Genomic DNA, 144,179 nt, shown 5'->3' on the forward strand with positions numbered 1-144,179 from the left:
AAGATAGAAAATGTAAACAATTCAATGGTATGAAGAATGTATTATTATTTACTCATATTTTAATAATTAAAAAAGATGGTGTACTTCTTAATATGTTATTTGTCCCACATTGAAAAATTATGTAGGTGTGGTGAATATATTATGTATAAATAGTACTATAATTTTCCTACATCGGAAGATTACCATTAAGTGGGTGATCCTATGATTATAAATACGAGTCATCCTTGAAACCTAGGTATCAAGACAAAATCTTTTGAGTCTCTTAAGCATTGTTTCATAGAGCTCATAAGAGAGTGTATTAATAAAAATTATTTTAGGAAAGTATTCTAAATAATTTTTTTGATATAAAAAATATAGTGGATAATCTTTTAATTATTATTATTACTATAATATAATATATATTTCCTATATTATATTCAAGTTATATTTATAATTTTATATAAGAACTTTTACATTTCATTTGACAAATATTTTAATCATATCTAAAACAAATTATTAGCCATATGATGTAACATTAAACCCTTATAACTTTTTTTTTAAATATAATTATAACTAAGTTAATTAACCCGTTGCAACGCACGGGCTATCAAACTAGTATATAATAATATCATAAGGCTGGTGGAGGCAACGGGAGTCATACTCAGCCTGTGGTTGGCTGATTCCGTTACTTTCACTCTTTTTCAGGTACAAGTATCCGGAAAGGTCAAGTGTGAGGAATTTCACCTAGAAGATCAGATGTATAAATGTATAGTTTAGTTTAACTTTTACAAGTGTATTTATTTTTATTATATAAAGCCTTGTATGAGAAATACGGCGGTGACGCCCTATAATTCCGCTGCTGTCTATTATTTATAAAAAGAGCTATTTTGAGTTGCCTGCTTGTTTTTCGGGGCGTTACAATAGGGTCGAGTTAATTTGGGTCTGTCGTACACTTCAAATCGGGTCATTTCAGGTTTTAGGTCAACTTCGCGTGACCTGTTATCGGGTTACTTCGGGCCGGGTCACTTTCGGGTATGGGCCATGTTGAGTCGGGTCGCTTCCGGGTTAATGGTTAAAACACTTTACTTAGTACTATTTTGATTAAAAAAAATATTATTTTACAAATGTAACTATTTAGTAGGGACGGTTGCAACGAATGAAACTTTATTTTGATGTATATAACGTTAATATGACTTAGTATTTGTCGTTTCGGGTCATTTTGGCACTTTAAGTCATTTTAGGTCGGGTCTTAACATTGGGTCAATCAAAGTTTGGGTCGGGTCTAGGTCGGGCCGGATCACTTTCGGGTCAAATAAGTTCGGGTCACTTTTGGGACTCGGGTCAACCTTATCAGGTCGGATCAGCTTTGTCACGTCTAATCCATACAGACCGTTATCCTCAAATAACTAGAAAACAACCCAACCTAACACGATTCAAAGCCGAAATGTCTAACCCAAATTCCTGAAATTTGAATTGAACCAACCTAAATATGGGTCGATTGTCTCGTTTACTAGCTTAGATAGTTGATGTTCGCGGTTCGCCCAGAGAGCGTCCGCTCCCTACTCCCTAACACCTGGCAAATGGGTTAATCAGGTCGGATTCGGGTTGGGTCTTTTCGTGTTTTTCACTATTTTCGGGTTAATTCAGGACGTATCGGGTCATTTCGGGTTGTTTCGGGTTTGTTGGTCGGGTCAAGCGGGTCGGGTTATTTTCGGGTTGGGTTATTTTCGGGTTAATAAATAAGAGAGAAAACGCCATTTCAAGTCATTTCGGTTCAATTAGAGTTATGTTTTGTTGGGTCATTTTCGGGTCGGCTCAATTACGAGTCAAGCAAACTCGGGTCGGGTAAATTCTGATTTTCGGGTCACATTCGGGTGATGTAGCTCGGGTTAGCCTTTCGGATCGGGTCAATCGGACGGGTTGCTTTAGCCCGGTCTACTCCCAAGTATGCGTCAATACGTCTAACCCATTTATGACGTCTAATCAGTTTTTCAATTAACACTTTTCTCCATCGCGCGCGCTTTCTCCCTTTCTCCCACACTCCCAAAATCATAGAGAAATCGAGCTCAATAATCGGAAGAAATGCTCTCCGGTAACATCTCTTCTACTCTTCTTGTCGTTCAAAGATAATTCGATTCGTTTTCGATCTATACGCATCAAATATTCATCAACTAATGCAACTGATTTCAATTTATTGACGTAGTTTTTACTTGTTACTCCCTCCGTCTTAATCATTTGTTGGACAAATTAAGAAAAAATGTTCGCTTGTTGTTTTGCGATTTTGTTTTAATTATCTTGCCAAGATTGATTGAATTGAATAATCATTCTTTGAATTGGAGAATGCGGTTTGATCATAGATTAGGATTTTATTTTTGATGATAAAACCCTAGGAATTGGAAATTATAATCAAATGCATAAGCAGGTATAGTTGAATTTTAAGTGTTACTTGACTTGAGATTGAATTTGAGTATTTATGGAGGTTTAATCGTCAGTTTTTTTGATCAATTCGATTGTTATTTTTCGATATAGCGCTTGAAGATTAAGATCGAAACTGACGTTTGATCAAGCGCAATTATGAATTGTATAGATGTAGATTTAGGCTGGTAGCTTGACAAAAATGATGACTTCATAAATTAATGCAAAATCAAGACTGTAAACCCTAGGGAAGTTTTATACTAGAAGTTTCGGCACTTGGCCTTTTCGCCTCCTTTGGGTAAGTTGAAGTATAGTAACGACTATGTAGTTATGTATGTATGTATCACTGAGCTTAGGAAATTGTTATCAAATCCATTAATAGACCTAGGCGGATCGTAGGTTTTACTTGACCTCCGACAGAATATGTCTTAGAAGGATCTCTAGTTTTACAGTATGTCGGACAATTTTGTTGGAGTGACCACTCCAGATCCGACAATTAGAGGATATGTATGCGGTTTACAAGTGTCAACCAATTACATTGATATGAGGCCTTTTGGAAGGTGACCAAAAATAAAAACGGACCGGCTTGACCCTAAACAGACAGTATCATACTAATGTCGAGGCTATGTTAGTTGTCATGGTCCCAAGTCCCATTTAGTTTGAGTTATTTGCCCTTTTTTTTAGTGCAACTATCTGTGATTCCTGTTTCATTGCCAGTAGTGGTGGTGCATATATGATGAGTAACAAGGTAAAAGAAGAGCTTCTCTATGCCAACTGTTTTCAGCTCAATTTTGTACCTATTGTACTACTTATTCACCATCATGTTGGATCATTATCAGTGAACTGCATTTTATACTTGCTTCGTAATTGAAATTTTAACATACCTTGTTTCTTTGCAGGATGTCATATTCATATGTGGGGGTGTGTCTTGCGACTTCTTGCAACTGCAATAGCATTTCAGATATGGATGCCTAACAGGTGACTAACTATTTATCGTGTATAGTTTGTCATATTTTTTACCAGTGACTGATTACTGTTTGACTGATTGTGATATTTGGGATAGAACTGTATAAGCTAAAGGAACAATCTGCACTATTCAATGTTGTCAAACTCAAATATTGAGCAAAATGATTTTTTGCCGTCTTCCGGCAAGTTCATACTGAGTTAGTGTATACATTTTTATCCAACTCAACTTATGATCAATGAGGTACTATGTACTTTTAGGCGTTGTTTGGATTGGAAAAGAGGAGAGAAAGGCAGGGGAGGGGGAAGTCTAGAAGAGAAAGGGAGGGAAGGAATGGGAGAGGAAAGGAGAATGATGGGTTTCCTTCTAAATCTCTCATTTGTTTAACAGATTTTGCCTTAGATGAGGGAAATGAAGGGATCAAATTTCCCTTTATACCAAAACAAAGGAAATCATATCCGTCCATTTCCCTCCCCTCCCTTTTGCTCCATATCTTCCTATCCAAACACATCCTTTGGGCCACAGAAGTACCTCTGATATCGCGAGGTTAATATTTTCCGCAATGTGATCACCTCCAGATTTGACATAGATGACAATGATGCAAATCCGGCATTTGATTGGAATTTTTGCTTCAGCTCTGTCTTCTTAGAAAGTCCCATGTTGCGGCATTTACGCAATGTTAGTTACTTCTATCACAAGAACATTTTAATTTGGCAAGAGTTCCAAGAGCAGTAATTAGAAGTTTTGTTTTTCTCTCTTCCTTTCGAGATGATATAGCATTCTACGTGATCCTTTTATCAACTTAAAGATCTCTTGATTATACTTCTGTCGGTTCGACGGTTCCTGTTACAAACATAACTTTCTCTGTATCTAAAAATTTCCAATTTGCAAATAATAAATCCAATATTCTCTATCAGGTCTGGATTGCGTAGATGATATTTTACTTCATATAGTTTCGAATGGGATGAATAGAAGGCTACTTTTCTTTGCACTTCCGAACTAATAGAAAGCATAAACGGTTGGTAAATATATATTGAGACTAGTGCTAGAATGAAGAGGAACTTCAAGCAAAGAGAATAAAGAGACATGGTAAATAATTATAAACTCAAAATTTGATAAACTCAGGGGTCATTGATGAGAATTAACATTAAATCACAGGTCATTTAGATGGTAGCATACATTTTACTGTTAAAGTTTGGCTTGTTTTCGCTAGATTTTGTTTGATTTTAAGGGACGGGAATGCGATAGGGGAAATATTCTCCTTATGCTGGTGAACAAGAGCAGTCATGGCTCACTTGTACGAGTAAAAAAGCTTAGAATACTTTCTTGATTTATGTTGTAAAGTTTTAGATTATTCTCAATTTTCTGGAGCGTAATATTTGTACAGATCTGTTGTATTACTCTGCAATTTGCTAGTACAGGCAATGTTGTCTGATTGCTCTCTGTGTGGCGTACTGCCCGATCAATATGGAATCTTGACTAAATACGTCCAAGGTGAAAGGAAGGTTAGCATCAAGTTAGCTCTGTTGATTCCTGTTCTTTCCCTCAGATGTTAATTCTCTTGTATGCTGTTAGCCTGCGACTCGTTCCTTATTCCTGATTAATATGAAATAACAAGCAGAGTTTCCATTTTGAGCAAGGCCAAAGACTCGCTAACTCTCCGGCTTTGGAATATGAACAATAAAGTAAAAAGGGTAATTAAACTCTCTATCTACGTGAAATAGCAATTCGTTGTTGATGCATTTTCCGATAATTTTTTATGGGTTATCCGGAACCAGTATACCTGAATACACACGCACAAAGTAGTGTTATTGTTTTTTGTCGTTTTCTGGTGTAGCAATGAATACATAAGATGTTAGCTAGCTTAGCTCATACGTAGTCATTTTTTGCAGTCTTTTCTAGGTATGCTAACTTTACTTGTTCATAAACATTCTGATTTCTGAAATTTCATACGAAATTTCAGCAACTATATCATCTATCTAGAATGTCGCAAGCATGTATGTTTGAACAGTTGCTATGTGTGTGTCTAGAATGTGAAGCTTGAAGATGTGGTTACCACTTTGTTTGGCTCTGTCAATGTTTGTTCTTTCCTTTCGATCTTAATATTCTTTCCAGCTTTGACTTATTCCTGAATGATGAGCTAGAATGAATGAGCCCAAGAGTTAGCTAGAGGTGAAAGACTGCTGTGTCAGCTCATCTTTGGACATTATCAACGGAGCTAGAAGATCTTGATATTAAAATTTTCGGTGATTTTATATTGCAACTGCATATAACTGCGGTGGACCCCCTGCAAAATTGTTTGCAATGCATCTTGAAAATTTGTAAGTCATTATATACAAGTTGGATTTTAATATTTTTGCAACTCTATGATTTTCAAAATGCATAAAAGTTTTTGCTCTCTAAAGCCCTAGGACCATATTGAATAAACGTGGGCGTGGTAACTGACACTCGTCAATCCCATTTATATTGTCCTCATTTGACTTTGATGTTCAAACTGTTATCTTAGATGGATCAAACGTGATAATTACATTTATTTTTGGAGAAAATAATGATTAAAGTTGTTATTTAAAGTTGAGATTAACGAACTATTAAAGTCAAATCGAGACAATAATTTGGGGTAGTATAAGATTATGCTGATGAATGAGTCAGTTGACTTTGAGCTAACCCACCTCATATATTTTAACGTAACCCCAGAAAAAAAGGGTTGAATCAGACAATGCATTATAATTGTTATGCATATGATAATATGCAAACTGCCACAGGTGGACTGGGCACAAGCACAACTGTGATATACGACGTAGTAGCAGTACAATCTTCGTTATGGTCGTACCAGCAATATTTTGTACGTACACATTTATTCGTCTGGTTTTCATTACAGTATCTTTACACATCATAAGATTCATATATAATCGTATCTTGTCGGAGAAGATATCCTGGCCATGATATTGTGATTGAGTAATAATCCTATTATGTTGACGTTGTAAATACCGCCTGTCACACTACCTTAGGCTCATAATACGGTGTTGTGACTTAAGTTTTACTGAAACTATTGCAAAGGCTTTGTGAGAATTCTTATTCGAATTTCGCATGTGAATGTTATACTTTTGAAAAGTTTGATGACTGTAAATTAAATAACTACTCTTATAATAAGACAATCTAATGAGTCGGGTTGAACATAGATTAGGTCAAATGTCGATTGGGTATAAAAATTGATCACGAGCAGGGCTGGGATAGGAAAGTGGGTCAAAAATAATTTTCTTTTTATGTCTTAATCATATTAAGTACTTATATGATTGAAACTGCTACAAAAAGTAAAAATTAGTAGTCTTATTGTTTGGGTTAGGATAAGGATCATTTTAGGTCACAAGTTAAGATTTATACACAGTTTAGAATGCTAAAAAATTGGAACTTGTTTCTTGTAATTAGGTAGGGTTAGGATCTTATAACGTGATTTTTAAGTAGAGTTGATAATAAACTAGTGTAGATCCCGCGCAAATGTGCGGTAAATATATGCCTTTTAATTTTTAGTGTATTAGTTATAGATTTTAGATTTATATCTCGCGAATTTTTATAAAAAAATAACTATTATTAAAATTAATCAAAAGAATTGAATAATTCCATGAATTGTGTTTTTTATGAAAATATTTTAACTACATCAAATTTTTTAAAAAAATCTTTTTTTTGTCACGAAGTTAATAATATGAGATACAGTTTTTATGTATAGATTATTTTAAATGGAAAATTAGTTTAATAAATAAAAATCTAATTTGTTTCCGTATATAAGTTTGAGCACTTTGGAGGGAAAATTTTAGAGAAGTTGTATTCTCTTAGTATATTGGAGGATTTATACTTTTAAAATTTGCACCTCAATAATATTTATCTGTTCACTCTATTGTATTTTAATATGAAACAAAAAAATTGAAATGGAAAACTATTATAAAAAAAATTATTTAAGTTGTGAAATTTTTTTAGTGTATATTTTTTCACGAAACTAATAGTAAGCATGTGTCAAGTTAATCTCTACAGTAATAATTATTGCATTACTGAAAACTTAGCAACTTATATTTTATAATTTAATATCAATTTTATTTTATTTTAATGAAAAAATCATAATTATGAATTTATTTAAAAAATTAGAGTTTATTTATAAGAATATATTCATTGAAAAGATAATACTGTAATGAAGAAATTTTATTTATTACCTTATTTAGCTAAATGCTTTTTGGAGGAAAAACTAAGAGAGTTTTTATTCTCTTAGTAGTAGGCGTGATTAGTAAAAATAACAGGGAAAGAATAATTTTTTTACCATCTTATTAATTAATCCTATAATAAATTTAACTAATTCTTAACTTTACCGAATCTAAACACAATTCGGTGAATTAGTTTTGCCGACATCCTCTCAACGTCAACTCCTTTACAAATATGGATTTGAAGTGCCACATATTACCTCTTCTTTTTATCCTTCAAATTCGTTTGACTTTGTCATAGAACTTGTGTAATTTGGTCAAACATTAGCATATGAAGGTTATGAACCCATAGAAATAAACATCCCCATAATAAAAATACCCACAAAACCAACCAACTCATCTAGACCCATTCTAATACCTACTTAAGACCATGAAACCTTCTCCTCCGGCCTTTGACCCGTTAGTTTCATTTCCTTAATAATAATATTGCGGCTGACTTTCCCCATGCAACTCTTACACCTCATATATAAATACCTTTCTTTCTTCATTTCTTCTTCAAGGCAAAAAACATGCAATAATATATATCATGCAAAAATATGTTAGCCATTGAAGAACTTTTCTGGAGTTTTTCCATTTTATCCATACTTGTTTACCTCTTTCGCTCTACAATGACGTCGCTTCAAATCCCGCCTTCTTGTTCATGGATTACTAAGATTATGGTTGATCAACTTGGAGGTTTACATTCTGCACATGGACATCATATGATTTCTAATGTTATTCCTGAAGAAAATGTATCTTTGGATCGGAAACAGGTTTGCGTTGAGCCAATTAAGTTGCGAAGGCGACCTTCCAAGCTTTTGGTCCCGGAATTTAGCCCAGATCATCAGGAATTCTCTGCGGAAAAGAGAAGGGCAGAAAACGTTGAGGTCGCCGTACAAGGAAGAGGTCATTGTTTGGTAAGTAAGAAAGGAAGGCGCGAGCATATAGAAGATCGGTTTAACGTCATTCCTGACATTTCTGGTGATCCTAACCAGGTACATTGCTATTCCACTTTTATATTTATTAATTATGATTCAAATCACAAAATGAATATATTACCTTGATTTAGTTTACCCTTTTCTACGTCGTCCCCGTTGGTAGAACTAGAAAAAAGGTTATAAATGTTATTGCAGCCTTGTTGAAAAATTGAAGCTACTTTCTTACAAAAAACAAATAATTGATTCAAATAAATTTTTATACGAAACAAATTTAGTTTTTCATTTCTAATATAAAATCGTTTAATCAAAATTAAATCTATCTTTCAATGTAGGCATTTTTCGCGGTGATTGATGGACACGGGGGCCAAGAAGCAGCTAATTACGTAGCTGAAAACTTGGGGAAGAATATCTTGAAAGGACTTGAGAATATTAAGAAAGAGGATCAGCATGGGGTAGAAGAGGCCATTTCGGAAGGTTACTCTCAGGCAGATGAAGAATTTCTTAGACAGGTAAATTAGCCCGGGAAAAAAAACCTTTGAAAATCTGTTTAAATGGAATCATAGTCTGGGAGTATCAAATAGCGGTTTAGGTCATGGCCGCGGTACTGGTTGTTTGACCTAGTCTCGCTAAATGTGGCCAAAATTTTGGTAAAATGTGGTCGTGGTATCGACTGTCAAAACCTTTGCGACTCAGTCGCATATCGATGCCCCCGTTGGTAGTTGTTAAACTCATGAACGGAATCTTTTCATTGAACTAGTCAACCCTGGGATTATATATAGGTCATTATTTAAGGGATTTGGGGTAATCGTCTACTTACAATGTCTCTTTGTCGTAAATCATTTTTAATACGTAAGTAACTACCCTCACGGCAGAATAACATATTAAATGATAGACGTGTTGATACTACAGCAAGTCATGAACATTATATTACTGAAAAAGTTTAACAACGCTATCACGACAATGATAATATTACATGATGTTCGAAAGTGATATGGGATAATGACAATTGAGTCGGGATGTAGTAACAAATGGAAGTCTGATACGTATGTGCAAATGCAGGGTGTAGGAAGCGGAGCTTGTACAGCAAGCGTGCTATTGCGAAATGGCCAACTGTATGCAGCTAATGTTGGAGATTGTAGAGTAGTTTTGAGTAGAGCAGGATTAGCAACTAGACTCACTAATGATCATCGCTTGAGTCGTGAAGATGAACGTCTTCGTATCCAAAACTCGGTTAGTAATTTCCAACTTTTCCTGCAAAGTTGAAATCATATTTTCAATTTATTGCGAGATTTGAAATATAATGAATTTCAAATTTTAGATGTCAATATATTCATAGGCCCTAATTAAAATGTACGAGACAACCCATTATCTTAATGTAGTAATTACTCAAGAACCGACATATACATTTTCTAATACGAATCAAAACTGCAGGGTGGATTTATACATGACAACAATAACGGGCTTTGGCGAGTTCAAGGGACACTAGCCGTATCCAGAGCGTTCGGACATCAGCATATGAAGGAGTGGATAATCTGTGAGCCAGAAATTCAGCATGTTCCCTTAACTTCTGACTGCCAGTTCCTGATAGTAGCTTCTGATGGTCTGTGGGACAAGGTACGACAATCTACCTTCTAAAAGAATTGTCTCAGCCAAAAGTTTAAATTAATTGTCGAGTCACAATTAACTAAAATTCTACACCAGAAGTCTGAGTTAATTGTTGGGTTGGATTAAGTACTCATATGTTAATTTGAGATCAACTAAGTTTGATTACAGTCGGTTCTGGTTAGGCTTATTAGGCGAGTTAGATTTTGTCAGCTCTAGAGTATGATGTATAGTACTCCGTACATTTTATCTTTTATCTAATACGATGTGTATCATATTTTGACGAACAATAGGTCGGGGAACAAGAAGCTATTGATATCCTTTCGAAAGAAGAAAATACAATGGAGTCATGCAAGAAACTCGTAGACATATCTTGTAGCAGAGGAAATAGAGATGACATAACCGTAATGGTGATCGACCTACATAAATTTGTTACAGCTTAAAGATGCACCATTTTCACCTAAAACTTCTGCTCATTTGGAATGTAAATAAAATGTATTCTAGCTTAGCTTATTAGAGTTTCGATAGAGAGGAGCATGGCAGCGGAAAAGGGCAAATTTTGTGAATTGAGTTTGAAAACGAAGTAGAAGCCAAGATCTTCATAGAATAAAATTAGTGTTAAGCTTGTATGTAGCTTGATTTATTGCTTTGAAATTAAGTATATATGTACAACAAAAAAAGAAGTAGGGAGATTGTAGGAAGGAAAGGGAAAAGTGCAGAAAACATATTTAGAATTTGTAAACATATTTCCATTTTCTTAAATCACTTGTTCATTCCTCATCTAGGATATGAAGTATTACCATCGTTTGTAAATATTAAATGGAAGCACTTGAATTTCTTTGTTTTTGACATAATAATCATTGTCTTTTTTTTTTAGAGGAGTAATAATTACGAAATTAAAATAAAGCACAATTTATAGAAATGCCCCCTCCCTCTTAATAAACATTTGTTTACCTTTGATAGACTTTTCACAATGAATATAAAAAGTAAACAAAAATATATAAAACGTAAACAAATGAGCGAAATAAAAAGAGGAACTTCTTTATCAACAACCTTGATCAACCCTCTTGCTTCTTGATATTCCCTTGACTTACTCCAATCTTGGAAATCACACGCCTTTATATCTGTTTCCCCTTTTCAACCTGTGACCTAAACCCACAAAATCTCATTTGTGACGGCACGTATCCGTCACTTTGGAGTGACGGATACCATTTTCCCTCACAAATGACCAGTTAATGCATTATACAACTGGTTGTATATACAACTTAGTCAATGTAACTGAGCTTTGTTACAAAGTTGTCGAGCTCTATTAACAAAATTATTGAGCTATGGTATAAAGTTATTGAGCTTACCAGAATAATTATTAAGCTCAATAATTTCGCAAAATAGCTCAATAACTTGCAAAATAGCTCAACAACTTTGTGTAAGAACTCAGCAACTTTGAGACGGTTGTACAGTGCTATTATACAACTGGTTGTAGGATGAGCATTGTACAACCCTATACATTAATTCGAGCTTATGTGTAATTTTCCTGAGTTTTGAAAGAGTTTATTTTTTTTATGTTTAAGTGTGTGAGTTCAAAAACTTTACAGCATAGCTCAGATTCTTTTAAACAAAACTCGAAAACTTTAGTGCACAGCTCGGATTCTACATCATACAACTACATACAACAGGTTGTATAATCTACTCATTGCACCTTGTTCCCCCTATCCGTTTTGTGAATGGCATTATTAGAGCTGGCAAAAGCTGACCCGACCCGATGAACCCGACCCGCCCGAAACCCGACCTGATACAACCCGAAAATTGGGTGAACCGAAACCGAACCGACCCAAACCGAACCGACCCGATAACGGATAACAGCCTTATTTTCTCCAACCTGAACCGACCCGACCCGACCCGTGACCCGATATTTTCTCAACCCGATAGATGACCCGATAATGAACTAGCTTAATAATGGTTTAAATAACACCAAATTGACATTCATCTTAATTATTTTCATTTAAAACTACAATTAATACACCTACCTATTATTTAAACATAAAATTACCATCTAAAACGAAATATATAAGATAAAATATATGCTGATAACCTGACCCGACATTGACCCGCTAATGACTTGACCCGACTTGCCACCCGTTGATGACCCGACCCGAAGACGACCCGACATGAACCGAACTGACCCGAACCCGTTACTAACCCGGCATAACCCGAACCCGATATGACCCGACCCACTTTGACCCGACCCGTAACCGACCCGAGTGATCCGATTGCCACCTCTAGGCATTATCCGTTACTTGCTCCGACCCGTCTTCAGCAAGACTAATTGCCTAAACCGACCGCCCACACATAGAAAGCCACTTCCACATCCACTAAACTTAGTATTGATAGATGTAGGTGTATGAATGATTTTGAATTTTGATGACAGTTTCCATGAGGGGCTCTCTAAACTACCATTATGAGTAATCACTAATCACGATACTTGAAACATATTTATGCAAAGAAAGTCAAATCCCCTAAGTTTCACGACATTACTGAACATCAAAAGCTTGCTAGCCCATCAAGGATGAAACGAGTTTGAGATAAACCCGAATTCAAAATACATAATCTATACCTCCAACCTATAACCTATACATGATCTCTCTATTTGCTTCGTGAATGGAAATTTCAGACGACAAAGATAGAAACAACTAAACTTTAATTCTAAATAAATAAAAGACCGAAACGCTAACATTAATGTCTTGATTCTTGAAGAATCCAAGTTATAGTATATAAGTAAAAACTATACGATCATATTAGCTCCATACAACTCCACCTGGCTTTTAGGTTGAACATTTGCTAAAAGATCAAAACTCTATATGATTTTTTTTTTGGTGAAAATGGGACGATAATTAAATAAAAGCAGAAAGTTTCAGCGAGTACATTAAGGGGGCGGGTTAGCTAGGGGATAAAGCTACAGTAGCATAATCTACTTTACAAAGAGATTCAATAAAGCTTGGTGGTCTATGCCACCGATAATTTCCATCACTTGAAGATCGATCATGGAGCGAGAAGCGAGCAAGAAAAATCAGCAATCAAGTTTGTTAGTCTCCCTTCGAAGAGGATCTTCAAAGATGGAGAGGCTTGTAAAAGTTCCTTGCACTCCATGACGATGTTAGTAAGAGGGCACAAAGGAATGATATTAGAGCAAATGAGATTCACAGCTACTTTACAATCCGAGCAAATAATAAAAGTACCCTTGGACTTAATCGCATACCCAATTCCTTCTCTAATAGCAAAAAGTTCACATGCTAAAGGGTTAGGGGCAAGACAACGACTCGTCCACCGAAAAATCCAACACCCATTCGAATCCCTCACAATACATCCGATCTCACAAGAAAGGGAAGAGTAGCAAAAGGAGGCATCGACATTATTTTTAGGTAACTGTCGGGGGCGGGGGGGAGGGGGGGGGGGGAGGGTATCCAAGGGCCAACGGTACGGTTTGAGGTTGGTTCAAGGGAGGAGGGGGATGAAAGGGAGGCTGAGACAGTTTGGGCTGAGGACCAAGCATAAGCTTGGTGGAGGACGTGATCAACCCAGAGATTAAGGGGCAGGGCCGAGGGTGATCGCTAAAGAGGCGCTCATTGCACCGAACCCAGAGCTTCCACAGGAGGAAGGAAAAGAGGGTGGGCCAGAAAGACTTAGGGGATGTGAGGTTAGAGTTAAGCCAATCATGGAGATCGGACACAAAGAAGTCAAGTAAGGTAGGGAGTGAGTTCCATACAGAGCGAGAGAATGAACAATCTCGGAGAATATGAAGAGAGTTTTTGTTATCTACCGGGCAGGAATCGCAAAAGGGAGAGAGGGAGATGGATCTAGAAAAAAAGAGTAGAGCGGTGGCGAAGCTTATCCCACCAGGAAAGCCACATGAAGACTCTAATACGAGGCTGGGTCGGGATTTTCCAGATCCACCCAAGGTCAATCCAGGGTGACAAGGTCAGGAGGTGAGGGGAGTTAAGGACATTATCGTATGCAAGTTGGAGGGAGAAATAGTTGTTAGTCGAAAAGGTAGACGTGGCCAAGTCAGATATAGGCGAAGAGGGTAGAGGAGTGGAGAGAATGGCAGTAATTACTACCTCGGGCGGGAGGGGATAGTCGACATGGGTGATCTCCCAACACCCATTAGAGATAATGCTGCTAAGAGGGGCTAATGAGGCGGATTCAAAGAGGGTTCTGCGAAGGAAGGCTCTAAGGGGTCCAATAGAGCACCAAGAATCAAACCAAAGATTAATATTGGAACCATCACTAATAGCCCAGGTTAGAGAGGTAGCAAAGGAGGGCCATCCTTTCCCATGGTTCCTCCAAATATGGGAGCCTTTAGAAAAGGGGAGGGGGCGAGGTCTATTTGTAATACTCCGTATTTATAGTCTTAGGGGTACTCTATAGAGTAGCCCTTACTCTGTCGAGTAAGGGTAAGTGTCGCAGCAAAATAGTTTCTGATCTGTTGGGCACTCGATCGAGTAGCTCGGGCACTCGATCGAGTAGGGGGGTACTCGATCGAGTACCTTGGGTACTCGATCGAGCGCCCGGTTTTACGGGTGAGTTTTGGCGGGTTTTGTTAATTATGCGATTAGGGTATTTAAACCAATTCGTCTTTGTTTTAAAACACTTTTACCAAAACCTAAAACCTTTTAAGAGAGAAAGCAAAGCAGCTTCTTCTTCCTAATCGCATCCTTAACGATTCCGGAGTTCGACGGTCGATTCTCGTTGTTTTTCGTGTTGTTGGATTCCTTGCGTCGAGGGTAAGCTTCTAGCATAATTTTTATAATGTTTTGCTAGTTTTGGTCAAACCCTAATTTAGGGTTTGGGGATTTTATGAGTAGGAATTGAATAGTAGTCTTTATGTGTTATGTATGATAGGAGGAGAATTCGTAGAGGAGCCGTTTTGAGACAAATTGTTTAGATCGTCTGCGTATTTGCTTTCCAGGTAGGATTTCCTACTCGGTATTAGTCCCATAACGGGATATTGGTGATGTCTTTGTAGTTAGTTTGTTTGATTGTGATGGTGATTGTGATTGTGTTTGTGATTGGTTGTGATGGTTCTCGAGATGCGTTCTCGGTTGAGTGGGGTCACTTGCGGGAGTGATCTCACGCCCTAGTTTCGCCCTTCGTGGAACCCGCCACGAAAGGGGATGTGCACATTAATGATACAGGGTTATCGCTCGTACGATGAGCGGGGCTTAGGTGGAACGGCTGCGGTCCCCCATCGCGGGCTGGTCCAGTGGACGATCGGTGTTGAGATGATGATGGGAGTTGGTGTTGTGTGTATGTGTGATGATTCAAATTGTCTCTGTTTGCCTTATTGTTGTTATCTATTTTGATTGTGTGATTAGTACTGACCCGGTGTTGTTTTGTAAACCTGCGGTGATCCATTCGGGATGGTGAGCAGATATTGAGCGGTATAGAGATGGTACTGGATAGTCGGGGATGGCCACGACATGACGATAGAGTCTTCCGCTGTAGTTTAGTTTTTATTTACATTTCGATTGAGAACAGATACTTGAATAATGTATTACACTTTTAGTTTGGTTTCGAGGATTGTAACTTTTCATTAAAGCACTTATAATAAATGTTGTTTCTATTTTGTCTATTTGATTATCATACCTCGGGCAACCGAGATGGTGACGTCTCCATACCTGAGTGGTCCTGGCAAGGCACTTGGAGTATGGGGGTGTTACACTATTAGTGACATATTTGTTAGGAAGGGCAGTACTCGTAAGGTTTGCTGGGAGAAAACGAGTTCTCCAACATAGGCGGATGACATATGCGAGGTTGAGATAAGGAGGATTTCTAATCCCAAGACCCCCCCCCCGCGCGTCTTTAGGTTGGATGACAGTCTTCCAATTGAGAAGATTAAGTTTTCTAGCAGATCCACTACCGGACCAAAGAAACCTTCTGACAATTCTTTCAATACTCAAGAGGGAGTGGGACGGAAGGGCAATACATTGCATGAGGTGGGAATGAATGGCATTGAGAGTAGATTGGATGAGGCAAATTCTACCCGCCTGAGAGAGGAATTTGCACTTCCAACTAGCAAGTTTATCATGAATTTTGTCAATGGTTGGCTGGATATCAGCCCTAGAAGGTTTCTTATTGGTAAGGGGGGGCCAAGGTACGTACCAAGGGAAGGGGAATGTTTCATATCAAGAGCAATCTCAAACATAATTCGGGAATCAGGAGGCGTGGAAGGAGAGAAGTAGATCTTACTTTTGTGAAAGTTAATTTTTTACCCCGAGGAAAAACAAAATTCATTGAGAATTCTTGGAGTGCACAAAGAGTCCTCTCGGTAACACTACCGAAGAACAATATGTCATCGGCAAAAAGGAGGTGTGAGAAGGTGGCCCCTCCCTTCCCCAATGGGAAGGCGGTCCAGTCAAGGTCACTGCAAGATTGGTGGATGAGGGGGGAAAGGGCATCCATGCAAATTATAAAGAGATAGGGAGAGAGGGGGTCTCCTTGACGGATGCCTCTAGAAGGGGAGAACTCATGGGAAGGGGTTCCATTTGATAAGGACATGGGCAGAAGTGGAAGAGACACAGTTCATGATAAGATCAATAATGTCCTTGTCAATACGACACTTGATAAGGCACTTATGTAAGAAATTCCATTCGATTCTGTCAAAGGCCTTTTCAAGATCAATTTTGATAGCAAACCATCCACAATGGGCTTTGGAAAGTTTCATGGAATGCAGGATCTCAGAGGCAATGATAAAATTAGTCTCCGTGCCTCTTCCTGGAATGGAGCTTCCTTGATAAGGGGAAATGATAGAGTGCATAAATGGTTTTAGTCTATTAACAATGATCTTGGTAACAACCTTATAAGTGGTATTGCAAAGACTAATTGATCTAAATTGGCGGATGTGTTGAGGGTGGGGGATTCTTGGAATAAGGGAGATGGTGGTTCTGTTAGTGTCGAGGGGAATAACTTTGCTTTCAAAGATGTCAATGATGAATCGCACCAAATCAACTTTTAAAATGTTCCAACATCTTTTGAAGAACCCCGCATGGAAACCATCTGGCCCAGGGGCTTTATGGGATCCAAGCGAGAAGAAAGCATCTTTAATCTCGTCAAGTGAGGGAAGAGAGAAGGAGAAGGAGGGATTAGAGATAACAGGGGCGGGGAAAAGGCACACGGGAAGGTCAGAGGTGAAGAGTTTGCAGAAATAAAAGACAATATGATTATGAAGATCATGAGTGAAGAAAAGAGTGATGCTCACGTCAGACTCAAGGGAGATTATTTTGCAATGGAAACCCGTGTTGCGAAAAGGGTAGTGTTAGGGCGACACCGGGTGTTACTAAGTTCGGTAACACCCTAATAAAAAAATTAAAAAAATTAAAAAATAATTTTCGTTTTTGCGCCAATTTCGTAAGGATAAAACCGTAATTCGCAAATTTATTATATTAACAAAATAAAATATAAAAGATAATAATTAAAACTAAACTAAATCTAATACCCTTTATCTAATAGACAACAATAATCATAACAAACACATCATCTTCATCTCTTCTTGATAATCGATAGTTGTATTCATGTCAAACTAAGCTAGGGTATACGTTTACCAATTATCAAAAAAAGAAAAAAAAAAGAGAATTGTATTGTCAAACCTGAAGCAACAAAACACGTTACGGAAATTTCCTCCACTGGATCGATAGTTGTTAAGGTACGTTCAATTGTCTGAACGAAAGATGAAATATAATTTTTTTCATTGAATTTGTTGTGTATAATTGTACAAACGAAAAATGAAATTTCCTCTGATCATATGTTTAGTACTCTTTAGATTATATTGCTTGTTTAACATGCTCCGATTTTACTTTGGCTTATGAGATTGATTCCGTTGATGTCTTCCTATGTGTTGTATATGGGGTATTAGTCTACTTTTATTACCTTTGTGGACCTCCTGTGAGGGACTTAACATGCATGGAGTATCTCTTTCTTGTAGGCTTGTCGTCGATCGTTTTATGGGTCATTTTAGGAATGACCACGAATTTTGTAAGGAGGTTGGATGAACACAACCTTACCTTCGCTTAAAAATACCCATGACGAACATTATGTTGATATCACATTGTAGTTTTAACTTATAATAACAAGAACAAGCACGAATTTTGTATTCTATTGATAGCATATTTTGAAGAAAAAAAAATCTAATGTAGCTAGTTCAGATTAAAAGTTACACCAGACCCTCACACAGTAGATATTATAGAACAGGAGAGCACATGATATGCAGACAACCTAGCTTGCTTTGCTTAGTTTAAAGGAGTTTGCCAATTTGAAGCCCTATTTATAATAGTATCTAGTGTTCATCTAGTACTATGTATGTCATACTGTATGTACACCTTCACTAGCTTATATTTTCTTACTTGGCTTTACTAAATTGCCCTTTGGTGTCGATTAGATATACCGTTTTTAAACGTGTTCCCTAAACATACATTAATAATCTAAATGAAGAATCACAAGATGTCATATTTGTCTTCGATAATTCAGAAGGAACTCAAACTAAAGTTGCCTTACTAGACTCAAGGCAGGCGAAATCTGTTGGAAGGCCACGAATTCGAGTCAGGGGAAGGCAGAACAATGTACTGAGGAAAACAACTTCCAGACGGCCAAACATTAACCGTGATGCAGGAGAGGTAAGTTTTACCTAGGCTGCCATCTTTGTTATTTTCTTGTCGTTGATGCATTTCTACTTCATTCCTTAATGTTCTTTTTTTTGCTACTGGATAATAGTTGCTCGATATATTTGTTTATTCGCATAGGGAAGCAAATCAAAGAAGAAAAAAGTTAGTGACACCGTAAATTTACATAATGAAGTTGATTCTGAAGCGGATGACATGTATTTGTCTCAAATAGAGATGAACACTGATTATTATCAATAAACAGATGACCCTTTTAATAATACGGTTAGTTCATGCTGGTGGATATACGGAGATGATGGTATATTACTGAGTCATGAAGTATTAAATTTTTTATTGAATTCTTGTGCAACTTATTTTTTTTACCTTTTCTTGTTGATACGTTCGCAGCAATATTTTGAACAAATGGGACGATCGAATAATGAGCGGACTGGAGATGGTGGATTAAATATGAACAAGCCAGCGACGGATGAGCAACCTTCAAACAACCACTGAATCAAGTTTCATCTTATATTACAGTCAGATTACCTTATTATATTGTTGTTCAAGCATTTGTCTCCCGGTTTTTTTGTTAGCTAGACTCTTTTGTATGGCAATTTTTTATTCATCACTCTGCATTTTAAGGTTTGCTGAATTGGTTGAGGTGATTGTAGATACCTCATTTCTGCACCTCCCGCAAATCACCCGGTGATGATTGGGCCGCATGTTTCGTACGCGGAACGATTTATGACAATTCGTAAGTTTATCGTCAAGTGATAGCTCAAATACTTGTGTCTACCTCATAGTCATCATCTACGCGCCGATACAGTCGTTTTGACAGTAATTAGAGTACATTTGGAGTCCGGGTCAAAAACCGTCTTCATTTTCTAATAACCGTTTAAAATGCCGAGTCAGAATATTCTGGAATGTTCCGGATATTTCTATTCCATATTTTCTATCTTTTAATCTTTGGTAAATTATATCCCGAAAATATTTTATAAATATTAAGGAAATTGAAATCAAAACGTAATTCCATAATAAAAACGCGGAAATCTTTCTTCCGCAGGAGGAAACCACCTAGGAAAGGACGCAGCAGGTGCTGCGCCTCTTCCAAGGGACGCAGCAACTGCTGCGCTTCTTTCTCAGTTCCTTTCTGCGTATTTTGCAAATCTTTTCGAGATTCACTTCCAAAGTTTCTCCGAAACCCTAATCCCTTCGTGTGATTAGTATAAATAGGGACTTTCGTTCCTCATATTTCTCACGCGAATGTCCGCCCTTCTCTTCTTCCTTTGCATTATAAGACCACGCTCTTGCTTTTTGGCGTCTACGTGCTTGAACTTTCGATCACGTAAGTTCGGATCCTTCTGAGTACCAGCCTCGTTTTGCATGACCGACCAATTTGACCAACTCCACATCAATCAACTTAATCAACTTTGTTTAATTTCCTCTTAGAGGGCTCTTTCGTCGTACATTCGAGTCGAGCATCACTAAACGTTAACTTAGTCAATCTCGTTTCGTCAAACATGTAAGTCTGAGGGTGTAAATCCCATCTTTTATTATTGTAATTTATTTTTGTAATCATTATTGTAAGGTTTACGTCGAAATTACACTCAAAACCGATCTATAAAACCTTGTTTCAAACCCTTTTTACGGATTAACAGGAGACAAACGTCGAGAAAGGACGCAGCAACTACTGCGCCTCTTCGAAGGGATGCAACACCTGCTGCGCCTCTTCCTGAGGCTGCCGCAGTTCCTGCTTCCTTTCTTCTTCCTTCATTTTTCTTGTTCGTCTGTTTGTTTTATTTTGCCTTTTATTGTTCATGTTCCATTAACGCGATAATTTTAGTATGATAATTTTAACATGTAAATCATTAATTAATTACCATCTTTTAATTTCGACTTAAATCCTTTATAATTCATATTCGCGGGTTTTCGTCATTAAAATCAATTCGGGTTTTTGAGGTTCGATTCATCAACATTGAGTCTCTGGAATTCATCGTTGATATATTTTCATCTGTTATTCATCGTCATCATCATTAGTTCGTCATTAATAACCTAATTCACCTAATTAGTAAGTTTATTTGTGATTAACCTTATAATTAATCTTATCAATAGTCTTGCAATTAATTTGTCCGGTTAATTCCATCCATGTTTTACTGTTTTTATGACCCAATCACATGTAAATAATATATTAATCACTTCCATCCGAGTCAAATATTATTAATCAACATTAAACATACCCACGAACATTAACGATATGCAGTTCCGGCTTCACAGCCAGAACTCAACCCAGGAACAGACGCAGCAACTGCTGCGCCTCTTCCAAAGGACGCAGCTCTGCTGCGCCTGTTACGAGTTGATTTCTGTCTCTGAACTTCCGTTTTTGCTTTGACTTAGTTATTAGTTTACGTATTCAATTGACTATTACTCGTATTATCATTATTAATCTGTTCGTTAATTTATTTTCCCTTTCTTTTCTAAAATTATCCGTTTTAAATGTATTTTCGACGTAAATAAATTAATCAATCGTAATTATTGTAATTTTAATTATTGCATTTATTTATTTATCGTATTGGATGATTTATTACTTGTTTTTCACATGCAATCAATTCTAAATCATATTTCGACCTAATGAGTGCTAAATTAATTGTTAACCGACTTAGTCTAAATTCACATGCTAGGATTAATCTAATGGATGTTGCATAGCATGCATATAACCTTCAACATATCGAGTATAGATAACTTCCCTAATCATTAGTAGAGGCCGCTATCGAGGCGGGCGGGATTAGGTGTTCGATCAAAAGAGCTTCCTAATACGTACCCTCACCCCTTACTCCAGATCTCTGTGAACACCCGTGTTCATTGACATCCACCAGAGTCATTCTAGACATAGAATGCTAAGGGTAACGAGTTCTTGGTGTTCATGTCACTACTTTGTGTTTTGACATAACACGAGGTATTCGAACGGTTTCCAATTTTCCACAATAAATTGGTGGCGACTCCACAATTGCAAAGCTTGCTCGCTTTCACCAAGCGACCCCCGTGGGCCCGCGTCCACAGTTTGGAGACTCCACTGAGGATTAATACACTTACGTGTAGCCAAGGGTGAAACTTGAACAAGGTTAGAGAATAGTTTATACGAGACAGTTGTCGGTTTTCATAACTCGGTCTTCCTAGATCGTTTTATTCGGCCTTCCTAGGCCCAACCCAACCCATTCGACCAATCGTCCCGTCTAGACGATCCAAATTCTTATTTGGGCCTAAGGATGAATAGCGATTGACGTCAACCATACCATAATGCTTACTCTTATTTGCATCAAGGGCTTTCACTACTCGAGGAAATGGACTAGGAATCGGCCTTACTCCTGTTTGGTACGAGCCTCACCACAGACTCCGGGTTTGATTGTTCGGTATGACAACCCACCCTTTAAACCAAAACCCTTTTAAATGCACTCAACATCCCGTTATAATGCCTGTCCAAATGCTTGTACCGTATGTGATCACCTTTTCTAAACGAAACCATGACGAAATTTGAAAAAATCAAAACCTCTTTCAAAATGTATATAAGGCCGAAATTAGTGCAAAACCAGTCAAAACTCTGTCCAATTGTCAAGTCAAAATTCGGGCCTCAAAGGCCTTTTCAAAACCTCACTTCGAGCCCACTCCTACAACTACACTATAGTTGATTAGGACCAACATTTCCAAACCTTGTCATTTCTTCAAACCTCACTCGATACAAGTGGCACACTCCCACTTCACAAGTCGAGTCTTTTCTTTGAGTAAGTGTGCTAGAATGATCGATCGTGTTTTGATTCGTCGTCAATCTCTTATCCAGTTTCCAAGACGCCTGACACTAGCACCACAAGCAACAGTCAACCCCAGAATGGTAATGCTCAAATCCTAGCCGCGCTCGCTCGTCTCCAAACTAGCCAAGATCAAGTGTGTGATCGCCTCAACACCATCGAGGGCCGAATCGTTGATGTAGAAACTAGGTTACCTCCTCCAGGAAGTGAAGTGCCTAATGATTTTCTGAATAATTTCGTGAACGAGAATCCTCCACCTTTTGTGGGAGCACAAGAGATCAACCCTCCCGTAGATCCGACTGCAGCTGAGAAACGACTTCAATACTTGGAGGAACAATTGATGTATCTCAAAGGGTATGATATCTATAGGGAGAACAATCGCAAGTATGAGGCCGTGAGTTCCAAATTGCCAACCAACTTCAACATGACGGATATCCCAAAATTCAAGGGGCACGAAAACCCTTTGAACCATATCCGTGCTTTCAAGGATTACATGTCTATCAAAGGCATTAAACCCGAGATATTCTTAAGGATATTTCCTTCATCTCTTGACACCATCCCAGAACAATGGTTTTATTCCCTAGAACACAAGAAGATTTCCACCTGGGATGATGTCGCGATCGAGTTTGCTAAGTAATATGCGGATAATGCCGAGATCCAAGTCAATATGCGCACTTTAGAGGTTCTTACCCAAAATGATAAGGAAGGTTTCACCGACTTCCTAAGTAGGTGGAGGAAGACTAGTACCCAACTTGTTGAAAGTCCAGATGAAGCTACCGTCGTGGAGAAATTCGTGGACAATTTAAAACCCATTTATGCAAGTCATCTGAGGTACCAAAACATTAAGACCTTCAAGGACTTAACCGTACTTGGAACAAGGATCGAAGATGACATCCGTAAAGGGCTCTTGTCCAAAACGGTGGGTCGTAGATATCAAGGTTCAACAAGTCGTTCTTACGGCTCTACTAGCAAAACTGATGAAGTTAACCTTCTCGAACCATCAAAGAAGAGTATCCCACAAAGAAAGTTCACAAACATTGGGGATACATACTCCAATGCTCTGAAGAGACTGATGAAACAGGGTAAACTTCAACCCATAGGGCCTACACCTGAACCAGAAAAGAAATCCAAGTCTTGGGATGAGAATTCGTACTGCGAATATCATAGAGGTAAAGGACATGATACAGAAAAATGCTACAAGCTAAAACATGTACTTCAAGACATGATTGAGGATGGTCGCCTACCAATACCGCCTGGAGGCAAGCCTAACAATACTTAGAATCCTCTTGGAATTCTGATGATTACAAGTGAAGAATCTACCTTAGATTGTTCACATATCATTTCTCCAATCGAAGATGAGATCTATGCAATAGAACAAGAAGGGAACTACTCTACCATTTCCCCTACTATCACCGACTTTGTCGCATGGGCAAGGAGTGTGAATAGGCAAGTCTCAGAATTAGAAAGTGTAGTGGCAACCCTACGTGATCCAAATGCAACACCTAAAGAACGTGCGCCACTAAACCTCTCTCAAAATGCTCCAATGCAAGAAGTAGTAGCCGTGGTTAATGAACTAATCGACCAAATTATCTAATTAGAAGCCGAGATCATAAGGTTGAGAGAGCTTGCTACTGTCAATCGAGTATGGGCCGACGATGGTGAAGATGAATACCTCACCGAACACTACCTAGTCAAACTCAGTGAGGAAATAGTCCAAAACAGTGAGGACCAAGATGTAGACCACCTTACTCGTTCAGGACGTCCATATCAAAATGTTTCTCAGAATGGTCCCATAGCAAATGGTCCAATCACCAATACCAACGTTGTCACGCCAAATGATAACGAAGATACCTCTACTGACCATTTGCTAAAGCAACTACAGAAGACAAAGGCTGATCTTTCAGTCTGGCAACTAGTTGCGAGCTCATTCCCACATCGCCAAGCTTTACTGCAAGCTTTGGCCAAATTAAATGTGGCACATAACTCCACACCGATGACGTAGTCAACTTGGTCTTCCAAGAGTCACCTAAGCTAAGTAACCCTGTTACTTTCTCGGATGAAGATTTGCCACCTTTTGGCGCTAATCACAACTTGGCTCTTTACATCACTGTCATTTGCTTGAAGAAGAATGTGCCAATGACTTTGGTAAATGATGGCTCGGCAGTCAACGTCATACCCTTGAAAACGGCATACAAATTAGGCATGAAAGAGTCGGAATGGACCCCTACCAACCAAGGTGTTCGTGCATATGATGGTACACGACGAAAAGTGGTAGGACTAGTTAACCTTACCATAGCCACAGGGCCAATTGAACGAAAGGTTAACTTCAAAATAGTGGACATCGAAGCATCCTTTAACATACTTCTGGGAAGACCTTGGATTCACGCTTCCAAAGTTGTAACATCCACCAGAAAATCAAGATTCTGCTAAATGGTAAAGTGGTGACAATCACTTCGTCACCCATCAAGGCGGTAATAGAAAAGAGGTCAAATAACCAAGTACTTGCGGATCCAGTATACGAACTTGGGGGCTTCCATAGCATAAGCGTCATAGAAAGTGAGTTGGCACCATTATACTTCAATCCCTACTCCAATTTAGTGGTCAACCACATGCTCAAATCTCAGGGATACTTCCCGGGGATGCCTTTGAATCCTATCCGAAGAAACACCTTTGCACCCTACAAAGAAGGCAACTCACAAAGGATACCACTCGGATTAGGGTACAAACCCACTAAAAAGGAAACTCTCGAGATGCTCACCCAAGTTCAAAACCGCAAGAACGTGGGAATCCAAATGCGACCCTACCTTCCTACCCTAAATGGATACTTCGTTGTAGAGGGGAGTCAAGAACTCTTTCACGGGTTTCCCGAACCTTGGCACTATCTTGAAAGGAAGTTAGCTGGAATCGAGATCTTTCACGATTGCTACTTCATTCCTCCGGAAACGGTTCCTACCGTCAAGACTCGTCAAGCACCTTGCTTAGACGAACAAGCTGTTAGCTTACTGTTTGGAGAAGATCGATTTGTTAGAGCCGCGCAGGATGAGATCATTACCATGATACTTCAAGACGATCATTTCAACCCTACCGCATTAATCACAGAAACCAGTTCGAATCAGCAGAAAGGATGGAGAAAGTCAATCAAGTGGACGAACAACCAAGGAAGACTCTTCAAGCTCACCACTGGAGAAGGAGAGATGTTCAAAGGAGAACCAGAAGACGATGAATTCGAGTCAGAATCAGAGTCGGAGTCAGAGTCGGAGTCTAGAGAAGTCCCTAGAGAGTCTCCTCATGTCGTCACTCCCACTCCCATAGTTTCTCCTAGCTTAACATCAAATTGTAACAGCAGTTTGGGAAATGCCCCAACAGCTGTCCCTTTACCGCCACTGACTACTGAACAGATGGCTTCTTTGTTTCAACTCTTTTCAAATTTTAATATGAATAAATCAGGTTCTGCTTACTCTTTGTGTTATTCTGAATGCAATTCTGTTTACGATGATAATGAGGATGACCCAGACCCAGACTCAATCGAAATACCTCCCTACATAGCCAAAGAGATAATACAAGAGGGGGAAGGGGGACCAGTAATAGAAAACACTGAACCCATCAATGTAGGAACCGAACTAGAACCCCAATAACTTAGGATAGGGACGACCTTGAGTCCCGCCGAAAGGGCCAGTTTTATAGACCTCCTACACGAGTTCAAGGACATTTTTGCTTGGTCCTACAAAGACATGCCAAGGATCGACAGGGATATCGCAGAGCACAGAATCCCAATCAAACCAGGTTTCAAACCCGTAAAACAGAAGCTTCGTCGAATGAGGACAGAATGGGCTCTAAAGGTCAAAGAAGAAGTCGATAAGCAATTCAAAGCCGGGTTCATCAAAGTTTCCGAGTACTCAGACTGGGTAGCTAACATAGTAACCGTACCCAAAAAGGATGGGAGAATCCGTGTTTGTGTTATTTTCAGGGACTTAATGTAATACTACGGATTTTTATAAGCTAAGTACTCGACCGAGTAGAGACTACTCGGCCGAGTAGTGTCAAGAGTGTAGTCTGTTTGGGTTATGCCGAGGAATACTCGGCCGAGTATAGTGAATACTCGACCGAGTAGAGGATACTCGGCCGAGTATACACTTTACTCTACCGAGTATCCGGTCTGGCGAGTATTATGTCAGCGGTTTGATGCGGGAGTGTTTAGGGTTAATTAATATGCAAAGTTAGTTTCTAAAACGTCATTTCTACCCTAATCACTTTACGATTTCCCTAATCACACTCTAATCATTCCCCAAATCATTCCATAGTCTCATTGTGTGTGCAATCGTCGTGGCCCTTGCATGTAATCTCTCACTCTAATGTTGGTAAGTGTTATTCCCATGTTATTTATATTCTTTTGGGGTTACTGTACATATGGAATTTGGGGAATAGGGGGGAATTGTGCAATGTGTAATTGTGCTATATGGTTATTGTATAGGAGAAGACTTCATAGAGGAGCCTTTCTGATTGTTCGGTTTCCGTACTGCTGTTGATTGCTAAGGTAGGGTTTCCCTACTCAGTTACTGTTAATTGATTTAAGACTGTGCTTGTGTTTTAATTGTTGTTATCTGCTGATCATCGGAGTATGGGTGTTGTGATGACGGTGGTGATGTGGTTGTGTTGTGACGGTTGTGGTGTTGTGACAGCTGTGATGTTGTGGTGTTGTGTGATTGTGGTGGAGTAACTTGCGGGAGTGGCTTCACACCCTAGTTCGCCCTCCGTGGAACCCGTCACGGGAGGGGTGTGCACATTAAGGGACAGGGATTGTTAGTCGCTCGTTGATGAGCTGGACTAGGTGGGGATGGGCTGCGGTCACCCACTGGCGGCGAGGATTACCTGTTGCGATGGGTAATCTGGCAGGGCTACACACTTCGGTGTGTAGTCGGTTACTGTGTGAGATCGGGAGACCGAGGATGGAGGATGATCAGCTGGTTGTATTGTTTGTTTGTCTTACATTGATTGAATGGTACTGACCCCATTGTTGTTGTTTTGTAAAACCTGCGGTGATCCATTCGGGGATGGTGAGTAGATTGTGACAGATAATGCAGATGTTTAGCTATGAGACAGTCATGGGGAGTCATCACTCGAGTCTAGCTTCCGCTGTTACGAGTTTAGCTGTTTTGACTACTGTTGTATTGAGATCTTATACTTTTTTTTTGAGTTGGTCTGACATAATGTAATCGCCAAACTCTTTATACTTTAATAAAATTGTTTTGGATAGTTGCTTTTGATATACTAACCTCGGGCAACCGAGATGGTAACAGCCTTTCATGCTAGGGCAGTCCTTGGTAAGGTACCTTGGTATGAGGGGGTGTTACAAAGTGGTATCAGAGCCGACGATTCCGGCACCTAAAACTAATGAACCCAATGAACTTAGGGAGTCTAAATAAAATGAACCCGGGGAGAGTTGTTTGGAGCTACCGCAAAGACTTGGGAGACGTCCTGAAGTCGCATTAAGGCCCTTACGATCTCAAGCCGGTCACATGGGGGGAAACTGTTGTATGTTTGAGTCATGTGAGTTTGATACCTGTAGTTTGAATCTTGTGCATGATTGGATGAAATGATGAAAGAAGTGGAATGTGATAGTTGTTGAAAGATGCATCGAGGATTGTTGATGTTAAACTTTGAGCATGAATATGTTGGCATGTTAAGTGTTGGAACAGGGTAAAATATGAAAGGTGAATTATGAATTTTTATCTGATTGATATTGAGCACGAAGAATGTGATCATGTTACCTGTTTAATACAATCTTGAGCATGAAGTATGGTAGTGGTACATGTGCATATGAACATGATAATGTTAATGCTTGATTATTGGTAGTAGCATATGGTTACGGGCAGGTGTCTATATACATGAACGTCGTGTCTAATTTTCATGTGGGTATGATAAGAGTTCACTTGTGTACTAGTTTCTTGAAGTATTGAGTTGTTGTTGTTGCCTTATGCATGTTCAAATTGTTTTGGTTTAGGAAATTTGATTTGTATGATGATCGATTATGGAAGGGTTGTCTTAAAACTGTCATAAGTTGAGTTTTAGAAATGATATTGCTGTAATTCTAATTGGAGGTGATAGCTTGTCTTCTTACGATTCTAACGATAGGTCACACGCCCAAAACGACCAAGTAACGAGTGAGATATGACTGTTTTACGAAAATTGGACGATGCTGAGAACTGTGTTGGTACTCGACCGAGTAAAGTAATACTCGACCGAGTAAGGGCTACTCGGCCGAGTATTCTCATACTCGACCGAGTAATCCTCTGTGATAATTACGTTCGCTTCTGGAGTCGAAAACTCGGCCGAGTAATATAGTTACTCGACCGAGTATCCTGTACTCGACCTAGTATTCTATGTACTCGACCGAGTACCTCAGTGGGCGGCTATTTTGAGCCGATGGCTATGTTCTTACCTTTGTTTTGAGTCAGTGGCTATGTTCTTACCTTTGTTTTGAGTCAGTGGCTATGTTCTTACCTTTGTTTTGAGTCGGTGGCTATGTTCTTACATTGTTTTGAGTCGTAGGGTATGTACACATGTATGTTTTGCGTCTTAAAGTATTCTTTTATATATGCGACGGTCTGGATACGTAAGTTACCAAAGGCTATGACAAGGAGAATTCCGGCTTGTGAAGGACACGTGTTAGGTAAGGAAGGCATGAGTTATATATGGTCGTGAGGGATAGTGGAACAAGAAAAGAGTAGATAGATGAGCTAATCGAGACAAGGAGCATGTTTTGTGAGATATGATGAGTGATATAGTCGTGGGTTGAGTAATATAAAAGTAAGTGCATATGGGCAAGGGTGATGTAAGTGTAAAGAAATGTGAGAATGAAGGATTGAGATAAGGGATACGAATAGTGGCGTATTGGGATGTGTAAGGATTTATGGAGGGAGACGGTTTGGATTGAGTTGCTTAAGGATATATGTGATAAAAGGTCGCTACAGAGAGATGGAAACGAATAGTTTATAGTGAGGCAAGTTATGCCGCGATGAGTAGACAGTGGTTGATTTGGGAATTTGGTGTATCAAGGGGTGAGCCTAGTGTGTAATTCTTTGAGAAATTAACGGTATGAGGTAATTTTTTTTTGGTCTTCTAGAGATACGAAAGGGAGATACGACTAATTGAAGAGTAACTGTTAGTGTGTGGACTTGATGGTGACAAGGGAAGTGAGAAGAAAGATAAGAGAGGATAAATGATAAGAAGAATGATAAGATATTGATATGAATTAAGGGAATTAGAGTTGTGGAGCTATGGAAAAATAAACAAATTACTAAAGAGTTAAGTAGAAAGAGAAAGGAGATAAATTATTAATCGGTATTATTGAGTAAAAAGGGGGAAATAAGGATGGAAGTAAGTTGAGAGAATGTTGACCGGAGTTAAGGAGCATGAAAGTAGGAAATTATGGAAATGTACGATAGTCTCACTAGAGGGTGTGAGTTAACGGTCATATAAGTGAATAGGACGCCATGTTAGCCGTGAGTTTCGAGGTATTAATGGAATGAGAAGCTTGTAGAGTGTTTGCACGATATGAGACTTTGATGGAGAGTTAGGTAACGATATAATAAAGGATAGAATTGGGAATAATGTTGAGGTAGATTTTTGTTGATGGATTGGATGTTCGTTATTTGGGATGATAACCAAAGAGAGGAAACGGAGTATTATATTAAGAGGTGATAGTAAGAGAGTGGTCACATGAAGGATGTTGGTGTCATAGTATTGTCACTAGTGGTTAAGGATGATGTTGCTTTAGAGAAGTTAGTTGTTCTAATGAGGTTGATTTTGTGGAGGTGATTAGTATGTTTGGTTGTGAGGGAGTATAAGATGTGGGTATATGAGGTGTTCGCTCGAAGTTGGGTACTGATGTTATGGCTACATTTGCCGGAGGGGTGATAATTGTGTGTATGAGAGGACATGTTATGAAAGGCACCTGAGTTAAGTCCGGGTGAGAGGTATTCATTGTCAAGTGGTAACTTACGTGATCAGGACTGACTAGTTGGATGTGATTATGGGTCTATGATGTATATAAATGTTTGTGTGAGGTTCTGATCTCACGAGAAATAGTAGGGTGTGCTAATTATAAAGTTGTTATATGAATGTTTTGTGAGTTATGTTGGGTACGGTAAACTAATGGAATGAGGTTCAAAAGGTAATAATTTGATTGATCTGGCATGGATAGTTAAAATCGTATGTGTATTGATGATACATGTTTATTCCGTGAAATGGTAAGGATGATGTTCATGAGGTTCTTATCTGTTTATTCTGTATAATATGTTGCGTTGTGATCTAGTAAAGCGGTTTGGAGTAAGTTTTCTTGTACGGGAAGTTGTCATGAGTCAGTGTGTATGAGAATAGTGTAAGTTGTGATGTCTATCGATGTGGTTATTGTGCCTCAGACGGTGATCCGGGCAAGGTACTTCGTGTGGTGATGCGAGTGTTTTCGCGCTGCGGTACGGCTGTTGGTGGCGGTGTTGCGATGCCGTCACCGGTTGTGGTGGAGTAGGCGGGATGATTATGATTCGAGTTTCGAAAGTACATACCAGTCATACATAGATTGTTGTTTTGTTTGATGTTGCTTCCTGTGAGTTTCAGTTTGTACAGATAGACAGTTGTCTTGTTTATTGATGTTTCTTACCAGTTTAAGTTTGGGAATGAGGGTAGAGTATGATATGAAAGAGAGTTGGGTATGGTTTTGTTGTTGTCATGATATAGTAATATTCTGTTAATGGGACTCAGTAGTGAGAGGTTGGAGTACTTTTGATCTTGTTTTAGATGAGGCATTGATGGACATAGTTGTAGCAAGAGATTGTGGAGCATGTGTGGTATTGAACTGGAACTACATGTGGTTTAGCACCTTTTATTGGGACAGTGAGTACGGAGTTTTGGGACTTAGTATCATGTCGAGTCAAGGGTGAGTTTTGTGGTAATAAAAGAGATGAACTTGAGAAGCTAATGTGAGTGTGTAACAATTGTGGATTGTGAGTTAAGATCGTGGAGATGAGTGTATAAGTATATAGAAGTATGTTGTTTTGCGGTAATGTGGAAGAGATGGAGTGGTGGTTATATTGAGGATTTTATGATATATGTTATGTGAGTACAAACAATTGGAGGCACGAGAGCTGCTAGTGTAAGAGAACCTTGGATATAGGAGTAGATGTAGTAGGCGTCGAGGCTATAGGCGGATATCGTTGACATGCGGTCGTGATGAGGATAATGAGAAGATATATAGTTAGGGATCTAGTATTAGTGAGTTACGAGGACGTAACATTTGTCTTAAGAGGAGTAGGATGCGACAAAGAGAGTTTGATGGTTATACATGTTATAGTATAATTAGAAGTTTGAGTGTTGGTGTAGAGTAAAGGATGGATTTATGTTGGGGTTGATCTTATTATAGGTAATGGTGGTAGTAGTATGATGTTTAGGAGTGTGAGTAAACTTTGATAGTGTTAACGATTTGTGAGAGGATGTGTATGTGTGTGAAGTAAACTTCGAGGACGAAGTTCGTTTTAAGGATGGTAGAATGTAACATTCCGCTTTGATGGTTTATCTTGTTTGGTGGGTTGTCTTGGTAATTGAGGATGTTAGTGAGCGTTATGAACTAAGATAGAGTTGGCAACATTTAGGTTGTGGGTATCCGATAGTATTAGGGAGTTAGTATTGGGAGGCTATGCTATAGTTGAGACGATATCGTGAGCCATGTTGTGGAAGGAAGAGTGGTTGGTGGAGTTAGTGTTAGGTGTCCATGTTTTATAGGCTGGGTTGGAACTTCGGGGACGAAGTTCTTTTTAAGGGAGGAAGACTGTAATACTACGGATTTTTATAAGCTAAGTACTCGACTGAGTAGAGCCTACTCGGCCGAGTAGTGTCAAGAGTGTAGTCTGTTTGGGTTCTGCCGAGGAATACTCGGCCGAGTATAGTGAATACTCGACCGAGTAGAGGATACTCGGCCGAGTATACACTTTACTCGACCGAGTATCCGGTCTGGCGAGTATTATGTCAGCGGTTTGATGCGAGAGTGTTTAGGGTTAATTAATATGCAAAGTTAGTTTCTAAAACGTCATTTCTACCCTAATCACTTTACGATTTCCCTAATCACACTATAATCATTCCCCAAATCATTCCATAGTCTCATTGTGTGTGCAATCGTCGTGGCCCTTGCGTGTAATCTCTCACTCTAATGTTGGTAAGTGTTATTCCCATGTTATTTATATTCTTTTGGGGTTACTGTACATATGGAATTTGGGGAATAGGGGGGAATTGTGCAATGTGTAATTGTGCTATATGGTTATTCTATAGGAGAAGACTTCATAGAGGAGCCTTTCTGATTGTTCGGTTTCCGTACTGCTGTTGATTGCTAAGGTAGGGTTTCCCTACTCAGTTACTGTTAATTGATTTAAGACTGTGCTTGTGTTGTAATTGTTGTTATCTGCTGATCATCGGAGTATGGGTGTTGTGATGACGATGGTGATGTGGTTGTGTTGTGACGGTTGTGGTGTTGTGACAGCTGTGATGTTGTGGTGTTGTGTGATTGTGGTGGAGTAACTTGCGGGAGTGGCTTCACACCCTAGTTCGCCCTCCGTGGAACCCGTCACGGGAGGGGATGTGCACATTAAGGGACAGGGATTGTTAGTCGCTCGTTGATGAGCTGGACTAGGTGGGGATGGGCTGCGGTCACCCATTGGCGGCGAGGATTACCTGTTGCGATGGGTAATCTGGCAGGGCTACACACTTCGGTGTGTAGTCGGTTACTGTGTGAGATCGGGAGACCGAGGATGGAGGATGATCAGCTGGTTGTATTGTTTGTTTGTCTTACATTGATTGAATGGTACTGACCCCGTTGTTGTTGTTTTGTAAAACCTGCGGTGATCCATTCGGGGATGGTGAGCAGATTGTGACAGGTAATGCAGATATTTAGCTATGAGACAGTCATGGGGAGTCATCACTCGAGTCTGGCTTTCGCTGTTACGAGTTTAGCTGTTTTGACTACTGTTGTATTGAGATCTTATACTTTTATTTTGAGTTGGTCTGACATAATGTAATCGCCAAACTCTTTATACTTTAATAAAATTGTTTTGGATAGTTGCTTTTGATATACTAACCTCGGGCAACCGAGATGGTAACAGCCTTTCATGCTAGGGCAGTCCTTGGTAAGGTACCTTGGTATGAGGGGGTGTTACACTTAAACAAAGCAAGTCCCAAGGATGATTTTCCTCTACCACATATCAACATATTGGTGGACAATACATCAGATCACGCGTTGTTATCCTTCATAGATGGATACGCGGGATATAACCAAATCAAGATGGCCATAGAAGATATGCACAAGACCGCCTTCGTCACTCAATGGGGTTCCTATTACTACACGGTTATACCGTTTGAGTTAATCAATGCTGGAGCTACATATCAACGCACCGCAACTACACTATTACATGACATGATGCATAAAGAAGTTGAGGTCTACGTAGACGATATGATTTTCAAGTCCAAAGATAGAGAGGGGCACATTGCGAACCTTCGTAAATTCTTCTCAAGACTACGAAAGTACAACACGAGGCTCAATCCTCAGAAATGTGCATTTGGGGTGACATCAGGCAAGCTTCTGGGATATGTCGTTAGCAAATGAGGGATAGAAATAGACCCTTCCAAAATCAAAGCTCTAATTCAAATGCCACAACCTTAAACAGAGAAGGAGGTTAGAGGATTCTTGGGTAAGGTGCAATACATAAGTCGATTCATATCGAAGCTCACCATGATCTGTGAACCCATCTTCAAAAAGCTAAAGAAAACGGATCACACCATGTGGGATGATGACTGTCAAAAGGCGTTCGACCGAATCAAGGAGATACTAGCCAAGCCACCAGTGCTCATGCCACCCCAACGAGATCAACCTCTTGGTTTATATCTCACAGTAACAGAAACGGCCATGGGTGCCATGTTAGCCCAAACCGTAGGAAAAGAAGAAAGAGCTATCTACTACCTTAGTAAGATGTTCTTAGAATATGAGTGCAAATACACGCCACTTGAAAAGACATGTCTCGCTCTTGTGTGGGCCACGAAGAAGTTACGCCACTACATGCTTCGCTACTCCGTCAAAATATACTCCAAAATGGATCCTGTCAAATACCTCTTCGAAAAACCCGTTCTCAACGGACGCCTAGCAAGATGGACTTTGATGATCTCAGAGTTCGATCTCAAATATGTACCTCTGAAAGTTATAAAAGGGCGCGCTGTCGCCGAGTTCTTCGCAGAAAATCCCATCGATGATGCACAAACAATAGACACCTGGTCATTTCCGGATGAGGATATACTCCAAACCGATATAGACTCCTGGGACCTTTATTTCGATGGAGCATCGAACCTAAAAGGATTTGGAATAGGAGTGTTGCTCATTTCTCCTGAAGGCGAGCATACACCACTCTCTGTCAAACTCGACTTCGAGGTGACAAATAATGCGGCAGAATATGAGGCTTGCCTCATTGGACTACAAGCAGTAGTAGGTTTAGGCATCAAAAATCTTCGGGTACATGGAGATTCATCTTTGATAATCAATCAAATTACGGGATCTTGGAAAATTCGAAGCGAAAGCCTAGCACCCTATCAAGCCAGGATAGACCAAGTGGCCCAATTCTTCGATCAAGTAACTTACCTACACCTACCTCGAGAAGAGAATCAATTTACATATGCTCTTACAAAACTTGCATCTTTGATTAATATGCCGGATAATATGGTAGAAATGCCTTTATGCATCGAACGACGATCAGAACCGGCTTATGTGCACCAAATCACAGATGAAGAAGAAAAACCAGAGGAACCTTGGTTCCAAGCAATTCTGAACTTCAAACTCAACGACACCTATCCACCAGATATGGATAAGAGGGGACGTGCTATACGCCTACTGGCCTCCCAATACGTTCTCATGCAAGGAGAATTGTATAAAAGAACACCTCTTGGTGTAATACTACGTTGCCTTGATCATTCACAGGCACATAAGGTGATGGAAGAAGTCCATGATGGAGAATGTGTCCCTCACATGAGTGGCCCAATGATGGCAAAGAAAATCACGCGTTTGGGGTATTATTGGACCACAATGGAATCCGATTGCATCAAATATGTCAGACATTGCCACAACTGCCAAATCTTCGGAAATGTACAACATGTCCCTCCTTCATTACTCTACACCATGACATCTCCTTGGCCATTTTATGCTTGGGGAATTAACATCATCGGAAAAATCACCCCAGGCGGAACAGGAGGTCACTGTTTCATTCTAGTGGCAATCGATTATTTCACCAAGTGTGTAGAAGCGGCTTCTTACACTAGTCTCACAGCCAAGAACGTGGCAAAGTTCATACAAACCAATATCATCCGTCGATACGGTTGCCCACATGAGATCATCAGTGACAATGGGTCACATTTCCAGGCTGAGACTGAACAATTGCTAGCCAAGTACAAGATCAAACATCACCATTCATCGCCGTATAGACCACAAACGAATGGCGCGGTAGAGGCAGAAAAAAAAAAGGTTGTCACAATCCTCAAGAAAATGATTGACAATTATCGAGATTGGCCAAGCAAGATACCTTTTGCTTTATGGGGATACCGTACATCTGTTAGGACGCCCACTGGGGCCACCCCTTTCTATTTGACCTACGGCATGGAAGCCGTACAACCAGTCGAGCTAAAAATACCATCCTTGCGTATTTTACTCGAAAGTCAAATCCCAGAAGCCGATTGGAAGAGGGATAGATATGAAGAGCTCATCCTCCTAGATCAATGTAGATTATGCGCTTTACATAATGTGCAAACATATCAGGCGCGTATCAAACGAGCCTTCAACAAAAGGGTTAAGCCAAGGCACATCAAAGAAGGAGACTTGGTTCTCAAATCAGTTAGAGCTCTTTTACCTGTCAATCCACGAGGAAAGTTTAAACCCAACTGGGCCGGACCATTCCTGGTCAAGTCCATACTCCCGGGGGGTGCGGTTAGGATCACAGACCTAGATGAGAATGAATTTGCCAACCCGACAAATCTTGACCAACTGAAACGTTACTATGCCTAGAATAGAAACAAAAACGCGCCTCGCGTAACCTCACGTGTCGCTCCTGTGGCACGGAAGATAAACGGCCCCTGGCAAGCTGAAACAAAGCTTATGTCACTTTGCTCTTGCATTTTGACAAATCGTCATCCTCATATCATCAAATAAGTTGAATTGTACTTTGGGAGTAAGTAAAGCTCATGCTTATTTTCTAGTCCATTACGAGCTCTTGCTTAGAACAATTATTCTTTTACATTTACTCGAACTACGCGCAAGGGTTTGATTTCATTTTTTAAATGAATACGTAGGCAATCCTTCACAGGATACAACCCATTATTTTAAATGTAAATAGAAGGACATTTGCATATGCATTTGGAATTCGACAAGAACAATAAAATAAAATCACAACGGTTTCATAACCAATTAACCTTTTATTCATTTCCTTCCATAATAATAATATAATATGCCACATAATAAAAATAATGCTAAAATAAATAGGCTAGGATTCTAAAAACCCCACCTTTTTATTACAAGTAATAATAATAATAAATAATATTAAAGACTTAGGCTATTCTTCCATTTTCCCTTTGCCTTTGTCGTTCTTGTCATATTTCTTGTCTCGACCACGAGCCGGGCGCTCCTGCGCTATTTCAGACCTAATCACCAACGGTCTCTCTCGCGGTCTAGCCTTGCCATTCTTATCAACCACCTTTTCAACGACAGGAGAGGTCCTCGATTTCTTCGATGGATGAACAACTCGAAATCCAGCTTCTTCCTCTCCCTCGGTCAAGTGCTTCTCTTTCTCCTTCTCTACATCATGAACCTTATAATCAACAGGCTCACTTTTCCTTAGTCTCTCGCGCTCCTCAGGAGTAGTAGCTTTCCTCCACTGCAAATAAGAATATGATACCCATAGTGCACTGACAGAAGAATTTAGGAACCACATGTTTCTTTGAGCCCATTTGATGGCCCACTCTCTTTAGCTCTCAGTAGTAAGCGCCATGGCAGTCTGAGGTACATTGTCAAGCTTCGGAATCGTCTGCTTCAATCCAACCTGTCTCATCAGCCTCTCTGGGAAGATGCATATCATAAATTCCAAGCCAAGAATACGCACTGATCGGGTAGGATCCAAGGACGATACGCCAGTAACAGATTTGAGATGCCACCATGGTACAATCCATCTAATTAGGGGACCATCCTCGCTCTCCAGCTTGTTTTCCCAGTAGTTGCAAACTCGAGTAAAGTCCACCATGTAAAGCCTGGTCCTCATTGCAATTGAGCGAGCATGATAAGTAGGAACATTAACTGGGGGCTCGATCAATCGCAAACGCTCCATAAGCCACACCTACCAAAAAGCAGGTATTAGAACCAAAAAGAACGAAACAAAAAAAAAAAGAAAAAAAAAAAGAAAAAAAAATCGTGTTCTTTTACCTGCAAAATAATAGGACTTCCTAAATAAGGAAGGTCACGGTTGGCTTTCCTGTTATCTAACCCCAACAGCATCTCTCCTAAACATAGGCAAGCTGGGCTCCTGCGCAGCTCCATCTGCTCAACTAGGCTCAAATAGCGAGGATCACCTCTCATATACTCATCAACATGCCCGGGAAAGACATAAACATGCAATAGGCAAAACCCGAAAGCCCTACGCCTCGCAACATAGGAAATGGAAGGGTCTGCCCTATTTATTAATCGATCGATGAAATCAAGCATTCGGACTCCTTTTGAGGTCACAAGACGGTCAACCTCAGCTCTTGTCAGTCCAAGCAAATCTCTGAATTTGTTCTTATACCCTTGGGAAGTAGAGGGTATATAGGTAAATATTCCGGGTCCCAACCGCCAATTGCAGCGATTTCTTCAGGAAATGGGCAGATATCACCTCCAGGAAAGGAAAACACGTGATAGTTAGGATCCCAATACTCAAGACAAGCATCCAAGAACGGTTTGATTACCTTGATTAGCTTCAAGCTCAAAATTGATCCAAAGTTGTAGGCACCCATATCGTGTTTCTCCACGTTTGAGAACTCGTTTGTCCATTATTTAAGACGAATTTTTAAAGTATTCATGTTGTATAATTGATTAAAGAGTTTTTGTGTAATAGATGGAAGAAAGACGGAAGAATTATGTGAATAAAACCTCCATCGACGTCTATATTTATACTAAAAGTTGTTTCCTAAAATCTGTCAGGACAGACACACTGAGGAAAAGGCGCAGCACCTGTTGCGCCTCTTCAAAGGGACGCAGCTCATGCTGCGCCTCTTCCTCAGCATATAGTTCTGTGATTTTCCGCGTTGGATCTTTCCTAATTCCTTAAGCATAATTTCCTATTCATACGGGTTATTATTTTTCGTAATTCCATCAAATTACCATGTTTCGAGTTTCCTAATTCCACGGGCAAGCATTTCGAGGCAACATCGGCATTTTCGTCATTTTAGCACACTTATCCATTTCTTTTTAATTTTCCTTTTTGGGTAATCATTTCACCAATTTAATTATTTATTTTCAAACTTAGCCATTTCTTTTAACATTTTCTTTTTTTTGGAATCATTTCACTCCCGTTTCATTTCAAACTTTTTTTTGGTGAAAATGTGAAAATATATTAATAAAATGGATAATTAAGTTTTACACTATCACCATAACTACACGACATTTTTCCAATCTAATACATCAGGTAATCAATACTAAACATAAACTGGTTCCCATGGCAATTTAGTCATCTTCAGAGTCCATTTTCGTTCTTGGGACCTCCCTTGTATGTCTTGCTTTACTTGCCTCAGAATGTATCTAGGCGCCAACACTCTAGCTTCAAGTCTCGCAATGTTCCTGGCATGCCATATATGATACCATAAAGCAACAATTGCAGCCCCAACAATCTGCTTCTTCATCAAAGAGGGGCATCGCCAAGTAATAAACCAATCCACCACTCTTGTCTTAGGGATTGACAAGCCAAGCCACGCATTAAGAAGATCCCAGCATAGTGTACTGTAAGTGCATTCAGAGAACAGATGCTGATGACTTTCATTCTGTGAGGAGCAAATTGCACAAACCAAATCAGTAGTGATCCCAAACTTAAAAAGCCTATCCCTAGTCATCAGGCGACCTTGGACTATAAGCCAGCCAATAAAGGCATGTCTGGGGAGCAAGGTCCTATTCCATATCAGAGGATGCCATGAAACATGTTGATGTTGTCCCATAAGCCATTTATACCCAGTAGACACATGATACTTATCTGGAAGCAAAGCCCAAGTCCCATTAGCAAAGCCATCTTTCATAATGTCCTTGACTTGACAGATTTTCCGCCAAGTCCAACTAGTGTTAACAGAGGGTTTATAATCAAACCATTCCCTTCCTTTCATATAAACATGACAAACCCATCTAAGCCAAAGGTGATCACTCTTCATAGCCAGCCAGCTAGTGTATTTGCCAATCACAGCAGTGTTCCATAATCTGGAGTTAACAATACCCAAGCCACCATGCTTCTTGTCTTTGCAAATATTATCCCACTTGACAGAAGGGGTTTTACCATATTGGTCAGAGCCAGACCAAAGGTAATTTCTGCATATCCCCTCAATCCTATCAATTACAGTAAGAGGGATAACAAATATACGAGTCCAGTAGGAGTGCAACTGACTAAGGACAGCTTTAATGAGGACAAGCCTCCCTGCATAACTCAGTTTCTTAGCCCCCCAACTTCGAATTCTAGTCACCACCTTCTCAATGAGCCTAGTACAGTCCCCAATACCCATCCTTTTATAAGAGATGGGTACCCCCAGGTATCTAAAAGGGAAGACACCAGGTTTGAATCCAGAGATTTTCAAAATATAGTCTATCTCACCTTGATCCATACCATTAAAATAGATGTCTGATTTTTCAGTGTTCATTTCCAAACCAGAGGAGCAAGAGAAAGAAGCAAAAGCCCTGAGAAGCACCTTAATGGAAGTTCTATCACCTCTACTGAACATCAACAGGTCATCAGCAAAGCAGAGGTGAGTTAATTTCAATGGTCTACAGAGGGGATGATAATTGAAATCAACCCTGCTAGTGACTTCATTCAGAACCCTACTTAGATAATCCATACAAATGGTGAAGAGGAGGGGAGATAAGGGGTCCCCCTGCCTAATCCCCCTTTTGCCAGGGAAATACCCAAAAGAAGAGCCATTAAGTGCTATGGTGTAACTAGGAGTAGTCACACAAGTCATGATCCAATTAATCATTCTTTCAGGGAAATTCAAGGCATGAAGCATTTGATCAATAAAACTCCACTCTACTGAGTCATATGCTTTCTTTAAGTCAATCTTCATAATACTTCTGGGAGAGCAAGTTCTCCTCTTATAAAGCCTTACTAGGTCATGACAAATCAAAATATTGTCCACAATGTCCCTACCCTGGATGAATGCACTTTGGGATTCACTAACAATAGAAGGCAAAACTGTAGCCAGTCTATTGCACAAAACCTTAGAAATGATTTTGTACAGAACATTGCAACACGCAATAGGTCTGAAATCAGCAACAGTAACAGGACGAGTTTTTTTAGGTATAAGGGTAAGTGTAGTGGAGTTCACCTGTCTTAGCAACTACCCAGTAATGAAAAACTCCTGCATAGCCTCAATAATATCCTCCTCAATAACCACTGAAGCATCCTTGAAAAACTGAGAAGTATACCCATCAGGGCCTGGAGATTTATTGGCAGGAATAGACTTTAAAGCAGTCTTAATTTCTTCAGTAGTAACAGTCCTAACCATCTCCTCCCCTTGCTCCCTACTCACCACTTTCCCATTCTTGACAACAGGGACATGAATTTTCCTGACAGGCTTACTAGAGCCTAGCAAAGCTTTATAATAAGCAATGAAGGCCTCTTCAATTTCAGGAATGGTATTACAATGGTGTCCTGCCATATCCTGGATAGTCAGAATCTTATTGCTCATTCGTCTGGCTTTGATAATGCTATGAAAATAACTCGTGTTATCATCACCCTCCTGCATCCAGTGTGCCTTAGCTTTTTGAGCCAATAAACTTCTCCTAGCATTCTCCAAATCCCTATAACAATTGGAGGCTTCATTGACATCCTGCTGAATTAGCAAGTTGAGTGGATCAACATGGAGTTTTTCCTGAGCAGCATAAAGGTGATGCTTAGCAAGCTTTGCAGATGTTTCAATGTTAGCAAAAGCAGTACCATTCAACCCCTTCAGAGGATGTTTAAGCAATTTCAGTCTCTTCACCACCTGAAACATTTTAATACCATACAAAGGTTTGTCCCAAACTTCCTGGACCAAATCAAGAAACTGAGGGTCCTTACCCCACATATTAAAATACTTGAAGGACCCCTTCCTTCTGTCACCACCAGCAGTCAAATTAATAGTGCAAGGACAGTGATCAAACTCCCCTTCAGGATGAAACAAAGGAAACATCAGGGAATTGATCAAGCCACTCATCATTACACATGGCTCTATCAATCCTACTGAACACCATGGCACCTGGTTCATGTTTGTTGTTCCAGGTGAAATAGGCACCATGGGCAGGAAGGTCAACAAGACCACAATCATCCACACATTCCTGGAATCCTCTTAATTCATAATTGGAAACTTCAGACCCCACTCTTTCACACATAGCAAGAACATTTTTGAAGTCACCCATGACCAACCAAGGACCATTAACAGCTTGTCTCATATTTCTCAAAGAATCCCACAAAGGAATTCGTTCATGAACCTTATTAAATCCATAGATAACTGATATCCACCAAGCCTGACCATTAATACAAGTGATCTTAACATGAATAACTTGAGCTTCAATACTAAGAATGTCAACAGTATAGTTCCCAGAATCCCAAATTAGCCAAATCCTACCCCCATCATGAACAGAGGTATTATGCACCAGACTCCAGTTAGCACCAATCCCCTGATGTACTTTATTGATAGCATTAACCCTGACTCTAGTTTCTAATAAACCAAAAACTCCTATGTTATTATTATGCAGAAAATAACTAACCTCCTTCTGTTTATTCACACTATTAATACCCCTCACATTCCAGAATCCAATGCTACCCATTTTCCTTTTGAGAAGAACTACCCTCCATTTCCCCTGCAAGGACACTCCTATAGTGAACAGAATGTTCCAAGACCTCCATAAAAGTTCTTGTTCCACTGCCCAAACATATCCCACCATGCCTAGTCATCTTGGTAATGATTCTGGCAGGTGTGAAGGCTCTCATAATAGTTGGCATTGGTGTAACCATCCCTGGCATAGGAGTAGCCATCCCCCCTAAACTCTCAAGACCCAAAGGACCCCGAGCTTGAACTATAGGTTGTTCAGGTTGTTCAGGTGCTACCTCATGCTCATCAGAAGGAACAGTCTCAGTCATTGGAACTTTCTTAGGTCTCCAAACCTGCTTCACTGGCCTAGAACCCTTAGAGTTCTTAGCTTTCCTACAATCCCTAGCAATATGACCCAACCCCTGACAATCCGTGCACAGAATGGGCTTCCATTCATAGTGAACAATTTGCCTGTGATTGTTGTCAAGTTCATCAGCAAAATGAATTATATCAGGTAATTCAGTCCCCATTTTTACCTCCACCATAACCCTAGCATGACCAAGGAAAGTTTTCAACAAAGTATTACTGTCACATCTCACTGGCTTACCCACAAGACCTGCAATCTTCATCAGCGCATTTCCCCAGAACTTCAATGGAAGGCCATAAAAGCGAATCCAAATAGGTACTACATCAACAACTTCCTTAACCATTTTAGATTCCGGGGTCCATTCCTTAACAATCAGAGGTTTATTGTCAAAGAAAATTGGTCCTGCTTGCAACACCCTCAGTTTTATTTCCTCAGTCTTAAAACGCACCTGGAAAGTACCATTAGAATTGAACGATATCTTATCAAAATCAGTATATCCCTAGACACGTTTAATAAAACCATCAATAACTTTGAAAGGAGGATTCGCCCCAAGTACATAACAATAGACCGCAGTAGACCAAAATTTCAACTCAGATTCAACATCTGCATTAGTAAGTTGTAGAGGTCTTACCACAGCATCAGTTTCTAAGTCGGAAGATTGAACCCTACCTTGAACCTCCGTCCATTCAGACTCAGAGCCACTCCTTTCTTCCGAGATGGAATCCATAACAGAACCGAGATTATATGGACGGATAATCGAATCCTTCTCAGACGAGCGAGCATCCAGGTGATTAATCCCCAAAAGCTCATCATCATCCTGATCAATGATTCGAAATCTCGATCCACTAGCTTTATTATTTGATTTATTAGTACTAATTTGTGATTTTTTTTTGTAGATTTTGTGATATTAATTTGATTGTTCTATTAGATTTAGGGGAATTTTTCCGAGTGCGTGCCATTGTAGAAAACGAAAAAGCTACCCTAAATCGCCTCTCTTACTAGACTCTCTCTCTAACTTATATGTTTCATTTCAAACTTATATGTTTCTATTTTTCATTTTTTTTAGGTGGTAACCCTCCCTACCGTCCGGTCATTTTCGGTAAATTTTTTGCATTTTCTCGAGTCTTTGTCTTGCGCTAATTTAGGCCATATGTACAAATATGTGTTTTATGTGCAATTCTTGTGTAAATTTCGATAGCATGACGACATAAATCGTCATCTACCAAACTTGTTAAAAGCTAACCTGTAGGTACAAACAAGCAAACATCAGCAAAGGCACTCAGGCCATCATATATACAACCAAAAGAAGTATGTACACCAAACTGGGGGCTCGAGCCCGAAACAAAGTATATGAAATGCAAAATGAAGGTCCTAAAAATGTACAAAAGTGTATGAAGTACAGCCAAAACAGCAAAAGAGGGCAACAAACTACTACTGGTCGCCGTCTAACTCAGTAACTCTCGCCTCGAGAGCAGCAATCTCGGCGTCGCGGACCTCCAACTCCCTCAGCAGACGAGTTGTCTCCTCCTGGGACTGGGCTAGCTCTCGCTCCAAGTCACGCTCCCTATGCAAACGACAATAATTGGCTCATGTCAATCATTTCAGGCATAAAGAAAGTTAGAAAGTTCAAAAATGGAGTAAACGGAAGGTTCATACCTGACGTCCTCGACCGCCAGCGAGTGCCTCGACGGCAGTAGCCCGTAGCCGGTTGGCTACCCTCCACAAAGCCACAAACCGAGATGGCGCCACCTTCATTTCAATAAACAACGATTCTCAAGGATTGGACAAATTTAAACGAATGTATTCTTATACGAAAGCTAAACAAGTTGGGGAACATACCCTCCGAATCAGATGCTGCCACTCGTCCAGGCCGGCATCTGTCACCGCCACGCCAAATTCGCGAAGCTCGGAGATCGTCGTCCTCCCCGTCGCATCAGTGTACTCGAGGGTCTCGGGGTACGCTGGGGCTCGATGCCCGCCACCTCAACCTCCTGCAAAATTCAAAAGGTTTCCTTTAATCGATGATCATTCATCATGCTTTCAAGATAATTGAAACACAATTTGAAGCACTTACAACGACGGGCCAGTACGCCAACCTCCGGTAGAGGAACGCCGAGTAGTCCTCGCCAGGAAGAAGGAGGGCGTCGCCACCAACGTCTGCCAAGTCTTCCTCCCTCTCAGCATCGGAAGGCTCCCTGAACATCGTCCGAGGAGGATCGATGGGGACCGTCAAGACATCTCGAGAGCACTGACGAGTCAAACGCTCGCCCAAGTACCACACGGGACCCATCGACGTCCTCAGAAGCAACCGGCTCGAGCTCCTAGGTCGAATGACCTCAGCCACAAAAGGAGGAACGCCGGTGTAGTCCACCCAAGGCCTGGGCACCCACTGTGACAAGAAAACGAGAGGTCATTCTTATGATCAGTTCTGAAAGAAAGCAATGAGAAAGCAAACAAAGAAAGGTGAGTCGAAGATACTCACGCCATCCAACTGCAGAGCATTCACGTCCCGTCGACAGGCGTCGTGAAAGGAACGCTGGCTCTTCGTGCGACTGTGGACGCGGGCCACGGGGGCGCTTGGGACAAGCGTTTGCATTTGTGGAGTCGCCACCAATTTATTGTGGAAAATTGGAAACCGTTCGAATACCTCGTGCCATGTCAAGACACAAAGTAATGACATGAACACTAAGAACTCGTTACCCTTAGCATTCTATGTCTAGAATGACTCTCGTGGATGCCAATGAACACGGATGTTCGCAGAGATCTAGAGTAAGGGGTGAGAGTACGTATTAGGAAGCTCTTTTGATCGAACACCTAATCCCGTCTGCCTCGATAGCGGCCTCTACTAATGATTAGGGAAGTTATTTATACTCGATATATTGTCGATTATATGCATGCAATGCAACATCCAACGTTTTAATCCTAACATGTGAGAATTAGACTAAGTCGGTGAAACATGTAGTTTAGCATACAATTGGGTCGAAGTGGAATTTAAGTTGGTTACATGTGAAAACATACATGCAATGCGATAAAAGAAATACAATGAAAAAAATACAATGAATGAAAATTACAATAATTACATCGGATTTATTGATTTATGTCGAAAATACATTTAAAATGGATGATTTTAGAAAAGAAAGAATAAATAAATTAACGAACAGATTATGAGTGATAATACGAATAATAGTTAATTAAACACGTAATTAATAAACTAGGTCAAAGCAGAAAACAGAAGTTCAGAGACAGAAATCAACCGGGAACAGGCGCAGCAGAGCTGCGTCCCTTGGAAGAGGCGCAACAGTTGCTGCGTCTGTTCCTAGGTTGAGTTCTGGCTGTGAAGCCGGAACTGCATATCGTTTAATGTTAATTGGTGATTTTAATGCTTGATTATCGATATTTGACTCGGATAGGAGTGATTAACATATTATTTACATATGAACGAGGTCATAAAAACGATAAAACATGGGTAAAACAAATAGAACGAATTATTTACAAGATTAATGAGGATTAATTAATGAATATAAACAAACTAAACAAAATTAATTATGTTAAACAAGATATTAATGATGAGTTAATGATGACAACGATGATAACAGATGAAAACCCGTTAATTATCCAGAGATTCAATATGGATGAATCGAACCTCTAAAACCCGAATTGATTTTAATGACGAAAACCCGCAAATATGAATTATAAGGGATTTAAGTCGGGATTTAATGACGGATTAATTAATGATGCATGATTTACATGTTAAAATTATCATACAAATTATTATATCGATGAAACAATGAACGATTGAAAGAAGAAAACGAAAGCAATAAGACGAACAAAAGATGAAGGAAGATGAAAGGAAGCAGGAACTGCGGCAGCCTCACGAAGAGGCGCAGCAGGTGCTGCGTCCTTTCGAAGAGGCGCAGCAGTTGTTGCGTCCTTTCTCGACGGTTGTCTTCTGATAATCCGTAAAAAGGGTTTTAAAATAAGGTTTTACAAATCGGTTTTAAACATACTTTCGACATAAATCTTACAATTGTGATTACAATAAAATAATGAACAATAATTAAAAGAAGGAATTTACACCCTCAGACTTATATGTTTGACGAAACGAGATGAACTAAGTTAACGTTTAGTGATGCTCAACTCGAATGTAGATGAAAGTGCCCTCTTGGAGGAAAACGAATAAAGTTGATTAAAGTTGATTGATGTGGAGTTGGTCAAATTGGTAGGTCATGCAAACGAGGCTGGTACTCAGAAAGATCCGAGCTTACGTGGTCGAAAGTTCAAGCACGTAGACGCCAAAAAGTAAGAACGTGGTCTAGAATGCAAAGGGAGAAGAGAAGGGCGGACACTCGCGTGAGAAATATGTGAGACCGAAGGTCTCTATTTATACTAATCACACGGAGGAAATAGGGTTTTTTGGAGAAACTTTGGAAGTGAATCTCGAAAAGATATGAAAAGATACGAAAAATACGCAGAAAAGGACTTGGGAAGAGGCGCAGCAGGCACTGGGTCTCTTGGAAGAGGCGCAGCACTTGCCGCGTCCTTTCCCAAGTGGTTTCCTCCTGCGAAAGAAAGATTTCCGTGTTTTGTTTATGGAATAACGGATTAATCTTGTTTTCCTTAATATTTTGTGTGAATATTACGGGAAATACTTTACCAAAGATTAAAAGATTGGAAAATATGGAATAGAAATATCCGGAACATTTCAGAACATTCTGACTCGGCATTTTAACGGTTATAAAAAAATGAAGACGGTTTTAGGCCCGGACTCCAAATGTACTCTAATTACTGCCAAAACGACCGTATCGGCGCGTAGATGACAATTAAGAGGTAGACACAAGTATTTGAGCGATCATTTGACGATAAACTTACGAACTGTCACAAATAGTTCCGCGTACCAAACATGCGGCCCAATCATCGCCGGGTGGTTTGCGGGAGGTGCAGAAATGAGGTATCTACAGAGCCCCCACTTTGACTGAGGCTTGGACAAGGCAAAAGTCAAAGTATAGCCATCAGGTCAATCGAAGATTACAACCTGACGACTATGGCGACGCGAGGCGGCTCAAGGGGTCTGAGCCAAGGACCTGTCGTCGGGAACATTTTAGAGTCAGTCGACTATCGGGGAGGGTCGTTTAAAGTCCATTAGACTACGTAAGGAGGCTCGCCAGCCATAAGAAGAGACCATACCTAAGGCTTGTTGAAACTCCAGGGGAAACAAAACGCGATATTGGGAGAGGGCAGCAGGACGTAGTCAGGAACTGCTGGGAGAAATCTGCTTGGGTCGGCTTCAAACAAACTTCGGAAGAGCTTGGGGTCGATGTTGATCTCCATGTCTCGAGAGGGACGATTGTCTGTCGTGAACTCGCTGGGGGAACATAATCGGGAACGTATCTCCATGTCTCGAGAAGAACGATTGTCTGTCGTGAGCTCTCGCTGGGGGAAATATAATAAAGGCGTGTCGAAACACCTGTCAGGGAATGTTGCTCGTTGTGACAAGCAAGGTCTTGGTAAAAATAATATGACGACAGTCTGCAGTTGGCTTGGAAATGCGGGTCCAGATGAAGAATAAATGTCAAACGAACCAAATATGTGATATGGCATCGAGAAAGAGGCGCACCAAAGATGGGCCCACAAATAACGAATCCATAACGAATTTTTGAAAATTCGTATGAGGGAAGCTGAGGAAGAGGCGCAGCAAGAGCTGCGTCTCTTGGAAGAGGCGCAACACTTGCTGCGTCTTTTCCTGGGCGTGTTATTCCTGCGTAAAAACCCGATGAAACAGGGGTTTATTTCATTATTTCGAAATACAAATCCTTAATTACTCTCTCAAATTCCAACCATTTCCATCAAAATTTGATCCAAAAGCTTGCATTTGCCATGACTAATCGAGGTACGTGTATTATTTTTGCATTAATCTTCTATAATTGATCAAATTAGACCGACAAAATTAGGGTTTCCAACCCAAAAATGTCGAAAATTTGGGGCTTTTCCCCCAAACGATTTTGCCTTGCAAAATTGACCTTGTAAATGGCTAATTGGTAGTATAAGGATCATAACCATGTATTTGCTTCGAATTTTCGTTGAGTTTTGAGCACTTGAGTGAAATTGTGACGGTCTCACAGCTAAACCGTAAATTGCTTCGAAAATAGCCTTAGGATTGCCCATTTGTGACGAAACTTGATATTTGGAATCCTTGTATGATGGGTAAACTTCCTACCATCTCGGAATTTTGATTGGTGACGGATTTTTCAGGACATTTCCTAGGGCATAATCGCCGTTATAACGAAATGCTGTCGAAATTACGACTCGAACCCATAACTAGGCTTCAACTTAGGCTTGACTCGTCCCAAATTACCACATGAGCAGTCGGGTTTGTGGGAAAATTGCCAAAGATGGCGAGAAAAGAGCGGTTTCGGAGCTTTGAAGGCTCGAAAATCCCCTTATTAAGGCTTGTCGTCATTTGACGCGGCCTAAATTCACTTTAATCTTGCAGGTGACGAGGCTTCTACACACTGCTCTTAACCCTTCTCATATGCTTGAGGAGGCATTAGAGGAGGCTTTCACAGCCGCGGTGACGGCTGTCGAGGTTGCTGATGACGAGGTCCTCGAGGAGGAGGTTCCTGAGGAGGAGGAGACCCCGAGACGGGCCAACGTTGGACGAGGTGGTCGCCATCTGAGGGGAGCACCTGCGTGGGCTAAGACCTGGGACAGTAGGCACCTGCTTTGGGCTGCGGAGGGTCACCTGTCCTACAGGACGGTGAAGAGCTTGGTAACTTGAATTCATCACCCTTCACTTATCTTCTTTCATTTCCATTTATTATCCCTTTTTTGCTTCATTCAAACTAAAGATAGCTTTTGTTTCGAATCAAACCAGGAGGCCGGGAATATCAGATCGTTCTCGGGCTACACGACGGCGATGGAGTGCTACGAGAGGCTGTCGGCGGAGGAGCGAGCCATGATCGAGCGGGGAGCGTTCGGTGCCTTGGTGCAGGCTTGGAGGGATATCGCGAAGAGGAAGATTCGGGCTAACCTTAGCCTGGTACGAGCTTTCTTGGATCGGTTTTGGGACACGACTTCCACCTTTCATATGCCTTTTGGTGAGGTGGGGGTCACGTTGGAGGATTACGGCATGATTTCTGGTCTGCCGTGCGGGACCGAGGTGGTGGAGTGGCTGGAGACTGCCATGAGGGTTGACTCGGCCGAGGCTAGGAGGCTGATCGGCTGGAACTTGATGCCGAAGGCTGCTGCGGTGCCTGGTTTGGTGCCTAGTTCTTACGTTCAGGACTACTTTGCAGGGAAGACCTCGACGTCAGTGGTGATTGAGGGGAGGGAGATGGCTCCTCCCCCTTGTACTGCAGAGCAGAGAGTCCGTTTGTGGCTCTGGTGGTTCTTATCTTCGATCTACCTCGGAGACAAGGGGGAGAGGTTGTCGACTAAGCTTCTTCCCTTCCTTTCTGACCTGAGCTCCCTAGGCCGTTGGGACTGGGTCACTGCTGGTTTTGCGGTCCTCATCCGCTTTATGAGGGCCATGGTTCGTCCGGAGTTGATGGAGAAGGGGACTTCTCCTGCTACTGTCGGCCCTGGACTGTTATTGAAGGTATGAACCTTCACTTTGTTTCATGAAAAAAAAGATCATTTCCTTTTCTTATCGAGTCACGAAAGATCGTTATTGACTATCTTGCTTCACATGCGTGGGTGTACTCATACTTTCCGAGCCTCGCGCCCAAGAGGACGGAGCCGGTGGAGAAGGCCTATCCCGTTGTGAGGGATTGGGTGATGTCCTGTACGAGGAGCCGGCGTTCGTTTCACGACGTCTGTCGACGGGAGGTGAACACTCTTCAGTTGGATAGCGTGAGTATTTCACCTTTATTTGTTTCTTCATTACTTTTTAGAACTGATCATAAGAATGACTTCTTGTTTGCTTTCCTTAGTGGGTGCCCAGGCCTTGGGTGGACTACGCTGGTGCTCCTCCCTTCGTGGTTGAGGTCCTTCGACCTAGGAGCTCGAGCCGGTTGTTGCCAGGCGAAGGGCGTTCGGGTTTTGCCTACTACATGTATATGTCCTTCAAGGGCATGTTGATGAGGATTTAAGAGGTCATCCCCGTTATCTGAGCCTGATTGAGCAAATGGAGCTGCGCAGGAGCCCAGCTTGCCTATGTTTAGGAGAGATCCTATTGGGTTTAGACAACAGGAAAGCCAACCGTGACCTACCTTATTTGGAAAGTCCCATTATTCTGCAGGTAAAGAATAAAATTCTTCTTTTCTCTTTTTTTTCTTTTTTTTTTTCTTTTTTTTTTTTCGTTTTTTTTTTCGTTTTTTTTTATAAAAAAACCCGCTTTTGGTAGGTTTGGCTTATGGAGCGCCTTCGATTGATCGAGCCCCCGGTTAATGTTCCTGCTTATCATGCTCGCTCAATTGCAATGAGGGCTAGGCTCTACATGGTGGATTTCACTCGAGTCTGCAATTATTGGGAAAACAAACTGAAGAGTGACGATGGCCCTTTGATTAGATGGATCGTACCATGGTGGCATCTCAAGTCTATCACTGGAGTATCTTCCTTGGATCCTACCCAATCTGTTCGCATTCCTGGCTTGGAGTTTATGATATGCATCTTCCCAGAGAGGTTGATGAGACAGGTTGGATCGAAGCAGACGATCCCGAAGCTTGACACCGTCCCGCAGACTGCCGTGGCGCTTACCACTGAGAGTCGAAGAGAATGGGCCATCAAATGGGCTCAAAGAAATGTATGGTTCTTGAATTCTTCTGTTAGTGCTCTATGGGTGTCGGATTCCTATCTGCGGTGGAGGAAATCTACTACTCCGGAGGAGCGCGAGCCTATTGACTACAAGGTTCGCGATGTGGAAAAGGAGAAAGAGAAGCATCTGACTGAGGGAGAGGAAGAAGCCGAGTTTCGAGTTGTTCATCCTTCGAAGAAACCGAAGACTTCTCCTGCCGCTAATAAGGTGATTGACAAGAATGGCAAAGCAAGACCACGAGAGAGACCGTTGGTGATTAGGTCTGAAGTGGCGCAAGAGCGTCCGGCTCGAGGTCGAGACAAGAGATATGATAAAAATGACAAAGGCAAAGGGAAAATGGAGGAGTAGCCTAAGTCTTTATTATTATTATTGTAATAAGAAGGTGGGGTTTTTAGAATCCTAGCCTAATTTTTTAGCATTATTATTATGTAGCGTACTATTATTATTAGAAATGAAATAAAAAAGGTTAAATGGTTATGAAACCGTTGTGATTTTCTTTTTATTATTCTTGTCGAATTTCAAATGCAATGACAAATGTCTTTCTATTTACATTCAAAATAAAGTAATGGGTTGTATCCTATGAAGGATTGCCTACGTATTCATTTAAAAATGAAATCAAACCCTTGCGCGTAGTTCAAGTAAACGTAAAAGAATAATTGTTCTAAGCAAGAGCTTGTAATGAACTTAGAAAATGAGCATGAGCTTGTACTTACTCCTAAAATGCAATTTAGTTTCTTTGATGATACGAGGATGACAAGTTGTCAAAATGCAAGAGCAAGGTGACATCAGTTTATTTCATCTTGGCTAGGGGCCATTTATTTTGTGTCACAGGAGCGACACGTGAGGTTACGCGAGGCGCGTTTTTGTTCCTATAGTAACGTTTCAATTGGTCGAGGTTTGTCGGGTTGGCAAATTCATTTCCATCTAGGTCAGTGATCCTAACCGCACCCCCTGGAAGTATGGACTTGACTAGAAATGGCCCGGCCCAATTAGGCTTGAATTTTCCTCGTGGATCGACAGGTAAAAGAGCTCTAACTGATTTGAGTACTAAGTCTCCTTCTTTGATGTTCCTTGGCCTAACCCTTTTGTTGAAGGCTCGTTTGATACGTGCCTAATATGTTTGCACATTATGTAATGCACGTAGTCTACGTTCATCCAGGAGGATGAGTTCTTCATATCTGTCCCTCTTCCAATCGGCTTCTGGGATTTGACTTTTGAGTAAAATACGCAAGGATGGTATTTCTAGCTCAACTGGTTGTACGGCTTCCATGCTGTAGGTCAAATAGAAAGGGGTGGCCCCAGTGGGCGTCCTAACAGATGTACGGTATCCCCATAAAGCAAAAGGTATCTTGCTTGGCCAATCTCGATAGTTGTCAATCATTTTCTTGAGGATTGTGACAACGTTCTTGTTTGCTGCTTCTACCGCGCCATTAGTTTGTGGTCTATATGGCGAGGAACGATGATGCTTGATTTTGTACTTGGCTAGCAATTGCTCAGTCTCAGCTTGGAAATGTGATCCATTGTCACTAATGATCTCGTGTGGGCAACCGTATCGACAGATGATGTTGTTTTGTACCCATTTGGTGAAATAATCAATTGCCACTAAGATGAAACAGTGACCTCCGGTTACGGCTGGAGTGATTTTTCCGATGATATCAATTCCCCAAGCAGAAAATGGCCATGGAGATGTCATTGTGTAGAGCAGTGAAGGAGGGATATGTTGTACATTCCCGAAGATTTGGCAATTGTGGCAATGTCTTACATATTTGATGCAATCGGATTCCATTGTGGTCCAATAATACCCCAAACGCGTGATTTTATTTGCCATCATGGGTCCACTCATATGAGGACCGCATTCTCCATCATGGACTTCTTCCATCACTTTCCGTGCCTGTGAATAATCAAGGCAACGTAGGATTACACCAAGAGGTGTCCTTTTGTATAACTCTCCTTGCATGAGAACGTATTGAGAGGCTAGTAAGCGTATAACACGTTGTCCCCTTTTGTCCATATCCGGTGGATAAGTGTCGTTGAGCTTGAAGTTTAGGATTGCTTGGAACCAAGGTTCCTCTGTGATTTCCTCTTCATCGGTGATTTGGTGCACATAAGCTGGCTCCGATCGTCGTTCGATGCATAAAGGCATTTCTACCATGCTATCCGGCATGTTAATCAAAGATGCGAGTTTTGCAAGAGCATCTGCAAATTGATTTTCTTCTCGAGGTAGATGTAGGTAAGTCACTTGATCGAAGAATTGGGCAACTTGGTCTATTCTGGCTTGATAAGGTGCCAAGCTTTTGCTTCGGATTTTCCAAGATCCCGTGATTTGGTTGATGATCAGAGATGAATCCCCATGTACTCGAAGATTCTTGATGCCTAAACTTACTGCCGCTTGCAATCCAATGAGACAAGCTTCAGATTCTCATAGGCGTTATTTGTCACCTCGAAGTCGAGTTTGACAGAGATTGGTGTATGCTCGCCTTCAGGAGAAATGAGCAACACTCCTATTCCAAATCCTCTTAAGTTTGATGCTCCATCAAAATAAAGGTCCCAGGAGTCTACATCGGTTTAGAGTATATCCTCGTCCGGAAACGACCAGGTGTCTATCGTTTGTGTATCATTGATGGGATTTTCTGCGAAGAACTCGGCAACGGCACGCCCTTTTATAACTTTCAGAGGTATGCATTTGAGGTCGAACTCTGAGAGCATCAAAGTCCATCTTGCTAGGCGTCCATTGAGGACGGGTTTCTCGAAGAGGTATTTGACATGATCCATTTTGGAGTATATTTTAACGGAGTAGCTAAGCATGTTATGGCGTAGCTTCTTTGTTGCCCACACAAGAGCGAGGCATGTCTTTTCGAGTGGTGTGTATTTGCACTCGTACTCCAAGAACTTCTTACTAAGGTAGTAGATAGCTCTTTCTTCTTTTTCTACGGTTTGAGCTAGCATGACGCCCATGGCTGTTTCGGTTACTGTGAGATATAAACCAAGAGGTTGATCTCGTTGAGGTGGCATGAGCACTGGTGGCTTGGCTAGTATCTCCTTGATTCGGTCAAATGCCTTTTGACAGTCATCATCCCACATGGTGTGATCTGTTTTCTTGAGCTTTTTGAAGATAGGTTCACAGATCATGGTGAGTTTCGATATGAATCGACTTATGTATTGCACCTTGCCTAGGAATCCTCTAACTTCCTTTTCCGTTTGAGGTTGCGGCATTTTTATTAGAGCTTTGATTTTGGAAGGGTCTATTTCTATTCCTCGTTGGCTAACGACGTATCCCAGGAGTTTACCAGATGTTACTCCGAATGCGCATTTCTGAGGATTGAGCCTCATGTTGTATTTTCGTAGCCTTGAGAAGAATTTGCGAAGGTTCACAATGTGCCCCTCTCTGTCCTTGGACTTGACAATCATGTCGTCTACGTATACCTCAACTTCTTTATGGATCATGTCATGTAAGAGTGTAGTTACAGTGCGTTGATATGTAGCTCCGGCGTTAATTAATCCAAACGGCATAACCGTGTAGCAATAGGTTCCCCACTGAGTGACGAAGGCGGTTTTATGCATATCTTCTATGGCCATCTTGATTTGGTTATATCCTGCGTATCCATCCATGAAGGACAATAGTGCGTGATCTGCCGTATTGTCCACCAATATGTCGATATGTGGTAGAGGAAAGTCATCTTTAGGACTTGCTTTGTTTAAGTCTCTAAAATCAACACAAACACGGATTCTCCCATCCTTTTTGGGTACGGGCACTATGTTAGCTACCCAGTCAGAGTACTCGGAAATTTTGATGAACCCGGCTTTGAATTGCTTATCGACTTCTTCCTTGATCTTAAGAGCCCATTCTGTCCTCATCCGACGAAGCTTCTGTTTTACGGGTTTGAAACCTGGTTTGATTGGGATTCTATGCTCTGCAATATCCCAGTCGATTCCTGGCATGTCTTTGTAGGACCAAGCGAAAACGTCTTTGAATTCGTGTAGGAGGTCTATGAAACTGGCCCTTTCAGTAGAGCTCAAGGTCGTTCCTATCCTAAGTTCTTGGGGTTCTAGTTCGGTTCCTACATTGATGGGTTCAGTGTTCTCTATTACTGGTCCCCCTTCCCTCTCTTGTAGTATTTCTTTGGCTATATAGGGAGGTATCTCGGTCGAGTCTGGGTCTGGGTCATCCTCAGTATCATCATAAACAGAATTGCATTCAAGATAACACAAAGAGTAAGCAGAACCTGGTTTATTCATATTAAAGTTTAAGAAAAGTTGAAACAAAGAAGCCATCTGATATGTAGTCAGTGGCGGTAAAGGGACAGTTGTTGGGACATTTCCCGAACTACTGTTACTACTTGATGCTAAGCTAGGAGACACAAAGGGAATGGGGATGACGACAGGAGGCGACTCTCTAGGAACTTCTCTAGGCTCTGACTCTGACTCCGACTCTGACTTTGACTCGAATTCATCGTCTTCTGGTTCTCCTTTGAACATCTCTCCTTCTCCAGTGGTGAGCTTGAAGAGCCTTCTTTGATTGTTTGTCCACTTGATTGATTTTCTCCATCCTTTCTGCTGGTTGGTGTTGGTTTATGTGATTAACGCGGTAGGGTTGAAGTGATCGTCTTGAAGTATCATGGTAATGATCTCATCCTGCGCGGCTCTTATAAATCGATCTTCTCCAAATAGTAGACTAACAGCTTGTTCGTCTAAGCAAGGTGCTTGACGAGTCTTGACGGTAGGAACCGTTTCTGGAGGAATGAAGTAGCAATCGTGAAAGATCTCGATTCCGGCTAGCTTCCTTTCGAGATAGTGCCAAGGGTCGGGAAATCCGTGAAAGAGTTCCTGACTTCCTTCCCTAACGAAGTATCCATTTAGGGTAGGGAGATAGAGTCGCATTTGGATTCCTACATTCTTACGGCTTTGAACTTGAGCGAGCATCTTGAGAACCTTTTCTTTAGTGGGTTTGTATCCTAATCCAAGTGGTATTATTTTCGAGTTGCCTTCTTTGTAGGGTGCAAAGGTGTTTCTTCGGATAGGATTCAAAGGCATTCCCGGGAAGTATCCCTGGAATTTGAGTATGTGGTTGACAACCAAGTTGGAGTAGGGATTGAAGTATAAGGGTGCCAACTCACTTTCTATTACATTTATGCTATGGAAGCCCCCAAGTTCATATACTGGATCCGCAAGGACTTTATTACTCGATCTCTTTTCGATTATTGCTTTGATGGGTGACGAAGTGATCGTCACCACTTTACCATTCAGTGGGATTTTGATTTTCTGGTGGAGGGTGGATGTTACCGCTTTGGAAGCGTGAATCCAAGGTCTTCCCAGAAGTATGTTAAAGGATGCCTCAATGTCCACTATTTGGACGTTAACCTTTCGCTCAATCGGCCCTGTGGCTATGGTTAGGTTAACAAGTCCTACTACTTTTCGTCGTGTACCATCATATGCGCGAACACCTTGATTGGTAGGGGTCCAATCTGACTCTTTCATGCCCAATTTGTATGCCGTTTTCAAGGGTATGACGTTGACTGCGGAGCCATCATCTACCAAAGTCATTGGCACATTCTTCTTTAAGCAAATGACAATGATATAAAGAGCCAAGTTATGGCTAGCACCAAAGGGTGGCAAGTCTTCATCTGAGAAAGTAATAGGATTACTTAGCTTCGGTGATTCTTGGAAGACCAAGTTGACTACATCATCAGGCGTGGAGTTATGTGCCACATTTAGTTTGGCCAAGGCTTGCAGTAAAGCTTGGCGATGTGGGAATGAGCTCGCTACTAGTTGCCAGACTGAAAGATCAGCCTTTGTCTTCTGTAATTGCTTTAGCAAATGGTCAGTAGAGTCATCTTCATTATCGTTTGGTGTGACGATGTTGGTTGGACCATTTTGAGAAGTGCTTTGATATGGACTCCCCGAACGAGTAAGGTGGTCCACATCTTGATCTTCACCATTTTGGACTATTTCTTTGACTAGGTGGTGTTCAATGAGATACTCATCTTCATCGTTATCGGCCCATACTTCATTGATGTTAGCAAGCTCCCTCATTCTCATGATATCAGCCTCCAATTGGATAATTTGGTCGATTAGCTCATCAACCATGGCTACTACTTCTTGCATGGTGGCATTTTGAGAGAAAGTTAGTGGCGCACGTTCTTTAGGTGTTGCATTGGGATCACGTAGGGTTGCCACTACACTCTCTAGTTCCATAACTTGCCTATTCACACTTCTTGCCCATGTGATGAAATCGATGATGGTTGGGGAAATGGTGGAGTATTTCCCTTCGTTCTCTATTGCATGAATTTCATCTTCGAGTGAAGAAATGAGGTGTGAGAAATCTATGGTAGATTCTTCACTTGTAATCACTAGAATTCCAAGAGGATTCTGAGTGTTGTTAGGCTTACCTCCCGGCGGTATTGGTAGGCGACCGTCTTCAATCATGTCTTGAAGCACATTTTTCAGTTTGTAGCATTTTTCTGTGTCATGTCCCTTACCTCTATGATACTCGCAGTAGGCATTCTCGTCCTAGAACTTGGATTTCTTTTCTGGTTCGGGTGTAGGTCCTATGAGTTGAAGCTTGCCTTGTTTCATCAACCTTTTTAGAGCATTGGAATATGTGTCCCCAAGATTTATGAATTTTCTTGGTGGGGTGCTCTTCTTAGATGGCTCGAGGAGGTTAACTTCATCAGTTTTGCTAGTAGAGCCGTAAGAACGACTTGTTGAGCCTTGATATCCTCGACCTACCGTTTTGGACAAGAGTCCTTTACGGATGTCATCCTCGATCCTTGTTCCTAGTACGGTTAAGTCTTTGAAGGTATTGATGTTTTGGTACCTCAAATGACTTGCATAGATGGGTTTTAGATTGTCCACAAATTTCTCCACGAGGGTAGCTTCATCTGGACGTTCAACAAGTTGGGTACTAGTCTTCCTCCACCTACTTAGGAAGTCGGTGAAACCTTCTTTGTCATTTTGGGTAAGAACCTCTAAGGTGCGCATGTTGACTTGGATTTCAGCATTATCCGCGTAATGTTTGGCAAATTCAATTGCGGCATCGTCCCAGGTAGCGATTTTCTTATGCTCTAAAGAATAGAACCATTGTCTTGGGATGGTGTCAAGAGATGAAGGAAAGATCCTTAAGAACAGCTCGGGTTTAATGCCTTTGATAGACATGTAATCCTTGAAGGCACGGATATGGTTCAAAGGGTTTTCGTGCCCCTTGAATTTAGGGATATCCGTCATGTTGAAGTTAGTTGGCAACTTGGAGCTCACGGCTTCATATTTGCGATTATTTTCCCTATAAATGTCATCCCCTTTGAGATACATCAATTGTTCCTCCAAATATTGAAGTCGTTTCTCAGCTGCAGTCATACCTACGGGAGGGTTTTCTTCCCCAAAGTTGTTCACAAAGTCATCAGATACTTCACTTTTTCGAGGAAGCAACCTCGTTTCTACGGTATATATTCGGCCTTCGATTGTGTCGAGGCGATCATACACTTGGTCTTGAGTGACTTGGAGACGAGCTAGCGTGGCTAGGATTTGATCATTACCATTCTGGGGTTAATCGACAACGAATAAAAACACGATCGACCATTCTAGCACACTATACTAAGAAAACGTTTTGACTTGTGAAGTGGGAGTGTGCCACTTGTGTCAAGTGAGTTTTGAAGAAAGGACAGAATTTGAAAATGTTGGTCCTAGTCAACTGTAGTGTAGTTGTAGGAGTGGACTCGAAGTGGGATTTTGAAATGGGCCTAGGCCCGAAATTTGACTCGAGAATTGGACAGAGTTTCGACTTGTTTTGCACTAATATTGGGCTTTTTCGAAATTTTTACATTTTGAAGAAGATTTTGATTTTTTTACAAAAAATCGTCATGGTTTAGAAATGGTGATCACATATAGTACAAGCAAATATACAGGCATTATAACGGGATGCTGAGTGCATTTAGAAGGGTTTTGGTTTAAAGGGTGGGTTGCCATACCAAACAATCAAACCCGAAGTTTGTGGAGAGGCTCGTACCAAACAAGAGTAAGGCCGATTCCTAGTCCATTCCCTCAAGTAGTGAAAGTGCTTGATACAAACAAGAGTAAGTACCATGGTATGGATGACGTCAATCGCTATCCATCCTTGGGCACAAATAAGAATGAGGACCGTTTAGACGGGACGATTGGTCGAATGGGTTGGGTTGGGCCTAGGAAGGCCGAATAAACGATCTAGGAAGACCGAGTTATGAAAAACCGACAATTGTCTTGTACAAATTATTCTCTAACCTTGTTCAAGTTTCACCCTTTTGGCTACACGTAAGTGTATTATCCCCAGTGGAGTCGCCAAACTGTGGACGCGGGCCACGGGGGCGCTTGGGACAAGCGTTTGCATTTGTGGAGTCGCCACCAATTTATTGTGGAAAATTGGAAACCGTTCGAATACCTCGTGCCATGTCAAGACACAAAGTAATGACATGAACACCAAGAACTCGTTACCCTTAGCATTCTATGTCTAGAATGACTCTCGTGGATGCCAATGAACACGGATGTTCGCAGAGATCTGGAGTAAGGGGTGAGGGTACGTATTAGGAAGCTCTTTTGATCGAACACCTAATCCCGCCCGCCTCGATAGCGGGCTCTACTAATGATTAGGGAAGTTATTTATACTCGATATATTGTCGATTATATGCATGCAATGCAACATCCAACGTTTTAATCCTAACATGTGAGAATTAGACTAAGTCGGTGAAACACGTAGTTTAACATACAATTGGGTCGAAGTGGAATTTAAGTTGATTACATGTGAAAACATACAAGCAATGCGATAAAAGAAATACAATGAAAAAAAATACAATGAATGAAAATTACAATAATTACATCGGATTTATTGATTTATGTCGAAAATACATTTAAAATGGATGATTTTAGAAAAGAAAGAATAAATAAATTAACGAACAGATTATGAGTGATAATACGAATAATAGTTAATTAAACACGTAATTAATAAACTAGGTCAAAGCAGAAAACGGAAGTTCAGAGACAGAAATCAACCGGGAACAGGCGCAGCAGAGCTGCGTCCCTTGGAAGAGGCGCAGCAGTTGCTGCGTCTGTTCCTAGGTTGAGTTCTGGCTGTGAAGTCAGAACTGCATATCGTTTAATGTTAATTGGTGATTTTAATGCTTGATTATCGATATTTGACTCGGATGGAAGTGATTAACATATTATTTACATATGAACGAGGTCATAAAAACGATAAAACATGGGTAAAACAAATAGAACGAATTATTTACAAGATTAATGAGGATTAATTAATGAATATAAACAAACTAAACAAAATTAATTATGTTAAACAAGATATTAATGATGAGTTAATGATGACAACGATGATAACAGATGAAATATATCAAAAGTGAATTTCAGAGATTCAATATGGATGAATCGAACCTCTAAAACCCGAATTGATTTTAATGACGAAAATCCGCAAATATGAATTATAAGGGATTTAAGTCGGGATTTAATGACGGATTAATTAATGATGAATGATTTACATGTTAAAATTGTAGGAAATATCGGTATACTTCATCAAGACATTCGGATTATAACGAAATTATAATAATGAAATAACTAGTCATAAACGAATTTGCATAAACAAAAGTATGGAGATTAGAATCAACCTTTGGTCCTAGCAATTTGGCCTAAGAACAAATATCGAGATCGATATTCTCCTAATCGTTGCACCCAAAATGCTTTGAGATATGCCTCTCTTCTTTGCTAGAATAGATCCCTAATTTCTAATGATTTTAGGGTTTTTTGTGATGTGAGAATTAGGTCAAAAAGAAGTAAAGAAATGATCCTCTCCTTTTCTCCTTATAACCTTCCAAGAGGAGTCCAAAGAGGGGGAAGATATTTTCTTTCTTTTTTTCCTCTATTTCGGTTTTACCAACCACCAAAAATAAGGAGAAAATCTTCTTATTTTTGGTTGTTCTCAAAATGTATAAAATGTGTATTATTTATCAATTGTCATTTATGTCGTTCCGTATTAATAAGTCCACACACAACAGTTTGTAGTCGATTTATTAATACCGGCCTGTCATCATTTATTATGACAATTTCGTATAATATATACATTAACTATAAATATCTCATATTTATAATTTGCTTATTAAATATAACCGCTTACGTTTAATTACGAATTAACATCTTAATTCGTTTAAGCTAACATTATATACATTAATTAAATATAACAGTTTATATTCAATTTACGAATTAACAATTAATTCGTCTCAGCTAATATTATTTAATTGTATTAAATAATCGTCTCATCATCACATTGACTAACTTTTTAGTCAAATACATGGACTAACCTTTTAGTCATATAAGGCATCAATGTGATTATATTTTCATACAATCACGTCTCTCAAACACATCCTTTAGGTGTGACTTTTAGGGACCAGTTGATCACCGCCATCAGTATGATAATAACGTCAAACTTCTAGCAAGCCAACCGTTATTAATAAACGTTAATCAACGGATAAAATACTAAGTATACCCTTGTGAACCTATAAGAGATTTATATACGTTATTACACTAACTGTGGAGGACACAAGCTCCAACAAAAATTATCATACAAATTATTATATCGATGAAACAATTAACGATTGAAATAAGAAAACGAAAGCAATAATACGAACAAAAGACGAAGAAAGAAGAAAGGAAGCAGGAACTGCGGCAGCCTCACGAAGAGGCGCAGCAGGTGCTGCGTCCCTTCGAAGAGGCGCAGCAGTTGCTGCGTCCTTTCTCGACGGTTGTCTTCTGATAATCCGTAAAAAGGGTTTTAAAATAAGGTTTTACAAATCGGTTTTAAACATACTTTCGACATAAATCCACTACTACAGATACAGGCTATAACAACGGTTAAAAACCGTTGTTATATAAAAAAGCGGACGTTGTTAAAGCGTCCGTTGTAAAAGGTTTTAACAACGGTTGGTTTTCTTAAGGAACCCGTTGTTAAAACTATTAACAACGGTTTTAAGTATAAAAACCCGTTGTGGAAAGTGTGACTCAATTTTGGTGGGAAAGTTATAACAACGGTTGTAATATACATAACCGTTGTTATAACTAAAGACAACGGGTTGTTTCTCAATAACCGTTGTTGTTTGTTTTTAAAAAATAAAAAAAAATTAAATTAAATATTACTAGATGCATGCATAATTACGGCCCGTTATAATTCCGATGCATGCATTATTACTGCCATCCCTGTGCATATGAATGGACAATATGGAATGAGAAGGGTTATAATAAGATTTGAAGCAGCAGAGAGAGATATGATGATGATTATGGCACAACTTCCTAAACATATATTAATTAAAAAAACAACTCAAACCACACATTACTTAGTATAAATACATGCATTATCTCAACCACCATTCCATTATCTCACTATCTCCAAACCCTAACTGCTAAAACAAACTCCAAACCCTAATTAATCTTTCAAACAAACTCCAAACTTCATCAACAAAATGAATGATATCATCCTTAAGACTCTTACTATGATCGAGAACAACAACAGTTTCATCCGCCGGTTGCTCCACATTGAGGACAGTTTCAGGAGCTACCTTGTGGATGCTCGATCCGCACTCAAGGACGCCAAAAAAGATGGCTTGACAGAGCAGCAGTTGTTGCAGCTATATGACGATATAGCAACTGCTGAACGGAACCTCCAAATAGCTAAAGAGGAGAGGACGGATATCATAGAAGAGAATAAGACTCTCTATGAAAATATAAGAATTGCATTTTTATTAATGTAATTCTTTTTTTAATTTATGTATTTATATATATATATATTAATTAATTAATTAATTAAGTTTATCATGCATTCATCTCTATCATCTTGCTTCTTCTTTGTTTTATTTTATTTAATTTGTTTTACTAGCTAATTAAGCGAATAATACTTAGAGAAATAACATAATGATCGATAAAAACACATACATGCAAATGAAATAATTAGAAAAAGAAAATAATGACGATGAAAGACGATGAAACCAACAGTGACGGCGAGATTTACCTGATAATTAGAGAAACTAAGAGACGATGAAACCAACAGTGACGATGAGAAAGAGAGAAAGAGACGATGAGAAAGTGTGTGTTTGTGTTTGTGTTTGTGTTTGTCTGTGTTTGTGTTAAGGTTTGTGTTTTGTGGATGTAGCTGATCTGTGTTTGTGTGGTTTATAGTATGGAAAGTATTGACAACGGTTGTTAAACAAAAACCGTTGTTAAAACGTTTTAACAACGGTTGTAAAACAAAAACCGTTGTTAAAAAGTTTTAACAACGGGTTTAAAAAATAACCGTTGTGATTACTTTTCACTAACTTTGTGCCAATTTTCCGCCAAATTATTAACAACGGTTGTGCATGTTTGACCCGTTGTTAAAACTTATAACAACGGTTATATAACCATAACCGTTGTAATTAATTTTAGTAAAATTCGCGCCATCACTACAAAATAAACGCTGAAAACTGACGGAAAAAAACCGTCACTACGGCCTCTTTTCCGTCAGGAATCGCCATTCCTGACGGTTTTTCCGTCAGGATTAAAGCGTCACTACAGATGGTCACAGAAAACAGATATCTGACGGTATTTCCGTCAGAATTTCCACTCCTGACGGTTATTCCGTCATAATGTCACATTTGGGGTGACTAGGCAAGTCAACAAAATGTTGACCAATCCTGACGGAAAAACCTGAAGGAAATGTAGATCTATATACATACTAACATACTCATATATGTTAAATTAATTTGTCATAAAATTAAATATGGATTTTATGCATGCAAACAAATGATAAAATAGAGGAGAAATCATGTTCTTACATTGGTGATTTCGATTTAATGGGCACAAGAGAGATCACCTTTCTCTCTTGTTCTTGAGCTTTCCCTTATGGATGAACCAAGATCCAAGTGTAGGATCTCTCCCTAAGCTTTATACCCAAGGCTTTCTCTTAATTCAAATTAATATTATAAGTACTAGTATAATATTAATCTAGTAGAAAATTGACCCAAAAATATTATAAACACTTAAATATTTCGGTATTATGGAGGGAGAAGAAGAGAGCTTTTTATCTCTCTAGAAATCTTATTTTTTGGATTAGTTGAAGAATGAATGAATTATTGCACACTTGAGGTAATGTGTTAATCAAAAATCTAAGGCAAAACCCTTGCCTTTCCCTTGGTAAAACCGGGTAGGAGGGAAGAGGAGGGAAGAAGACTCACCCAATGCATGCCCTTGTTTGCCTTTTTAATGCAAACTAGGGTTGCATGCCTACTCTTATTAGTAATCATTATGTTTACAAATCATAATATAAACACAATATTAAGCCTAATACTCCTCCATTTTCGGCACTTTAGTTAATATGGATTCCATATTATTTTTGTCAATTGTCAATATGTCACATGTCACATGTCACATAAATTTGTTATGTATTTTTAAAATATTAAAAATCAACGTATTAATAAAAATACGTCACATACAAAAATCGACTTAGTAATTTCATAATTACTTGTGCCAAAATATTTTACCAATTTATAAATCACAACAGATTGCATTTATAAAAAATTCATTCAATTCCGATTGTTTCTTTAAACAATAATTTCATCCGAGTAATGAAACAATTCGATTACTCAGACCGTATCTCATTTAATCACATTTCAATATGATACGTAAATTTTGCTTCCAAAATCGTCCGTCAATTTTCAAGTAATTTAATTAACTCGTAACGTTATACGATTAATTAAATAATCAATTAAGAGTGTTGCCCTATAGGTATGACCTAGGGGTCAAACTCGATCACCACCGTCACACACGACAAATGTCAAACTCTAGTCGACCAATCATTACCGATATATGTTGACCAGTTGACAGTAACAATATTACTTCCCAATTGTATTCTATATAATGAGACTTAAACATGTGATCATCATGATCAACAGTCGTGATCGCATTATTGTCGGAGGACACATATTCCAACAATCTCCCACTTGTCCTCGACAAGTGTGCGTTACCAATTCTCTTGTCCTATTACTATCTCCCACTCAATGCAAGGTGTCTTTCAGGTCGTACTTGCAAGTGATCATATCGAGAGTGGTTTCCTCGATCTGGAGAATAACTGATTGACCGGATTTATCCACTCTGGATACCTTCCGAGCGTGGCCACGCATTTCCAGTTCATTACTCCTCGAGTGGCCCTGAGATATTGTTATAACCCTGACTAGGGGTGGACAATTCCTATCGCACTCATTCCCTTCGACTAGCCACAACCATCTTAACCCAAAATATGCCCATTTGACCCCATTTACGAAGGTCGTAGTAACACAAATCAAAGTTAATCTGAAACTGTGCCATCTTAGGTGAATAGTCTTTAGTCAAAAGAATCGACTCATTTGAATACTATAGTAGCTCTCGCCACGACCAGGCTATATAAATTTGCCAGAACTCTATAAGCGGTCATCAGGCCCGACAAAATGTTCCTAACAGTCTGCCTATGTGATCGACTAGTCATCTCACATGACTCTATGGCATTTGAACTTGCCATCAATCGCATCACACTCTAGTCACTTCGAGACGTCACCTCATATAAGTGACTATGGGCAAATACTATGTTAATCCGTGTTCACTTTAACGAGGTTCAATTGTCTTCACAACCCGTTTGGATGTAACAAAGTATAAGGTGAGTTAATAATAACTCAAACGACAAATGTCGACATCACACTCGGGTAGTCAATATCATATTACAACCTTGTGATGTATATCGTAAGTGTAAACACTTATTGATTGCAATAGAAGTTTAACATACCATGTGTCCATGTGTTCAAACTTCTTATACTTGCATCTTCCTTTACATTCATGTTCTCTATCATAGCATGAATCTTACCAAGTACATATCAAGGTTCCCTACCTTGGTGTCGGTTCTTTATCTTGAAAGAACTTCCTTGTTGATTATCACATAACGAACGAATTTGTGGTGAATGATATAACTTGTACTGATTAAGTACTCATCCACACACAATGCACTAGGTATATGTTTTGTAGAATCTTGCAACAATTGTCAAGATGATTAGCCTAGCACTTCTAACAAGTCCTAGCTTATTAGGAAAGATTAGTTTTAAGCAACTTCTTGTTCAACTAAGTGTCTTTCCACAATTTCTTATTTCTCTTTCTAGCTCGAAAGTTTTAGGATTCTCATAAATCCTTACATGTGCTCGGATTTCATTTATATGTGCAACCTCTTGTCACATAATAGAGTATTCCGTCAAACACCGAAATGGCTCATCGGATTCTACTTGAGAATTCATGACGTTTCTATTATGGCTTGCCAATCAATCATCATGCTCTTATGCATATGATTCATATTTGGACATGTGCATGATTATTCTAATGGCGGAAACATTAGTAACTAATAATCATGAGATCAACCGTTCTTAGGTTCTATGAATGACCATGACTGCTAATGGTAATTCCATTTTCATTCATATGAATAACCTATATGTAAGTTGATGTGATGTGTATCTCTCAATACTAATCCAACATCCCTTGATGTAATTGGATTCATCATAGTCCATTTTCATCCAGAATTGAAAACTCAAATCTTCCTTTATGAAGGAAGGTATTAGCTCGTCATTCTTCAATGAGTGATGAGTTATAACCCTTTTTCAAGATGATTGCTCCCACTAAATTCCATGTCTTCACATGATAATTGCCTAACTCCCACTCAATTCTACATGTTTCGAAATTGACTTCTCAATCGGAACCTTTTAAAGAATTGAAATATAAATTGCATTTGCCAAGTTATTAAGATAGAATCATATATGTTCCCATCATATCCCTTCAAAATACGTATTTTGAAGTGGTCTCATCTTAACCTTATTAAAAGATTTTAATCTCTAACTCACACATTTCATAATGATGTGTAGCAATGTCATTATTCAAATATAAATAATATTTAGAATACGTCCTTCGAAATACCCTTTCGGAAGGAGGATTAACCATTTCATTTTCACAATGAGGTTAAGAAGTGACATTTGCTTGGTTAGTGCTTAACTTAGCTTTTGAAGATATCGGTATATCAGTTCTTGCAATCTCAAGTCATAAATCTCGTATATATTAAATATACTAGAATGTAACTAGGATTTATTTAGGCTCTTAAGTAAATCTCGGTTGAAACTATAGGTCAAAATTTTATCACAAAATAGTCTAAACTTAGTCAAAACTCTTATTAAGACTTTACATTAGTCATTTCTTCCAAAACTTTCTTTTGGTGTCCTCACGTAGTTATCTTAAGAATATAGACTTTCGATTACTTCACGTGGTCTCTTTAGTCATATAGAACTTGCTAGAGACCATAGATCTTATCCATTGGGTATACTATTTAAATAGACATACCTCTATGCAAATCATTCTTCCCTTGCGTAGATCTCATTTACACAAGTACACAAGTTTAATCTCCCCTTGTGTGTTGTGTCCTCATTTTTCTCCCACTCTATCTTTAGAATAAATACGCTAGAGATTCAAAGATAGCCTATGAGACACAAATAATGATTTTTGAAGTATAAGGAGAACTACCTCATAGGTTGACTAATAATTTTAGATTTTGTATGTTTACTTGGTGATTGACATTCCTTTAAGAGAGTTCATAGACTCAATTTACTTTATAAATGATCATACACAAGCCTTAAGCATGTGAACATATAATGAAACCCGTCATTATATTTGTCTATTAGATCACTTTAAGTTATATGTTTCTAAGAACAAGCATTTAAACATGAATTTTAGAACAAAAGGATAAAATGATAAAACGGGTGACTTGGGTTGCAAACCAAGTCACCATTATCCAAAATACAAACCATTATCCAAAATACCTTTCCATGTCGAACACGGAAACTTAAGGTTCTAAAATCCAAAACATAATTTAAAATAAGACAATGAAAAGCAAAGCTCCATAAAAGCTATCCCTAGCTTCTTGATGGTTTCTCATGCTTGCTTTTCCTTTCCCTTGTCTTTGCTTGGTGGAGGCCCTATTTACAATAAAAAGGGAGATACATTATCACAACTTTGCATCATTATACCATAGTTGAATTAGAAACATAAAAGAAGGATAGTCATTTACCTACTGGAGTAATTCTTCCAGCTTTGATATCACCAAGGTATTTGGAACAATTTCTTTTCCAATGTCTCATACGATTACAATAATGGCATTTGTCAAGAGGACTCTTCTTGATCTTAGAAGTGCTAGCTTCATTAGGCTTAGCTTTGGTGAATGTGGGAGCTTGCTTCTTGCCCTTTCTCCCATTCTTCTTGAACTTCCCCTTACTCTTAGTGCTTATGTTAAGCACATCCTTGGGAGGGTTCACATTTAACCCCATGTCCCTCTCGGCTTGCACAAGTAACTTATGCAATTCTTCGAGAGACACATCCTTGTCTTGCATGTTGAAATTCACCCGGAATTGCACATATGCCTTGACTTTGGACAAGGAGTGTAGAGTCCTATCTACGATGAGTTCTTTGGGGATTTCAACCTTTTGAATTTTCAAGGTCTCGACAAGCTCCATGAGTTTGAGCACATGAGGGCTAACCTTTTGGCCCTCTTTGAAGTCGAGATCAAAGAATGCCGCGGCCGCCTCATATTGGATGATCCGCGGAGTTTGTGAAAACATGGTCACAAGTTTGGAGTAAATCTCATTAGCATTGCCCATTTTAAAGGCTCTCTTTTGGAGGTCCGCCTCCATCGCAAATATCAAGACATTTTTCATTGCGGCGGACTCCTTTTGGTAAGCCTCATATGCTTCCCTAGTGGCCACGGTGGACCTAGTGGAGGGTTCGGGTGGAGAGGCCTCGGTAAGGTAACGAAGCTTGTCGTCACCTTCGGCGGCTAATTTGAGTTGGGCATCCCAATCGGAGAAATTTGACCCATTCTTTTCAAGTTTACATCGATCCATAAAGGATCGGAGCCATGACGAACTAGCGAGAGGTGTGTCGTTAGGAGTTGGTGTTGGTGTTGCCATTTGTTATGAAAAAGAAGTGGTCTACAAAACAAAATATAAGGAGTAAACAAATGTCGTTTTAATAATACTCGTAAAAAGTATGAATTAAACAAGTTTTATGCATTTTTATAGTGACCTCTACCCAACTAGATAAATGATTCCAAGACCCAAATTCATATCAACTTAGGCACGGGGTAGCCGATGAAACCTTTATCAATATAACTCGGTGGATTAACCTTTTAATCGATTCTACTTTTAGAACTCTTGGTCGATAAAATTACTCTAATGTTTATCTATAGCCCAAAACACATCAACAAGGGCACGTGGTAGCCGATGAAACCCTTATCAATTACTTTTGTTGAGTTCAATCCAAATTTCGAATAAATGTGTCCATTATCCAAACCCACATTAACTTAGGCACGGGGTAGCCGATGAAACCCTCATCAATATGAATTCGGTGGATAGACATTTATCACCCACTTCCCCTACGTAACAAGGTTTGTACCCCGGGGTAGCCGAGTGCACTCCCTCGCGAAATAGGTTTTCATGGTTTCTACTATTTGGTAAGGCTATGTCTCAATTAATTGTTTTAGCGAGAGGTCATGTCAATTTATTATCTATCACGTTTTAAGTGAACTAAAGCGGTGAACTACGATAATTCTAATTGACACGGTCGATAAACTCGATAAAATGACAATGCATGTTTAGTTATGGCGATTTAGCAATGCATGTGACATAAGATAAATGCAAGCATAAAAGTAAATAAATCCTAGTATGGCCTTTCCTAAAATAGAAAAACTATTTAACTATTACATTTCGGAAACCAACTCCAATGGTCCCTTGAACTTCGGTTGTGGCACGCATCTCGAGGTAACACCGTCTTTATGTATCGACATTCTTGAAGAAATCCGTCTTTGGGAACTCCGGAATGAATAAAATTACATAAAAATTACATAATTTCCTATTATACATTTGTAACTAAAATAAAATAAATCTATTAAATTACAAAACGGTGATACGAGATCACAATAAAATTACAACCGAATCGATATTCCCATACATTTCGGGAAATACCAATTAAAATCTAAGGCCATACTAAGTAAAATTACATAATTCAAAATTACATAAATAAAAATTATGACAATCATAAAGAAAAATGCAGCATTATAATATGTATGAACATGCTCCATTTTATGCTAAATCGCCTTTAATTAGCCAATATCGTATATTACTCGGTTTTTACGGATTTGCGTGATTTCAACATTTTATAATCACAAAAATTACATAAATTCATATTTATGCACTAGTTAATTACCCTAACCACTTAGGACTCAAAATTTAGTCTTCACTAATAAATTGACCATAATTAACTTAAAATTCTAAAATTGTTCATTAATAGTCCAAAATTACAAAAATAAGCTATTAATCTTAAAATAAATCACAAAACTTCAAATAAATTCAAAATTTGAAATTTAAACTCATGAACATTCTGGAAAAATACCATGACACTCATAATGTTCAAAATCTTAGGTTAAAAATTTTGAAATTTTCCGGAAAAACAATGTTGCGTTTTATCGATTTTAACTAAAATAATCATAAAACATGAGAAAAAATTATATTCATTAACTTTTCAATTTTAGATCTGAAAAATGATAATAAAATGCAACATTTGATGTTTTTCCTAAGTCATAGATTATGTTTTATTAATTTTTCACTAATAATGTCACTATTTATGCTATTTTTCTTCAAAAATCCATAAATCATGCAAAAAGACTTCTTTATAGCCAATTATTTTACACACATCTTGTAAAATTTCATGTGACAACATATTAAATTTCTATGACCAGATTCGAAATTTAACTCATATTAACCTATTTTTCACCTAAATCCGAATTTAATAATGAAAAATCCATTTTTCGAGCATAACAAGTCCAAAAATTATGAAAATTTACAGGTTATCTCAAAATGATATATGTGACAACATATCCAAAAATCACTGGTAAATTCGAAGTATAGCTAATTTTAGACCGAAAATGATATTTTTACTCATAAAATCATATTTAAATGTCATTATTGTATAATATGAACAATAAAAAATCCGTAAAATTAACCAAAATATCCTAAAACATTTTAGGACCTGAAATATTAACATGCATGGATGAATTTCGTGATATATCATAATAACACAAAATATACAAGTTTTATATGTTATTCTTTATAACTCGGAAAAACTTTTAACCGATTTGCATGCAAAAACCGTGGCTCTGATACCAATTGAAGGAAATGTAGATCAATATACATACTAACATACTCATATATGTTAAATTAATTTGTCATAAAATTAAATATGGATTTTATGCATGCAAACAAATGATAAAATAGAGGAGAAATCATGTTCTTACATTGGTGATTCCGATTTAATGGGCACAAGAGAGATCACCTTTCTCTCTTGTTCTTGAGCTTTCCCTTATGGATGAACCAAGATCCAAGTGTAGGATCTCTCCCTAAGCTTTATACCCAAGGCTTTCTCTTAATTCAAATTAATATTATAAGTACTAGTATAATATTAATCTAGTAGAAAATTGACCCAAAAATATTATAAACACTTAAATATTTCGGTATTATGGAGGGAGAAGAAGAGAGCTTTTTATCTCTCAAGAAATCTTATTTTTTGGATTAGTTGAAGAATGAATGAATTATTGCACACTTGAGGTAATGTGTTAATCAAAAATCTAAGGCAAAACTCTTGCCTTTCCCTTGGTAAAACCGGGTAGGAGGGAAGAGGAGGGAAGAAGACTCACCCAATGCATGCCCTTGTTTGCCTTTTTAATGCAAACTAGGGTTGCATGCCTACTCTTATTAGTAATCATTATGTTTACAAATCATAATATAAACACAATATTAAGCCTAATACTCCTCCATTTTCGGCACTTTAGTTAATATGGATTCCATATTATTTTTGTCAATTGTCAATATGTCACATGTCACATGTCACATAAATTTGTTATGTATTTTTAACATATTAAAAATCAACGTATTAATAAAAATACGTCACATACAAAAATCGACTTAGTAATTTCATAATTACTTGTGCCAAAATATTTTACCAATTTATAAATCACAACAGATTGCATTTATAAAAAATTCATTCAATTCCGATTGTTTCTTTAAACAATAATTTCATCCGAGTAATGAAACAATTCGATTACTCAGACCATATCTCATTTAATCACATTTCAATATGATACGTAAATTTTACTTCCAAAATCGTCCGTCAATTTTCAAGTAATTTAATTAACTCGTAACGTTATACGATTAATTAAATAATCAATTAAGAGTGTTACCCTATAGGTATGACCTAGGGGGTCAACTGATCACCACCGTCACACGACAGTAATGTCAAACTCTAGTCAGCCAATCATTACCGATATATGTTGACCGATTGATGAATAATATTACTTCCCAATTGTATTCTATATAATGAGACTTAAACATGTGATCATCATGATCAACAGTCGTGATCGCATTATTGTCGGAGGACACATATTCCAACAAAACCGTCAGTACAGAGCCAAAACTGACGGAATTGCCGTCACATAAGTCAAGAAATTGTTTGACTTCACTGACGGATTTTCCGTCAGGATTGGCCTACTACTGACGGTTATTCCGTCAGGACTGGTCAACATTTTGTTGTTTTATGTGACGGTATTTCCGTCAGGACTTATTTGGGCAGTTGCTGAAAACAGCAGCTTGCTGCCCAGCCACAATACGGATTTTGCATTGTGTTTACGCACCAAACCTGCAAAAACCAAATACGACCGTCGTCCGCCAAGCGGGAATCCATTATCATGTCGACCGCATGAGCGGGAATCAAGAGTAGACAACGAAAGCATCGAAAGAAAACCAAACACGATTGGAAGACCGAAGTAATTACATAAAAGCTAAAGGTCAAATTTTTATATGTCTCATAAAATAATGTCTTTTACATACCAACTAAACTAGTAAAATCCATAATCATAAGTGTCCTAAGGTAGCCTTAACTAAACTGCCAACATAAGAACATAGACGACGGTACTAATAATTACCTAGAGGCTCAATAAAGTCATTACCAAAGCCATGCCCGCCATCCTCATTGTCTTCTCTACGGAAAGGGCGGGCGAAACCGGAGTGACACGTCTGTCGTGTACCTGTAAAAAATAAACTAACTAAACTAACTATATAGCTAGGGAAGTCAGGTCGATCTCCTCAGGGAGGCAAGATATCTGTAGAAGTCCGTCTATTTGGTCACAAATGGGGGGGTTGTTTGAATTGGTTTCTAAACTACGAAGTTTTAAAGGAAGAGAAATAAAGAGCAAGAGCAGTAAAGGCAAGAAATAAGTTTAAACTATCAGATAGAGAGAGACATGTCAGGATTTCGGTTCACTACGGTAGTCCAGTGACTCAGCTGTAAATGACTCAGACGAATTAATGCGAGACGGATACGGGAAAGGTCCTTTCGGTCCACTTTCTATCCTAAAATACCACTAACTTAACTTTCATTCTCGTCAGGGTATTCTACTGTTCATAGCAGGCCTATTTAGTCCAATCTTTCGATCTAGGATTAATTTTAGCCAGATTAAAGAGGTGACTCATGAGTGTGCACTCAACTAAGTCGATAAATACAATTAAATTGCTATGGTGACAGAATCCCACAATTAATTCATCTAATTCATTCACTACATCGTCACATTCCTACCGCAGATCCCCTAATCCCAACATGAAAGGGGTTTAGCTACTCATGTCGCTAATTAAACTAACAACAAATGAATTTTCAGCATTAAACATTATGAAATAACAAATAATATGCATAAAAGTAAATTAGGGCAGAAGAATAAATGTAATGAAACGAAGAATTAAAGCAAACAAAAGATTAATTATTATTAAGAGAAGAGAAAGGAATTACAATCAAGCGAATCCGGCGTAAAGAACACAAAATCCGAGTGAAAACAATCCGAGAACAAGGTTACAGTGAAGAAGAATGAAGTACGCAGTAAAGTTCTTAACCGTAGGAAAATTTGATAAATGAAAGATAGATAAAAGATGCCTATTAACCTAGTTAACGTAGGTTTAAATAGGAAAAGTAAATAAGTTTTGCGAAATAAACAATAACACGGGCTAATTAAAGCCCAAAATAGCGAAACCACTCGATCGAGTGGATTAAAACCACTCGATCGAGCAAAACCTCAACAGCATCTACTCGATCGAGTAGAAAGTTGGTCGATCGAGTAACCCATCTTTCTGCAACTTAAGGATCGAGTAGAATTCTACTCGATCGACCATCCTGGGACGCAAAAACCACTCGATCGAGTGGTAAAACTGCTCGATCGAGTTCTTTGACTTCAAATCAGCTCAAGTCCGCGCCCGAATGCCTCGTAAACCGTGCCAACACGCTTTCCAACGCAGTATCTCACTCTGGAAAATCCCGTCTCCTCTAAATGCATGCAAAAGGGACGAAAAAGAGTACGATTCCACTACTTTCGCGTCCATTTCTACAAAATGGACAAAACGAACCAAAGTAGCCAATTAGGGGCAAAATACCATAAAAACAGTATAAAAATGCATAGAAATACGTGCTGAAATAGGCTAAAAAGACTATATATTAGGCACGTATCAAATCTCCCCAAACCGAACCTTTACTCGCCCTCGAGTAAAACTCAAAACACAAACTAATGGAACGGAATTGATAACTCAGAGCTAGCTTAACTTGTCTACTTGAACCAATTTAATGCAACAAAGACTAACAGTTATAGCTAAGCAGTCAATACGCAAACGAGTTATAAGCTGTTTAGAAATATAGCCAACCTATCGACCTTGCAAAACCAACAAAATCGGACTCTCTCGTGGTCACTCTTCTCTCATGAAGCAAAGGGTGAATGTTATATGTAAAAGAGAGAAGAAAAGACAGTCACTCACTTAACTGCGACCTACATAACATGCATGCAACAAAAATGAAAGACAATTCAAGTACTAATGCACACACTCCAACCAATAATGTCCGTCACAGCCGAGGGCTTACAAATGATATGGGAATAGTGAGGTTCAGGTGAGAAAGGGCAAAACATGTTATGGAAATGTGGAGGTAAAAGCGTCAAGCTAGTTCCTAACAGGGCCATAATAAACCATCCGAATCTCAACTGACTGAAAAACTAAATACAAGTGCCCCTCATTTGGCACACAACTCACTAAACTCAAACACAATCTCCTCAAAAATATGGAATAAGAATGGAGGAGTCAGATGGTCACAAAATTCCCTTTTTTAATACCGTCTGAATGAACTAACTGAAACAAATCAACTTTTTTTTTTCAACCTTTTTTTTCTTTTTCTCACGTTTCCAGCTTTTTTTTTTTCATTTTTCATTTTTTTTTCTTTTTCTTCTTTCCTTTCTTTCACGTCTTTTTTTTTTCTCCTTCCTCAATTTTCCAACAACTCCATACAAACGAGATACGAGCCAAACTGCAGATGGAAACTCATACCACAAAAGACATACTAACTAGCTTGACTAGGCAGGCTTAGTTTTGGATGTAGCTAATGGGTCAAAAAGGCAAGTTTTGGCTTATGTGGAGCTAAATGGGTGAAAAATATAAGGAAAGGGAAATTTGCAAGCACCTCCCTGCATGTGACACCAACCGCAAACCCGAATATGTGCATTTGACGAGAAATTGAATGTCATAAAAGTGCAAAAGAGACGAACATGCTATGCAAGGAGTACTACTCTCAATTCCTAATGAACTGGTCATGAATGTCACCAGTTATGGGCTCTAAAACTCAGAATTTATCAAGTAGTTTGCCAATTTATAGGTCAAGTCTAAACAGTCGGCTATATTTGAACAGAAACTCGTAGACTATGCGTATGACAAAGCTAATAACTATCAAAAGAAGTGCAAGGCTCAAGTAAAATGACAAGTTATAGTGCATTATCATCATGGAAATCTACCGTTCTGACTCAACCTATATGCAAAAATAAACGTGAATATTTTTGGATTTTTTGAAATTATTCTAATTTTTTGGATTTTTGATTTTTATGAAAATAAACAACAATGCAAGCTGAAAAATAAACGTGAATGCAAAAACAAATGCAAATGCAGACTCAAAAGGATGCAATACCCTCCCCAAACCAAAACGGACAACGCCCTCGTTGTCCTCCAGCATACACCAGCAGATATATACATGGGAACGGGAATATACAACCGATAAATAAATAAAAACAATAAAAGAAAAGGAGACAAAATAAAAGAGTAAGAGATACATACAAAATACGAACTTCCCCAAACCAGCCAGAAAACTGGGGAAGTGAGTAGTCCAGTAGCTACTCGTCGTCGTCGCCGCCGTCACTGTCACGGATGTCCTCCACCCTGAACTCCGGATCTCTCTCCTCCTCTCTCCTCCTCTGCTCCTCAGCACGAGCTCTCTCCACAGCCACCTCAGGGTCCTCGTCCTTCTCCTCGTCAGCAGACTCCGGGTACCCCCCGGCGGGGTACTGGTAGAAGGAAGGGTTTGGCCAACCCTATGGTATCGGACGGTGTCGCCGCAAGTGGTACTCGTACAGAGGGTGTAAAGCAAGAGTCGTGTCCCTCTCCATACGAGCCTGACGCTCTGCGATCTCAAGCAACAAACCGTAAACGGCGCCCCCTTGGTCCATGACCGCGGGCGCCACAAAGGGAAGAGGTGGTACGTAAGTAGTGGGAGTAGGGGTCGGGATGGGAGTAGCCGTGGAAGGCTGGGTACTCCCTGAAGGTGTGGACCCCTCTCCGGTCTCAAGGCGCCGCTTCTTGGCGGCGGGTGCAGCTGGAGTAGGTCGGAGTGGAAGGAGAAGGTTAGGCAGTGGTGGCAGACGGGCACCCCTAGCAACAGTGGGCAAGGGCTCTAGACGGGGGAGAGTGTCACAGGATAAGTCAACAGACAAGGAGCCGTCAATCTTCCATGTCTGGTGGTCTGGGGTCAGCCAATGCTGAGAAAGCATGGCATCCAGACTCAATAGCCTCTCTCCCTCGAGGTACTGCAAGTCACGAGGCCAAACGGGGAAGAAGGAATGGGCAAGAATGGTGGCTATACCACCGCAAGCAATAGTTCCCGTCTCCTTCAGCCCCTGGCTCTGAAGGTACTGGGCGGTCAAGTAAGCTATGTTGAGGGTAAAAGGACCCTCGCAGTCAATGTTTAGGTAACCGCCCAGGATGGAGAGCTCGGTGTTTGTCATGTTGTTCGGCTCCTTTCGGCCGAAAATAGTGCTCCCCATCAGTCTAAGGAAACAACGGACAGGGGGAAGGTGGACCTGATGGAGCTTTCGCTCCCTAAAAGTGGTCTGGGCCAGGCACCGCCAAAGCTGACGGTGGACCTTCCTAGGGGCAGCAGTCTCGCCCGTAGAGGTAAGGCCAAGTAACCTACCAAACTCCCCTAAGATCATCGGAAAAGTCCGGTTAAATAACCGGAAGAAAACTGAAGAACTAGTGGGGTCAGCCTCGTGTGCCCCTGAGGAGAAGGTAAAGGAGCTGAGAAACTCAAGGCTCAGCTCCAGAAAGGTATGGCCGCTCATAGTGATGAGTTCGGCCATCCCCGTGCCCCGTAGTAAATCACAAACCGACTCGTAAATGCCGAGTCTCACAAGCGCCGATTTCTCTAGAAATCGGGAAGGTACAAACACGCAGCGCAGCAGGTTATAAAACTTCTTACGATGTAAAGCGTTAACAAAAAGTACCTGCGGATAGTCTGGGTGAGGGTCGAGGGAAGTGTCCCCTCGAACTGTGACCGTGCCAGAAGTAGAAGGAGCAGCAGCTGTAGAAGTGCTAGGAGCGGAAGAAGTAGAGGTAACTGGAGCTGGTGTAGCTCGGGACTATCTACGACCCCGGCCTCTGGAACTCAAAGCAGAAGCCCGTGCAGCGACGGTGTGAGGAACCAGGGCTGCTCTAAAGGCAGCTGCAACTGCTGGCGAGTCCACCACAGGTGTAAAAGTAGCGGCTGGTGTAGGAGTAGTGGCTGCTGTGGCCACCACTGAAGAGAAACTAGCAGCAGTGCTAGCAATAGTGGTGACCGTAGAGGAAGTGGCAGCCTGAACTGAGCTAGCAGCAGAGCTAGCTGGAGCAAAAACTGTACCTGCAGCTGAAACTAGGAACACTGGGGCTGCGGTAGTCACTAAAGTGGAGACAGTGGCAACAGCAGAGGCCACTGTCTCAGACAGAGACGGACTAGAGGATGAACTAGTAGAGGGTAAAGAGCTAGAATCCATCCTGTATACAAAGGGTAAGGGGTATGATAAGAAACATCGGCTAATAGTGGCTAAAATCAGCACGAAAAACCAGCAGAAACAACATGTGAAACCCCTACCAGTCGAAAATTTCAACTTACAGCACACAATTTCCAACAATTCCTCAGAAATTTCGAATTACAGCGTGTAAACAGCGGTAGGGAACGGGATAGCAGGTAATGACAGCAACAATTAACAACAACTGAGGTTAATTAAATCATGGCAGCATATAACCCGTCTGACAGTCGAAAAGTTCGACTAAAACAACCCTAATCGCGAAAATCTCGCGCAAAATTCGAATTGATCATGCAACAACAACGAGGAATGCGGATATATCATCAAGTAAGACAATTAAGGGCAAATAGAGACAATTAAGGTCGAAAAAATCGATCAACAATGGATATTCAAACCCTAATTTCAATTTTACCTCATAAAATTCAAAATAATCGAAATTAAAATGCAAAGAGGGTGTAGAAATCACTTACTTGATGGGAATGAACCTACAATATGCAATTAATCTTCAAAGAACAATCAAAACAAGCGATTTTTCGAGCTCAAAACCGCAAACCCTAACCCGCGTTAAAAACCGTGAAAAAGAGCACAAATTAAAAGGAAATTAGGGGGCTTTGAAAGATTAATAAGCAGGCAACAGATTGTAGGTGGCGGATTTGGAGATTGGGCAAGAAAAAAGGGGATTTGGGGTGAGTTTGATCGCAAATATGGAGGAGATGACAAAAATAGGGGATAAATGAAATAGAAATGAGAACAAAAGAGTTTAAGTTAGAAAAACTCCCTGCGTCCTTTTGCATTTACTCGATCGAGTGGTTTTAAACTGCTCGATCGAGGATTTTTGATGACCAGTTACTCGATCGAGTAGAATTCTACTCGATCGAGAAGTCCCCTTTATTGCTTTATTCGATCGACTGGAAAAAGCATTCGGTCGACCAACTTTTCACTCGATCGAGTACAAAAAGTACTCGATCGAGCTCTTTTCTCGCGTAAGCTCTTGAATTTCGTCAATTCTTCCTTTGGAATGCGTAAATCTTCCCTAAACCTGCATAAAAGCACGTGCGAAAATTTCCTAACATACCAAATACGCATATAAACAGTCTATAGTCTTAAATCTACGCTAAAAACTGTCTAAAAGCTAATTGTCCTAATTAAAAGCAATAAAACAAATTCAACGGAAAATTCAAAAATTATTTATTACAAAGTGTTACACGGGGCATTTCCCCGCTTAATTCTCAAAGCAATTCAGTAGCCCCTTGGTGGGCTCCTGACTGGAGGACGTCATCTCAGCAACGTTGATTGTCCTCTTCAACTTCCATGAGCATGAATTATCATTTGAAACGGTAGGAGGGGAGTAGTTCACATCCACATAAGCGCGAACTTTCCTCGTCCTAGCTCCTCTATCACCAGCTGTAGCGTCATCATCTCCAATTTGATTGACAGTAATTGCACCATGTCCCTTGACAGCTCCTTCATTGCCTTCATCTGTACCTGCAGCAAGGAAAACAGACGAACCTTCCTCCTTTTTGCTCTCAATCTGAGGCGGAGGGGTAACAATTGCAGCACAATACTCCAAATTTTCATCTGGAATGTCAATAATAGGGTCAATAGAAGAGAGAGCATTGCAAGGCTGAGCTTGCATGGGAGCTCTCCGGAACTTAGACTGATGAAAAATCAGCTCCTCGTCCCCTACCTGAAAGGTCAAAGTCTTCCCCCCGACGTCTATAACTGCGCGAGCAGTAGACAAAAATGGTCTTCCTAAAATAATAGGGGTGTGTGCATCTTCGGGGATGTCTAAGACAACGAAATCAACGGGAATAAAGAACCTCCCGATCTGAACAGGTACGTCTTCTACTATACCTAGTGGCCGTGATATACTACGGTCGGCCATCTGGACTGTCATGTTGGTGCAACTCAGCTTTGTCAAACCAAGTCTCTTAGCCAGAGACAACGGTAACACACTCACGCTAGCGCCTAAATCGCATAGCGCGTTATCAATCAAATAGGTACCGATATGACACGGAATTGAAAAACTACCCGGGTCTGACTGCTTAGGAGGTAACTTATTTTGAAATAGGGCTGACCCCACCTCAGTTAAAGCTACTGTCTCACTATCACTAATATTCCTCTTACGCGATAAAATCTCTTTCATAAATTTAAGGTAAGAGGGTACCTTTGTCAGCAACTCGGTGAATGGCACAGTGACTTCTAAGCTTTTCAGAAGTTCGACAAATTTGCCGAATTGTTGATTGGCTTTAGTATTCTGCAGCCGCCTCGGGAAGGGAACCGTGATAGGTATCTCAAGTCCCTTGTTTCTCTCTTCCAATGTGTCTTCCGGTGCAAGTTCTGTATCCTTTGGACACTTCTTACCTCTAGAACGAGGTCTTTCCGGTGATTTATCGCTTAAACGAGCATTAGCAGGCTCTCGAATAAGCTTCCCGTCATCAAAACTACTCGATCGACCAAAATACCCATTCGATCGAGTAGAATATTCATCAATATCACTCGATCGAGTGAAAATATCACTCGATCGAGCAACTCCACTTTGCTGTTCACTCGATCGAGTAGAAAAACTACTCGATCGACCATCTTCATTGCCAAATCTGCTCGATCGACCACCAGAAACCAGTCGATCGAGCACTTGCTTTGCCGTGAGCTCATTTCCTTCGCCAGAACACTGTTCACCATCAGTTTTAGCCTTCCTCGGGTCTGATTTCAACACTTCCGGTCCTTCATATGAACGACCGCTTCTCAAATTTATCAAGTTTACCGTCTCGTGTGGATTCTTCTCATTTTGAGTCGGTAATTGACCCTGCTTCCTTGTGGATTGGTTCATGGCTAGTTGGGCAACTTGAGTTTCAGGTGCCTTAATGGACGCATCTTTCTGTTGATCACTCAGCTGAAACTGCTTTGTAAAGGCTTGCAACATGGATTTCAGCTCACCAATTTCACTCACCCCACCGGATGATGATGCACCGTGATTAGGAGGAGTAAAGGAAGGAGGCTTCTGAAAGCCTTGTTGATTCTTATGTGGAGGAACATAAGGCTGCTGCTGGTGCGGAGGAGGGGTAGGATTGAGCACATTTTGACTAGTCCATCTCAAATTGGGATGGACTGCCCCTTGATTGTTGTAATAGGAACCCCCTCCTTGCCTATATTGTTGAAAGGCAAGGACTTGTTCCTTCTCCACTAGACAGCCTACTGCAGTGTGGCCATCATTACTCCCACATCTCTCACATGTGACGGTCTCTCCCCTAGTAAGAACATGGACCGTCTAAGGCTCCCCAGCAGCTTGTAACTCCAACTTGTCAAATCTATCATTCATGGCTTCCAGCTGAGCCATGACCTGCTTATCGACTGCATGAACTGTTCTAATCCCATCCCTCGGGTTTCCATACTCAGCACTATGATTCGCCATCTCTTCAATAAGGGACCATCCCTTATCATCATCGGTGTTTTCCTGGAATCGCCCACTAGATGTCGCATCAAGTATGGCTCTTTGGTCGTCATACAACCCATTGTAGAACTGATTAGCTATAAACCATGGGTCAAAACCGTGGTGAGGAATAGACCTCACCAATTTCTTGAATCGTGACCACGCCTCATAAAAACTTTCATCGGGAGCCTGTCTGAAACTGGTAATCTTGGCCCTCAGTAGATTGGTGCGTTGTGGAGGGAAATATCTCTTGTAAAAGGCAAGAGCAAGAGACTCCCAATCTGTAACCCTAGCAGCTGTGCGGTCCAAGTCAGTCAGCCACTCCTTGGCTGAATCGGCTAAAGAGAAAGGAAATAAAACCTTCTTAATCTTATCTTGAGTTACCCCCTTAGTGGCGGGGATAGTAGAACAGTAGTCTGTAAAGACCTCCATGTGCTTCCTCGGGTCTTCACCAGCCACACCTCTATAGATGTTTCTCTCCACCAGATTGATATAAGAAGGACGGATCTCGAATGTATTCCCATCCTCAGTTAGGAGATTGAAACCTTTCGGAATAGAGGATGCTTTAGGCACCGAATGACTGGAAAGCTTTGGCATCTTTACTGGTTGATCGGCAGAAATAAGAATGTCTTCTACTAAAGACTGGTCTTTTGCGAAAAGAAAATGATGTAGCTCTAGTTCGAAAGTAGTCAAGTCTTCCTTTCGTGATTCTCTTTGCAGACGGAGTCTATGCCTGAATGATCTCTCTGGCTCTGAATCAGCTGCAACTAACTCAAACCTGTCTGACCTGGGCATAAACAACACTGAAAGAAAATAAATAAGAACTGCCTCAAGGAATAAAAAAATTCCCTGAGACGGCTAAAATAAACGAAACGAAAACAGATAGGGCAATTGCCTCCCCGGCAACGGCGCCAAAATTTGACACGTTTGTCGTGTACCTGTAAAAAATAAACTAACTAAACTAACTATATAGCTAGGGAAGTCAGGTCGATCTCCTCAGGGAGGCAAGATATCTGTAGAAGTCCGTCTATTTGGTCACAAATGGGGGGTTGTTTGAATTGGTTTCTAAACTACGAAGTTTTAAAGGAAGAGAAATAAAGAGCAAGAGCAGTAAAGGCAAGAAATAAGTTTAAACTATTAGATAGAGAGAGACATGTCAGGATTTCGGTTTACTAAGGTAGTCCAGTGACTCAGCTGTAAATGACTCAGACGAATTAATGCGAGACGGATACGGGAAAGGTCCTTTCGGTCCACTTTCTATCCTAAAATACCACTAACTTAACTTTCATTCTCGTCAGGGTAGTCTACTGTTCATAGCAGGCCTATTTAGTCCAATATTTCGATCTGGATTAATTTTAGCCAGATTAAAGAGGTGACTCAGAAGTGTGCACTCAACTAAGTCGATAAATACAATTAAATTGCTATGGTGACAGAATCCCACAATTAATTCATCTAATTCATTCACTACATCGTCACATTCCTACCGCAGATCCCCTAATCCCAACATGAAAGGGGTTTAGCTACTCATGTCGCTAATTAAACTAACAACAAATGAATTTCCAGCATTAAACATTATGAAATAACAAATATTATGCATAAAAGTAAATTAGGGCAGAAGAATAAATGTAACAAAACGAAGAATTAAAGCAAACAAAAGATTAATTATTATTAAGAGAAGAGAAAGGAATTACAATCAAGCGAATCCGGCGTAAAGAACACAAAATCCGAGTGAAAACAATCCGAGAACAAGGTTACAAAGGTGAAGAAATGAAGTACGCAGTAAAGTTCTTAACCGTAGGAAAATTTGATAAATGAAAGATAGATAAAAGATGCCTATTAACCTAGTTAACGTAGGTTTAAATAGGAAAAGTAAATAAGTTTTGCGAAATAAACAATAACATGGGCTAATTAAAGCCCAAAATAGCGAAACCACTCGATCGAGTGGATTAAAACCACTCGATCGAGCAAAACCTCAACAGCATCTACTCGATCGAGTAGAAAGTTGGTCGATCGAGTAACCCATCTTTTTGCAACTTAAGGATCGAGTAGAATTCTACTCGATCGACCATCCTGGGACGTAAAAACCACTCGATCGAGTGGTAAAACTGCTCGATCGAGTTCTTTGACTTCAAATCAGCTCAAGTCCGCGCCCGAATGCCTCGTAAACCGTGTCAACACGCTTCCCAACGCAGTATCTCACTCTGGAAAATCCCGTCTCCTCTAAATGCATGCAAAAGGGACGAAAAAGAGTACGATTCCACTACTTTCACGTTCATTTCTACAAAATGGACAAAACGAACCAAAGTAGCCAATTCGGGGCAAAATACCATAAAAACAGTATAAAAATGCATAGAAATACGTGCTAAAATAGGCTAAAAAGACTATATATTAGGCACGTATCACGGAGCACGAGGGAGGGGATTGAGATGCGCGCATCTGAGCCATTGCTTGTTTTATTTCTGCCATTTCCTGAGCTTGGAGACGGACTGTTTCCTCAAGACTTTGTCGTGCGCTTCTCTCATTGTTTAGTTGGGTGGCAAATTGAGTATACTGGGTAGGAGTGTAAGAGAATGATCGATGAGTACCTTTGTTACACGGACGTTCATACCATTGTTCGGCCGCTACATCACCGTTCCCGAAAAATCTTCCACGATTGTCAAAACCATCGACCGCTTTGTAGAACGAATGGTACTCGTCTGGAGCCTCTCCGGGGGGCGTTGGTCGACTCATCTCTTCTTGATAAATGGCCTAAAAGAAAAACAAATAAGGAAAAAATGATGTTATATTTAAAAATGAGGAAAATATAATAACTATTAACATTATGAATTAGAGAAATACAATAAATATTAACTTACGTCGGTCTTAGCGGCTCGAGGATTAACCCACTCCCCCTTCTTGTTTTTCTTGGTCTTTGTAAACAACTTGTATGGTGTGGCCGACTCACCCTGAAAGTAGCATAAAAACGTAAATTGATTATATTCGGCAATCAATAATACTTGTAACCAATTTGTGAAAAATAATAAATTTGGAGGGAGTATAATACTTACAAATTCCTTGAAAGCATCAGAGCAACTCTTACGGCCTAGAGTATGAGTGCCTAGTGCTTTCTCGTCCTTAGCACCCGACATTCTATTTGCCTTATTTGTCTTAGAACTTTTGGCAAATTCAGGGTCTTTTTCTTCTCTTTCCTTCAGATTCACCCACCAAGAGAGCGGTACCCACTCGGGTTTGTTCTTTAGGTACTTGAGTCCATTAATAAGCTTGGTAATCCGCCTCGTGACCTCCTTTTGCCAATCGGGCTTAGGGTTATACTCTTTATCGACGGGCTTCACATGTTTCTATTTCAAAAACAAGTATTTAATTAGTAATAGAAGATGATTTTAATTAATAAAAATAAAATAAAAATTATTAACGTAAAGTAAATAATAGGTAACTTTTAAATTACCCTAAACCAATTCCACATCTTCAAACGCTGCGCTTGGCTCGCCTCACTCCATTTGGGGAAGTACTCTTCATCTGAAATGTTATTTGTGAACAACCAACTGACATATTTTTTTATGCACTTGTCATTCCACCTGAAAATTAAAACAAACATATATTGAAAATTTAAATAAAATGATTTGAATGATATATATTTCATAAAGCTAAAAATAAGTTTTAGAACACTTACCATTTACCATCTGGTTTGGTTTGTGATAGAATTATCTGCATATTATCCGTTTCCGGATTAAATGTCTGAACATCGTCATCATCATTATCAATCACATCGTTCTCCTCGTTACGGCGACTTCCCCCACTACCGCTCCCTATTATCTTTCGAATGAAACCTGCCATATACTAATCATAAACAACGAAAATTGTCGGTTGAATAAAAATCGTTAGTACAAATTGGAGTGTCATGAACAATATAATAAATAAATAATTAACACCGCAAATTGGTAGTCCAACAAAAATGAAAACAAAAATGAAGTGTCATGATTAAAATGCTTCAATTTGATTCAATGATTAAAATTCATACATAAAAATGATTTTATTAAAATTCATACATTAAAATTCATACTCCCATCACTCATCACTATCACTATCACTATGAATCAAAAGAGGTTCATCATCATCTGAAAAAAGCATTCCGACTTCTTCATCTTCTTCCCCATTTGCCTCTATTCTATTTTCTTCAACTTCAACTTCATTATCCTCTTCTTCTCCGACATCCCCGTCATATTCCCTTTCACCCATTTCCACAACCACTTCATATTCATCTTCAGTTTCTGACTCTTCCACCAAAATTGGTGAAGATGCGTGATCATTGACAACCACATCCTCTTGGAAGACAATTTCGTCAACAGGAGCATCAACATGTGATCTTGCCTTGATTTTAAAAACCGCGGACCATTGCTGATTACCTTTATTAGTGGTTGGATAAGGAGCATAACAAACTTGATCGACTTCAAAAGCTGCCACGAATGGGTTATGTCCACGAAACTTCTTTTTCTCATTTACATCTACAAGTCCGTATGCTTTATGGATATTAAGTCCTAGTTGAGAATTATCAAACCAATCACATTTAAACAATATCACCCTATAAACCCTTTTCTCGGTATAATAACCAAGCTCAATTACTTCATTTAGGGTTCCATAGTAGTCCAAACCTTCTTTAGAATTCACACAAACCCCATTACTTGAGGTAGCTTTCGAAAGATCAACTCCCTCCTTATAAGCTTGAAATTTATAGCCATTGATAGAATATCGTCTCCATGTCTTCACCTTGCTACTAGGACCTAATGCTAGAGCTACTATTAAAGGGTCCTTTAATCTATAAGACTATCAATAAAACAATATGTTAATTAATGTGTTATATATATTAATAATCTCCATAACTAATGATATGGACAAACAAAATAAATGGATTGGTATATGATAGTATGAAACGTATTACTTACTTCATTTCGGAACCATTTCGGATAACTTTTGTCATGTTTGCTCCAAACATCATCAGAGGACATGACATCAGGAAATGTGAGTTTGATATGTGTCTCAAATTCCCTATATATAGCAGGAAAATGTTTTAATTATGTATTACCTATAATTTTGATCTTATTTGATAATTAAAAATGTATTGAGTAATGACGAAATAATAACTTACTTTTCATAAGGCTCTAACAATTTCCCACAATTCCTTAGCACATAAAAATGAGAATCTTCATACTCTTTCTAACTCAAGTGCCTCTGAATACATTTCCCAGTTGTAGTACCCATGTCAGCATTGAATAACTCGGGTAATTTTATTGAATCTATGTCGTCATCGGAATTCACACCAACATCTAAATCTTTCGCTTTTGTGTCAATGTGACTTTCAAAATATAGGGAACAGAAATTTGCAATTTCCTCTAACAAAAAAGAATTGCATATGGAACCCTCCACCCGAGCTTTGTTGCCAATCTTTCTTTTTATATGATTAAGAAATCTCTCAAATGGATAAATCCATCGATATTGAACAGGTCCTCCAACCTTCGCTTCATAAGGTAAGTGAATTGGCAAATGCTCCATGGAATTGAAGAAAGACGGGGGAAATATCTTCTCTAACTTGCATATTATATCCGGAATGTTATTCTCTAGACGTTCCATAGAATCAACTCTAATCGTAGAAGTACACAGGTCTCTGAAAAATTGGTTGATCTTAGTTATTGTATTCCAAGAATTAGTTGGGAGCAGCTCTCTCAAGGCAACAGGGAGTAGCCGTTCCATAAAGACATGACAGTCATGACTTTTCATGGAATGCAACACCTTATTTTTATGGTCAACACACCGACTCAAATCTGAAGCATAACCATCCGGGAATTTAAATTTAGCAACCCATTCACATAGAGCCTTTTTCTCCGCAGTTTCTAAAACAAACCTAGATGATATTGGCCGTTTATAACAAAGTTCATTAAAGTCTAGTTTTTCCTTAGGGCCAAATTTAGTTTTACCTGGTACATCCATCATCGTGTTGATAAGTTGTTCGAAGAAGTTTTTCTCAATGTGCATAACGTCTAGATTGTGTCGAATTAACAACGTTTTCCAGTAAGGAAGTTCCCAAAGTATGCTTTGTTTCCACCAACCTTCATTCCTGTCTTTCAATCTTTTCAATTCTTGATCAGAAGCATCAACTATTTTTGGCAAATCCTTAACGGAATCCCACACTTCATCACCTGTTAATTTCGACGCGGCTATGTGATTCTCAGTTTTTCTGTTCTTTAGAAAATGCTTACAATTGTTGCGGAAAGGATGATCAGGTCTTAAGAACTCACGGTGACAATCGAACCAACAAACCTTTTTGCTATTTTTAAGCCAAAAAGATATATGTTCTTTTTCTTGACAATAAGGACAAGCACGGTACCCACTTGTGGACCAACCGGAAAGCATGCCATATGCCGGGAAATCATTGATCGTCCACATTAATGCAGCCTTTAATTGGAAATTTTGTTTCTTAGAAACATCGTAAGTGTACACGCCGGTTTCCCAAAGTTCTTTCAACTCTCTAATCAACGGTTGCAGGTACACATCCAAATTTGTCTTAGGGTTCTTAGGACCTGGAACGAGCAGAGATAAGAACATAAATTATCGCTTCATACATAACCAAGGAGGTAAGTTGTATGGAGTGACAATCACAGGCCAACATGAGTAATTCCTCCCAAATTGCCCATAAGGATAAATCCATCTGTACACAAACCAAGCCGAACATTACGAGGCTCACTTGCAAATTCTGGATGCTCTCTATCAAAATGTTTCCACGCTTCTCCATCACTTGGGTGTGCCATTGTCCCCCTTTCTCTTAATCGAGAGTTTCTATGATGCCAACTCATCTCACCTGCTATCTGCTTGGTTGCATATAATCGTTGTAACCTTGGCGCAATTGGGAAATAAGTTAACGGTGTACAAGGAATTCGCCTCCCACTTGAATTTTTTGTACTTTTATACCGAGATGCATGACACTTTGTACATTCCTCAAGATTAGCATTTTCCTCCCAAAAAAGCATGCATCCAGTAGGACATGCATCAATCTTCTGGTGGGGTAGTTGGAGTCCCTTAAGCACATTCTTAATCTCATTAAAATTGCGCGCCATGTCATTATTCTTTGGAATAGTGTCACCTACAAACGACACAAACCCATTCGCGCATCTAAGAGATATGTTATTCTCACATTTGAGTGTTACCAACCTAGCTGCCGCTTGCAACAAACTCATATTACTTCCCTCATACACTGGTTGTTTGGCTTTTTCTAGCATTTTATAGAAGGAAGAAACTTGGGGGTTTGGGGTTTCATAACGCACTTCTTCATCGCTAAGGTCGTCGGGATTCAGTTGCTCCTCCAATATTTGTTCAACATTATCACGTAATGCATTTTCCACGAGCTCACGGTAAGGATTTTCACTAACTACGATACTACTTGAACTTCCTTCGGTAGGCATTTCCTCACCGTGATACGTCCATACATAGTAATTATCGGCAAAACCATTCGACCAAAGATGATCTTCAACTACTTTTTTCCCTTTAAAAGCTCTGTTATTGCATTTCTTACACGGACATCTTATTTCACCAAAATTCTTATACATACTACTTTGTTCCACGAAGTTAATAAACTCTTTCACCCCCTTTGCAAATTCACGCTTCGGTTTCTTTTTTTCGTCTAATCTTTCATACATCCATTGTCGTTCTAATCTTTTCATGTTTATATATATCTACAATTCAATTTGTTTGTATATATGTCATAAAAACACAATAACAACCAAAAATAATACTCAATAAACATTATCACCAAGAAATAACTATTGTCAACAAGTAGTCTTTTTTTTTTTTTTGAATTGGGTCCTTATCACTCCAACCTAAACCCATCAATGTACGTTTCAAGTCACTAGCAAACACACACTTGTAATTTATTAATGAGGAAAAAATTCGGCAGCAATTCCCCTTAGTTCTCCAAATACACAATGTAGAATAAATAATTACTCCACATATGCATTCAGAGAACATTAAAGGAATTGTCACCGAGCTCTTTCCTCATTAACAAATCACAAATACATGTTTACTACCTAAGTGACTTGAAACGTAAAAGACAAATCCCAAAACGGGGACTATTCAAAAATTACTCCTAATGAGTAATTTTTGAACGGGTACTAAGTCAATATGAACATTAATTTCAATAATATTAAAAACAAAACATACAAAAATGACTACTTTCTTAATAATGTCAATTAACAAAAACTAAGTAACATGACTAATTTTTCATTTTAAATATCTAATCTAATTAACATTAATTCAAATTATCATTTTAAAAACATTAACATTACACAAAATTTAACAATTCACAAAACTACTACTAACTATTACTAATTAAGCTAATTAAGCTACTACTAACTACTACTAACTACTACACAAAATTTAACAATTCACAAAAAACTACAACAAAATGGCTTCTATCCTAATTCAACATGCATCAACACTAACTAATACTAATTAAGATAATTAAACTAATTAAACAAAAAAAATAATTAAAAAGAGATTAAAAATACCTAATTAATTTTACTAATAAGTACAAAGGAAGGGTGACCGACAGTGGTGGACGGAGGCGGCGGCGGCGGCGTGGCGTTAACCTATACAAATAATATAAATAAAGACAAGAAAAGGAAAAAGGAAAAGGAAAAGGAAAAGGAAAAACAAGAGATAAATGACAAACCTAGGGTGGTGGTGGTCGGCGGCACGAGAGAGTGGTGGTGGTGTGGTGGTGGTTGGCGGATTTGGGGAGAATAGAGTAGTAAAAATCGATTTGGGGGAAAATAATGACGATGAGAATGAGAATGGCTGTCGCGGTATTTAAAATCATCTGACGGAAATACCGTCGTCGGATTCCGCTTTTTGGAGACACCGACGGAATTTCCGTCAGATAAGTCAAACTTTTGTTTGACTTATCTGACGGAAATTCCGTCAGGAGTCTCCAAAAAAGCAGAATCCTGACGGTATTTCCGTCAGTAGTTTTCTCTCAATTATTGCTGGTTGGGCAATAATTGAGGGAAATTCATTGACGGAATGTGCATATATTCTGACGGATTTTCCGTCAGTATGTGCATAAATCCTGACGGCTTTTCCGTCAGATGTAAATGGCGCATTTGGATTTTTTACGCGCTAGTATTATCTGACGCCCTGTGACGGATATTCCGTCACTAAGGGACTCTTGACGGATTTTCCGTCACAAGTCCGTCAGTTTTTTTAAATATCTGACGGACTTCAAATTCCGTCACATCTACCGTCAGTTTTCCGCGTTTTTTTGTAGTGCATACGTTCTACAACGTCTATGGTGATTTTCGTGAATAAGCGTTGTTAAAGGGGCGTTGTAGTTGCCTGGATTTGTAGTAGTGATCTTACAATTGTGATTACAATAAAATAAAGAACAATAATTAAAAGAAGGAATTTACACCCTCAGACTTACATGTTTGACGAAACGAGATGAACTAAGTTAACGTTTAGTGATGCTCGACTCGAATGTAGACGAAAGTGCCCTCTAGGAGGAAAACGAATAAAGTTGATTAAAGTTGATTGATGTGGAGTTGGTCAAATTGGTAGGTCATGCAAACGAGGCTGGTACTCAGAAAGATCCGAGCTTACGTGGTCGAAAGTTCAAGCACGTAGACGCCAAAAAGTAAGAACGTGGTCTAGAATGCAAAGGGAGAAGAGAAGGGCGGACACTCGCGTGAGAAATATGTGAGACCGAAGGTCTCTATTTATACTAATCACACGGAGGAAATAGGGTTTTTCGGAGAAACTTTGGAAGTGAATCTCGATAAGATATGAAAAGATACGAAAAATACGCAGAAAAGGACTTGGGAAGAGGCGCAGCAGGCACTGCTTCTCTTGGAAGAGGCACAGCACTTGCTGCGTCCTTTCCCAAGTGGTTTCCTCCTGCGGAAGAAAGATTTCCGTGTTTTGTTTATGGAATAACGGATTAATCTTGTTTTCCTTAATATTTTGTATGAATATTACGGGAAATACTTTACCAAAGATTAAAAGATTGGAAAATATGGAATAGAAATATCCGGAACATTCCAGAACATTCTGACTCGGCATTTTAACGGTTATCAGAAAATGAAGACGGTTTTAGGACCGGACTCCAAATGTACTCTAATTACTGCCAAAACGACCGTATCGGCGCGTAGATGACAATTAAGAGGTAGACACAAGTATTAGAGCGATCACTTGACGATAAACTTACGAATTGTCACAAATCGTTCCGCGTACCAAACATGCGGCCCAATCATCACCGGGTGGTTTGCGAGAGGTGCAGAAATAAGGTATCTACAATGACACATCACCCAGTCCCTCACAACGGGATAGGCTCTCTCCACTGGCTCCGTCCTCTTGGGCGCGAGGCTCGGAAAGTAGGAGTACACCCACGCCTGCAACACAAGATAATCAATAACGATCTTTCGTGATTCGATAAAAAAAAAGGAAATGATCTTTCATGATACGAAATGAAGGTTCATACATCCAACAACAGTCCAGGACCAATAGTAGCAGGAGAAGTCCCCTTCTCTATCAGCTCCGGACGAACCATGGCCCTCATATAGCGAATAAGGACCGCAAAACCAGCAGTGACCCAGTCCCAACGGCCTAGGTCACTCAGGTCAGAAAGGAAGGGAAGAAGCTTCGTCGACAGCCTCTCTCCCTTGTCTCCTAGGTAGATCAAAGACAAGAACCACCAGAGCCACAGTCGAGCTCTCTGCTCTGCAGTGCAAGGAGGGGGAGCCGTCTCCCTCCCGTCAATCACCACCCTCGTCGGGGTCTTCCCAGCAAAGTAATCCCGGACGTAGGAACTCGGCACCAACTCAAGAACCGCAGCAGCCTTCGGCATCAGGTTCCAACCGATCAAGCTCCTAGCCTCAGTCGAGTCCACTCTCATGGCTGTCTCCGGCCACTCCACAACCTCAGTCCCACACGGCAGGCCAGAAATCATGCCGTAGTCCTCCAACGTGACCCCAACCTCGCGAAAAGGCATGTGAAAGGTAGAGGTCGTGTCCCAAAACCGATCAATGAAAGCCCGAACCAGGCTAAGGTTAGCCTGAATCTTCCTTCCCTTAATGTCCCTCCAAGCTCGCACCAAGGCACCAAACACTCCCCGCTTGATGATGGCCTGCTCCTCCGTCGACAGTCTCTCGTAAGACTCCATCATCGTCGTGTAACCCGAGAAAGACCTGATATTCCCGGCCTCCTATTTTGATTTGAAGCAAGAGCTATCTTTAGCTCGATTGAAAGATAAAAGGAATAGCAAATAAGAATAAAGAAGGTGAATGAAAGAATAATGAGTTCAAATTACCAAGCTCTTCACCGTCCTGTAGGACAGGTGACCCTCCGCAGCCCAAATGAGGTGCCTGCTGTCCCAACTCTCAGCCCACTCCGGTGCTCCCCTCAGCTGGTGACCACCTCGTCCAACGTTGGCCCGCCTCAAGACCTCCTCCTCAACAACCTCCTCCTCAACAGCCTCCTCCTCGACGACCTCGTCCTCAGCAGCCGCCACTGCAGTAGTAAAAGCCTGCTCTAACGCCTCCTCGAGCGTATGAGAAGGGTCAAGAACGGTGTCCACGTCCATGGGATCTCTCCCTGACGTAGAAGCCTCGTCACCTGCAAGATTAAAATAAATTTAGGCCGCGTCAAGTGACGACGAGCCTTAGTTAGGAGATTTTCGAGCTTTCAAAGCCCCAAAATCGCTCTTTTCTCGCCATCTTTGGCCGTTTTCCTGAAACCCATCCGCTCATGTGGTAATATGAGTCAAGTCAAGCCTAAATTGAAGCCTAGTCATGGGTTCAAGTCGCAATTTCGACAGCATTTCGTTATTACGGTGATTATGCCCTAGAAAAGTGTCCTGAAAAAGCCATCACAAATCAAAATTTCGGAATGGTAGGAAGTTTACCCATCATACAAGGATTCCAAATATCAAGTTTCGTCACAAATGGGCAATCCTAAGGCTATTTTCGAAGCAATTTACGGTTCAGCTGTGAGACCGTCACATTTCGCTCAAATGCTCAAAACTCAACGAAAATTCAAAATGAATACATGGTTATGATCCTTATACTACCAATTATCCATTTACAAAGTCAATTTTACAAGGCAAAATCGTTTGGGGGAAAAGCCCCAATTTTTCTACATTTTTTAGGGTTGGAAACCCTAATTTGTCGATCCAATTTGATCAAATATGGAAGATTAATGCAAAAATAATATGCATACCTCGATTAGTCATGGCAAATGCAAGCTTTCGATCAAATTTTGGCAAGAAATGGTTGGAATTTGAGAGAATGTTATGAGGATTTGTGTTTCGAAATTATGAATAAATCCCGTGTTTTATCGAGTTTTTACTCAGAAAAGCCACACCCAGGAAAAGACGCAGCAGGTACTGTGCCTCTTCCAAGGGACGCAGCTCTTGCTGCGCCTCTTCCTCAGTTTCCCTCCAAATCAATTTTCGAAAATTTGTTATAAATCCGTTATTAGTGGGCCCATCTTTGGTACGCCTCTTCCTCAACGCCATATATCGTATATTTGGTCCGTTTGACACTTATTCTTCGTCCGGACCCGTAGTTTCAAGACCTCGCTTGCCACAACGAGCGAGTTTTATCTGACAGGTGTTTTGACACACCCCAATTATTTCCCAGCGAGAGTTCCGGACAGCCAATTGTCCCTCTCAACACGTGGAGTTCAACACACCTCTATTCTGTTCCCCCAACGAGAGTTCTGGACAGTCAATTGTCCCTCTCAAGACGTGGAGATCAGTCCTGATTATGTTCCCAGCGAGAGTTTTGGACAGTCAATCATCCCTCTCAACACGCGGAGTTCAACATCAATCTCAAGTTTTACCGAAGTTTGTTTGAAGACCGACCCAAGCAGATTTCCCCCAGCAGTTTCTACCAACGTCCTGCTGCCCTTCAATATTACGTTTTGTTTCCCCTTGGAGTCCGACAGAGTAAGGAGTCTTAAGGAATCTCAGGTATGGTCTCTTCTTATGGCTGGCGAGCTTCCTTACGTAGTCTAAAGGACTTTAAACGACCCTCCCCGATAGTCGACAAACTATAAAATGTTCCCGACGATAGGTCCTTGGCTCAAACCCCTTGAGCCGCCTCGCGTCGCCATAGTCGTCAGGTTGTAATCTTCGATTGACTTGATGGCTATACTTTGACTTTCGCCTTCTCTAAGCCTCAGTCAAAGTGAGGGCTCTGTAGATACCTCATTTCTGCACCTCCCGCAAACCACCCGGTGATGATTGGGCCGCATGTTCTGTACGCGGAACGATTTATGACAATTCATAAGTTTATCGTCAAGTGATAGCTCAAATACTTGTGTCTACCTCATAGTCGTCATCTACGCGCCGATACGGTCATTTTGACAGTAATTAGAGTACATTTGGAGTCCGGGTCAAAAACCGTCTTCATTTTCTAATAACCGTTTAAAATGCCGAGTCAGAATATTCTGGAATGTTCCGGATATTTCTATTCCATATTTTCAATCTTTTAATCTTTGGTAAATTATATCCCGAAAATATTTTATAAATATTAAGGAAATTGAAATCAAAACGTAATTCCATAATAAAAACGCGGAAATCTTTCTTCCGCATGAGGAAACCACCCAGGAAAGGACGCAGCAGGTGCTGCGCCTCTTCCAAGGGACGCAGCAACTACTGCGCCTCTTCCTCAGTTCCTTTCTGCGTATTTTGCAAATCTTTTCGAGATTCACTTCCAAAGTTTCTCTGAAACCCTAATCCGTTCGTGTGATTAGTATAAATAGGGACTTTCGTTCCTCATATTTCTCACGCGAGTGTCCGCCCTTCTCTTCTCCCTTTGCATTCTAAGACCACGCTCTTGCTTTTTGGCGTCTACGTGCTTGAACTTTCGACCACGTAAGCTCGGATTATTCTGAGTACCAGCCTCGTTTTGCATGACCGACCAATTTGACCAACTCCACATCAATCAACTTAATCAACTTTGTTTAATTTCCTCTTAGAGGACACTTTCGTCGTACATTCGAGTCGAGCATCACTAAACGTTAACTTAGTCAATCTCGTTTCGTCAAACATGTAAGTCTGAGGGTGTAAATCCCATCTTTTATTATTGTAATTTATTTTTGTAATCATTATTGTAAGGTTTACGTCGAAAGTACACTCAAAACCGATCTATAAAACCTTGTTTCAAACCCTTTTTACGGATTAACGGGAGACAAACGTCGAGAAAGGACGATGCAACTGCTGCGCCTCTTCGAAGGGACGCAGCACCTGCTGCGCCTCTTCCTGAGGCTGCCGCAGTTCCTGCTTCCTTTCTTCTTCCTTCGTCTTTCTTGTTCGTCTGTTTGTTTTATTTTGCCTTTTATTGTTCATGTTCCATTAACGCGATAATTTTAGTATGATAATTTTAACATGTAAATCATTAATTAATTACCATCTTTTAATTTCGACTTAAATCCCTTATAATTCATATTTGTGGGTTTTCGTCATTAAAATCAATTCGGGTTTTTGAGGTTCGATTCATCAATATTGAGTCTCTGGAATTCATCGTTGATATATTTTCATCTGTTTCTCATCGTCATCGTCATTAGTTCGTCATTAATAACCTAATTCACCTAATTAGTAAGTTTATTTGTGAATAACCTTATAATTAATCTTATCAATAGTCTTGCAATTAATTTGTCCGGTTAATTTCATCCATGTTTTACTTTTTTTATGACCCAATCACATGTAAATAATATATTAATCACTTCCATCCGAGTCAAATATTATTAATCAAGCATTAAACATACCCACGAACATTAACGATATGCAGTTCCGGCTTCACAGCCAGAACTCAACCCAGGAACAAACGCAGCAACTGCTGCGCCTCTTCCAAAGGACGCAGCTCTGCTGCGCCTGTTCCGAGTTGATTTATGTCTCTGAACTTCCGTTTTTGCTTTGACTTAGTTATTAGTTTACGTATTCAATTGACTATTACTCGTATTATCATTATTAATCTGTTCGTTAATTTATTTTCCCTTTCTTTTCTAAAATTATCCGTTTTAAATGTATTTTCGACGTAAATCAATTAATCAATTGTAATTATTATAATTTTAATTATTGCATTTATTTATTTATCGTATTGGATGATTTATTACTTGTTTTTCACATGCAATCAATTCTAAATCATATTTCGACCTAATGAGTGCTAAATTAATTGTTAACCGACTTAGTCTAAATTCACATGCTAGGATTAATCTAATGGATGTTGCATAGCATGCATATAACCTTCAACATATCGAGTATAGATAACTTCCCTAATCATTAGTAGAGGCCGCTATCTAGGCGGGCGGGATTAGGTGTTCGATCAAAAGAGCTTCCTAATACGTACCCTCACCCCTTACTCCAGATCTCTATGAACACCCGTGTTCATTGACATCCACGAGAGTCATTCTAGACATAGAATGCTAAGGGTAACGAGTTCTTGGTGTTCATGTCACTACTTTGTGTTTTGACATAACACGAGGTATTCGAACGGTTTCCAATTTTCCACAATAAATTGGTGGCGACTCCACAATTGCAAAGCTTGCTCGCTTTCACCAAGCGACCCTCGTGGGCCCGCGTCCACAGTGATTGTTTCGGTTTGATTTCTTATTATAAGTTTGATTCGATGTACTTCGACGCCTGTGAGAACTATACATATTTATATTGATAGGCTTGTCGTGTACCTAATCAAAGATAAAATTCCCTAGACATAAATGAATGTAGTACAAGGGGTCGAACACAAGGAGAGGGAAATTGCGCTATGAAATGCTATGAATAGAGTTCTATCAAGGTCATTATGATTGGTTGTTTGGTTGATTTGATAACTTGTAAATAAAATGATGTAAATATATATGATGAAAGAGTCTAGGAGAGTCGGGTCACACATGCAATTGTATATAGATGTTCATGTTAAACTCGGAATAAATAACATTGTTAATTGTTTAGGTCTTATGACAACCACATCTCGGCCTTATTGTCAACCATAGACCGGGTCCTAGAGAACTCTCGTTATGACTAGGTCGTCCTACTAACACATGCTTAGTCTAATTCGATTCCGTACCTCTCGACTTATAGAATGAATTAACAAACTTAATCAATGATTATGGCCACTAAACAAAGATTAATCGAAACGATGCAAACATGTCATAGAAACAATTAGACAATATTACATCAACCTAATTTAACATTTACAAATACTAATCATGCATGGTTCCCTATTCCCTAGACAAATGAAACTACTCATTCATGTTGGAAATAAAACTAATGTTGTATGAACTAATAAACATGATTATAACTAAATGAAATTATAAGAATTATTAATAAACTAAATAAAAGTAACATATGAATTAGTTAAATGCTAATGATGAGAAGTGTAATATGAAAAGCTAATGATAAACTAGTGATTGATAATACTTGATATAAATATGAAATAACAAACTAGTATGAAATGCTAATAACTAAAATGTAAATTATAAAATAATGATAATGGAAAATGCAAGAACGTAATAAACTAGAAATGAAATTACCAAAACAAAGAACTTGGAACTTGAATGGAAGAACAAAAATGACAACCTAAAGTAACTTGAATGGAAACATTGTATTATAATAGGAACCAAATGCTTAACCAAATGTAAACTAATGAAAACTAGAGAGAATTTGTGCTTAAGGCTATATGAAAGGTGTAAGAGTGTGTAAAAAGATATCCCTTAATGACGGATTAAGGCCCCTAGTTATAGTAAAATAGAGGCATAACGTAAAATCCATAGAACAAGGGAGCCCCGATCGGGTACAAGTCACCCCGATCGGGGTCGTGAGTTTTCTGGTTTATCTCTTTAATTTCTTGATTCATTGCTAAGGGGATCCGAAGTTTGCAAATAATGCCCCTTAATTCACCTGGGTAAATGTATATTTGGGCATCCTAAGAGCATCTCCAAGCTTGACTTTTCCACTTTGCTTGACTTGGACTTTTCTTTGGGCCAATTTTATTTCTTCACTTGTTCATCAACCCAAGCTCCATTCCTTCATGCTCGGGATTCTTTTACTTGGTTTTCTCCAAAATGCCCTTCCTTTTGCATGTCTCATTTGTTTTAGCCTCGTGAATTTTAGTGCTTGCACATATGTAGGGAAAAAGCTATGAAAGCTACATTTCCTACAAAATACAATAAAAGCAAGCAAAGACACTAGAACACGGAATTAGCTCACAAATACACTAAAAAAAGTGTGATATTCAATCAAAACCGAGCTAAAATGAGGGGTAAAATCATATATAAAATGGACACATCATATATTCAAATTCTTTTTTAATTACATACACTGGTTGGAATATAGTTTATGATCGATTGATGCATTCTGCAAGATTTCAGCAGTGGAAGGACTGCTCAAAAATCAATATCTTGCTCTCTACTTGTTGGCTACCCGTGATATCTATACTAATAGAAACCTTGAAGTGTTAGCTAAAACTGAGAGTTGGAAACAAGTCGATATCATCTTTGTGGCTCATATTATAGGCAATGCAAGATGACAGTGCAAGTGAAAAGCCTTCAGTTCAAAACTGACCTGTCATCAAAGAAGGATACACAACTCACAAATCAAAGGTCTATTATAAGTGATTCTTTTCGATAAAAAATTTAACATCCATAGCTTTCATTTTACGTATCTTGAGCATTTTTATTCGACCTGTGCTATGCAATATGAGGAGTGAAAGTCGCTGCTACTGCACAGGGGAAGGATGAACTTTCGGTACTGATCTGAACTCGCTTACAGCTTTATAACTCATAAACCCGACAATGTTTTTGTATAATTTCAATTGGAAATGAAAGACAACTCTTCTAGCTTTCTTATGGTGTATCATGGGCAGGATAACTCAATTTGAGCTAAGAGATACAAAACCTCAAAGTTGGTGCTAGAGTAGGGGTGAATGCTGAACATTTCATAATAGACCTTATGCTACTCAAAACTGAGTATCTAGAGTTCGAGGAAAAATTTATGAGTTTTTTTTTTGTTGAGGATGATAGCTAACCTCTTTAGCTTTCAAATGATGTATGGGTGGTCACAGTAGATATCACTCATAGAATATTGCAGTAGATGATTGGACCGATAATGGCGTATGAACTAACTCAGTACAGTAATGTAGGGGGTACATGCCAAAATTTGAGTAGAATTGTAATCATTAAGATTGTTTTGTTTGTATAAGGAACTAGGCAACTGTAGCATGGGCGTTCGAACTTGTTAATACTAATGCGCAGACGAATTAAGCATGATTAATATGAGCTAAATCTTGCACAAAATTAGTGTTGTAATGTAGTAGTTACGCCTCACTTCCTCCCGACTCTACAATTTCAAATTGCCAGCCCTTTTTACGGTTCATCAGTCTGAGCTTTTTTACAGTTCAGCCAATTTCAAAATACTTTTTACAATTTAGACAATCTAAATGTATAAGCATGTAACAATTATAATGAGAATGATGACATGAGAATCCCTGGAAGTTGTGATGCAAGTTCAAGTGTTTAAATTTTATTATTAACACAATTCATAAGCGTTATGCTAAGCATCTAACAATTATAGAAAAATAAAAAAGAATCGAGTCCTTAAATCCAACCTAAAGCTTTAACAATCATCAAAATATAAACTTGAACAATCGATCGTCATGCTTATACCTCCGTAAATACTGCTGCGTTGTTTCTTGTTAGGAAAAATGATGGTGCCTTGTTTCTTGTTGGGAAACTGAGTGGCCTTCCTAGTAAAAGTCATGGTAGAGATGAGTAATGACAGATCGAACTTTGAGTATGTAGTGTGATTGATTGAGTTATGAATGCAGATGAAGTTTATATTTAGTGTATATATAGAAGTAGATAGGTTGTTACATGTATCTAGGTTAGATAATTTTGGCGCCAAAATATTTTGCATATTGTTTGTTACCGCAAAAAAAGTAAGAGGGATAGAGAGTCATTCGTAAAGATAACATTCAAGAGATAAGATAAGATGGATTAATTAGCTTGGGACTAGACCTGTCAAAGGGTTCGGGTTGGTCGTGTTCTGGGTCGGGTCATACGGGTCAGGTGAAAATACGGGTTGGGTCGAATACGATACGGGTTAGGTTATACGGGTCTCGGGTCGGGTTAGAGTCAGAATACGGGTCAGAGAAAAGTTTCTGACATCTTTTATTTTATCATTTTTGCAACCGAAAAAAAAATACTTTTTGAAATTAAATTATTTTTGATATTAATAATATTATTATATTCATTATTTTAATAATTATTTTATTATTTAATGATATAAAAGTTATATAAAATTGAATTTCAAATTAATTTTTTAATTAAAAATATTAACATAAAATTTTTTATATTTATTATTTCAAATGTTATATAAAAATATTAATATTTTAATAATACTCTTAATTTATCTGTCATCCAACGGGTCGAACGGGTCGGGTCGGGTTTCGACCCTAAAATAACGGGTCATTTCGGGTTCGAGTTATTTCGGGTCACAGGTCAAGAATTACGGGTCTTTGACCCTAAAAAAACGTGTCGGGTAATAATAATAATAATAATAATAATAATAATAATAATAATAATAATAATAATAATAATAATAAATGTTTGCGTTTTTATTAAATAATAAATGTAAATTATAATTCAGTTTAACATAGTTCAATTCAGTTCAACGTTGTTCATCTATAAAATATTATTAAAAGGCTACCTTAAAATGACCAATTAAGTCCACATAGACAATGCCACGTAGAATAAAAAAAGCCACGCAGACATTCGAAACTCACGTCAGCCGCATAACCCAAATGCCACACACACATTCATACCCAATTACCCAGTCTCTCATCATCGATGTTCCTACCGACAACAACAATCTCCTTTTTTTCGCTCAATTTGTCAATCGGCATTAATTTATTATTACATGACATTGATCTAGAAAATATTATTAAAAGGCTACCTTAAAATGACCAATTAAGTCCACGTAGACAACGCCACATAGAATAAAAAAAAAGCCACGCAGACATTCGAAACTCACGTCAGCCGCATAACCCAAATGTCACACACACATTCATACCCAATTACCCCGTCTATCATCATCACTGTTCCTACCGACAACGACAATCCCCCTTTTTTCGCTCATTTCGTCAATCGGCATTAATTTATTATTACATGACATTAATTTAATTCATTTATCTATAAATTAATTTAATTTTATTCACTTATCTATAATATTAAAAGATATTATCTATATTCTTAAATGATTTTTGTATATTAAATATATTATCACTCTTCATATTACTTATCACCCACCATTTTATTAACATTTTTTTCCTATTTAATTCATTTTTTTTAATTAAACATGGTAATAAATTGATTAAAACTCTTCATAATACTTAACACCCACCAAATTAATTAAAAGTTTTTCCTATTTAATTAATTTTTATAATATAATATGTTAATAAATTGATTAAAACTCTTTATATTACTTAACAGTTAACACCATAATTTTCATTAACATTTTTTCCTATTTAATTCACCTCTTGAGTTTCTCGGCAATCAATTATCTAATTAAATAATACCACAAAATAAATTAAAAATAAAATTAAAATATTGGAATTTATGGTTGTATAATGACTATAAAACCTATAATGCCTATAATAGTTTCTATTCACTTTATTTATTTAAAGTCTATTGCTCATTTGCTCTTGATGAGTTTCTAAGTTGTGCATTATATTTTATAGTTTAATTTATTTATTTGATTATAGTGAGTATATTAAGTATTGTTGTTGTTGTTTTTTTTTTTTTTTTTTTGGTAGAAAGTAAGAATTTCATTAACATTGAAAGCCCGCATACACTGTTTTGTCAACCATACAACAAATTTTCGAATTGGGGAATCCAATTCTGATCACCAACTCATAGCTAATAAAACCAGTTCTCTAGACAACGGGTCAACTTAAGGCTCTCCTTGTCCTATCCTTGTTCTTACTACTAATACGTATCATTATATCATTCTTAAGCCGCCTAAAGATGACTTCAGGAGACCATACCATCTGTGTGACTCTACAATGGTTTCGAGCCCACCAGATGTGATAAATCAACGCCAAAATTACAGCTGCCAGAACGTCTTTATGATCCAACTGACAAGACCACCAGTCCATAAGCTGCTGAGGAGGAATGGCACTGTGACACCATCCATTCACCAGCTGCAAGCATTTCTTGCTGAACTCACAACCAAAAAATAAATGGTCATGGCTCTCAACAGCAGCACCACATAATTCACATTGTGAATCTGAACCAATGCCCATGGAGCAAAGTCTGTCCTTAGTAAGCAAACGGCCTTGAATCCAAAGCCATCCAATGAACTGCTGTTTTGGGGCATTAATACTATTCCAGATGCACTTATACCATGTTACAACAGGAGTGGCAGTACCCAACCATTGATAGCCTTTGGCAATGGAATACTCATCATCCTCTGTAAGCCATCCATTGTTCACGTACCCTGCAAGAAGTTGATCCTTGATCCTACAAATGCGTTTCCAGGCCCAACTACTCCCCTGAGAAGTTGTTGTTGTTGTTGTTGTTGTTTCCAATAAAGTATATTTTAATTTGTTATGTAGTTTTTTTTTTAATTATTTGCTTTATATTTGAATTCATGTTTTCCATTTGGTTTAATTTAAATGATTTACATGTGATAATGTTTTGATTCGTTTGTCAAGTTTTTGCCATGTTGATGTTTGATCTTTTTGTCAATATATTTTTTATATAAACTTTAAAGCACCACGAAACGTATGTGAATGCAGATAACGCAAAGTATCACGTGGTTAATCTGAAGAGGGGATAAAATATAAAATGCACGGAATTGAGGTAAAATTAAAGGTAAAAAAACGTAAGTTAGAAACAGAAAAGTTATGGATGTATTGTTTTATTAAAAGATAGATTCAAATAAAAGAGCACATATTTTATGTCAATGGGTTGGAAAGTTTTCGGTGCAAATTTTGGATAACTATTTTGTTCATATATAATTGTTTTCGTAATTGAAACAAAAAAAAGTATTTGTACTTTTTATATTTTAAAAAAATATGTAATTATCTTGTACTATATATCGTAATTTGTGCAAGAATTTGTTATACATTTATATTCAAACATTGACGTTCAATTTTATAGATAAAAATAAACGTCAAAAACCTAAGAAAACATGGAAATTTCCGTGCATTGCACGGGTGACAAAACTAGTATTCATACATAAACCCACATTGATCTTTTATTTTCAATTTCAGTAGCATTTTTCTCCTTTGATCATAATTTGTTTACTCACCTATTTACGTTTTCCCAGTTTGTTTTAACAATCAAAATATTTATTGCATCGCTTTTGTATTATATATTTATATGCAATAACCCAAGTGTACTTCTAATTCGATCTTATTTTCCCATTGTTCAGAAATGCAGGTTCACATCAATAAAGTTGTCGAAATTCTCTGTCATGTACAAAAAGTCACTAGCCAAGGTTTGTAATGATATGGTTGATTAATGTATGCTTATGTATTTTCTTTTTATTTGGTTCTATTTCATATTTTAATGTAGATTTCTTGATGTGCTATTTACGGGATATTTGAGCTTTGTTTGCCAATCTTGTGATTGCATCCAAGTGTTGGTAATTTGTAATTTAAATTAGTCATAGTTTGTGTATTCTTCCTCCATAGTTAGCTTTAATAAAATTGGTTATTGAATTTCATTTTTGCCTATTAAAGACTTGAATCATCTAAAGGAGATACTTACAATAAAAATAATTTTAACATTGATTAAAGAAAGAAGGATGTTTAAATTTTGGGTTGGGGTTTTATTTGGTTCTTTTTTATGGTCTTGATTCCTCCAACTATGTTTTGTTTTAAAACTAAAAAACTACTCTTGACTAAAAGAACAAAGGAGTATTTTATTATTAATTTTCACTTCAAGAAGCACAACCTGACGACAAAATTCACCCGTGCACACCTTTTATATGTATTTATTTCTACTATTGTTACACTTAATTTTTTACCTGAAAGACAATTTGATCATAACCCTTGTTTAGTGAGAAAGGGTTCTCTGGGGGGAAATCAACATAGGCCATTCAAATACTTTAATATGTGGAGTGTAGCTGATGGTTTTCAGGAGTGTGTATCTCAGGTCTGGCAACATGAGATCTCTGGCACTAAAATGTACAGAGTGGTTAAGAAGCTGAAACTGTTAAAACCTGAGCTTAAAAAGATCAATAAAGCTCATTTCTCTGATATTGAGAATAAAGCTGACATTACACAACTCAGGTTGAAGAAGCTGCAAGAACAGATTGTTGATAATCCAGGTGACAAGGATCTAATCCAGCAGGAATATGAAGCCAATCATACTTTCAATGCTATGTTTTCTGCTAAAATGGATGATCTTAAACAAAAATCAAAAGCTCATTGGTTGAAGGATGGAGATTCTAACACAACATACTTCCATGGGGTATTGAGAGCAAGAAGGAACAAAAATTTTATTTGCCAAATCAAGGATCAATGGAATAGTATACACAATGATCAGGAAGGCATCCAGAATGCTTTCTTGAGCTATTATACCATGCTGCTAGGATCAAAAGCTACCACCTCCAAAGTCAATAAGTCTATTGTGAGACAAGGAAACGTTTGCACTGGTATCCATATAAATATTCTACTATCTTCAGTCACTAAAGAAGAGGTCAAAGTGGTAATTTTTCATTTCCCTGATGACAAGGCCCCTGGACTAGATGGATATTCAAGTAAATTTTTTAAGGATAGTTGGAATATAGTGGGAGAAGATGTTACTGCAGCTATCTTGGATTTTTTTGAGTCAGGACTTATCCTTAAGCAGATCAATGCTACTCTGGTCACTCTAATTCCTAAAATAGATAGACCCACTCGTGTCCTTCAATATAGACATATAGCCTGCTGCAATGTCATTTATAAATGCATATCTAAAATCTTATGTAGCAGATTGGCTAGAATTTTACCAGACCTGATTGCTCAAAATCAGGGAGGATTCATACAAGGGAGGAGCATTATGGAAAACATCCTAATTTGCCAAGACATCATTAGGCTATATGAAAGGAAGGCTGTCTCACCAAGGTGTCTGTTCAAAATGGATATCCAAAAGGCTTATGACACAGTGGAATGGGAGTTCTTAGATCAAATGCTCAGTGCCTTAAAATTCCCAGAACAATTCAAAGGGTGGATAATGCAATGTGTAACAACAGCAAGTTATTCCCTCAATCTTAATGGCAATGTGTTTGGGTTTTTTTAAAGGAGAAAGGGGGTTGAGACAGGGAGACCCTCTCTCTCCCCTACTTTTCACTGTGTGCATGGAGTACCTGTCTAGGAATTTAACTTATTCAACTGGAGCCAATGAGTTTAAATACTATCCAATGTGTAAGCAGATGAAGCTCACTCATCTTATGTTTGCAAATGACCTGTTACTATTTTGTAAAGGAGATGGCCCTTCAATTATGACTATTCTCAGATCCTTTGCAACTCTCTCTAAAACCTCATGCCTTAATATGAGCAAGGGCAAATCCAATGCCTACTTCAATGGGGTTAATGAGAGCTTGAAACAGGATATTTTGAGGATTTCAGGGATGGTTGAAGGGGCCCTACCTTTCAAATACCTTGGAGTTCCTATTAAAACCACAAGACTTAATGCCAAGGATTGTAAGCCCCTCATTGATAAAATAGTTCAGAGAATAAGGAATTTGGAGGCTAGAAAGTTATCCTATGCAGGTAGATTGGTTCTGGTTTAGGCAGTACTCAAGACTCTTCATAATTATTGGGCTAGTATCTTTATTCTACCTGTTGGAGTGTTCAAAAGGATTGAGGCCATATGTAGAAATTTCCTATGGGATGGAGGGGTTGATTATCTGAGATCTCCACTTGTCTCATGGGAAAAAAATTGTAGACCTAAGATTGAAGGTGGACTTGGACTGAATTGTGCCATCCAGTGGAACAAAACAGCTGTAGGGAAATTGGTCTGGTGGTTGGCAACTAAACCAGACCAATTATGGGTTTGATGGGTCAATTCAGTGTACATAAAAGGGGATAACTGGCTTAAGTATTCTCCTACAAATAACTCGAGTTGGTCATGGAGGAAAATCTGCTGTGTTAAGACCCTTTATCAAGAATCCTATCAGCATCACATCTGGGCTACATATCAGGGAAGAGAATACTCAATCACCAAAGGGTATGATTCCATCAGAAACAAAGGGGAGCGAGTTCAGTGGCATCAGCTCGTCTGGAATAAATGCACTATTCCTAAACACAGATTCCTAACTTGGATTCATATGCATAATGCTCTAAACACCAAGGAGAAGCTTCATAAATTAGGGATAAGTGATGATGATACCTGTGAAATTTGTAGAAATGGTACTGAGACGGCCTCGCATCTTTTCTTTGCATGTGAGTACAGCTCCAGAGTCCTTACCCTAGTAGGCGGATTTATTGGAGAGAGCATATCAGCAGATGCTCCCACAGAATGGAGGAGAGGAATGAAGGGTTCTGGGATGCGGAAAGACATCATCAACGCCATTATCAACGCCTGTATCTATTCCATCTGGAAGCAACAGAACTTATGTAAGCCCGAATTAATTCTGCTTAAGTCAGCGAAATTGGTTAATCAGATCATTAAAGAGGTTACTGGTCGTACCTTGAGCTTTCCTGAGAATCTGGGAGTACGAGACAGAGAATGGTTGGAAGGATTGCGGATCCGCTCTTGATTGATAGCAGGGGACGATCCATATGAGAGGTTGGAGTTGAAAAAGAGGAAAGTGGATGATTTCTCCTCGTGTGTGTTGTCTAAAGATTAGGATTGACTGGTTTTATTTGGTTTTTGTCTTTTTTGTCTTTTTTGTTTTGTTTGGGGCTTGTATTGGGACATTTATAGTTTGGATTAAGTAGTTCCGGGATGGGTCTATTGACCACCGACCTATTTGATGTATGGATACGTTTTTTCAGGAATATACTTACATTTTACCGAAAAAAAATACTATTGTTACACTTCAAGTTGTCAATAACGAAGTTATAATTTGCAGGACAACTATTGACAAATATACAAAAAAAGAAACAATCGTTTACGCAAAACCGGTTAAAATCAAACTTAAAATCCAAACAACAAAATCAATCGGGGAGTGAGGACTAGGACCAAGGAGAAAGTACAATATATGGCGAATTTAACAAGGATTGAAAAAGTGTTTAAGCACTAAAGCAAAAAAACATAATTAGATTGCTTTCAATATTTATTATAACATTGGAAAATCACATGTACAAATTCCAGTTATTTATCAACATTTTTACATTCCTTACGAATTACCGTGCAATTTGAGACTTTGAGAGTATTATTTGTCCCAACGGGCACTTAAAAGAACGCGTTTTGATTGTTTTGGGTGCGCAAACATTATTGTTTATTTCATTATCCTTTTAAATCTATATATAGATGGTTTATTATATGGGCATTGAAATAATCTAATTTGGATTATTTGTTCCTAAAATTAAAAGTCTACGAACAACATTAAAGACCTAAGGATCGATTGAAAAACAACTCAGCTTAAAACTATACTTTAAATGACCCGTGCATTGCATGGGTACAAAAACTAGTTATTATAATTATAATCTATAAAATCTAATTAAAAGGCTACCTAAATAATGTGACATGGCAAGTTTAATTGTGACATGGCAATTTTTAATATGACATGGTGAATTAATATGACATGGATTATCAATTTATTATATGACATTGATTTAATTCATTTATCTATAAATGTATAATCTATAAATAAAATAAAAAGACAAGCCAAAAATATTTCGTTTCACCATTAGAATCCTACCAAGTTACATCATTATTTCTTATTTAAAAAGGAAAAAAGAAAAAAAAATCGGAAACATTAAATGTAAATAGCATAACAAACATTAAATTTTAGCCTTTTCAATTTCTAGATAAATTAAACAACAATTAAAAATCAAAATTCATACTAAATTTAAAATTTTGACGTTTATTGTTAGAATATTTTAAGCAACAAATAAATATCAAATAAAAATAAATTAATTAATTAAGTCAAACCTTTTACATTTCATTTCTCATTACTTTGTATTTATGTCTATATTAAATTTTCTAATAATGAAAAGAATGCTCAAAAGTCAAAAAGCCTTCCTATATATTTATGTATATATTAAATTTGATAATAATAAAAGAAAGACGTGCAAAAGTCGTAAAACGTATCATCAATTGGCTATAAATATTTGATGGAAAACAACATTTGTGAGTCAAAATTCAAGCCATTATTTTTTTTTGCCCTCATCACCAAGAGAATTGTATGTGTCAATAGTATTTCTTATCATTATATCAACATCAACATAAGTATATTAAGATTTTAAATTAATAATTTATTTATTTATTTTATGTTTCATAGTTATGAATTACTCATCACATTTTTAACTTCACATATATGTTGTTATGTTCTCATTTAGGGGCTATCAAGAATTTTTGAAGTTATACTATTCAAAGGTAAATATACTTACATCTTTATGATATAATTCCCTCTTTCTTTCATTATTTAAGGGAAAATTTAAACTAATAATGATAAGGTTAATTCAAATCACACCATTTTGTTTGTTATTACCACTCATTGGATTTTTTTTTATTTTTTTTTTGTAGGGATGGTTTATTGGAGAAGATAATATGAATAAGGGAAATACTAGAATTGTTTAAACAAATACTCTCTTCATTCCACTCAATACTATATTATAAACTAACAACAAGATTGACAACATGAATGTAAATGACTAATTGTTTTTAGTTTCATTAAAAAAAATTAGTATGTCAGAAACTTTCAAATTAATTGTGTTCATGTTCATGGACCTATGTTCCTGGGGGTTTTGAAGCCGAATAATTTATAGCTATCGGATCAATAATGTAAAATTTAATTTTGATTTATTTATTATTTATGCTTCGTCCAATGACTGTTGACACGTTTTCATTCATGCCAAGTTAAAATAACTCTCATCTCACATCCGTTTCAATATAAATATAAATAACTTAAAAGAGAGAAGCAAAAACAATTAAAAGATTAAAAGTGACGGCGCGGTACGATATGTGTAGTTTCAACAATTTTAGTAACATACACATCATCTAAACTACAATTTACAATACCTATTTGATTAGGGCATGTTGCTCGGATGTTGATCAATTGGTTGAGTTACTCATGAATTTGTTGAATGGGTTTCCACATGGATGTCATGAATTACTGAAATCATTGAAGGTATTATTTTTAAAACCACATGCTATTAGTATATTAATCAAAATAATAACTAAAGTATAATATATAGTTTTGAAAATAAACCAAAGTTGTCAAATAAATAAGGCATTAACTAACTAACTAACTTTTATGTATTTCAAGACTAAATTTTCTTAAATGGATCAACTAATTGCTCGGACAAATCTTAACAATACGATAAAATAACAAAACTAAAACAAATAAACCCGTGATTTTCACGGGTCACAAACCTAGTTTTAATTCAATAATCAAACACACCTATGCTTACTCACATATCGTGTGGGCACAACAACGACCCAAAATTTAATTCGGTCGGTTTTGGGTTAAAGGGGTTCATGACCCGTTTACATGTGATACGAACATAAATTTGACATGACCCGGTATGTAAGTGGGTCGACACTACCACGACATGAGATTTAATTAGGTCGGGTTTAAGTTGAAGGGGTTCGTGCCTCGCTTACATGTGACACGAACACAAATCTGACATGACTCGATCTCTAAGTGAGACGACACTAATACGACACGAGATTTAATTGGGTTCGGTTTAGGTTGAAGGGGTTTATGACCCGTTTTATCAACCCGTTTACATGTGACACAAACACAAATCTGACATGACCCGATATGTAAGTGGGTCGACACTACCAGGGCATGAGATTTAATTGGGTCGGGTTTAAGTTGAAGGGGTTCGTGACCCGTGTACATGTGACACGAACACAAATCTGACACGACTCGATCTGTAAGTGAGACGACACTAATACGACACGAGATTTAATTGGACTAGGTTTAGGTTAAAGGGGTCGTGACCCGTTTACATGTGACACGAAAAACACAAACCCCATACAACCTAATCTGTAAGTTGCTCGACACTAACACGAAACGAGATTTAATTTGACCTGGTTTGGGTTGAAGGGGTTCGTGACCCGTTAACTAGAGCTGTTCATTGGTCGTCGTCCCGTCCATTGAACCCGACTTATCTGGCTCGTTAAATAAGCGGGTATACACAAGGAATTTTGAAAAAATTAAAAAGGCGCAGTCCACTACCCGTCCCAAGCCCTCAAACCCGCTTGTCTGTAACCCGGAAATTTATCGTTAGCCTGCCCATCACTACTACAGATACAGGCTATAACAACGGGTAAAAACCGTTGTTAAAACAAAAAGCGGACGTTGTTAAAGCGGCCGTTGTAAAAGGTATTTACAACGGTTAGGTTATTTACTAAAACCGTTGTGGAAATTATTCACAACGGTTAAAAGTCGTTGTTGTTGCGAGTAAGTCGTTGTGGAAAGTTTGACAAAATTTTGGTGGGAAAGATATAACAACGGTTACAATATAAAAAACCGTTGTTGTATCTTTCCCACCAATATTGTGAAGACTTTTAACAACGGGTATAAGGAACATAACCGTTGTTGAAATTGTTAGTAACAACGGTTCTTTTTTTAAAACCTGTTGTTGAATATTATGCGCGGGTATTTGTGAAAGGTATTTACAACGGTTCTTCTTTTAAAACCTGTTGTTGAATATTATGCGCGGGTATTTGTGAAAGGTATTTACAACGGTTTTTGTTTTAGTAACCATTTTTATTACATTTTGTTTCATGCCTTTCAAAATCCTGCATATATCAGCAGCAGCATAAATCACAGCTGGGTTCATCAGAACTCAATAGATACAATTCAACCACAACAGCAGCATCATACTTACAATTTGTTTCACTTTCAGATTAATTCATACTAAAAATTTGATCACTTTACATGAACTAAGATTCCTAAAACTGTGCTTCCCCCTAGCTCTATCTACAAAGATCATTCCCTAACTTCAACAAAAAATTTACTAAGCTGATCTAAGCTCTAAGTATCATGCATTTAGTCTTCATTGCAATGTTCTAAGACGTATTTGCCCAACAAGTCCCTTACCTCGTCTATTTGGTTCCCTTTGTACTGAGGTACTTGTGGCGCGTTGATTACATACTGCGGAAAAAACAAAGACAAGACATTATTGATTGACAAAGAAGATTAGTGTTGTTCATTAGTGTAACAACATACATCATTCAGCATAGCAACATCATGGTATAGCAGCAAACAAGAAAACATCAGCTCTAATTTAAAAAAAAGTAATAAACACATTATTAAATTACTAACCTTTTCTGGAATAAGGATATATCTTCGCATAATAACCTCCAACATGAACCGATAAACGTAGTATCCACATTGTATGCTATCGGCTGGCGAGGGACCTATTATTACATAAAAAACGAAGAGACGAGAAGGCCCACATCAGAATCTTTCACTTTAGGTATTGTATTTGCGCACGTATTATTATTAAAGACAGATTTTTGCACTTAAGGTATTGTAATTGAGCACGTACCCCTGTTATCGTAATAAAAGTAGGGCCATCATCAGAACCTTTCGTGGGTTGATCCTCGTTAGCTCTTTTCTTCTCAAAGGCCCTTTTTTTATAAAAAAAAAAAAGAGGCAGAAACTCATATTTTTGGGGCAAAAATGAGCTTTTTGCTATAAATAAAAATTGAAACTTAATGTTATTATAAATAAATCAGTATTATAAACTTACTTAATAATCAAGCCCTTAAAGGTCTCGTTTGGTTCTCTATGCAAAGAGTCCAACCAAAAAACTTTCTTCTTGGTCGGCATGATGGCTGCTAGCACCCAATGACTCCTACATCAAGAGACATCATCATTATTAACAAGTACATATATTAGTTATAAAAATGCAATTGTAGGTGGAATCGTAATATTAATTTGTTTATTACCCGATTTCATTATAAGGGGCAAATATGAGCTTTTTGTTTGTCGCCAATTCCCGAGCAATATAATCTACCCGATCTTTGTACGAAATCAACGTGATATGCATAGATAAAATATAGGGGCACAGGAATCCGTATTGATCACATGGAATCTTGTTCTCGGGGATCACTCTCGATTTCAAGAACCTACATTATTACGGTATTAATTCCGGTATTTAAAACACTATCTAGTCAGAATATTAGAATATGAAATGATTTATTAAGAAACTTACTTCATCCAAACAAATAGGTGTTGGACATCAATCTCGAGAAGGCCACCAAATGGCTAGCGACTCCCATGATGACAATTGCTTCGCTCAATCCCTAAAATATCCTCATCGAGCGAAATAATTATCAATTGCTCGTTTGCTATGCGACGGCTAGCCTCCAAATACAGTTCCCTCATCGTCAGCGTTCTTAATTTTAGCATGAATTCGCTCCCACAAAAATTAGTGGAGGCTATACTCCTAACATCTTTCAGTTCGGGGAAATAATGCTTTTCTCTTTTTGTGCTACTACCAGCCTATACATGTAGATAAATAAAATAATAAAAAATTCAAAGATAACATATCCTAGTTGGAGTAATAAAAATAAAAGAGTATTTACTAAATACCTCATCAACCTTCTCTTTCAATGATGGGGCAGTAGTAGGTATGTCTGGGGACTTAGGCTTATCAGTCTTTTTTGTCCCCTACACAAAATTTCCATGCTTTTTAGAAATACATAAAAAATATAAATAAAGGGAGGTTTTTTAAAAAATGGAGAAGTTAATTAAATACCTCATCAAGTTGTTATTTCGACGAGGTAGTTGGCATGTCTGGGGACTTAGGCTTATCCGGCTTATCCGTGTTTTTTGTTCCCTACAAAAAAAAATAACATATAAATTTAACATATAAAAACATTTAACATATAAAAATTTAACATATAAAGGTATTTTTTCTAACCCCAACTGCTTTCGGTTGAGGCGGAGACGAATGAGCCAGGAAGATGTGAGATTCGGGCCATTGGATGAAACTTCCAACCGCATCTGCCAGAATGGTAATGTCGTCACGAACTGGGACGGGCAGTTGAAATTTTTCATGGCCTTCAAAGACTTGAGTTATCTCCACTTTTCTATGATTCGGGAAAAGTTTTTCGCCATGAACCAATAAAGTTCTCGCTGATTTGGTGGGCAAGTCTACGAGACCCCGGCCAACACGCACAGGTTTCGCGGATTTAGGGTCAGCAAGAATAACTACCTTCCTGTTTATGGCCTGAAGAATACACATACATTATATATTATATCCCAAAATTTAATAGAATTCATATAAATTTCACTAAAGACTTCATGCATACCTTGCCGAAAAGTAGGAACTGATTTGAAGGGGATGTATGCTGCTGTTTTCCATCAACCGTCTTCTCAAGTTGCTTCCCCTGATTATTGTCAGCTGTGGCGGATAACTCAAGTTGCATCCCCTTTTCAGACTCATTTACCTAATAAAATTAACCAATGGTACGATGTCAGAAGTTATAGCATTAGAGCTGGCAGGGAACACACCCCCTGATCTTACCAAAAAAAAAAGAAAAGAAAATTAAGGAAGTCATATATTTACCTTATCGGCTTTAGTTGTTACAACTTCAGAAGCAGTAGGTACCTGATCTTTCTGAATCTCGTTGACTGATACTTCATTCTCATGTATTGCCAAGGTAGTAGGGTTCTCGGCCTCTTGACCAATCTGTTGTACCTTACCCCCTTTAATGACATCCTCCATCATCTTCAATTCTTCTTCGGAAGGCTTGCCTCCAGAATTCATCTTTAGTATCACGGATGCCAATATCTGAACCTGCGTGCCAAGAATGTAATGTTTCAGCAATTTGTTTAAAACAATAACATGTGAACTTAAATGAAAATAATAGAATAAATGGTACCATGTCAGCCTTCTCAGCCTTAGCCTTCCTTTTCTTCTTTTTCGGGGCAGTTGTCCCATAATATTTCGTGACTCCAACATGTAACGGGATGCCCCTCAATCGACCTAGATGTTCAGGTCGGCCGATCGCTCTAGCAAGAACGTCATCACGACCATTGTGAGTGAATTTTCCTTCTTCTACCTCCTTCAATACCTTCTCCTATAATATATTAAATAAACTTCAAATTATATTTGTGACTAAAATAATAAAGTTAGTAATGAACTCGTCTTAATAAAATAATGCTTACTATGTTGGCCAACACTTCCTGATCATATTTGTCACATGGTCGGGATCCTTTAGGTGTGTGCCCTTCTTTATAAGTTACGTGCCGATTCAAGTCGGTCACTCCCTTTGCCACCTACACATTAACATGGTAACAGTTATATATAAAAATGTGTATCAAGTCCAAGTATGATTAAAAAAATCAAATAAACAGGGGGATGCATGCTACTTACGAGTTGGTCTTCTATCAATGTGTAACCGCCTCGAGAACCATACCATTTCCCCTTCTTGCATGAAATGTTAGCACGATTTCTGTTGCTAACGGCCTTCAAATTATATAAAAGCGCAAGTAGATGAGTGCGGATGCGGGCCCACGGGGGCCGCTCAGTGAAAGCGAGCAAGCTTTTGCATTTGTGGAGTCACCACCAATTTATTGTGGAAAATTGGAAACCGTTCGAATACCTCGTGCCATGTCAAGACACAAAGTAGCTTAGTGACATGAACACTAAGAACTCGTTACCCTTAGCATTCTATGTCTAGAATGACTCTCGTGGATGCCAATGAATACGGATGTTCACAGAGATCTGGAGTAAGGGGTGAGGGTACGTATTAGGAAGCTCTTTTGATCGAACACCTAATCCCGCGCGCCTCGATAGCGGCCTCTACTAATGATTAGGGAAGTTATTCATACTCGATATGTTGAAGGTTATATGCATGCTATGCCACATCCATTAAATTAATCCTAGCATGTGAGAATTAACTAAGTCGGTTAACAAATAATTTAGCACCCATTAGGTCGAAACATGATTTAGAATTGATTACATGTGAAAACAAGTAAATAATCATACAATACGGTAATTAAATAAACAACGATAATTAAAATTACAATAATTACAATGGATTAATTTATTTACGTCAAAAATACATTTAAAACGGATAATTTGAGAAAAGAAAAGGAAAACAAATTAGGTTAGAAAATAAACAGATTAATAGTGATAATACGAGTAATAGTTAATTAAATACGCGTAAACTAATAACTAGGTCAAAGCAGGAACGGGAGTTCAGAGACAGAAATCAACCCGGAACAGGCGCAGCAGAGCTGCATCCTTTGGAAGAGGCGCAGCAGTTGCTGCGTCTGTTCCTGGGTTGAGTTCTGGCTGTGAAGCCGGAACTGCATATCGTTAATGTTCGTGGGTAATTTTAATGCTTGATTATTGACATTTGACTCGGATAGAAGTGAATTATCATATTATTTACATGTGATTGGGTCATAAAAACAGTAAAACATGGATGGAATTAATTGGAACAAATTAATTAGTAGATTAATGACGAGGTTAATTACAAGGTTAATTATAAATAAACAAATCAAACAAATTAACTAGGTTTATTAATGACGAACTAATGATGATGACGATGAATAACAGATGAAAATATATCAACGATGAATTCCAGAGCCTCAATATTGATGAATCGAACCTCCAAAACCCGAATTGATTTTAATGACGAAAACCCGCAAATATTAATTACTTGGGATTTAAGTCGGAAATTAAAAGGTGGTGAATTATCAATGAATTATATGTTAAAATTATCATACGAACAAAATAAGAAACAAACAAGAAAAGACGAAAGAAAATAAAGAAATTAACAGAGGACGAAGGAAGAAGAAGGAGAGCGAGAATGCGCGGCCTCGAGAAGAGGCGCGGCGAGTCTTTGCGTCCCTTCAAGAGGTGCGGCGATTCTTTGCGCTCCTTCTCGACGTCTGTCTCCCGTTAATCCGTTAAAAGGGTTTGAATAAAGGTTTTATAAATCGGTTTTGAATATATTTTCGACGTGAATCTTACAATAATGATTACAAAAAATAAAGTACAATAATAAAAGATGGGATTTACACCCTCAGACTTACATGTTTGACGAAACGAGATTGACTAAGTTAACGTTTTGTGATGCTCGACTCGAATGTACGACGAAAGTGCCCGCTAAGAGGAAATTAAACAAAGTTGATTAAGTTGATTGATGTGGAGTTGGTCAAATTGGTCGGTCATGCAAAACGAGGCTAGTACTCAGAAGGATCCGAGCTTACGTGGTCGAAAGTTCAAGCACGTAGACGCCAAAAGCAAGAGCGTGTGTAGATACCTCATTTCTGCACTTCTCGCAAACCACCCGGTGATGATTGGGCCGCATGTTTGCTACGCGGAACGATTTGTGACAGTTCGTAAGATTATCGTCAAGTGATTGCTCAAACACTGATGTCTACCTCTTAGTTGTCATCTACGTGCCGATACGGTCGTTTTGACAGTAATTAGAGTACATTTGGAGTCCGGGCCTAAAACCGTCTTCATTTTCTGATAACCGTTAAATCCCGAGTCAGAATGTTCTGGAATGTTCCGGATATTTCTATTCCATATTTCATAATTTTTATTCTTTGGTAAACAATTTCCCGTAATATTCACATTAAATATTAAGGAAAACCGAATTATCTCTTTATTCCATAATTTAAAGACGAAAATCTTTCTTCCGCAGGAGGAAACCACTTGGGAACAGACGCAGCAGGTGCTGCGCCTCTTCCAAGAGACGCAGTGGCTGCTGCGCCTCTTCCCAAGCCCTTTTCTGCGTATTTCTCGTATCTTATTCATATCTTTCCGAGATTCACTTCCAAAGAGTCTCTGAAACCCTATTCCTTCACGTGATTAGTATAAATAGGAGCCTTCGCTCCTCATATTTCTCACGCGAGTGTCCGCCCTTCTCTTCTCCCTTTGCATTCTAGACCTTTGTTCTTACTTTTTGGCGTCTACGTGCTTGAACATTCGACCATGTAAGCTCGGATCCTTCTGAGTAGCAGCCTCGTTTGCATGACCGACCAATTTGACCAACTCCACATCAATCAACTTAATTAATCTAATCGTTTTCCTCTTACGAGGGCACTTTCTTTACATTCGCGTCGAGCATCACTAATCGATATCTTAGTCCTTCTCGTTTCGTCAACATGTAAGTCTGAGGGTGTAAATCTCTCTTTTATTTATTGTATTTTAATTATTGTATCAATTGTAAGGTTTATGTCGAAAATACCTCCTTAAAACCGATTTCTAAAACCATCTTTAAAACCTCTTTTTACGGATTTCCAGAAGACTGACAGTCGAGAAAGGACGCAAAGAATCAAGCTGCTGCGCCTCTTGAAGGAGCGCGATTCTGCTGCGCCTCTTCTTCGTGAGGCCGCAGCAGATTCTCGCTTCCTTTCTTCTTCCTTCGTCCTCTGTAATTCGTTTTCAAATCGTTTGTTTATATTTGTTCTTCAATCCTCTGATATGATAGCATAATAATTCACATGTATATTATTCATCATTCATTAGCATATATAATTCATTATAAATCCGACTTAAATCCCTTATAATCCAATATTTGCGGGTTTTCGTCATTAAATTCAATTCCGGGTTGTAGAAATTCAATTCGTTCATATTGAGTTTCTGGAATTCGATCCTTTGATATATTTTCATCTATTTATTGTCATGTTCGTCATCACATTCATCATTAATTCATCTTGTTCAACCTATTTAATTTGTTTAATTAATTTATCGTCATTAATCATTCGTTCATGTAAATAATCCGTTTAATTCCGTCTCATCCATGTTTTATTGTTTTATGACCATCATTCACATGTTAATAACCTATTAATCACTTTCATCCGAGTAAATAATTTAATCAATCATTAAATTTGCCAATTGATATTAACAACACGCAATTCCGGCTTCACAGCCAGAATTCAGGTCAGGAACAGACGCAGCGTCTGCTGCGCCTCTTCCAAGGGACGCAGCTCTGCTACGCCTGTTCCGGGTTGAATTCTGTCTCTGAACTCCGTTGTTGTTTGACCTAGTTTAATTATTTTACGTATAATTAACTATTAACCGTGTTATCACCTACTGTTTGTTCGTTAATTCTTTCTTTTATTCGTTTTCTCAAATTATCCGTTTTAAAGGTATTTTCGACATAAATCAATAATCCTTTGTAATTGTTGTAATTTTCATTATTGTATTTTTTTATTGTATTTTTTTATTGTATTTATCATATTTCTCGCATCATTTGTATGTTTTCACATGTAATTGAGCGTTAAATCCTACTTCGACATTAATTGTATGTTAAATTACGTGTTTACCGACTTAGTCTAATTTTCACATGCTAGGATTAAAACTTGGATGTTGCATTGCATGCATATAACCGACGATATATCGAGTACGAATAACTTCCCTAATCATTAGTAGAGGCCGCTATCGAGGCGGGCGGGATTAGGTGTTCAATCAAAAGAGCTTCCTAATACGTACCCTCACCCCTTACTCTAGATATCTGTGAACACCCGTGTTCATTGGCATCCACGAGAGTCATTCTAGACATAGAATGCTAAGGGTAACGATTGCTTAGTGTTCATGTCTTTACTTTGTGTCTAGACATGACACGAGGTATTCGAACGGTTCCAATTTCCCATAAAAATTGGTGGCGACTCCAACAAAAATGCAAACGCTTGTTTCCCTTCTCTCCCAAGCGCCCCCGTGAGCCCCCCGCTGTCCACAGTTTGGCGACTCCGCTGGGGATAATACACTTACGTGTAGCAAGGGTGAAACTTGAACAAGGTTAGGGAATAGTTTGTACAAGACAATTGTCGGTTTTCATAACTCGGTCTTCCTAGACCGTTTTGTTCGGCCTTCCTAGGCCCAACCCAACCCATTCGACCAATCATCCCGTCTAAACGGTCCTAATTCTTATTTGGGCCTAAGGATGGATAGCGATTGACGTCATCCATACCATGATGCTTACTCTTGTTTGTATCAAGGGCCTTCACTACTTGAGGAAATGGACTAGGAATCGGCCTTACTCTTGTTTGGTACGAGCCTCTCCACAGACTTCGGGTTTGATGGTTCGGTATGGCAACCCACCCTTTAAACCAAAACCCTTTTAAATGCACTCAGCATCCCGTTATAATGCTTGTATAAATGTTTGTACCTTACGTGATCACCATTTCTAAACAAAACCATGACGATTTTTCAAAAATCAAAACCCTTTTCTTAATCAAAATTTCGAAATAGGCCATACAATTAGCGCAAAATCCGGTCAAAACTCTGTCCGTTTGTCGTGTCAAAATTCGGGCCACAAGCCCATTTCAAAACCTCACTTTGAGTCCACTCCTACAACTACACTATAGTTGACTAGGACACACATTTTCAAAAACCTTGTCTTTCTTCAAAGCTCACTCAACACAAGTGGCACACACCCACTTCACGAGTCAAAACATTTCTTCTTTTAGCAAGTGTGTTAGAATGGTCGTTCGTGTTTTGATTCGTCGCCGATCTCTTATCCAGTTTTTAAGATGCCTGGATCCAGTGAAACAAACCTCCACCAACTTCAAGATGGTAATGATCGAATCCAAGCCGCGCTAGCCCAAATGCAAGTTACCCAAGACCAGGTCTATGACCGCCTTGAGACCATCGAGGGACGGATCTATGCCGTAGAGGGGAGGTTGTCCCCTCATGAAAATGAAGTAGTTGATGACTCCGCGGATGAATCCAGGGGCGAAAATCCTTTCATGGGAATGACTATAGCTGAGAAAAGACTCCAACACCTAGAGGAGCAATTGATGTACCTTAAGGGGAATGACATTGACATGGAGAACAATCGCAAATATGAGGCCGTCAATTCCAAATTACCAACCAACTTCAATATGACGGATATCCCTAAATTCAAGGGGCACGAGAACCCTTTGAACCACATCCGTGCCTTCAAGGATTACATGTCTATCAAAGGCATCAAACCCGAGATGTTCTTAAGGATCTTTCCTTCATCTCTCGACACCATCCCGAAGCAATGGTTCTACTCTTTAGACCACAAGAAGGTCGCTACTTGGGAGGATGCCGCAATCGACTTTTCTAAGCAATATGCGGATAATGCCGAGATCCAAGTGAACATGCGCACTCTAGAGGTTCTTACCCAAAATGACAAAGAAGGATTCACCGACTTCCTAAGTAGGTGGAGGAAGACTAGCACCCAACTAGTTGAACGCCCGGATGAGGCTACCCTTGTGGAGAAGTTCGTAGACAATCTCAAACCCATCTATGCCAACCATTTGAGATATCAAAACATCAAAAGTTTCAAGGACTTAACCGTACTAGGGACAAGGATTGAAGATGACATCCGTAAAGGGCTCTTGTCCAAAACGGTAGGTCGAGGATACCAAGGCTCAACGAGTCGTTCATACGGCTCCACTAGCAAGACCGACGAGGTTAACCTTCTCTAGCCATCCAAGAAAAGCACCCCACCAAGGAAATTCACAAATCTTGGGGATACTTACTCCAACGCTCTAAAGAGGTTAATGAAACAAGGCAAACTCCAACCCATTGGACCTACTCCCAAACCCGAAAGGAAATCTAAATTCTGGGACGAGAACTCGTACTGTGAATACCATAGGGGCAAAGGACACGACACAGAAAAATGCTACAAGTTGAAAAATGTGCTTCAAGACATGATTGAAGATGGTCGACTACCAATACCACCGGGAGGTAAACCCAACAACACTCAGAATCCTCTTGGAGTTCTGGTGATCACAAGTGATGAATCTACCTTAGATTGCTCACACCTCATTTCTCCAATCGAAAATGAAATCTATGCAATCAAGGATGAAGGGTTCTACTCTACTATCTCCCCTACCATTTCCGACTTCATCACATAGGCAAGGAGTGTAGATAGACAAGTTTGGGAATTACAAAATATGGTGACAACTCTACATGATCCCAACATGACGCCTAAGGAGCATGTGCCACTAATCTTCTCTCAAAATGCTACTATGCAAGAAGTAGTCACCGTGGTTGATAAACTAGTTGACCAAATCATACGACTAGAGGATAAAATCATGAGAATGAGAAAGCTAACTGCAATCAATGGAGTTTAGGCCGACGATGATGAGGACGAGTATCTCATTGAAAACTCCCTAGTCAAGGAAATAGTCCAAAATGGTGAAGACCAAGATGTGGACCACCTAACTCGTTCGGGTCGTCCATATCAAAGCACTACTCAAAACGGTCCAACCAACGTTGTCACACCAAATGATAACGAAGAGGATTCCACGGACCATTTGCTCAAGCAATTACAGAAGACGAAGGCTGATCTTTCAGTCTGACAATTAGTAGCAAGCTCATTCCCACACCGCCAAGCTTTACTGCAAGCTTTGGCCAAGCTAAATGTAGCACATAACTCGACACCTGAAGATGTAGTCAACTTGGTCTTCCAAGAATCACCAAAGCTAAGTAATCCTATTACTTTCTCAGACGAAGATTTGCCACCTTTTGGCGCCAGTCACAATTTAGCTCTTAACATCACTGTCATTTGTCTAAAGAAGAACGTGCCAATGACCTTGGTAGATGATGGCTCCGCGGTCAATGTCATACCCCTCAAAACGGCATACAAACTAGGCATGAAGGAGTCGGATTGGACCCCCACCAATCAAGGTGTGCGTGCATATGATGGTACACGACGAAAGGTGGTAGGACTTGTTAACCTAACCGTAGCCACAGGGCCAATTGAACGAAAGGTTAACTTCCAAATAGTGGACATTGAAGCTTCCTTCAACATACTTCTGGGAAGGCCGTGGATTCACGCTTCCAAAGCGGTAACATCCACCCTTCATCAAAAGATCAAAATCCCACTAAACGGCAAAGTAGTGACGATCACTTCGTCACCCATCAAGGCAATAATCGGAAAACAGTCGAACAATCAAGTCCTTGCAGATCCCGTATACGAACTTGGGGGCTTCCAAAGTGTAAGTGTCATAGAAAGTGAGTTGGCACCCTTATACTATTATCCCTACTCCAACTTGGTGGTCAACCACATGCTCAAAACCCAGGGATACTTCCCTGGAATGCCTTTAAACCCCACTCGAAGAAACACCTTCGCACCATATAAGGAAGGCAACTCAAAGAGGATACCACTTGGACTAGGGTACAAACCCACTAAAGAAGAAGTTCTCGAAATGCTCGCTCAAGTCCAAAACCGTAAGCATGTAGGAGTCCAAATGAGACCCTATCTCCCTACTTTAAATGGGTACTTTGTTCAAGAAGGAAGTCTAGAACTCTTTCACGGATTTCCCGAGCCTTGGCATTATCTCGAGAGGAAGCTAGCCGGAATCGAGATCTTTCACGATTGCTACTTCATCCCTCCAGAAACGGTTCCTACCGTCAAAACCCGTCAAGCACCTTGTTTAGACGAACAAGCTGTTAGTCTATTGTTTGGAGAAGATCGATTTGTTAGGGCCGCGCAGGATGAGATCATTACCATGATACTTCAAGACGATCACTTCAATCCCACCGCGTTAATCACAGAAACCAACGCAAGTCAGCAGAAAGGATGGAGAAAATCAATCAAGTGGACCAACAATCAAGGAAGGCTCTTCAAGCTCACCACTGGAGAAGGAGAGATGTTCAAAAGAGAACCAGAAGACGATGAGTTCGAGTCGGATTCGGAGTCAGAGTCGGAGTCTAGAGAAGTCGTTAGAAAGTCTCCTTCTGTCGTCATCCCCATCCCCTTTGTTTCTCTTAGCTTAGCCTCGAGTAGTCACAGCAGTTCGGGAAATGCCCCAACCACTGTCCCTTTGCCGCCACTGACCATGGATCAGTTGGCTTCTTTGTTTCAACTTTACTCAAATTTTAATATGAATAAATCAGGTTCGGCTTACTCTTTGTGTTATCTTGAGTGCAATTCTGTTTACGATGATACTGAGGATGACCAAGACCCAGACTCGATCTAAATACCTCCCTACGTAGCCAAAGAAATACTACAAGAAGGGGAAGGGGGACCAGTAATAGAAGACACTGAACCCATCAATGTAGGAACCGAACTAGAACACCAAGAACTTAGGATAGGGACTACCTTGAGCTCTACCGAAAGGGCCGATTTCATAGACCTCCTAAACGAATTCAAAGACGTTTTCGCTTGGTCCTACAAAGACATGCCAGGGATCGACAGGGATATCGCCGAACATAGGATTCCAATTAAGCCAGGTTTCAAACCTGTGAAACAGAAGCTTCGATGAATGAGGACAGAATGGCCTCTCAAGATTAAGGAAGAAGTTGACAAGCAATTCAAAGCCGGGTTCATCAAAGTTTCCGAGTATTCTGACTGGGTAGCCAACATAGTACCCGTACCCAAAAAGGATGGGAGAATCCGTGTTTGTGTTGACTTTAGGGACTTAAACAAAGCAAGTCCTAAGGATGACTTTCCTCTACCCCACATCGACATATTGGTGGACAATACTGCAGACCATGCGTTACTATCCTTCATGGATGGATATGCGGGTTATAACCAAATCAAGATGGCCATGGAAGATATGCATAAGACCGCCTTTGTCACTCAATGGGGAACCTATTGCTATACGGTAATGCCGTTTGGGTTAATCAACGCCGGAGCTACATATCAACGCACCGCAACTACACTCTTACATGACATGATGCACAAAGAAGTTGAGGTATACGTAGACGACATGATTGTCAAGTCCAAGGACAGAGAGGGGCATATTGCGAACCTTCGCAAGTTCTTCGCAAGGCTACGAAAGTACAACATGAGACTCAATCCTCAGAAATGCACATTCGGGGTAACATCTGGCAAACTCCTGGGGTACGTCGTTAGTCAAAGAGGTATAGAAATAGATCCTTCCAAAATCAAAGCTCTAATCGAAATGCCACAACCTCAAACAGAAAAAGAAGTCAGGGGATTCCTGGGAAAAGTGCAGTATAAAAGTCGGTTCATATCGAAACTCACGATGATTTGTGAGCCTATCTTCAAGAAACTCAAGAAAACAGACCACACCATGTGGGATGATGATTGTCAAAAGGCGTTTGACCGAATCAAGGAGATATTGGCTAAACCACCAGTGCTCATGCCACCACAACGAGATCAACCTCTTGGTTTATATCTCACAAGAATCAAAAAATGACCATGGGCGCCATGCTAGCACAAACTGTAGGAAGTGAAGAAAGAGCTATCTACTACCTTAGTAAGAAGTTCCTGGAGTACGAGTGCAAATATTCACAACTCGAAAAGACATGCCTCGCTCTTGTGTGGGCAACGAAGAAGCTACGACATTACATGCTTAGTTATTCCGTCAAAATATACTCCAAAATGGATCCAGTCAAATACCTCTTCAAGAAACCCGTCCTCAACGGACGCCTAGCAAGATGGACCCTGATGCTCTCAGAATTCGACCTCAAATACGTGCCACTGAAAGTTATAAAAGGTCGCGCCGTCGCTGAGTTCTTCGCAGAAAATCCCATCAATGACACACAAACAATAGATACTTGGTCATTTCCAGACGAGGATATACTCCAAACTGATGTAGACTCCTGGGACCTTTACTTTGATGGAGCATCAAACTTAAGAGGATTTGGAATAGGAGTGTTGCTCATTTCTCCTGAAGGCGAGCATACACCAATTGCTGTCAAACTCGACTTTGAGGTGACAAACAACGCTGCAGAATACGAAGCTAGTCTCATTGGACTATAAGCGGCAGTAAGCTTAGGCATTAAAAACCTCCGAGTACATGGGGATTCATCACTGATCATCAACCAAGTTACAGGATCTTGGAAAATTCGAAGCGAAAGCCTCGCGCCTTATCAGGCTAGAATAGACCAAGTCGCTCAAATTCTTTGATCACGTAACCTACCTACACCTACCTCGGGAAGAAAATCCATTTGCAGACGCTCTTGCGAAACTTGCATCTTTGATTAATATGCCAGATCACATGGTGGAAATGCCTTTGTGCATCGAACGACGGTCAGAGCCGGCTTATGTCCACCAAATCACCGACGAAGAGGAAGTCGCGCAGGAACCCTGGTTCCAAGAAATCCTGAATTTTAAGCTTAATGGTACCTATCCACCCGATATGGACAAGAGGGGGCAACGCGCTATACACCTACTAGCTTCCCAATACGTTCTCATGCAAGGAGAGTTATACAAAAGAACACCTCTTGGTGTAGTCCTACGTTGCCTTGATCATTCACAGGCACGAAATGTGATGGAAGAAGTCCACGATGGAGAATGCGGTCCTCACATGAGTGGGCCCATGATGGCAAAGAAAATCACACGTTTGGGGTATTATTGGACCACGATGGAATCCGATTGCATCAAATACGTAAGACATTGCCACAACAGCCAAATCTTCGGGAATGTGCAACATGTCCCTCCTTCATTGCTCTATACGATGACCTCTCCTTGGCCATTTTCTGCTTGGGGAATTGACATAATCGGGAAGATAACCCCGGCCGGAACAGGAGGTCACTGCTTCATTCTAGTAGCAATTGACTATTTCACCAAATGGGTGAAAGCGGCTTCCTACACTGGTCTCACAGCTAAAAATGTGGCAAAGTTCATACAAAACAACATCATCTGTCGATACGGTTGCCCACATGAGATCATTAGTGATAATGGATCACATTTCCAAGCTGAGACCGAGCAATTGTTAGCCAAATACAATATTAGGCATCACCATTCTTCGCCCTATAGACCACAGACTAACGGCGCGGTAGAGGCAGCAAACAAGAATGTTGTCACGATTCTCAAGAAAATGATTGACAACTATAGAGATTGGCCAAGCAAGATACCCTTTGCTTTGTGGGGATATCGTACATCTGTTAGGACGCCCACTGGGGCTACTTGTGACACCCTTAATTCTAGCCTTAAAAAAAAACGTAAATTCTACAGAAAAACTGGTAGGATATGTTTGTAAATGGTTCAACTAGTCCAAAAACCTGCAATTTCAAAAATTTTCTAACTAAACCATTCACAACCAATTCCAACTCAAGAAGAGTGTCAAAAACCCTGCAAAAACTGATAAACTAATTTACATACATAACATAAGACGCGGAAATATAAGGATACAAACCAAAAATAGAAAGGGAGACATATGTCCCTTCAAATTATATACAAACCAAAAGTATAAAAGGTTTACTAATAGAATAGCCAAAACTAGGTCCAAGGTTCCTTGCTCACTAGCCGTCTGTGACCCCAAACAAAGCATCAACAACCTGTCAATCGCATTTTATACAAACACGAAAGCCACAATTCAGTGGGGAGTAACTTCGAGTCCTCCCAGCCACGAATCGTCAAAATTAATGTAACATGTAATGTAACATGTAAACAATTTGATAAACCATTTACTTATCATGTATTCTAGCAAATGACCCCTAAACTGACCAAACTAAACTATCATGTGAATAAGATAACAAATAGTAATCCAAACTTTATCAATCAGAACCGCTTACATCTCACCTATTACAGTTCATAAAATCACCATACAAGAAAGGGCAATATATCAAAGACAGGCATAAGTTCTTAGTACGGTCAATAGTCACTTTGTAACTCGAGTCTATACCACGAGGTAGGGAAGGTAATCGAACCGGTATCTTGGCTCGGATTTACTATTAAGAAAACATGGCCAAGAGACAACACAACCCTAGCCTAAAATCACAAGAGACCTAGACAAGCGGATACACACCACCGCACCCAAGACCCACAACTTTTTTTAAAACAAAGTGAAGTGAGTACCCTAAGGACACCACCGAAGGGTTGGCTAGTACTTAAGCTGACCCCATACTATCAAAATAAGTACCTGAGGTCATGCCCCAACTTGGATAAACATCCACTAGTCAGGAACACAAAGGCTATCAAGCAGTGAACATATACTCGTCAAAGACTATAAAGACCTATCTATGATGGAGGCCGAAATACTCACCTAGGACCTAGTCCCAGCTAGTCCCATCTTGAATATTTTAGCCCACACCACACAAGACTCACCACACAAGTCAAGTAAGACACCCACTTAACCTTAAGAGGGCAAAAAGTCCTACTTATCAACATAAATTCTAGCATTCTATCATGTGAAAGGCTATATAAATGTCTATTTACAGCATACAATCCCAACAGTTCCTCAATAAGTATTCAATACTAATTTCCAATCCTAGCAATTATAACAATATAAAAGACTTTAGGGGAAACTAGGGCCATTTCTACAAAATAAGAAGCTATTTAAATTCAACTAACTAAATAAGAAGCTATTTAAATTCAATTAACTACACATGTGAAACAGAGATATAATAAATGGCCTAAAACAAGAAAAAGGCCGATTATCTAATTCATTCAACCGAATTTTTACCCGCAACCCTAGCCCTGCGACAGTGCGGTCAAATTGCGGGCCGACCAATCACTCAATTAATCGACATCGCATCAGTCAAAGGGACTAAGGCTCAGTTTTCGGCACAATCAACAAAACATTACAATTATCACTATAAAATTCATTTTGAGCCTATTAATTACAATTTCATTTTTTAAACTACCCTAACATGTGATAACTATTAATATAAGCACAATTTTACCATTAACATACTTTTTATTACTAGTATGAATCAATTCAAAATACTACCCCTTTGTTACTTATATTAGTTATAACATTACTCAACCTAAAATGACCAATATTGTACGAAAACCGCAAAACAAGCACGGACCAACCCGGGCAGCCGTGGGCTAGCCGTGGGCACTGCCACGGCTCTTTGCCCGTCCCCTACACCACCTTATTTTTCCATTTTTGTTTAGTAAGAGACCGTCTGAAAATTAATTAATCGTCCCCCAATTCAACTTTAATAATTTAACTAACAAAAGGCACAAATTAAACATGCATACAACAAATTTATCATGTGAAAACTACTACTCAAGTAAAAATCACCAAACATACAAAAATCAAAAACATGTGACGATCTTTCGTCGAGTAACTCGAAATATGTTACCTTAAGCTAGAAAAAAGAGCAATTAGCACCTCAAACCCAAACCCTAACTAGCAACTATCCGCTATCTTCGATAATATACGAGTCCCCGAACTCGTCTTCCAATTCTTCACCTAAATAAACAATTAAAACACAATAATTAAGTATATAAACCGAATTTCCGAAAATTGGTCTTAAAACAACTTAATGAAAATTGAAATTAGAACATACTAAGTTGTAGATCGTGGCGAGGGGATTCCGGAAAGGTAAATTACGCGAAAAACGGACTAGTAACGAAGAATTTATGGCCAAAATAGCTTGAATTTTATTTAAGATGACAAATAATTAAAAGAATAACTGTGGGTGCAAAGGATCTCGTTTTTGGCGAGATTAATGAAGGATTTGGGTTCTTATTTTGCTTTGTGCCTACTGGAAGTAGAAATAGGATTAAACCATGTTTTAAATTTTCTTTAGTTTGGGGTTTATGGGGAAACCGAAAAAAGGTAAGAGTGGAGAGTTTGATCTTATTTTTGGAATGAATTCATATGGAAAGATGAGCAAATGAGTGATTTACATGGTATGTTGAGTTTGGAGTAGCTTAAGTATGGGACGCATAAAGGGATGGAAATTTGGGCCCAAGTTGAGTCCAATTTGGAGTTTAGCAATGACTCAGTTTTAATTTACAAGATAAATTTTCGAAATATATTAACGGTCCGAAATTACGGGGCGTTACACTACTCCTTTCTATTTGACCTACGGCATGGAAGCTGTACAACCAGTCGAGCTAGAAATACCATCCTTGCGAATTTTACTCGAAAGCCAAATCCCGGAAGCCGATTGGAAGAGGGATAGATATGAAGAACTCGTCCTCCTGGATGAACGTAGGCTACGCGCCTTGCATAATGTCCAAACATATCAAGCACGTATCAAACGAGCTTTCAACAAAAGGGTTAGGCCAAGAAACATCAAAGAAGGAGACTTAGTGCTCAAATCGGTTAGAGCTCTTCTACCTGTTGACCCACGGGGAAAATTCAAACCTAATTGGGCCAGACCTTTTCTAGTCAAATCCATACTTCCAGGGGGTGCGGTTAGAATCACAGACCTAGACGGGAATGAGTTTTCAAACCCAACAAACCTTGACCAATTAAAACGGTACTATGCCTAGAATAGGAAAAAAAACGCGCCTCGCGTAACCCCACGTGTCGCTCTTGTGGCACTAAATAAACGGCCCCTGGCCAAGCTGAAATAAGCTAATGTCACTGTGCTCTTGCATTTTGACAAATTTGTCATCCTCGTATCATCAAATAAACTTATCTGCACCTTCAGAGTAAGCAAAAGCTCATGCTTATTTTCTAAGTTCATTACAAGCTCTTGCTTAGAACAATTATTCTTTTACATTTACTCGAACTACGCGCAAGGGTTTGATTTCATTTCTTTAAGTGAATACGTAGGCAATCCTTCACAGGATTCAACCCATTATATCTAAAATGTAAATAGAAGGACATTTGCATTGCATTTGGAATTCGACAAGGATAATAAATAGAAAATCACAACGGTTTCATAACCATTTAACCTTTTTTTATTTCATCCATAATAATAGTAAAACTACATAATAAAAATAGAATAGGCTAGGATTCTGAAAACCCCACCTTTTTATTACAACAATAAATAATAATAATAATCAAATAATAAATAAAGACTCGGGCTATTCCTCCATCTTCCCCTTGCCCTTGTCATTCTTGTCATATTTCTTGTCACGACCCCGAGCCGGACGCTCTTGCGCCACTTCAGACCTAATCACCAACGGTCTTTCTCGAGGCCTAGACTTTCCATTCTTGCCAATCACCATTTCCGCGACAGGAGTAGTCTTTGGTTTCTTCGAAGGATGAACAACTTGAAACCCGGCTTCTTCTTCTCCCTCTGTCAGATGCTTCTCTTTCTCTTTCTCTACCTCGCGCACCTTGTAGTCAACGGGCTCGCGCTTCCTCAATCTCTCGCGCTCTTCCGGAGTAGTAGCCTTTCTCCACCGCAAATAAGAATCCGACACCCATAAGGCATTGGCGGAGAAATTCAAGAACCACATGTTTCTTTGGGCCCATTTTATGGCCCACTCTCTTCGGCTCTCTGTAGTAAGCGCCACAGCAGTCTGCGGGACGGTATCAAGCTTCGGGATCGTCTGTTTCAGCCCAACTTATCTCATCAGCCTTTCCGGGAAGATGCACACCATAAACTCCAATCCGGGAATGCGCACGGACCTAGTGGGATCCAAAGAAGACACTCCAGTGACGGATTTGAGGTGCCACCACGGTACGACCCACCTAATCAAGGGACCATCGTCGCTGTTCAGCTTGTTCTTCCACTAATCACATACCCGAGTGAAGTTCACCATATACAACCTCGTCCTCATCGCAATCGAGCGGGCATGATAAGAAAGGACATGAACTGGGGGCTCGATCAATCGGAGCCGTTCCATAAGCCAAACCTACCAAAAGCGGGTATTAGACGTCACAAAAAAAAGAAAAAAAAACGAAAAAAAAAATGAAAAATGAAAAAAAAAACAAAAAAACAAAAAAACAAAAAAACACAACATGTCTTTTACCTGCAGAATGACGGCACTTCCCAAATACGGTAGATCACGGTTGGATTTCCTATTATCCAAGCCCAAAAGAATCTCTCCTAAGCATAAACAAGCTGGGCTCCTGCGCAGCTCCATTTGCTCAACAAGGCCCAGAAGACGGGGATCACCTCTCAAGTCTTCGTCAACATGCCCTTGGAAGACATACACATGTAACAAGCAAAAACCAAATGCCCTCCGCCTAGCAACATGAGAAACGGTGGGGTCGGCCCTGTTTATGAATCGATCTATGAAGTCCAACATTCCCACGCCTTTTGAGGTAACTAGACGGTCCACCTCAAGTCTAGTCAACCCAAGCAAGTCTCTAAATTTGCTCTTGTACCCTTGCGAAGTAGAAGGAATGGCAGGCAAGTGTTCGGGATCCCACCCACCAATAGCGGTAATTTCTTCAGGAAATGGGCAAATATCACCTCCAGGGAACGCAAAAACATGGTAATTCGGGTCCCAATAGTCAAGACAAGCATCCAAGAACGGTTTAATAACCTTGATGAGTTTTAAACTCAACAAAGACCCAAAATTATAAGAGCCCATATCATGTTTCTCCATGTTCGAAAATTCGTTGGTCCATTCCTTCAAGCGGATCTCCAAAGTATTCATGATGAGAAAATTATTTTGAGAATTTTATGAAATTAGACGAAGAAGAGACGGAAGATTTGTGTGAATAAAAGCTCCATCGACGTTTCTATTTATACTAATTACTGTTTCCAAAAATCCGTCAGAGCAGAACACCTTGGTAACAGGCGCAGCACCTGCTGCGCCTCTTCAAAGGGACGCAGCTCATGCTGCGCCTCTTCCTCAGCCTCACTTCTGTGATTTTCCGCGTTGGATCTTTCCTAATTCCATGACGAATAATTTCCTATTCCTATGGGTTATTATTTTGATAAATACGTGAAGATTACCATGTTTCAGGTTTCCTAATTTCGCGGGCACGCATTTTGAGGCGACATCGACATTTTCGCCATTTTACCACACTTGTATATTTTCATTTTAGGAAACAATTTTCATTCTCATTTTAGGAAATAATTTTCGTTTTAATTCATTTTACATTTCTCATTTAATTCATTTATTTTAGAAGATAATTTTTAATTTACCGAATTTCAACATTTATATATTAATTTCAATTTCTTAATTTCATTTCTACATTTCTAACTTATAGATTTCTGTTTTTTTTTTCTTTTTTTAGGGGTAACCCTCCCTACCGTCCGGTCATTTCCGGCAAATTTTTTGCATTTTTTTGCATCCTTTTGAGTCTCTCATTTTGCGCTAATTAAGGCCATATGTATATACACATGTATGTTTTGCGTGATTTCTATGTAAATTTCGGCAGCATGACGGCGTAAACCGTCATCTACCAAACCTGTTCAGAGCTAACCTGCAGATACAAGCAACGCAACCCAGCAGCAAAGGCTCTCAAGCCATCTTATATACACCAAACAAGGGAAATGTACAACAAACTTGGGGCTCTCGCCCCAAACAAAGTCCAAAAATGTCCAAAATAAATGTCCAAATGTGCAAGTCTACAAAAGCTACACAAAACTACTGCTGGTCACCCTCCAACTCTGCAACTCTTGCCGCAAGAACGGCAATCTCGGCGTCCCGAACCTCGAGCTCCCTCAACAAGCGAGCTGTCTCCTCCCGAGACTGGGTCAACTCTCGCTCCAGCTCGCGGTCACCACAAAAACAATAAAAAATGGCTCATGTCAATCGTTTCAAGCAAAGTCGGAAAATTAAAAATCAAAAATGAAACAGGCACAAGGTTCATACCTGACGGCCTCGACCGCCGACAAGTGCCTCGACGGCAGTAGCTCGCAGCCGGTTGGCCACCCTCCACAACGCCACAAACCGAGACGGCGCGACCTGCATTTTCAAAAAGAAATTCTCAACAATCAAACAAACTCAATAAAATGTGTTCTTACACAGAAGTTATGCAAAGTTAGAGGCTCACCCTCCGAATCAGATGCTGTCAGTCGTCCAGGCTAGCATCCGTCACAGCCACGTCAAAGTCACGCAACTCGGAGATCGTCGTCCTCCCAGTCGCGTCAGTGTACTCGAGGCTCTCGGGGTACTCTGGGGGCTCGATGCCCGCCGCCTCAACCTCCTGCAAAACCAAATGGTTCTCATTAATCGATGATCTTTCATCATGATTCTCAAAAATCAAGTAAAGAAGAGGAGTGAAGATGCTCACCACTACCGGCCAGTACGCCAACCTCCCGTAAAGGAACGTCGAGTAGTCCTCGCCAGGAAGAAGGAGGGCGTCACCACTGGCACAAGCCAAGTCCGCCTCCCTCTCTACCTCAGAAGGCTCCCTAAACATCGTCCTGGGAGGATCGACGGGAACCGTCAACACGTCCCGCGAGCACTGACGAGCCAAGCGCTCGCCCAAGTACCACACAGGACCCATCGACGTCCTCAACAGCAGTCGGCTCGAGCTCCTAGGTCGAAGGACCTCAGCCACGAAAGGAGGCACTCCAGCGTACTCCGCCCAAGGTCTGGGCACCCACTGTGACAAGATAAACAAGGAATCATTCTTACGATCAATTTAGAAGCAATGAAGAAACAAATTAATGTGAGATACTTACGCTGTCCAGCTGAAGAGCGTTCACATCTCGCCGGTAGACACCGTGAGAAGAACGCTTGCTCTTCGTCCTTCACATCACCCAATCCCTCACCACGGGATAGGCCTTCTCCAGCGGCTCCGTCCTCTTGGGCGCGAGGCCCGGGAAGTAGGAGTACACCCACGCCTGTAAAGCAAGATAATCAATAACGATCTTTCATGAGTTGATAAAGAAAGGAATTAACTTTGGTCAAAAGAAAGGTTCATACCTCCAGCAGCAGTCCAGGTCCGACAGCGCCAGGAGAAGTCCCCTTCTCCATCAACTCCGGACGAACCATGGCCCTCATGAAGCGGATGAGGACCGCAAAACCAGCAGTGACCCGGTCCCCAACGCCCTAGGGAACTCGGTCGAAAAGGAAGGGAAGAAGCTTCGTCGACGACCTCTCGCCCTTGTCTCCGAGGTAAATCGAAGACGAAACCACCGAGCCACAAACGAGCCCTCTGCTCACCAGACAGGGGAGGAGGAGCCGTCTCCCTCCCGTCAATCGTCACCAACGCCGGGATCTTTCCCGCAAAGTAGTCTCGAACGTAGGAACTGGGTATCAAACCCGGCACTGTGACAGCCTTCGGCGGCAAGTTCCAGCCAATCAACCTGCTCGCCTCGGCCGAGTCCACCCTCATGGCAGTCTCCGGCCACTCCACCTCCTCGATCCCCACACCGGACTGAAAATCATGCCGTAATCCTCCAAAGTGACTCCCACCTCACCAAAAGGCATGTGAAACGTGGAAGTCGTATCCCAGAATCGGTCCAAGAAAGCGCGGACCAGGCTAAGGTTAGCCCGCAGCTTCCTCTTCGCGATATCCCTCCAGGCCTGCACCAAAGGACCGAACGCTCCACGCTCGATCATGGCCCGCTCCTCCGCCGACAGCCGCTCGTAGTGCTCCATCGCTGTCGTGTAACCCTAGAACGACCTGATGTTCCCGGCCTCCTATTGTGATTTGAAATAAAAGCTATCTTTAGTTTTGAATGAAAATCGAAAGAGATTTGAACGAATAAATGAAAGAGGATGAGTAATGAGTAGTGAATTCCTATTTACCAAGCTCTTCACCGTCCTGTAGGACAGGTGACTCTCTGCAGCCCACAGCAGGTGCCTGCTCTCCCAAGTCTCAGCCCACGCAGGAGCTCCTCTCAGCTGACGACCTCCTCGTCCAACGTTGGCCCGTCTCGGGGCCTCCTCCTCCTCGACAGCCTCCTCCTCATGGGCCTCGTCCCCAGCAGCCATCACCGCGGCGGTGAAGGCCTACTCTAAAGCCTCCTCGACAGTAGCAGCGTCTATCTCCATGGGAGCTCTCCCAGAAGTAGAAGCCTCATCACCTGTAACATTAAAGCAAATTTAGGCCGCGTCACGTGACGACAAGCCTTGGTTAAGGGATTTTCGAGCCTTCGGAAGCCCTGAAATAGCTCTTTTCTCGCCATCCTTGGCCATGTTCCCGCCAACCCGATCACTCATGTGGTAACATGGGTCAATTCAAGCCTAATTTGAAGCCTAGTACTGGGTTCGAATCGAAATTTCGGCAGCATTTCGTTATAACGGCGATTATGACCTAGAAAAGTGTCCTGAAAAAGTTGTCACAAACCAAAATTCTGAGATGGTAGAAAGTTTACCCATCATTCAAGGGTCCCAAGTATCAAGTTTCATTGCAAATGGGCAACCCTAAGGCTATTTTCGAAGCGATTTACGGTTTAGCTGTGAGACCGTCTCAAATTTCACTCAAAGGCTCAAAACTCAACGAAAATTCGAGACAAATACATGGTTATGTTCCTTATATTACCTATTATCCATTTCTAATGTCAATTTCACAAGGCAAATGCATTTGGGGGAAAAGCCCCAAATTTTCGATTAATTGGGTCATAAACCCTAAATCTTTCGATCCAAAATTCGGCAAATACGGAAGATTAATGCAAGAATGAGACACATACCTCGATTAGTCATGATTAATGCAAGCTTTTGGATCAAACCTTGGCGGAAATGGTGAAGATTTGAGAGAGAAATTGGAGAATTTGTATTTCGAAATAATGAAATGAGCCTCTGATTATCGCATTTTTACGCAGAAAATACACTTTGGGGAATAGACGCAGCAGGCGCTGCGCCTCTTCCAAGAGACGCAACTCTTGCTGCGCCTCTTCCTTGTGTTCCCTCCATACGGATTTTCAAAAATTCGTTATGAGTTCGTTATTTGTGGGCCCATCTTTGGTGCGCCTCTTCCCCGACGCTATTTTATCCTTTTGGTCCGTTTGGCGATTTTCTTTCATTCCGACCCGCATTTCCAAGCCAGCAGCAGACTGTTGCATATTATTTATTTCTTTCGAGACCTTTGCTTGTCGCAACGAACATTTATTCCTTCACAGAATTCGACACGCCTTCATTATAGCGAGAGTAAGCGGATACACTTTCCCTCTCATGACATGGAGATTAATTCCCGATCATGTCCCCCGCGAGAGTAAGCGGATATACTTTCCCTCTCAAGACATGGAGATCGACTTTGTTTTCTCTCAGCAGTTCCCGCATGTGTCCTGCTACTTACAATATTTCTCGAAGACTACCCAAGCAGTTTTCTCTCAGCAGTTCCCGCATGTGTCCTGCTACTTACAATATTTCTCGAAGACTACCCAAGCAGTTTTCTCTCAGCAGTTCCCGCCTGTGTCCTGCTACCCGCAATTTTTCTTGTTCCCAAACCAGAGCCTCCTTCCTTAGGTTCATAAACCCAAAGTTAGGATTCTTATCACCTTTTCTTAAGAGTTCCTACACCCAAACCGAACCCAAAGTTAGGATTCTTATCACCTTTTCTTAAGAGTTCCTACACCCAAACCGTGGTTATCTTTAGGTTGAGCTTATATTTGGCCTCCTTCCCGTTGATGCTTTCCTTTAGGGCCCCGTACCCTAGCACTAATCCTTATATATCTTTTACGTCTTACCCTTAGCTCCCATGCACCTCCGGAAGCGTCTCGAGAAAGAAGTCTCAGGTATGGTCTCTTCATATGGCTGGCGAGCCTCCTTACGTAGTCTAATGGACTTTAAACGACCCTCCCCGATAGTCGACAGACTCTAAAATGTTCCCGACGACAGGTCCTTGGCTCAGACCCCTTGAGCCGCCTCGCGTCGCCATAGTCGTCAGGTTGTAATCTTCGATTGACCTGATGGCTATACTTTGACTTTCGCCTTGTCCAAGCCTCAGTCAAAGTGGGGGCTCTGTAGATACCTCATTTCTGCACCTCTCGCAAACCACCCGGTGATGATTGGGCCGCATGTTTGCTACGCGGAACGATTTGTGACAGTTCGTAAGATTATCGTCAAGTGATTGCTCAAACACTGATGTCTACCTCTTAGTTGTCATCTACGTGCCGATACGGTCGTTTTGACAGTAATTAGAGTACATTTGGAGTCCGGGCCTAAAACCGTCTTCATTTTCTGATAACCGTTAAATCCCGAGTCAGAATGTTCTGGAATGTTCCGGATATTTCTATTCCATATTTCATAATTTTTATTCTTTGGTAAACAATTTCCCGTAATATTCACATTAAATATTAAGGAAAACCGAATTATCCCTTTATTCCATAATTTAAAGACGGAAATCTTTCTTCCGCAGGAGGAAACCACTTGGGAACAGACGCAGCAGGTGCTGCGCCTCTTCCAAGAGACGCAATGGCTGCTGCGCCTCTTCCCATGCCCTTTTCTGCGTATTTCTCGTATCTTTTTCATATCTTTCCGAGATTCACTTCCAAAGAGTCTCCGAAACCCTATTCCTTCACGTGATTAGTATAAATAGGAGCCTTCGCTCCTCATATTTCTCACGCGAGTGTCCGCCCTTCTCTTCTCCCTTTGCATTCTAGACCTTTGTTCTTACTTTTTGGCGTCTACGTGCTTGAACATTCAACCACGTAAGCTCGGATCCTTCTGAGTACCAGCCTCGTTTGCATGACCGACCAATTTGACCAACTCCACATCAATCAACTTAATTAATCTAATCGTTTTCCTCTTACGAGGGCACTTTCTTTACATTCGCGTCGAGCATCACTAATCGATATCTTAGTCCTTCTCGTTTCGTCAACATGTAAGTCTGAGGGTGTAAATCTCTCTTTTATTTATTGTATTTTAATTATTGTATCAATTGTAAGGTTTATGTCGAAAATACCTCCTTAAAACCGATTTCTAAAACCATCTTTAAAACCTCTTTTTCAGGATTTTCAGAAGACTGACAGTCGAGAAAGGACGCAGCAACTGCTGCGCCTCTTAGAAGGAGCGCAGTTCCTGCTGCGCCTCTTCGTGAGGCTGCCGCAGTTCCTGCTTCTTTTCTTCTTCCTTCGTCCTCTGTAATTCGTTTTCAAATCGTTTGTTTATATTTGTTCTTCAATCCTCTGATATGATAGCATAATAATTCACATGTATATTATTCATCATTCATTAGCATATATAATTCATTATAAATCCGACTTAAATCCCTTATAATCCAATATTTGCGGGTTTTCGTCATTAAATTCGATCCTTTGATATATTTTCATCTATTTATTGTCATGTTCGTCATCACATTCATCATTAATTCATCTTGTTCAACCTATTTAATTTGTTTAATTAATTTATCGTCATTAATCATTCGTTCATGTAAATAATCCGTTTAATTCCGTCTCATCCATGTTTTATTGTTTTATGACCATCATTCACATGTAAATAACCTATTAATCACTTTCATCCGAGTAAATAATTTAATCAATCATTAAATTTGCCAATTGATATTAACAACACGCAATTCCGGCTTCACATCCAGAATTCAGGTCAGGAACAGACGCAGCGGCTGCTGCGCCTCTTCCAAGGGACGCAGCTCTGCTGCGCCTGTTCCGGGTTGAATTCTGTCTTTGAACTCCGTTGTTGTTTGACCTAGTTTAATTAGTTTACGTATAATTAACTATTGACCGTGTTATCACCTACTGTTTTGTTCGTTAATTCTTTCTTTTATTCGTTTTCTCAAATTATCCGTTTTAAAGGTATTTTCGACATAAATCAATAATCCTTTGTAATTGTTGTAATTTTCATTATTGTATTTTTTTTATTGTATTTATCATATTTCTCGCATCATTTGTATGTTTTCACATGTAATTGAGCGTTAAATCCTACTTCGACATTAATTGTATGTTAAATTACGTGATTACCGACTTAGTCTAATTCTCACATGCTAGGATTAAAACTTGGATGTTGCATTGCATGCATATAACCGACGATATATCGAGTACGAATAACTTCCCTAATCATTAGTAGAGGCCGCTATCGAGGCGGGCGGGATTAGGTGTTCGATCAAAAGAGCTTCCTAATACGTACCCTCACCCCTTACTCCAGATATCTGTGAACACCCGTGTTCATTGGCATCCACGCGAGTCATTCTAGACATAGAATGCTAAGGGTAACGATTGCTTAGTGTTCATGTCTTTACTTTGTGTCTAGACATGACACGAGGTATTCGAACGGTTCCAATTTCCCATAAAAATTGGTGGCGACTCCAACAAAAATGCAAACGCTTGTTTCTCTTCTCTCCCAAGCGCCCCCGTGGGCCCCCCGCTGTCCACAGCGTGGTCTTAGAATGCAAAGGGAGAAGAGAAGGGCGGACACTCACGTGAGAAATATGAGGAACGAAGCTCCCTATTTATACTAATCACGGAAAGAATTAGGGTTTCGGAGAAACTTTGGAAGTGAATCTCGAAAAGATTTGAAAATACGCAGAAAGGAACTGGGGAAGAGGCGCAGCAGCCACTGCGTCTCTTGGAAGAGGCGCAGCACCTGCTGCGTCCTTTCCCAAGTGTTTTCCTCTTGCGGAAGAAAGATTTCCGCGTTTCTATTATGGAATTGCGGTTTGATCTTAATTTCCTTAATATTTATAAAATAATTCCGGGATATAATTTTACCAAAGAATTAAAAGATTGCAAATATGGAATAGAAATATCTGTAACATTCCAGAATATTCTGACTCGGCATTTTAAACGGTTATTAGAAAATGAAGACGGTTTTTGACCCGGACTCCAAATGTACTCTAATTACTGTCAAAACGACCGTATCGGCGCGTAGATGACGACCAAGGGGTAGACACAATTATTTGAGCTATCACTTGGCGATAAACTTACGAACTGTCATAAATCGTTCCGTGTACCAAACATGCGGCCCAATCATCACCGGGTGGCTTGCGGGAGGTGCGGAAATGAGGTATGTAACGAGCCCCCACTTTTACTGAGGCTTAAACAAGGCGAAAGTTAAAGTATAGTCATCAGGTCAATCGAAGATTACAACCTGACGACTATGGCGACGCGAGGCGGCTCAAGGGGTCTGAGCCAAGGACCTGTCGTCGGGAACATTTTAGAGTCTGTCGACTATCGGGGAGGGTCGTTTAAAGTCCATTAGACTACTTAAGGAAGCTCGCCAGCCATAAGAAGAGACCATACTTGAGATTCCTTGAGACTCCTTACTCTGTCGGACTCCAAGGGAAAACAAAACGTAATATTTGAAGGGGCAGCGGGACGTTGGTAGAAACTGCTGGGAGAAATCTGCTTGGGTCGGTCTTCAAACAAACTTCGGTAAATCTTGAGACTTATGATGATCTCCACGTGTTGAGAGGGACAAATGGCTGTCTTGAACTCTCGCTGGGGGAACATACTTTGACGGGTGTTGAACTCCACGTGTTGAGAGGGACAATTGGCTCTCTTGAACTCTCGCTGGGAAATAATTGAGGTGTGTCGAAACACCTGTCAGATAAAATTCGCTTGTTGTGGAAAGCGCGGCCTTGAAAATATGGGTCCGGACGAAGAATAAGTATCAAACGGACCAAATATACGATATATGGCGTTGAGGAAGAGGCGCACCAAAGATGGGCCCACAAATAACGAACTTATAACGAATTTTCGAAAATTGATTTGGAGGGAAGCTGAGGAAGAGGCGCAGCAAGGGCTGCGTCTCTTGGAAGAGGCGCAGCACCTGCTGCGTCTTTTCCTGGATGTGTCTCTGCCTGAGTAAAAACCCGATAAAAATCGTGTTTCATTCATAATTTCGAAACATAAAACCTCAAATACTTTCTCAAATTTCAACCATTTCTCGCCAAAATTCGATCAAGATCTTGCATTTTCCATGACTAATCGAGGTATGCGTATTATTTTTTGCATTAATCTTCCATATTTGATCAATTTGGACCGACAAATTAGGGTTTCCAACCCTAAAAATGTCGAAAAATTGGGGCTTTTCCCCCAAACGATTTTGCCTTGTTAAATTGACTTGGTGAATGGATAATTGATAGTATAAGGATCATAACCATGTATTTATTTCGAATTTTCATTGAGTTTTGAGCATTTGAGCGAAATTGTGACGGTCTCACAGCTGAACCGTAAATTGCTTCGAAAATAGCCTTAGGATTGCCCATTTATGACGAAACTTGATATTTGGAATCCTCGTATGATGGGTAAACTTCCTACCATTTCGGATTTTTGATTTGTGACGGCTTTTTCATGACACTTTTCTAGGGCATAATCGCCGTAGTAACGAAATGCTGCCGAAATTTTGACTCGAACCCATGACTAGGCTTGAGCTTAGGCTTGACTTGACCCATACTACCACATGAGAGGTCTGGTTTCCGGAGAAATGGCCAAGGATGGCGAGAAAAGAGCGATTTCGGAGCTTTGAAAGCTTGAAAATCCCCTAATTAAGGCTCGTTGTCACTTTGACGCGGCCAAAATTTGCTTTAATTTTATAGGTGACGAGGCTTCTACGTCGGGGAGAGGTCCCATGGACGTGTACACCGTTCTTGACCCTTCTCGTACGCTCGAGGAGGCGTTAGAGCAGGCTTTTGCATGGCAGTGACGGCTACTGAGGACGAGGTCGTCGAGGAGGAGGTTTTTGAGGAGGAGGTCCTGAGGCGGGCCAACGTTGGACGGGGTGGTGGCCAGCTGAGGGGAGCACCGGAGTGGGCTGAGAGTTGGAACAGCAGACACCTCATCTGTGCTGCGGAGAGTCACATGTCCTACAGGACGGTGAAGAGCTTGGTAATTTGAACTCATCACTCTTTCATTTACCTTCTTTTATTCTTATTTGCTATTCCTCTTCTCTTTCATTTGAGCTAAAGATAGCTCTTATTTTGAATCAAAATAGGAGGCTGGGAACATCAGGTCTTTCTCGGGTTACACTACGATGATGGAGACTTACGGGAGACTGTCGGCGGAGGAGCAGACCATCATCGAGCGGGGAGCGTTTGGTGCCTTGGTACGAGCGTGGAGAGATATCAAAGGAAGGAAGATTCGGGCTAACCTTAGCCTGGTTCGAGCTTTCCTTGATCGGTTCTGGGACACGACCTCTACCTTTCACATGCCTTTTGGTAAGGTTGGGGTTACGTTGGAGGACTACGGCATGATTTCTGGCTTGCCGTGCGGACTGAGGCTGTGGAGTGGCCGGAGACAGCCATGAGAGTGGACTTGGCTGAGGCTAGGAGCTTGATCGGTTGGAACCTGGCGGCGAAAGCTCCTGCGGTTCCTGGGTTGGTGCCGAGTTCCTACGTCCGGGATTATTTTACTGGGAAGATCCCGACGTTGGTGGTGATTGATGGGAGGGAGACGGCTCCTCCTCCTTGTACTGCGGAGCAGAGAGCTCGTCTGTGGCTCTGGTGGTTCTTGTCTTCGCTTTACCTCGGAGACAAGGGGGAGAGGCTGTCGACGAAGCTTCTTCCCTTCCTTTCTGACCTGAGTGGCCTAGGCCGTTGGGACTGGGTCACTGCTGGCTTTGCGGTCCTCATTCGCTATATGAGGGCCATGGTTCGTCCGGAGCTGATGGAGAAGGGGACTTCTCCTGCCACCGTTGGTCCTGGACTACTGCTGGAGGTATGAACCTTCATTTCGTATCATGAAAGATCATTTCCTTATCGAATCACGAAAGATCGTTATTTGATTATATTATTTTGCAGGCGTGGGTGTACTCCTAATTTCCGAGCTTCGCGCCCAAGAGGACAGAGCCGGGGGAGAGAGCCTATCCCGTTGTGAGGGACTGGGTGATGTGTCGCACAAAGAGCCAGCGTTCCTTTCACGACGTCTATCGATGGGAGGTGAACGCTTTGCAGTTGGATGGCGTGAGTTTCTTCGACTCGCCTTTCTTTGTTTGCTTTCTCATTTCTTTCTTTTAGAAGCCGATCATAAGAATCACATCTTGTTTGCTTATCTTAGTGGGTGCCCAGGCCTTGGGCGGACTACACTGGCGTCCCTCCTTTTGTGGCTGAGGTCCTTCGACCCAGGAACTCGAGCCGGTTGCTTCTGAGGACGTCGATGGGTCCCGTGTGGTATTTGGGCGAGCGTTTGACTCATCAATGCTCTCGAGATGTCTTGACGGTCCCCATCGATCCTCC

At 39.7% G+C, this 144,179-nt stretch overlaps 4 protein-coding genes across 4 annotated transcripts; 2 read left to right on the forward strand and 2 right to left on the reverse strand.

Annotated features, from left to right (window-relative positions):
- Positions 1-7,700: 7,700 nt before the first annotated feature.
- LOC141605342 (putative protein phosphatase 2C 53) lies at positions 7,701-10,825 on the forward strand. Its single transcript, XM_074424059.1, has 5 exons — positions 7,701-8,579; positions 8,855-9,031; positions 9,582-9,752; positions 9,954-10,136; positions 10,418-10,825. Exons 1-5 carry the CDS (start codon positions 8,142-8,144, stop codon positions 10,565-10,567), a joined length of 1,119 nt encoding a protein of 372 aa, XP_074280160.1. The 5' UTR covers positions 7,701-8,141; the 3' UTR covers positions 10,568-10,825.
- Positions 10,826-39,309: 28,484 nt separating this feature from the next.
- LOC141607262 (uncharacterized) lies at positions 39,310-79,029 on the reverse strand. The gene is made up of 6 exons (XM_074426620.1): positions 78,897-79,029; positions 43,581-43,873; positions 42,695-43,472; positions 42,103-42,564; positions 41,207-42,011; positions 39,310-41,125 (listed from the first exon to the last, which is right to left on the reverse strand). Exons 1-6 carry the CDS (start codon positions 79,027-79,029, stop codon positions 39,310-39,312), a joined length of 4,287 nt encoding a protein of 1,428 aa, XP_074282721.1.
- Positions 79,030-103,470: 24,441 nt separating this feature from the next.
- LOC141607263 (uncharacterized) lies at positions 103,471-105,629 on the reverse strand. The gene is made up of 2 exons (XM_074426621.1): positions 105,558-105,629; positions 103,471-104,076 (listed from the first exon to the last, which is right to left on the reverse strand). Exons 1-2 carry the CDS (start codon positions 105,627-105,629, stop codon positions 103,471-103,473), a joined length of 678 nt encoding a protein of 225 aa, XP_074282722.1.
- A 1,242-nt stretch (positions 105,630-106,871) lies between these two features.
- On the forward strand, positions 106,872-108,275 carry LOC141607265 (uncharacterized). Its single transcript, XM_074426622.1, has 2 exons — positions 106,872-107,286; positions 107,587-108,275. Exons 1-2 carry the CDS (start codon positions 106,872-106,874, stop codon positions 108,273-108,275), a joined length of 1,104 nt encoding a protein of 367 aa, XP_074282723.1.
- Positions 108,276-144,179: the final 35,904 nt, after the last annotated feature.

The sequence above is a fragment of the Silene latifolia genome, chromosome 10 (genome assembly GCF_048544455.1).
Source record: "Silene latifolia isolate original U9 population chromosome 10, ASM4854445v1, whole genome shotgun sequence".
Taxonomy (NCBI): Eukaryota; Viridiplantae; Streptophyta; class Magnoliopsida; order Caryophyllales; family Caryophyllaceae; genus Silene; species Silene latifolia.

Excerpts from the sequence above, each read along its gene's own strand:
- LOC141607263 (XM_074426621.1), bottom strand. The coding sequence starts at position 105,629 with ATGGCCTATGTTGATTTCCCCCCAGAGAACCCTTTCTCACTAAACAAG. Across the intron at positions 104,077-105,557 it reads ATGATCAAATTGTCTTTCAG|GGGAGTAGTTGGGCCTGGAA; the intron begins GTAAAAAATTAA and ends ACAACTTCTCAG.
- LOC141607262 (XM_074426620.1), bottom strand. The coding sequence starts at position 79,029 with ATGGATTCTAGCTCTTTACCCTCTACTAGTTCATCCTCTAGTCCGTCT. Across the intron at positions 43,874-78,896 it reads GTTCCTAGTTTCAGCTGCAG|CTAGTGGATCGAGATTTCGA; the intron begins GTACAGTTTTTG and ends CAAATAATAAAG. Across the intron at positions 41,126-41,206 it reads CAGGAGTTTTTCATTACTGG|ACCTATTGCGTGTTGCAATG; the intron begins GTAGTTGCTAAG and ends TGCTGATTTCAG.
- LOC141607265 (XM_074426622.1), top strand. The coding sequence starts at position 106,872 with ATGGAGTACCTGTCTAGGAATTTAACTTATTCAACTGGAGCCAATGAG. Across the intron at positions 107,287-107,586 it reads TAGAAAGTTATCCTATGCAG|TGTACATAAAAGGGGATAAC; the intron begins GTAGATTGGTTC and ends GGGTCAATTCAG.
- LOC141605342 (XM_074424059.1), top strand. The coding sequence starts at position 8,142 with ATGTTAGCCATTGAAGAACTTTTCTGGAGTTTTTCCATTTTATCCATA. Across the intron at positions 8,580-8,854 it reads TTTCTGGTGATCCTAACCAG|GCATTTTTCGCGGTGATTGA; the intron begins GTACATTGCTAT and ends CTTTCAATGTAG. Across the intron at positions 10,137-10,417 it reads CTGATGGTCTGTGGGACAAG|GTCGGGGAACAAGAAGCTAT; the intron begins GTACGACAATCT and ends GACGAACAATAG.